This window comes from Rhamphochromis longiceps, linkage group LG3, assembly GCF_057381845.1.
Source record: "Rhamphochromis longiceps isolate RC_006_pf linkage group LG3, R_longiceps_female_GT1.1, whole genome shotgun sequence".
Taxonomy (NCBI): domain Eukaryota; kingdom Metazoa; phylum Chordata; class Actinopteri; order Cichliformes; family Cichlidae; genus Rhamphochromis; species Rhamphochromis longiceps.
Window position 1 is genome coordinate 38,698,073 of NC_140559.1, and position 135,982 is coordinate 38,834,054.

The 135,982-nt window shown below is 40.8% G+C and overlaps 4 protein-coding genes, 2 long non-coding RNA genes and 1 pseudogene across 10 annotated transcripts; 1 reads left to right on the plus strand and 6 right to left on the minus strand.

Annotated features, from left to right (window-relative positions):
• Positions 1–26,850: 26,850 nt before the first annotated feature.
• Positions 26,851–49,163, minus strand: LOC146674540 (uncharacterized; annotated as a pseudogene).
• A 2,497-nt stretch (positions 49,164–51,660) lies between these two features.
• On the minus strand, positions 51,661–57,778 carry LOC146674541 (uncharacterized). The gene is made up of 10 exons (XM_085401082.1): positions 57,757–57,778; positions 57,378–57,669; positions 57,136–57,272; positions 56,592–56,886; positions 55,325–55,476; positions 54,943–55,237; positions 53,648–53,793; positions 53,125–53,380; positions 51,802–51,980; positions 51,661–51,722 (listed from the first exon to the last, which is right to left on the minus strand). The coding sequence occupies exons 1-10, from the start codon at positions 57,776–57,778 to the stop codon at positions 51,661–51,663; spliced, it is 1,836 nt and encodes a 611-aa protein (XP_085257208.1).
• Positions 57,779–59,793: 2,015 nt separating this feature from the next.
• LOC146674542 (uncharacterized) lies at positions 59,794–63,797 on the minus strand. Its single transcript, XM_085396871.1, has 7 exons — positions 63,647–63,797; positions 62,043–62,680; positions 61,674–61,862; positions 61,448–61,543; positions 61,097–61,250; positions 60,762–60,947; positions 59,794–60,630 (listed from the first exon to the last, which is right to left on the minus strand). The coding sequence occupies exons 2-7, from the start codon at positions 62,676–62,678 to the stop codon at positions 60,587–60,589; spliced, it is 1,305 nt and encodes a 434-aa protein (XP_085252997.1). The 5' UTR covers positions 62,679–62,680; positions 63,647–63,797; the 3' UTR covers positions 59,794–60,586.
• Positions 63,798–63,880: 83 nt separating this feature from the next.
• LOC146674543 (uncharacterized) lies at positions 63,881–66,443 on the plus strand. The gene is made up of 4 exons (XR_014909406.1): positions 63,881–64,040; positions 65,235–65,315; positions 65,548–65,647; positions 65,825–66,443. It is a non-coding gene; the product is annotated as an uncharacterized LOC146674543 (long non-coding RNA).
• An 8,122-nt stretch (positions 66,444–74,565) lies between these two features.
• On the minus strand, positions 74,566–76,101 carry LOC146674544 (uncharacterized). Its single transcript, XR_014910628.1, has 2 exons — positions 75,407–76,101; positions 74,566–74,814 (listed from the first exon to the last, which is right to left on the minus strand). It is a non-coding gene; the product is annotated as an uncharacterized LOC146674544 (long non-coding RNA).
• Positions 76,102–86,481: 10,380 nt separating this feature from the next.
• Positions 86,482–102,745, minus strand: LOC146674545 (uncharacterized). 3 transcript variants are annotated; one of them, XM_085396886.1, is made up of 21 exons: positions 102,580–102,745; positions 102,030–102,075; positions 101,855–101,914; positions 100,320–100,376; positions 100,168–100,233; positions 98,460–98,519; positions 98,323–98,379; positions 97,951–98,010; positions 97,230–97,292; positions 97,070–97,120; positions 96,907–96,984; positions 96,532–96,591; positions 96,380–96,430; positions 96,152–96,226; positions 95,288–95,365; positions 94,954–94,995; positions 93,119–93,196; positions 92,979–93,018; positions 92,859–92,904; positions 90,549–90,963; positions 86,482–87,280 (listed from the first exon to the last, which is right to left on the minus strand). In XM_085396886.1, exons 2-21 carry the CDS (start codon positions 102,072–102,074, stop codon positions 86,801–86,803), a joined length of 1,962 nt encoding a protein of 653 aa, XP_085253012.1. In that variant the 5' UTR covers position 102,075; positions 102,580–102,745; the 3' UTR covers positions 86,482–86,800. The 3 variants fall into 3 exon arrangements, with proteins under 3 accessions (XP_085253012.1, XP_085253019.1, XP_085253021.1); XM_085396893.1 differs by lacking the exon at positions 97,070–97,120; XM_085396895.1 differs by having other exon boundaries at positions 102,030–102,745.
• Positions 102,746–108,792: 6,047 nt separating this feature from the next.
• On the minus strand, positions 108,793–121,406 carry LOC146674546 (uncharacterized). Of its 3 annotated transcripts, none has more exons than XM_085396903.1 (30): positions 121,272–121,406; positions 121,032–121,103; positions 120,326–120,391; positions 119,755–119,796; positions 119,252–119,308; positions 118,001–119,170; positions 117,733–117,852; positions 117,545–117,634; positions 117,372–117,434; positions 116,782–116,841; positions 116,635–116,670; positions 116,480–116,536; positions 116,335–116,385; positions 116,186–116,254; positions 115,770–115,835; positions 115,581–115,685; positions 115,390–115,449; positions 115,222–115,287; positions 115,053–115,106; positions 114,881–114,934; positions 113,637–113,699; positions 113,326–113,436; positions 113,137–113,235; positions 112,980–113,039; positions 112,827–112,895; positions 112,003–112,071; positions 111,846–111,885; positions 111,690–111,744; positions 110,683–111,028; positions 108,793–110,510 (listed from the first exon to the last, which is right to left on the minus strand). In XM_085396903.1, the coding sequence occupies exons 1-30, from the start codon at positions 121,287–121,289 to the stop codon at positions 110,106–110,108; spliced, it is 3,693 nt and encodes a 1,230-aa protein (XP_085253029.1). In that variant the 5' UTR covers positions 121,290–121,406; the 3' UTR covers positions 108,793–110,105. The 3 variants fall into 3 exon arrangements, with proteins under 3 accessions (XP_085253029.1, XP_085253026.1, XP_085253033.1); XM_085396900.1 differs by having other exon boundaries at positions 108,794–110,510; positions 115,581–115,688; XM_085396907.1 differs by having other exon boundaries at positions 108,795–110,510; positions 115,581–115,688; positions 118,001–119,146.
• Positions 121,407–135,982: the final 14,576 nt, after the last annotated feature.

Consider the following 135,982-nt stretch of genomic DNA (forward strand, 5'->3'; position numbering starts at 1 on the left):
TTTTGAGCTCAGCAAGGAAATCTGTCAGTTCATGGACATGGCATGTATAATGCGGTGAAGGCATTTCAAGTGAAGCTGTCACAAATGCACCAGTGCAACCTGCCTCACTTTCCCTGTTGCCAAGTAATGTTGAACCAAGTCAGTGCAACAGTGCTCCCAAATGCGCACTTTGCTGATAAACTGAGCGCACTGAGTTTGCAGCGCTTTGGTGACTTTGAAGCAAAAAAATGAGAATTTCGAGCTGCATTACAAACCACTTACAGTTGATGTGGAAACTGTACCAGTGCAGATTCAGATTGAGCTGCATTCTAATGGGACACTCAAGGGAAAGTACGACACTGAATGGCCCGCAGAGTTTATTAGTTATATTCCTGAAGCAATGCCCCCGGCTCAAACCTTATGTATGTTTTCATTTATTTTTTTCTGGGGTTTTTGGCAGCATGTTCATATTTCTAACTTGCATAATTTTGACAGGATGTATTTTTTATGGAGAGCAAAATATTTAAAGTTAAAGCTTATTTTTTAAAGTTTATTTATTCTGGAATTATATTCCTGTCTGTATTCATATTTATGTTTACAAAAACATTGTTTTAGTGTTCAATAAATGTTTATCTTGTCTGGCCTGCGACCTAAAGTGTGCATTGAGGTTTGGTCCCCTGTGCAATTGAGTTTGACACCTCTGTATTAAGAGAACACTCTCTGTGTGAAAAGTAATGGCTCTTCCTTTGACAGTCATGAATTAACTTTAATTAACTACACACTGTAGAAACTTGAGTTCAGTATCAGTGGACACACTCAGACCTGAGCAGACCTGCTGAATCAAGACATCACTTAAAAAGAAGCTGTCTGACAAAGTGAAGCAGGCTAAAAGATCAAACAAAGTATCATCACTGATATCAGTCTACCTCCAACAGTGGAATGGTTTGTAGGCTTTTTCTAGAACCATGCATTCGTTCTGAGCTGTCAGATTTATCAGGATTAATTTGCCCTTTTAATAAAAATAAATAAATAAATATGGATTTTCATTCAGCTTCATCTTATTGATCTCAACTGCCATGCACCGAGACAGTTTCATGTTGGTTTGAAGGTAACTTGCTCCAGCACTTGGCTGTGCTTTGAGTTTTTATTTGATTTGTGATTCTCTTGGTACAATCCATTGGTTGTCATTGAAATCCGCTTTTTAATATTCTTTTTTTTCCAGTTCCCACCATATGCTAAGTTTGTAATTACTAAAAAGTGTTACCTGCCAGTGCTCCAGATGTTAATGTTAACATGATGGAAATGCCTGTTAACATATAGAGATTGAAAATATTTAAAAAACTGAATTATTATTTTGAATTGTTTTAGTGATGTGTGCATTAAATGCTATCTATTGTCATTTTACCATTTTTATAGACAGTTTAAGAAAACTTACCAGTGAAGCTCCACATATGACTGCCCCTCATGGTTATGGAAAGTATCCAAGTCAAATTAATTCTGACATTACATATACTAATTAATGGTACACTCCATCTGGTAGCTAGATTGACTTAGTGCCTCTGTAGCTTTCTACTAAGCTCTCATAATCACACCCTTGTTTGTTGAGATTTAAAAAAATGCAAATTTTAGTCACTAAAGTTTGCATGAACAAAAAACACACCCAGATTGATATCTGCTGCTTCTTCTGTTCTGCAAAGGTTAGCAAGACTGGCTACAGAATTTCAAGGTCAATCCACTAATTTCACACACAACTAGGCCTGCATAATAAATCGAAAATCTATTGTCATCGCGATACCAGCCTGTGCGATGGGCCCATCACAAAAGATGGCATAAACTGTGATAATTGGGTACCTCAAAATGTTTACACATGTGCTTTAAAGAATTTACCAATCAAAGAAACCCCTTTACACATTTGACCAGTCAAATAGAGCCCTTCATAGCATTAACCAATCAAACGGATTAGAGGCCCGTCTCCCACGTAGGTGGGGAGCGAACAACACTGCAGCAACGAGTCAGAGTTGTAATGGCTGAGAGTGAGACGCATGATGAGAACACTACTGACTATGAACTTGTGTCTAAAAAAAAAAAAAAAAAAATAGTACCTCGCTTATTTGGAGGTACTTTGGATTTGATAAAGACAACTTTCTCCAAACACAGGTACTCTGCAAAACTTGCCAAACACTCGTGGCAACCACCAGAGGAAACATGACTAATCTGAACCATCTTCTTCAATACAACCAGAGAGAACTGTTTGAATAGTTCCAGAAAGACAGGGCTAGCCAAACAAAGGTTGCTAATGTTAAGACAAAGAGCACAGCAGTCCAACAGCCGTCTCTGTATCAGAGTTTTTCAAGTGGAACTCCTTATGAGAAAACGTCAAAGTAGTACAAAGAAATAACAGAGGCCATTACACATTTTTTGGCTAAAGACATCATGCCTATAAATACAGTTAGCAGAGAGGGCCTCACCAGTCTGATACATAAAGTGGACCGGAGATAACGCATCCCCTCACAAAACTACTTTTCCCATGTCGCCATTCCACAAATGTGCGAAACATGTCGCAAGTCATGTTTGAACTGAGCCAAGCTGAAAACTACGCACGCACTAAGACCTGTGGTCAAGTCGTACAACGGAACCATATATGAGTTTCACAGTGCACTTCTTCACCGAAGACTTTGAACTGAAAACACGGTGTCTAGACACTGTGTATTTTCCAGACTCTCACACTAGTGAAAATATAGCCCATGTATTACGTGAGGTGCTAGCCAGCTGGGATCTTAAAGAAGTCCGACAAGTGTGCATCACCACAGACAACGCTGCCAATGTTGCGAGAGCCACGGAGCTAAACAACTGGGTCAGACTTCAGTGTTTTGGACACAGGCTGCACCTAGCAATCAGTAAGTTTTATTCAAGGCAAAACTTTTTTTAACTATGAAAATGTGCTGTACGTTACTATCAAATTATTTTTATTAGCTTCAACTTATGTAATGACAATATTGATAAGGATAATGTTACCTTTTTTTTTTAGACAACTTTAGTTATACGTTTCAATTCGTTTTTACAAACAGGTTTTAAACAGTACTGTTTTTTTGTTTCCTCTTCTTTCTCCAGAAAATTCTGTCAAAGATGATGCCGCAATGCCTGAGCCATTGGACTTTGAAAAATGTTAGTTGGACATTTTTGCCACAGCTGGAAAGCAAAGATGGCTCTGAAAAAAGCACAGCAGAAGCTTAACCTGCCAGAGCACACACTCATCACAGAATGCCCAACCAGGTGGGGTTCCAGGCAGAAGATGATCGAGAGAGTCCTGGAGCAGCAGCGGGCCATTTCTGATGTCATCTCAGCAGACAAGAAATCAAGACACTTGATTCCTACTTGGCAGGATCTTGAGGTACTGGAGTCTGTCAACCAGGCATTACACCCCCTTCAAGACTTTACAGATGCCCTCTCTGGTGAGAGTTACATTAGTGTTTCATATGTAAAACCGGTCCTTCATCTGATGAAGACGTCGGTGCTTGCAGAGAAGTAAGAAGACAGTGATTTGACAAAATGAATTAAGAAGAAAATCCTTGACCACCTGGCGTGCTTCATGGATCCCAGATTTAAAGTCAGCTACATCAGCACTGACCGACTCTCAGACATCAAGACCAGAGTGATGTCAGAAATGGAAGCAGTGGCAGAGAAGGTATTCATGCATGCTTATATATAAAACCTTTCAATTCATATTTAGTCCAAAATGTTTACTTTTCCTGTATTCTGCTCTCTGTTCCAGGAGAGAAGCTCCGCTGAACCAGAGGCCCAGACAAATGATCCACCCAATCCTCCCCTGAAGAATGCAAAAAGGTCACTGGGCAGTTTCTTCAAGGCATCTCCAATCCCTACCTCCTCTTTTATGCATGTTTCATAAGCTGTTGAAGCTGAGCTTAGCAGCCACTTGCTATCAACAGCCATAGACAGTAAGGAAGACCTCTTGGCATGGTGGAAACTCCACCAAATTACATTCCCACAGGTAACCAAGCTTGCAAGGAAGTATCTCTGCATACCTGCAAGTAGCTCACCTTCAGAGAGATTTTTTTAGTACATCAGGAAACATAGTAACATGTCAGCGCACATGTTTAAAACCTTGGAAAGTTAACATGTTGGTTTTTCTTACCAAGAACTTGCCATAAAAAACATCCACTCAGGAAGGATGAATGCAAGATAAAGAAACCTTTTTTTTTTCCAAAAAAGTACAAACATACACTACCTACATTGTTCTTAATTGTTGATAATATTAGTCTTGGCCAGTACTACCACAAAGGTAGACAATTGTTCTTTGGTGTGTTTCCACAGCAAACAAGTTCTTACCTATAGTTTAATCTAGTAAAGTTTCCTCTCCAGTTTTGACTTACATCATAACTACTTGGTGAGTGGTAAAATGATGAAGAACTACATTGAGATAATTTGCAGTATAATTTAAGTTATGTTTATTTAAAACTAATTATAGACACCGGAAAGTATATCTTTCAGAATTCAAGCCTCAGAAAATTTTTTATGGGGGCAATGTTTCAATGCTAAAGTGCACTTTGTTGTTACACTGCTAATACAGCAGCTTTCTTTAAATAAAACTGTTGTTAAAACGGAAATTATATATTTGTTTGTTTTTTTGCTATTTATTTTATTGCAAGTCATATTGTTATCACAATATTGATCACAGTAATCGCACATTGCAGGTTTTCCTAATATCGTGCATCCCTACACACAACCATATCCGCTGCTGTTTAAATGCAAACTTTATTACCTTTTAAAAACATCCATTTGTGTTGTTGCATTTCTCAAGTGTAATCTACATTTTAATGTTAAAGCCTCTAACACAACAAGAAATACCCGTTAATAATGTGATATATTGCTGAATATAGCAATGTATTACATTTGCTGTGGAGGGATATTTAACTTAGTAATAAGCACAAATATTTAGTACAAGTAAAATTACTATGAGCAAGAGTTATGAACCAGACAAACATGTTTTTTGTGCAGAAGAGTGTACATAATTATAGGAGTGCAAAAAAGTTCTTCTAAATAAGCTAAACATTCCATTGTTAGTATGTCATTCTCCTTTACTATTTACTTGATGCATTCTTGGTGCTGTAGAAGTATACTCTTTGCACGTCATCCACAGCATCTGAAGGGAAAAGGAGGTAAAGGAATTAGGTAGGCAATGTTTGTACAATACTTGCACACATGCATTAACATGATGTACTGTAAGCCCAGCCAGACCGGCAGATGATGTTGAGGTGCTTTCCACAGAATTGGTCCTGCCAGATGAAGTGTTCTCTACCTTTTACCATACAGAACCCCATAAAGGACAATTAGGATAAGGGGATGAACGTTTTTAAAGTGGTAGGTAATTTCAAGTGCAATGTTTTTACAGCTCTACAAATATCAGCAGACTTTACTGTATGTGCATTTTGTTGCACAGTGTGTCGCTAGTTAATTGTGCAGCTGCTGTATTTCACAGGAAGATTAAAGAACGAAAGCCAACTTCACTCAGAGAGGGAAAACGATCGGAAAGACAGGCCAGGAGAGGGCGATTAGAGTTTTTATTTAACGTAAGGTGGTGTTTGATAAACTGGAAACCCAAAGCTATTTTTAAATATTTTGAAACATCCTGCAAAACAAACAAAGGTATAATGACTTTGTCTTATTTAACGTTTGCATGAAAAACCTCACTGTTTAGTGCAGGATAAACAAATCCCTTTTCTGTACTGTGATGGATTTAAAATAAAGAAAGGTGTGTTGGACTGATGTTCATGGTCAGTGGTAGGTTATATTAACAGTAGTAAAGATTAATATGACTTCATACACTGAATTCCACCTTCACACCAGCATTATACGGTCTAGTATAACAATAATATGAACCATATACAGTCAGTGTAGAGGATGGAAATCAACTGAGACAACTGAAAAATCAGTTTTTCCTCTCATTTTACTGATTCAAGGTGAATTCATTCATTACAACTACAACCTAGACTTTTAAAATATTTTATATTCTCATGATTATAATTGTATTACAGTAATATAGCACAAGTTTCAGTTACTTTTGCCAAAAAATAGCTGATAGGAACGTCATCAAGAGCTACTTTTTTAACTTTAAATATATTTAAGAGCTTCTACTTGCTCACTTTTAATTTAGTAAAGAAGTTGATTCAATACTTCAACTTTTACCAATCGTAAATTTTAAAACAAGTACCTGTACTTCTACTTAAGTACAGACTGTACTTTTCCTACCTCTGGTCCTGAAGTACTCAGTGTTGTTTTGTCTCCTTTTCATTTTCTCTTTTTTTGGTGTGTGTGTGACTCGTTTTACTTTCTGTTCCTTTGTTTCCATTATGATTGTCTGCTCTGCCCCTATTCTCTTCAGCTGTCATTTTTTCCACCTGTGTGTCACTCTTTTCATTATCTCAGATAGCTCTCATTGTATTTATAGAACTGTCTTATCAAGATGTCTTTTACTTGTCATTTATCCTCCATACACATCTTCGAATGAACCTCTTAATTTGTCACTTTAAAACCCATGTTGAACAACAGTCTCACGTCAGGCAAGAAGGACAAGTATAACCAGGTGAATCGCTACTGAGCCTCACCTAACCGTTTGGGTGTGTTAATAGTTGCTAATCAAACACAGCATCTTCAGTTTCCCTGAAACTAGAGTTTCGAGGATTTCACTAATAAGAGAAGGTTAATGTGCTTGCAAAAACAAAAACACTCCTTATATATGTTATTTTGTATTACTGTTTTGATTGTTCAGTTCTGAATTTCCCAATCCTAATCAACAATTCATCACTGGGGTCTTTAGAATAATAAAAAAAGAACTTTATAACTAAATATGGACAGGGAGTGCAGAATTATTAGGCAAATGAGTATTTTGTCCACATCATCCTCTTCATGCATGTTGTCTTACTCCAAGCTGTATAGGCTCGAAAGCCTACTACCAATTAAGCATATTAGGTGATGTGCATCTCTGTAATGAGAAGGGGTGTGGTCTAATGACATCAACACCCTATATCAGGTGCGCATAATTATTAGGCAACGCCCTTTCCTTTGGCAAAATGGGTCAAAAGAAGGACTTGACAGGCTCAGAAAAGTCAAAAATAGTGAGATATCTTGCAGAGGGATGCAGCAGTCTCAAAATTGCAAAGCTGAAGCGTGATCATCGAACAATCAAGCGTTTCATTCAAAATAATCAACAGGGTCGCAAGAAGCGTGTGGAAAAACCAAAGCGCAAAATAACTGCCCATGAACTGAGAAAAGTCAAGCGTGCAGCTGCCAAGATGCCACTTGCCACCAGTTTGGCCATATTTCAGAGCTGCAAAATCACTGGAGTGCCCAAAAGCACAAGGTGTGCAATACTCAGAGACATGGCCAAGGTAAGAAAGGCTGAAAGACGACCACCACTGAACAAGACACACAAGCTGAAACATCAAGACTGGGCCAAGAAATATCTCAAGACTGTTTTTTCTAAGGTTTTATGGACTGATGAAATGAGAGTGAGTCTTGATGGGCCAGATGGATGGGCCCGTGGCTGGATTGGTAAAGGGCAGAGAGCTCCAGTCTGACTCAGACACCAGCAATGTGGAGGTGGAGTACTGGTTTGGGCTGGTATCATCAAAGATGAGCTTGTGGGGCCTTTTCAGGTTGAGGATGGAGTCAAGCTCAACTCCCAGTCCTACTGCCAGTTTCTGGAAGACACCTTCAAGCAGTGGTACAGGAAGAAGTCTGCATCCTTCAAGAAAAACATGATTTTCATGCAGGACAATGCTCCATCACACGCGCCCAAGTACTCCACAGCGTGGCTGGCAAGAAAGGGTATAAAAGAAGAAAAACTAATGACATGGCCTCCTTGTTCACCTGATCTGAACCCCATTGAGAACCTGTGGTCCATCATCAAATGGGAGATTACAAGGAGGGAAAACAGTACACCTCTCTGAACAGTGTCTGGGAGGCTGTGGTTGCTGCTGCACACAATGTTGATGGTGAACAGATCAAAACACTGACAGAATCCATGGATGGCAGGCTTTTGAGTGTCCTTGCAAAGAAACGTGGCTATATTGGTCGCTGATTTGTTTTTGTTTTGTTTTTGAATGTCAGAAATGTATATTTGTGAATGTGGAGATGTTATATTGGTTTCACTGGTAAAAATAAATAATTGAAATGGGTATATATTTGTTTTTTGTTAAGTTGCCTAATAATTATGCACAGTAATTGTCACGGTTGTTAAAGAGTGGACTCAGGCGCGGAGCTCAGAAATAATGACAGTGCATTTATTTACAGTGCAGCAAGGTGACAACAGTTCAAATGTGCAACAATGGTGATAGAGCGTCCCTCCTTCCGTGTAAGCTCGTGCATGGTAGTGAGTGCCCATCTCTCCTCCAAGTGCTTCCTTAGTGTCCGTAAATCCTCCGTCAATCCCTGGGTGAACACACACACACGACAGCAGAATGAGTACGAAGATCAGACAGTACTTCAATAACGTTAGCGACTCGAAAACACTACCAGGCTTAGTGCAATACTCCAGCGCTGTCTGTCACTCAGCCACACCATTAAGTAGCCCTGCTGAAGATGGTAGTTGATTGGCAGCAGCTGGTGGATTGACTGCAGGTGTGGCAGCTTCTGGGTCGGAGGTAGCCTGTTGCTAGGTTACCTCCTAACACATCACAGCAGAGCCGGAGGGGAAGACAGGGCAATAGAAGAGACACATAAACACGCACACAGATATACACACACTGGCAGGTCGACCGGTCAGGGCGCCATCAGATCCTGACAGTAATAGTCGCCTGCACACACAGATATCCCCCTAAAATAGCTAAAACTAAAAACAAACTAAAAACAACTTCCAAAAACATTCAGCTTTGATATTAATGAGTTTTTTGGGTTCATTGAGAACATGGTTGTTGTTCAATTATAAAATTATTCCTCAAAAATACAACTTGCCTAATAATTCTGCACTCCCTGTACGTCATATATACATCTTCTAAAGAATCTGAAAAAATATGAGATATATTATCAAGGACTGCAAGTTCACATATTTGTATACCCACTATTACTGTGAGCATGAAGTCTAAATGTGTAATGATGAAAGAATATGAAAGAAGCTGACGGAATATGCGGTAAACTGATTAAGGTATTGTAAAACATATGCACACATGCATAATTTTAGTGCAAGCCAAACCTGATTGGCAGATGAAGTTGAGGTTCTCCTCACAGGGCTAGTCCTGCCAGAGGAAGTCCGTGCTGGCCAATTTAAGAAATCCATGGACTGTCCAGACATCCAGAACAACTCGTCTGCTCTGAGGGATCTGTTCCTTTCTAGATAATTCCTTGTTAATCAACACAGGAGGTTAAATAACTAACCTTTATGTTAAAGCAGGTTTATCACATTTTCAGTGAAAGCTATAGAAAGTGTCTATTGTGGCCTTTTCCTGTGTGGTAATGGCCACAATGCAAATGAGAAGATACAAGGGCACATAGCTTGTGACTTAAAGACCTTGTCTACTAAGAATGTTTTGACTTGCAAAATTCACTGTTCATGAGAAGAGAGTTGGGTAGGGCCTTTCAGTATCTCCCAGAATCCTGAACCTAGATCGTGAGCCTTCATATTTAACTACTAAACAAATCAACGTTGGGACCTATCCGGTTAGTGTTGCCTGAATAGGGAAAGTATTCATGGATGTGTATGTGGGAATGGCAGAAATACAAATAGGAAAGGACAAGGACGTAGAGACATGTTTCTTAAAGGAATATATTTGCAAAATTTGTACTGACAGCCATTAATTAAAAAAAGAGAGAAGTGCAAGGCACAAGACTTTTCACTTTGCAGTAGAAGCTTGGATGTAGAACTTTAACCTCATTTATGGAAAAAAGGGTGTCTTTTTTGTTTTGTGTTTTTATTTCTAATTTTTAATAATGAAAAAAGGTTTTAGAAACAATGTAAAACTCTTTTTAGAAGATATATTGAAAATTCCACATTTGTAGCTCTCAAAAAAACTCAACGTGGCAAATGTAAGGGCACATGCATGCAGATGGTCGTAGCTGCAGACAGCTAAAACCATTCTTTTTTTCTTTTTTTTTTGCAGTTGAAGTTTTTTTTTTTTTTTTTTAATAAATAGGACAGGGGGAATGAATGAGAGAAAGAGGGGGAGAGAAAGAAAGAAAACCAAAGGGGAGAAGAGACGGTGAGAAGGGGGGGGAAGAGAGAGAAAAAAAAAAAAGAACTCCTGGGTCACCTGTATGGAGAAAAAAAAAACAAACAAACAAAAAAAACAAACAGAGGAGACAGCAAACAACAAAGAGTAACATAATAATAGAGAAAACAAAGCACCATCACAATAAACTAGCTAGTCATAGATATCAATATTTACTAAATAATAAACGATATTGTGCAGCACGCAAGATAGACAGCGCACAGTGTGCTTTGAGGCAGCAGCCAAGAAAGCTTTAGTCCGCGTCTGTGAATACCCATGTGTGCATACCTGTGTGGATCAGCATGCTTGCATTCCAAAGGTTTCTCCATGTAATGATCTGCTAGGGAGTGTGGGGGGGCCACAGCCCCGTCCTCCAGGGTGTGAAGCGGGTATGGAGGAGATCAAAACTCCAGACATCCAGAGGCCCCCAGAACACAAGAGACCATGGAAGACCAACAGAGGGGCAGCCGCGCCACTGTTCCAGTAAGAGCTGAGGAGAGTCCCAGATGAGGGCTCGCCCAGCAGCCGCGGAGCAGAAGTCAGGGGGAGTTGCAGTGACGCGCCCGTGAGCTCCGCCGGCCCCCAGCTGTGCCTGAGTGACCGAGCCCCAGGCCGAGAGGCCGGGGGCACCCCACCTCCAAAGGGGCCCGAGCGAGCCCCAGGCCCCAGGCCCCGACAAGCGGCCGCCAAGGAGTGAGCCGGTGTGTACCCGGACGCCCACCCCCAGACACAAAGAACCACCAACACACCGACACCTGAGGGAGTCCGCCACCGGCAGGGGAAGTGGTGGTGGGTGGAGATAGGCCTCCAAACCTTGGAGGGCCTGAGGTGTCCCCAGAGAGGTGGCGTCTGATACCCAACCTGACATATAGACACAGACATACAGGCACACACAGACACAAACATCCATTCCCACCCTCATGCTCTCATATGCACTCACTCCACACTCAACCAACGTGGAGACAGACATAAAGAGACGCTGTACACACAATCACACTCCCCAAGCGTACTCTACAAACCGGGTCTAGGTACCCTTGCCCCTGGAGGGGGGAATTGCACCCAGACCCAGGTGGTGTTACCCTTTTCCCTGCGGTGGGGAGAGGCAGACCACCCCGACTCCGCAGCAGCAGGGAGGCCCCACACCCCAGACCGCAGTCGGACGGCCAACTCCTCCTACTAGCCCTCCCGCTCCAGCAGGCCGCAGAGAATGGGGGTGGGAGAAGACTCCAAACCTCCCTCCACCCGCTCATTGTAGTGTTGATGCATATGTGTTCTAAGGTGCAATTAAAACCCAGGAGGGCATGGAGCTACCTGCCAAGGAGCAGCAGGTAAGCGCATAGTCCCTCCTGCTAGCCCTCAATGACTAAGTGTATTTAAAATTGAGAGGTGGGCAACGACGTCAGGGGTGAGGTATACACCCTGATGGTGATTTGGACTCCGTGATTGTGCCCACCCCCAAGATCCTATATGTATGTGTAATGAGAGTGTGAATAATGTGAATGTCTAAGTTGTGGGATAAAATTGAGGCAGAGGCAGCCAGAAGGGGACGGGGGGGGGGGGGTAGCCTCCTCTGCACCCTGGTGACATACCCCCACTCCAAGGCCCTGCATGTGTGGGTGGTTGTGGAGGAGCGGGAAGAGGGAGGCAGCTGGAGATGGGGAGGGAAGGAAGGGAGGGGCAGGTAACCCCTCCCTGGGGCCAGCTCCCCCGCTGACCCCAGTAGGCACTCCCACCCTCCGCGACCCGCCAGGGAAGGGGGGCCCAGGCCCATCAGACCGGGGCCCAGTGCAGTAGCGCCCCCCGGCTCCACAGAGCCCTGGACAGTCCACCCAACCCCACCACAGAGAAAACAGCACCCACCCCACCATCCACACATCTTCCAGACTACATAAGACGGTAAACGCCCAGGCTGAGATCTTCCTCCACCTCTCCTGTATCTCCCCCTCCTGCAGAGAGTTCCTGAAGAGAAGAAAGCTCCTGCAAGATGTGACCATCCCCCCCACCAGTTGAAGAGCCCCCCAGGCGGCTCGACGCACCGGCGGCACCCTGCTCCAGGGCCGGGCCCCCATGCACCCACCCGCCCACAACCCCGGCAACACACCAACCAGGACCCAAGCCCCCGAGGCCCGGCCCAGGCCCCAGCCCAGAGACGGAGCGCCCCCAGAACCTCACGCCCATCCCGGACCCACCCAGGGGCAGCCAGGTTGCCAGGTCAGTAACCCACGTCCGTCAGCACAGACCCTCCCCTAGCCCCGCTGCACGCAGCCGCGAGGAAACAGTCACCTGAGAGTCAACAGAGCCCCCAACCGGACGTGACCGCTACCCCGGGTTGAGCTCCCCAAGGAAGATGCCTCCGGGGAACCCCCCGACGCCCTAAGCCTGTCCCTACCCCCTCACCAATCACAACAGTGAAGGCGGGACCAAACTATGACCCCCCACCCCCACTAGGTGATGGAGCTGATAAAAGGGGCCCAGAGCAATTGATCTAATGTGGTGGCAGAGGCTGTGTCAAGACTAATGTAATCTAATAGATAATTTCTATATTGGTTAGAATTAAGATTATTTTTATTTTTCCAGTTCATGAGGACTGTTTTCTTGGCTATGCATAGGGCAGTGAAGATCATATGGGCTATATTCTTTTCTGAAGTGACATTATCTAAGCTAAAACCATTCTTACAGAAGTAAGTATCAGGGTCAACTGTACTAGGGGGGGTCACGGACTCAGATCCCACCACCCTTTAGTTGTTCAGGGCAACCTGTGCACCTCTTCACCCCTACATAGCGGGGCTAGTAGCCCCTCACAAGTGGCGTGACGAACAGGATCAACTTATTGGCTTGGGGTTGTTACACTGTGATAAAGAATAGAGCTGAAGAAGGCTAAGGTAAAGATGTCTGAACTAGAAGATTTGAAAAAGAGCTTTGATGAACTACAGGCTAGGCTTCCAAGTGCTGGCCGAGGCGACGAGAGAAGTGGGGATGCCAAGGGGACCATTAGTCGCCAACATACTCGCAAAGACCATTGGTGGAAAAATTCCCCTCAGAGTGATGAATACAAGTAGGAAAGCTTGTAGGGGGCAGAGCTGGGATCAGTTGGAGGCAGCACAGAAAGATGACCCCATTGTTAGGTCGGTTTACCAAGTGGTTGAGAAGGGCACTGGAATGAGCCATGCTGAACTGTGCATGTCAACACCTGGTACAAGGCGACTTTACCATCAGCTTTACCGCCTTAGGCTTTATAAAGGTGTGCTGTATAGGCATGTTAGAGACCCCCATGATGGGGAAGAGATCAGGCAGCTCATTGTCCCATAGACCTTGCAACATAAAGTATATGAAAGCCATCATAAGCATGGGGGACATTTCAGTGCAAAGAGTACCCTCAGAATGATGAGGAGGAGCTATTACTGGCCCACAATGAGCAAAGATGTGCGGGGCTGGGTCAGCGATCACCACAAGAACCTAAGGCCAGCTGTAGAGGTAGCAGACTCAGCTGCACAGGGTGCCTCCAAGAAAGGGAAGAGAATCTATGATCGAAAGTGCCACGGTGCTCTGCTCTGGTCAGGTGACCGGGTTCTGTTGCACAGGTGACCGGGTTCTGTTGGTGGTGAAGCAGAACCACCCTGACATTCCTGTGTTCACAATCAAACCAGAGAGAGGTGGCTCAGTGAAGGTCATACATAGAGATCAGCTCAAGTTGTGCGCTTTTCGTCCCCTTTCTTTCGGCGTGGTCTGTGGTGCCGTGTGGACGCACCTGCACGGCATCTTCAGATCACGCCCACGGTGTTAAAACTCAGGGGTTAGTGTTTTTGTGGTGTGACGCAAATCAATAAAATGGCTCAAAACTGTGACCCGTGGACTTGCCGTGCCTTATTCACACCACACTGGTGCCGAAACCCAGGACGCGGCACGACGGGTTCACGCCAGAGCCAGGAAAGGGGGGGGGGGGGGATCTGGCCCAGATCATATACGAAATGGTGGCCATCCAGTGGGAGCAGGCGTCGCCAGCAGGAAGAGCTGCGGGACCAGACCAAGATCACTTAAAAAGGATTGGGGGTCTGGCGGCACTGCTCTGGGCCTGCGCCAACCCCACAGGGGTGTCCCGAGGGTGGTGAAGCAGTGGAGGAGCCACGTGAGGCACTTCAGCAGCCGGAGGTGGTAGACAAGGGGCTAGACGGTCCGCGCCGGCCGGAGGAGGGGGAGCAGCCGGGAGAAGGGCTGCTCCTGCCGGGAGCGGTGGAGGAGCTGCTCCAGTTGGAGGTGGCGCACGAGGCATGCGAGGGTCTACACCTGCCAGAGGTAGAGGAGCCGCTGCGGGAAGGGCTGCTTCAGCAGGGAGCGGTGGATGAGGTGCGAGGGGGTCCATGCCTGCTGGGTGAGGAACCGCTACATGAGTGGCTACTCCAGCCAGGAGCGGTAGAGGAGCCGCTCCAGCCAGAGACGATGGAGGAGCCGCGCGGGGGCACGGCGGTCCCCGTGTCAGGGGTACCTGCGTGACCTGGGGTCCCGGAACAACGGACGCCGGTCCAGCCGGCAGTGAGTAGGTGTTCACGGCTGTGTCTGCACGGTCGTGCCGGTTCGCCAGGTGGCCGGCCTCCGGACCAGCGTTGCCATCACCGCTAGAGACTTGGGCGGCCTCCACAAGAGACACTGCCTTGTTATCGGGTTGGAGGGCGGTGGGGTAGTAGGTTGATGGTGGCAGTGACTTCGTGGACAGCCAACAAGTCTACTCAGTCTACTCTCCACTTCTGTATCACAGAATGGGTACAGCACCCATCAGACCAGATTCCACTTCTGCACCCATCAACACCTTTAGTGTCAGAGTTTGCAGGGTGATCAGGAGAAGTGGAGACACATGAGGACACAGCTGACTCGAATGAAACATAATGACAACACAGGGGAGAGTAACACTGGACACACTAAGATGAGACACGGACCTTCAAAGTAAAACCCTGAAACATGACAGGACTAGACTCTGAACTAAACCTAAAAACAAACTCTTAACCAGAATAACACTGAAACTTGGGATTATAATATTCCAAACAGGACAACTAAAGAATCAGAAAATAAACCATAATACAGAAAAAAAAAAACCCACCAAAATACAAGAAACAGAAAATGCTGGGTCAAAATAGCCCAAAACCATGTCATTTAGAGGTTATCCCGAATTGATTGCCAAGCAGTGACTGTACTGTTTGTCTGTTTAAAGCCATGTTTTCAAGCGGCTCAACTAAATTGTTGAAAAGAACAAACAGACATGAATCAGTAACAAGCAGATGTGTTTCAGTAGATCAGATCCAATCACTTAAAAGGTCACACACTGGACCTCGTCATGTCTCACGGCCTGAGTATCCACGTCTCTGAAATCTGTGAGAGTGTGTGTATCTCTGATCACCTTCCTGTTCTGTTTTCTGCCACTGCAGATTGTTCTGTTGCTGCAGTTAAAGCTCCTTCACGCCGCCACCGGATCATCAATACCCATGTACCATCCCAGTTCTCTGCTGCTTTCAACAACTCTGAGCTCTCCACGGTGGACTGGATTGACTCCCTGTGTGCAGAAGATTTAACTGCTCTTTTTAACTCAACATGCACTTCTATTCTGGACTCCATCGCTCCCCTAAAATCACTCCGTCCCAAAGCTCACGCTGAACCCTGGATTACAGACTCTGTTCGTGCTCTCAGGCGCTCCTGCAGGTGTGCTGAGAGAAAGTGGAAAAAGGACAAGCTGCAAATCTCCTTCAATATCCTGAGAGACTCTCTTTTAACTTATCAGAAAGCTGCTAAAGAGGCTAAGTCCTCCTACATATCTAACCTGGTCAGCAGTAATGTCCATAAACCTCAGACTCTGTTTCTGTCATGGGTCGCTGTGTGGCAAGCAGGAGGAGGACCCAAATGCAAAACTCACAGACACGGGGATGAACTCGAGAAACACAGCTTTAATGCTGGCACGGCAGAACACAGGAAATACAAAACTAAACTGGGGAAAGTAAACCAACACTCGCAGGTAGACACAGGAAGATCCACACAACATGAGGGAGAACGCGACACAGCACTGAGGGAGACGCAGACATAAATACACCAAGGGTTAACGAGCGGAGTGGGAGCACATGGGGAACACAGGTGACACTGATAATAATCACGAGACATGGCAGGAGTGAACACAACACTGGCGGGGAGACGGGCGAGGCGAAACAGGAAGTACAGAGGTTCAGACAGGAGGAGAGAGAGCACGAGTAGAACACCAACATAACGGGCAGGGGAGACACGGAATAAACACGAAAGGGGACGAGGGCTCATGAATACACAGAGGGGCACACAGGGGGTAGAGTCATAAAGGGAAAGCACTCAGGGAACACCACAACAGGGCAACTCAGGAAACAGAGCCTAAACAGGGAACTGAATACAAAGATACATGAGAACTAAGAATACTGGGCCAACATGGCCCAGGACCGTGACAGCTTCGTGTTTTAAACTCCATTGTTAATCCTCATATGTCCACCTGCCTCACACCTTCTGCCACCCTCTGCAATGACTTTTTATATTTCTTTGTTAATAAGATTTCCTCCCTGCAGTCTGTCATTCCACCTCCACTTTTCAACCCCTGTGTTTCTCCCTCGTGCCACTCTGCCTTTAACCAGTTTGAGCTAATCTCTCTTTCTCAGCTGCATGAAACAGTCTGCAAGGTCAAGTCTACCAACTGTTCCACTGACGCTATTCCCTCTCGTCTTCTGAAGCAGGTCCTGGACTCAGTTGGACCTGTCCTTCTGGTCCTGATCAATGCCTGTCTCAGCTCTGGTTGTTTCCCAACACTTTTTAAGCATGCAGTTGTTCAACCTCTTCTCAAAAAGCCTAATCTGGATCCATCTATACTCTCCAATTATAGGCCCATTTCCAATCTGCCCTTTCTGTCCAAAGTACTGGAACGAGTTGTCCTCAGGCAGCTCCAGTCATTTTTAGACAACAACAGTCTCTATGAGAAGTTTCAGTCTGGCTTTAGAGCTCGTCACAGCACTGAAACCGCCTTACTGAGAGTTTTTAATGATTTGCTTTTAACTGTAGACTCTGGTTGTGCTGCTGTCCTAGTAACCTTAGACCTGACAGCAGCCTTCGACACTGTTGATCACAACATACTGTTATCCCGCCTAGAACACTGTGTCGGTTTGAAAGGTACTGTTTTAAAGTTTTTCCAGTCCTATCTGGATAACAGGAGTTTTTCTGTTCACCTTGGTGAACTGTCATCTCCCAGAGCTCCTTTAACTTGTGGTGTACCTCAGGGGTCCATTCTAGGCCCCCTGCTGTTTATTCTGTATTTGCTCCCTCTGGGCGATGTGCTGCGCAAACATAATGTGTCCTTCCACACCTTTGCTGATGACATTCAGATCTACCTCCCTCTGAGGTTAGACTGTAAGGACTCTCTGCAGCCGTTATTCTCCTGTTTGTCTGACATTAAGACTTGGATGGCTCTTAACTTTCTACATCTAAATGAAAGTAAAACTGAAGTCATTGTGTTTGGGCTTCCTAAAGACCCCGACCTTTCCTTTGACTTTATGGGACCCCTAACTTCCGAATGTACTTCCTCCATTAAGAGCCTCGGTGTTACTTTTGACAGTGCTTTTAAATTTGATAAACAAATCAGCTCCGTAGTCAAGGGATCTTTTTATCATCTACGGATTTTAGCTAAAGTCAAGTCCTACCTGTCCAGGAACGATCTAGAAAGGGTGGTCCATGCTTTTATTACTTCACGGCTGGACTACTGTAACTCCCTTTATGCTGGTTTAGATCGTTCGTGTCTGCATCACCTCCAACTGGTGCAGAACGCTGCTGCTCGCATGCTGACCGGTTCCAAAAAGAGAGACCACATCACTCCGGTCCTCTGCTCTCTCCACTGGCTCCCAGTTGCTTTTAGGATTGATTTTAAAATTTTACTGCTGGTTTTTAAGGTTCTTAACGGTACTGCACCTCCTTACCTGGCAGAGCTTCTTAGCATTTACCGCCCCAGGAGATCTTTGAGGTCAGCAGACCTGATGCTTTTAGATGTTCCCAGGTACAGACTAAAGACTAGGAGAGAGGGCTTTTGCTGTGGCTGCACCCAGACTGTGGAACAGTTTACCTCCTCACATCAGATTCTCCACAAGCCTTGGAACTTTTAAAACTGCTCTTAAAACTCACCTCTTCTCATTGGCTTTTAGCAAGGTTTAACTTATTGTTTTAATTTATTGTTTTATCAGTGAGGTGTTTTATGTACTTGTGTTTTATTGTATTTTATATTTGTATTTTATTGTACAGCACTTTGGTCAGCCTCGGTTGTTTTTAAATGTGCTTTATAAATAAACTTGACTTGACTTGACTTGACTACCTGCTGGGGCAGCATACACCTCAACTTCACACAGGATTTGTGTCATCTTCTGTCCAGGAAGAAACACGTTCACAAAGCGACCCTCCATCCTGCCTCCATCACACTGGAATGTGTAGGTTTTACCCGCTTTGATATGTGAGATAGAAGCACACCTGACACCAATGGAAAGGGTACGTCAATATTATATTAATATAATGTATAGTGTGTGATGAAAAGGCTGTCAAACAAATTTCTGAAAATAAAAAAACTACAGTTCTGTCTTTGTGCTTTTTTTGATCGTGTATGGCCAACGTTGACACTAATGTCAGTCTGGACCAAAATGTAAGTTTCTGACAGATAGTCATAGTCATAGTCCTAGGTCCTTCAGCCCAAGTTTATTTCCTCATTTATTACATATTTCATCTATCCTTCTTTAGTATTGTTTTGTTTTATTTTGCTCTGTTTTGCTCCTAGTTCCCAATTGCTTTAGAATCTAGTTCCCTCTCAGTTGCACCCTCTTGTGTTACTCCTTGTGTATTAAGCTCATTCTTGCATTTGTGTTTTCCGTATTTAGTTATCTCACTTTTTATTCTACTTTTCTTCTTTTCTTCTGCTTTTTATTTTTGATAGTAATTGCTCCTTGTAATTTTTTATTTTTGATAGTAATTGCTCCTTGTAATTTTGCTTGACTTCCCTTGTCTCCTCCTCTGTGATTTTTTTCAGGTGTGTCTTGTTCACCCCAGCTGTTTCCACTTCCAGAGGTTTAAAGTGCTAGTGTGTTTCTAAATAATTTAAAGGCTTTAGTAAGTTTATACTTTTCAGTTTCCTTTTTGAACCTTTTGTTTCACCTTTTTAGAATTCCTAAAATGTTAATTAATAGCTCACTTTGACATTAAAATGGTCTGCCAACGCATGGCTGCATTTGGGTCCTCCTTTTTACGATCTAAAGCATTAATAGTTTTTTTTCAAAATGGATCACAGACAGGTTTTTTTGATAGTAGCTAGCTGGTATCCCTGTCAAAGGGTAATTTAAGTGCCATGTTGGGGACAATACATGTCTTGTAAACTTTGAACTCTCGCTATTCTGAAATGACTTTCACAATAAAAGTAGTCTAATACAAATTCTCATCATTGTTGTTGTTGTTTCCATTGTTCTCCAGCACTCTGGCATAGACCTTCCCATGAAGGCTGAGGAGTGTGATTCCCCTATAGCTGGAACACACTGGTCCCCTCTCTTAAAGATGGAAACCACCACCCCAGTCTGCCAATCCAGGAGTACTACCCCTGATCTCCACGCAACATTGTAGAGGCGTGTCAACCAAGACAGCCGTACAACTTCCAGAGCCTTCAGGAACTCAGGGCTGACCTCATCCACCCTAGGGGCTCTGCAACAAAGGAGTTGTTTAACTCATCCCCAGACTCTGCTTCCTCCACAGAAGACCTGCCAGTGGGATTAAGGAGGTCCTTAAAGTATTCCTTCCACCGCCCGACAATTTTCTCAGTCGAAGTCAGCAGTGCTACACCCGCGCTATACACAGTGCAGATAGCACACCACTTTCCCCTCCTGAGTCACCTGAAGGTTTGCCAGAATCTCTTCGAGGTAGTCCGAAAGTCTTTTTCTATGGTCTCTCTGCCACTCCTCCCACACCCGAGTTTTTGCTTCAGCCACTACCTGCGCCGCGTTCCACTTGGCCTGTTGGTACTATATCAGCTGCCTTCGAAGTCCCACAGACTAACCAAACCCGATAAGACTCCTTCTTCAACCTGGTGGCTCCCCTCACCTCTGGTGTCCACCATTTGATTCAGGGGTTACCACCATGACAGGCGCCAACCACCGTGCGGCTGCAACTTAGGGCAATGGCTTGAGCAATACAGATGCTGAACATGGTCCATTCAGACTCAGTGTCCAGCACACCCTCACTACACGTTTACAACCCTAAGAAAGATAATCACTGTAAAATGCATGCACTGTATTTTGTGATAATCACAATGACCCCCAAATTAAACCTTGATTTGTTTGTTCTTTGGTATTTGATGTGGTTACCCTAAAGCGTGTCTGCTTGTAAAGTAAAAATTAAGGCTTCAGACTTGGAAGTCTGTGAACTACCAAATGTCTGTATCACAAACAGACTGATTACCATAGTACACTTCAAGCTCACAGAGACTTAGGACTTTTTCACTTCCTGGTAGAAATACAGTGATTTAGCATCCCTCCATAGAACTACATGGAAAGTAGAATGTCTGTCGATTTGGAATGTGAGAGATGACCGCGTAGCTGTGTTGGAAGGAATTGGAAAAAGAGAGAAGAAACAGAGAAACTAAATTATTATGATAATGATTTTAGATTTATTATCTGGATATGGATCAAGCTTTTTTACCTCATGCTTTCATGGTCACTGATCTCTGATGAATTTCCAATCCAGATTTCAGCACCATCCAACCTGTTTTCCAGTTCCATTCTATTAGTTATTATTACAGCACCAATTTTATAAACATTTACCAGGTCTACTCTCCACCAAGGGTTGGATTCTACATTGGTAAGCGTGCAGGACTCACTTTGATAGCTTACATCTCTGTTTCCAATCAAATGCCTTGCCAGCAAGACCCACATTGCCGTTGATTGAAGATTGGACAGCTTTTTGTTTCAGTGCCGTGTTATAAAGGATGATCAATGATGTGACAAGATGGCGCCAGCAGTATGCACGGCGACACGTCTGTCGACATTGCATCCATCAACTCTTGTAGCTTGGCTTTGGCTTCTGCTAGCTTTATCCTTTTCTATATTATGCCAAAATGCCCTTGGTCTGCATGTGTACAATCGCCAGCTACTTTTAAATGGTAAATGGTAAATGGCCTGTATTTGTATAGCGCTTTACTTAGTCCCTATGCACCCCAAAGCGCTTTACACTACATTCAGTCATCCACCCATTCACACGCACATATTCACACACTGGTGATGGCAAGCTACTGACAGAGGCGAGGCTGCCGGACACTGGCGCCACCGGGCCCTCTGACCACCACCAGTAGGCAACGGGTGAAGTGTCTTGCCCAAGGACACAACGACCGAGACTGTCGGTGCCGGGGCTCGAACCGGCAACCTTCCAATTACAAGATGAACTGCCAACTCTTGAACCATGATCACCCCACTTTTAGAAATCAAAGCATCGTATGATCTGGCTCTTAAACAAATGGCGATGGGAGATGATTATGGGCCTCCTCCACCACTTTTTGAGCCCCGTATTCCAACCTATCTGTGCCGACACTCCTACAACACTTCCTGGAAGAAGCGCCCGAGGAAACGATGAAAGCGAGCTGGTACACTCATCAAAGTCAGAGCTCTTCTCCGTGATTCCCGTGGAACTACTGGACTAGCAGAGTTTATCTTTAGATGGATCCTGCCTGGACCCGTGGATGCGGTGTGGACCACAGAAATCTTTGCACGCTTAACTGAGCCGGAGCATCAGATGTTAGGATCTACACCCTTCAAATGGCTTTACTAAATGTACGATCTTTAGCAAACAAGACGTTTTGTATTAAATTACTTCCTAAAGTCACAACAGCTGGACTTTCTGTTTCTGACAGAAACATGGCTTCAACCCGGTGAGTCTGTAGCTTTTTCGGAACTGGTTCCTCCTGATTGCTCATTCTTCAGCCTCCCTCGCTCCTCTGGTAGGGGGGAGGCTTAGCCACCATGTTCAACCCATGATTTCATTGCCACCAAAAACTACAGCCCGATTCATTTTCTAGTTTTGAACTCCAGCTGTTTGAGTTACACCTGAGCTCTGCTGCGCCATTGTTGTGTGCCCTCATATACCGCCCTCCCAAGTTTAATAAGGATTTTATCAAGTAGTTTTCAGATTTTATGGCTGGAATTGTTCTTAAATTTGACACTTTTTTAATCCTTGGTGATTTTAACATCCATGTCTGCTGTGACTCTAAACTTCTGGTCAAGGACTTTTTAAATATTATTGACTCTTTTAACTTGACCCAGTGGGTTACCAGTTCCATGCATGAAAAAGGTCACACACTAGACTTGGTGCTTTCCCACGGGCTGGATGTGTGCATCACGGAAATATCAGAATCAGAATCAGAATCAGAATCAGAATGGGGTTTATTGCCAAATGTTGAGCAGGTTTACAACATTAGGAAATTGCTGCGGTGCTTCAGTGCAAACATAGTGTCATAAATAGCACTTAAATAGACATGGAAAAAAATAAAAGTAGGGATAAGAATTAAAAGTGCTACGTGGAAAGATATGTGCATGAGATATACATGAGATATATACATGAGAATAAGAATTAAGAGTGCTACGTTGAAAGATATATACATGAGTGCAGGTGGTGTTCAGTGCCAAACATAGAATGATGCAGTGACACAGCGTAGGGTCATGTGTTAGTGGCGGGTACAGTCATATGGTTATTGTTCATGTGTCCAACAGCAGAGGGGAAGAAACTGTTCTTATGGCGAGAGGTTCTGGTGCGAATGGACCGGAGCCTCCTGCCTGAGGGGAGCAGGTCAAACAGACTGTGTCCAGGGTGAGAAGGGTCAGCTGAGATCCGAGCTGCACGCCGCAATGTCCTGGAGGTGTACAGGTCCTGCAAAGATGGGAGTCTGCAGCCAATCACCTTCTCAGCAGAGCGCACAACACGCTGCAGTCTCTGTTTGTCCCTGATAGTGGCTCCAGCGTACCACACGGTGATGGAGGAGGTGAGGATGGACTCGATGATTGCAGTGTAGAACTGCATCATCGTCCGTGTTGGCAGGTTGAATTTCTTCAGCTGCCTCAGGAAGTACATCCTCTGCTGGGCTTTCTTGATGACGGAGGTGATGGTGCGCTCCCACTTCAGGTCCTGGGTGATGGTGGTACCCAGGAAGCGGAATGAGTCCACAGAGGTGATGGGGGTGTCAGTCAGGATGATGGGGGGGAGTGGGGCTGTGTGCTTCCTGAAGTTCACAATAATCTCCACTGTCTTCTGGGCATTCAGCACCAGGTTGTTGTGGCTGCATATCTGAGTTTGCGCATCTCCGATCATTTTCCTGTGTTGTTCACTCTAACACTGCCCTGCTCGGTAGATAAGCCATGCGCCCCAGCGCCCAAAAAACTAGCGCTTAATGCTCTAACAGCGCCCGCTTTTTCTGCTGCCTTTATGGACTCTGGAACAATGAACTCCAACTGTAAAAGTGTCAAGGACGTTTCGGACATTCTTCATTCTACCTGCACTGATATTTTGGACTCGATTGCTCCGTTTAGGACTGTGTGCACCGAAAGGAGATGGAAAAAGGACAGATTGCACGTTTCTCTACAGATTTTAAGGTCTCGTCTTTCTGCTTACCAAGAAGCTGTAAAAAGATGTAGAAAGACACAGTTTGTCTCAAACTTAGTGTGTCACGGTTCTGGGTCGGTTCAACCCAGCATTCTGTGTTTATTATGTTTTGGTTTATTCTTGAATGATCGTTTTGTTACCTTTGTGATTTGTTGGTTAATTATTTGAATTCTATGTTTCTGTTTATTCATGTTTAAGGATTTGTTCTTCGGTTGTGTCTCACGTTAGTTTAGTTCAGGTTCCATGTGTTATATTTTGTCTGTCTCTCAGTGTCGAGTCTGCGTCTTTGTGTAGTGTTTTCTTGTTTCCTGTTTTATTGTGAAGGTCTGTGTCTCATGTGAGTGTGTTCAGTTTTACCTCTTGTCTTGTCTCGTTAATTACTCTCAGCTGTGTCCTCCCACCTGTGTGTAATCTCCCTGTGTTTCTCTGTGTGTATTAAGTCTGTCTTTGTATTTGCAGGTGTGTATCCACCCTGCTGTCAACCGCCATCTGTTTCTGCTCGCGCTCATTCATGTTCAGGTTTGTGTTCTGTAGTCAGTTTGTTCCCAGTATAGTTTAGTCTTTGTTCCGTTCGCCATTTGTCCATTTTTATTTTGTGTTTAATAAACCACCCTCACACCTTTACGAGTGCCTGCATTTGGATCCTCCTTTATTTCCCACACGGCTCATCTCACTCGCCGTGACATAGTGTCAGTAAACAGTCACAGGCCTCAGGTACTTTTTAATGTCCTTAATCGTTTTCTTAGTCCACGTGATTATGCCGGAGTCATTTCTTCACCAAGTATTTGTGATGATTTTTTAGCATTTTTTAACAACAAGGTTCTATCCACTAGGGCCCTTGTTTCGTCGACTGCTGCCTCAGGTCCTAGTCTTTCTCCTATGTGCTCAGCTGTCTTAAAGCAGTTTGATCCTGTCTCCCTGAATGACTTGACTGTGGTAGTTTGTAACCTAAGATCATCACACTGCCCCGCTGATTATCTCCCCCCAAGTTTGCTTAAAAACACTTTTAATACTGTTGGGCCTTTGATCCTGAGATTAATTAATACGTCCCTTGCTACAGGCTGTGTCTATCATCCTTTAAACAAGCTATAGTTCAGCCTCTTCTTAAAAAACATAACCTGGACCCAGCTGTTCTGTCTAATTACAGGCCAATCTCAAAACTTCCTTTTCTGTCTAAAGTTTTGGAGAAAGTGGTCTACTTACAGTTGCAGGCCCACCTTGATTTTACGATGATTTCTGAAAAATGTCAATCTGGTTTTTAATCATTATATAGCACTGAGACAGCACTTTTAAGGATTTTTAATGATATTCTTTTAACTCTAGCAGCCCTGCTTCCCTTTTATTGTTGGACCTGTCAGCAGCTTTTGACACAGTCGACCATGACATCCTGTTATCACAGCTAGAATTTCATGCTGCCCTAAAGGGATCTGCCCTGTAGTGGTTTCGGTCCTACTTGTGAGGAGAGTCTTAATATGGGCCCCCATAGCTCCAAAATAGCCCCTCTTAAATACGGTGTACCTACCTTGCGTCCTGCCCTTTTCGCACTGTATTTGTTGCCATTGGGTTCCATCTTTTCGCGGTGCAACATTTCATTCCACTGTTTCGCTGATGATTTGCAGATTTATCTGCCTTTAAAAGCAGGGTCAGACCGTCCCCAGCTCTTATTACGCTGCCTTGATGACATCAAACAGTGGATGTCGTTAACTGAAAATAAAACTGAAGTTGTCATTTTCATCTACCTTGATGGTTCTTTTAAATTGAATAAGCAGGTGAGTGCAGTAGTCCAGTCCTGCTTCTTTCAGTTAAGACAGCTAGCCAAGGTAAAGCCATACCTCCTGGCTAACGTCTTTGAACATGTTATTCACCTCTTCCTTACTTGCAGGTTGGACTACTGCAATTCATTGTATTTTGGTCTCGACCAGGCCAAAATTCATCGTCTTCAGATGGTCCAAAATGCAGCTGCTTGCCTGCTAACTGGTGCCAAACGGAGAAAGCACATAACCCCAGTTTTAGCTTCTCTACACTGGCTTCCTGTCTCCTACAGGATCCAATTTAAACCTTTACTTTTTGTTTTTAAGTCGCTTAATGCCCGAGCCCCTTCTTACCTGTCTGAGCTCCTTTCTGTTTATGCTCAAGGAAAAACCATGAGCTCTAGCTCAAAATTAATGCTATCCATTCCACAGACTAGTCTCAAATCTCGTGACGATAGATCCTTCTCTGTGGCAGGTCCCAGACTTTGGAATAGTCTCCCCCTAAATTTATATTAGTTCTGCACAAACACTTGATCAATTTAAATCACTACTAAAGACACATTTCTATGCCCTGGCTTTTAACACACTATGACCCAAGCATTTTGGTCTTATTTTAATAATCTTAGTTATTGTTTTAATTCTTTTATTGTTTTATATTGTTATTATTGTTTTACATTGTCTCTTTTTAATGGCATTTTTATATTGTTAAGCACTTGCATGACTGGAAATGTGCTACATAAATAAATTTGACCTTGACTTTGACCTTGACCTTAAAGAAGTTGACCTTAATGGCAAATAAATACATAAATAAATAGATAGAAATTATTAGTCCAAATCTCAGAGTGTCAGATTTAATAGCTGCTTGCACTAGCACAAAAGTTTCTATTCACATGAACACTCCAAGGGTTAAATTACTTCTCCAAGTCCACAAAACACATGTAGACTAGTTGGGCAAACTCCCACACTTTGCCCTCTCAAATATTCTTGAGGGGGCAAACACCCCACCCAAGGACTCTCTACTACTCTGAACTACCGTTTGATACAAACATGCAGATGTCAGGACCCGTTCTCTGACCTGAAAACTCCAGTGTACAGGTAGCAAGCCGGAGGGATACCAAGATACCCATTCCAGCCTACCGCCTCTCACCAAGGGCAACTTCAGGCTGGGGCAGAGTCCAGGCCCTCTGCAGTAGACTGGTTCCAGAACTCAAGCCATGTGTTGAGGTGAGCTGGACTATATCTAGCCATTACCTCTCAACCTCACACACTAGCCAGGCTCCTACCTCACCAGAGAGGTGATTTTCTATGTCCCAGTCGCCAGCTTTGGTAGCTGGAGATCGGTCTGCCAGGGTCTCCGCCCTTGCCTGTTGCGTACACATAAGGGTCTTATTAAGATTACAGCTCACCTCAAGACTTTATGTCACATGACTTTGCCTCTTAGGCTACGTTCACACTGCATGTGAAAGCGCATCAAATCCGACTTTTTGACCCTATTCGACCCGTATCCGATCATGGTATGACAGTTTGAACAGCCCAAATCCGATACTTTGAAATCCGAGCGGGGTCACTGAATCCGATACATATCTGACGTTTTAGAAAGCGACTGCTGTTTGAATGGTCATGTCGCAATAAATCCGTCTTTTACGTCACTGACACAAGACAGACGGCAATTATCAGTGCCGGAGAAGACAAACGAGAAAGCATGGCAGCGGAAACCGGAGACGGAGCGAGGCATATGGGGAGACAATTCTATTCAAGCTAAACGACTCTGTGTCCATATATACCTCTGGTAGCAGCCCATGCTCCAAACAAGCCCATTGTTAAAACACGGGCTCTCTTTTTCTCAGTGTTCTTCTTTCTCTAATTAATTTGTCAAAATTCTGTCGGTTTCGACTGTGCAAAAATTGTTAGACGGCTGCAACAACACCTACTAGCTCTGTAGCCGCCACTTTTACTTCCGTAAGCAGAGCGCATTGTGTGTCTTCTTTTGCGCATGCAGGCTGCTTTGAGGGCCGTGAACCGTTCACACTAGAGCGTGTTTGCTGTCACATTTTATTTTGTAGTGTGAAGAACCACACACACAAAAAAATCAGATTTGATCAAAAAATTGGAATTGAGCATTAAGACCTGCAGTGTGAATATAGCCTTAATGACTCACAACTCTTTATCTACCCATCCCCATATCTATTCACATTTTCTGGCAACTACCACCGTTTTTCTTCACCGAGACCATCTCATGGTTATATTACCTTATTATCTCTGAGAATGAATCTCAGACATGTCTCATGTAGCAGCATAAAAAAAGAAGAAGAAGAAGAAGGGATCCATTCTTTTCTCCTCTCACTTCTGGAATATGGCATGACCCACATTTGATAAGAAAACCAAAGATAACACATTCTGTTACTTCTTGTGTTAACTGGTGGCGATGTCAGCATTACAGTCTTGTATGTTTATGTTAGTGATGTTATGCTTGTATTATTCCTGATGGCATTGCCATTATCTGTTATTAAGGAGATGCAAATGTGACTCCGCTGCTGACTACAAAAAAAAAAAAAAAAAAAAAAAAGTGAAGACACAACATTTCACCCACTCCCTCACTTCGAACTTGCCTGTGTGTACCACTTACCATCATTTGTTATAGCAGCTGGGTACATTTCCTTTAGCAGGTCACCAAGGGTGTATGCATTGCCTTCAGGTGAAACTGGTCGAAACAGCTTCTGGATGAATGGCCTATCGCTCATTGCCTGTAAGTAATGAGAGTAGAGGAAAGTATAGAATCATAACTATAGTATATCAAACATGAAATTTGAGTTTAACATCAAAGTTTTCGGTAATAGTTCTCCGGGCTTCTTGAGGGACATTCATTGCTCTTCTTTGGATGTTGGCTGCCTTCTGTTCTGTTCAGTAATGCCTCTGGAGAGGCCAATCCATGACTGAGTGTTCAATTGTTTTTTGTTCTACCCTGGTACACTTTTACTGCACTGGTGTTGTGTTTGGACAACAGTGAGTGTAGGCACTCACTGCTGAACTCCATAAAAATAGCTTATTGAAGGCTACCGTTCCAATGAGACCATTTCTGACGAGGCTTTAGTGAACACTAGATGAATTAACCAGAGGCTCAGACGTTAGGTCATTGCTAGTTCATAACTTCAAGTCAGACATTAAATATGGATATTCATTCCAACTTCCATGCTAAGGAAAACTAATAAAATTTCAATATTTTACTCATCAGACATGTGATATTAATTTGAAAAATTCCTGGGAAATGCAGACAAAATATCCTGTAAGTGGGCCATTTTAACATGAGAAAACACCAGAGGAAATTTTAAGGCGAGAAAGAGTTCACAAGGTTAAGATGGAGGAAGGAGTCCAAAACACTAAGCACGCAAATGCTGTGAATAAACAGTGTTCTGAGCTCAGCTGAGAATGTGTTGCTTTGATGAGCTTGACTGCTTAGAATGTGATTTAGCAATCTACTGCATTTCAACATATGTTACAAGTGATGCTGACATGTTTTACCAATTTGAACAAGCCTGGAAATCATTAAAGAGTGCTTTAGTATGTACTTGGCAGAAAAATCAGCTTCTACCAAAACTAAAAGCTCATCTGGCTCATCCTCAGGTTCTCAGAAGCAGAGAATAGTTCAGTGAACCATAGAATTAAATGTGACATCTTTTATTGTTTCATGATAGGAATACTCTTCTCCAAGAGATGGTTTGAGGTTATGGAGAAGGTGGTTTTCTCAGTAAACTGGGTTCTTTCTCGCTGTTCCACAAAAGTGCTGCTGCATAGTGAATAACAAATAAACTGAACAAATATTTGATCAAAAACCAAATAATGAAAAGCAGAAAACTGAAGAAAACTCGCTAATTATTATTTATCTTCGCCGTTCCTTGTTTCCCGTTTACCCACATTTTGTACATTCCTTCTACGATAAGAGCTTTACTGTCTCAGTGAGACAGTTCTGGGTAACAGTGACCGCTAAAAGCCCAACATGTAAACTAAGCAACTATTTATAGGGCAGTGAACAAATGTGACGTATGTAGCAAATATCCCCGAGAGTGTTCATCACAGGTCTTCAGATGCTGCAGATTGCTCAACCAGCCACCACATTCCCTGAGTGAGATGTGTGGGAAATTACCAGGAGGCAGCACAAAAAAAAACGCAGTAGACTGTGTCAGAAGCCGATAATGGACTTTGATTCAAGAGAGTCTTTCCTGGCATATTGGCATGCCCTTTGTCACAAATGAATGTCACTACTTTCAAAAATAGTGAGCCAATGAAAACAAAACTTTCTCTTCAGTGATGAAAAATGCACGATTGGTTTTAAAATGGTAGATGGGCTGGCTCTTATGTAGACTCACACCACACCGCTTTATACAACATGCCTCACCCACCCATACGAGCATTTTTTCTACACCTAAATACTATCTAGTATTCATACATGAATAATTGGATCAGAGAGCAACTTAGGGTTCAGTATCTTGTCCAAGAATACATGGGCTTACAGACTGGAGCAGCCTGGGATCAAACCTGCTCAGGATGACCTGCTCATTCCTCTGAGCTACAGCCACCCCAATATGTGATGTTAACAGCAAATAAAATAAACACAAATAAGAATACATTTACAAATAGCATCATTTTACCTGTTAGGTGATTTCTACAGTTTAAAGTTTTTATCCTAACTTAAAACCACACTTCAAAATATAAAAACGTTTTTTCTCTCCTCTACACCAGTCTAGGTAGAAACCCACTCTTTGTGGTTTCTTCCTGTTGAAAGATTTTTTCGACTCCACTACTGCCAAGCACTAAAAGGGAAATGTTGGTTTCCACCCAACTATATAAAGTGCCAAAAAAAGTATTTTCACTTTTTAAATCATTATTAGTGAATAATAATAATAATAATAAATATCTAGGGCAAAATATCTGTGTGCATCTATGTTCTTCGTAAGGGTTTTTCTCCCTATCGCTTCAGAATCAAGTTAAAAATTCATTAGTTCTTGTTACAGTGACCCATGTCCTCTGGACTCAATCCAGATGTCAGCAACTCTTTGTGACTTTTGTGTGCCATTTGATTGATGAAGCGAAACATTACACCATGAAATTTTATTTTAAATGGTTGTATGTTTGACGGAAAATTAACCAATTACTGAAATCAAGAGAAGCAAACTTGTGCACCACACCCGTTTGCAACAAAGCATGAATGCTGTATTTGCTACATGTTGTCCTAATCTGTAAATCATCAAAAGGAAAAGCACTCCCATGTATGCTCGCTTTTGTATCAAGTATTATAATAAAGCGAATAATTGACTAGGACAATGAAAAAAAAATCATCTGCAAAGATTATATCTCCTTTTCACTTAAATTTTGAAATTAATTAGATTATTGCCTATCCCCAATTATCCAATTATTAAATAATGAAAACAGCTGTAGTCATAAAGTCAGTTTTAAAATGTGTGTACATCACAAAATAGCATCTTTTTAATTGTATGCATTGTATTGCATAAAACTATGCAATCATTTTATTACAATTAAATTCCACTGGGAAATTTTGGGCCTTTCTCTACCTGCTGAGCATTGTAAGTATTTAGTATTTAGTATTTATTTATTTATTGTCATTGTCAAGAACAATGAAATTGCGTTTGGGGCTTCCATACAACCCCAAAAAAAAGAAGAAAATAATAAATACCCCTTAAAACCCAAGTGTACATATTTAACCCAGTGTGACTCCAATGCAATAAGACAATCCTTAGCAATAATGTTCGTAGAAATTCAGACAAAGACCTGAGAAACATGACAAAATACAACAATGCAACCCATTCAATATTATTGTACTGTGAGATATGATATCAGATATGATAGTTATCTATTTAAGAAAGGGGGGGGGGGGGCAGGAGGGGGAAGAGAATAAAGATATGATGCACCAATGCAGACCAGTTCATTGCTATTAAGAAGTTGGATATGGTTATTGTCCGTGAGAGGGGGGCAGAGAGTTCAGGAGCCTCACAGCCTGTGGATACAGGCTGTTGGCCAGTCTGGATGTTCTGGCCTGTATAGACCTGTACCTTCTCCCTGAGGGCAGCAGATGGAAAAGGTGGCGCGCAGGGTGATGTTGGTCCCGCAGGATACTGTGCACCCTCCTCAGACAGCAAGTGGGGAAGATATTACTGATCTCTGGCAGACTTGTTCCAATAATTCTGCCAGCTTCTTTCACCACCCGCTGGAGTGCTTGCTGATCGGCCTTGGTGCAGCTGGGGAACCACACTAGAAATCCATACGTCAGAACGCTGCTGATGGCACAGTTGTAGAAGTTCAACATCAGAGATCTGGGAATGTGTGCGCTCCGCAGTCTCCTCAGGTAGTAGAGGCGCTGTTGGGCCTTCCGTACAACTGAGGTGATATGGTTGCCCCAGGACAGGTCCTCGGTCACAGTTACCCCCAAGAATTTAAAACTGCTCACCCTCTCCACCGCCTCACTGCCAATGAAGAGAGGCAGATGGTTGTTATGACCCCTCTTCCGGAAATCTACAATGATCTCCTTGGTCTTTTTGGTGTTTAAGACCAAGTTATTGTCGTGGCACCATGACTCTAGTTGTTGCACCTCTGTCCTAGTTTGTCTCATCATTGTTGGATATAAGTCCGAGCACTGTAGTGTCATCTGCAAACTTAACAATGAGATTGGACGCGCAGGAGGAAATACAGTCATGGGTGAAGAGAGTGTATAGCAGAGGGCTCAGAACACACCCCTGAGGGGCACCGGTGTTGACCACAAGGGTGGAAGAGGTGTTCTTACCCACTCTGACACTCTGTCTACGGTTAGTGAGGAAGTCCACAATCCAGTTGCACAGAGAGGAGTTAAGTCCCAGTTGGTGGAGTTTGGGACGGAGTTTGTATGGCCGGATGGTATTAAAAGCCGAGCTGTAGTCTACAAAGAGGAGCCGTGCATAGGTGTTCCTGTGTTCCAAGTGCTTCAGTAATGTGTGCAGCACTGTGGCGATCGCATCCTCGGTTGACCGGTTCTCCCTGTATGCAAACTGGTGCGAGTCCAGGGATGGTGGAAAAGCAGCTAAGACAATGGAAGAAATGTGTCCTCACAAAGAAAAACCTAGTACAGGCAGATACCCAACCTGAGGTGTCAAACGGAGAGTCTGACACACTATAGGGCTAATCATGGAGCCGTAAAAAGGAAACCAGCAAGGACAGGGATCGAATAACCGAGTGGTAACTACGCACCACAGAGCCAGGCGTGAACCAGCAAGAAGAAGCTTGCAGTAGAGGTGCGAAGCCTATGCTCAAGTTACACAGAAAAACTGAGTCACTGACAGGAAGCATGGCCTTTCGTGCGGGATCATCTCCAAGGGCCAGAGCAGAGAGAGTGTGCTAAGTGACAGCTACTTCATTGCATTTTTAAATTGGCATCATGAATTATTGAGCCAGTTGGCATACAAAGAAGGTGCTATTGATCCCTTGGGAGAGAAGCGTGATACTGTTTGGATGAAGACACTTTTCTTTTTAGCTGGCATGACACCTTAGCTGCTACAGCAGCCCATGACAACAAAAAGAGGGCGAGGTGTCACTGGGATTCAGGTGAAAAGAGATGAACCGCTCTCGCTGAGTGAAAAGAACAGTGGAACTCAAGACGTCGGCTAATTGATGGAGGAGATTCAATCCACCTAATTGAAGGCAAAACAATGGATGACGCCTAAAGCACTGTCAATCCATATGTGTTTCTACAGACTGAGTGGGGTGAGGCAAAGGATTACCACTGAACTCTGAGACCATCCATTGGTATATTAAAGTTCCAACTTCATTTTCCTCAGAGCTTGACATGGACACCTACGGAGGAAAAACTATCACACGACACTGACACGTTTGACAGAAGTGGGCTTTTGATACACTGTTTTACTTTGGTCTCTGTGGCATCACCAACATTTAAGCACTGAAAAACAACAACTACAAACAGCAGTTTGCATTTATTTAATAATCTAGAAGATAACATAATACATCAACTATGGTTACTTCTGAAAAAAAAATCAAACATATCAGTTAATATAAATTTTGCTAGTACCTTAGTCTGTGCATGAGGCTAGAGTAACAAGGGCTATAAATTACCTTTTTTTTCTTTTTTAAACCAACGTTATTGCTTTTGTGCTCACAGTAGAGCTGGGCGATATGAGATTTCTTCATATCACGATATGTTTTTTTCATTTCAGGCGATAACGATATCTATCACGATATAAGCCAAATAACTATATTTGTAAGATTTAAATGTGCCGTTGCTCACAAGTAAAATGTGAAATAATCAGCAGCTTGTTTTTATTTAAATATTTATTTCCCATAATAAGTTCAACAGGGTAGATGTACTTAAGGAACATGAGACTTTTTCAGATAAATAAAGGCAAATATTGCAAACTACACAAAAGGCAGCCGCTAAAGCGTTTAAGTTTCAAAATAGAACAAACGAAACAGACTAAATTGTCAATTCCACTTAGAAACAAAATATTAATTCTAAAAATAAATCTTAGTTTGTGTTACAGAAGAACAGACAAAACTGACTAACTTTTGTCAATATCAAATAAACTGAGAACTAAAAGGAAATTCTCAATCTCTCCTTGTTGTATAGCTTAGCTTTTCAAACAGTTTTAACAGTTACTTTAGTCTGACAAAAGCCGAATGACGAATTAGCGCTTCCAGTCAGAGACTGAGGCTACGTCCACACGTACACGGGTATTTTTGAAAACGGAGATTTTCCGTTTTCGTTTTAAAAAATAATCCCGTCCACACATAAAGGCAGAAATGAAGGAAAACGCTGCTATGAACATGCCAAAGCAGCAGGTGGCGCTAGATTCCTAACCGTGCAGAAATATTGGCCAATCAGAAGTCTAGAAGCCTCGGTGGGAAAAAGTAAACAAAGCTGGGGCATAGAAGCAGAACCGAGTCATATGTGTGGAGGGACAGTAACTGTGTGTATATGTAAGCATTTAAACACTGCAGAGAGTAGAATTAACAGTATTGTAGAAATTCATTTCACCGAAACAATAACGTGGCGCACAGTGTGACGCATGCACCAGTTCATTGTACTTCCAGACTTGCTTTCGGCACAATTTACAGTGCACGCTACTCTGTTTTTTGTCAGACTTGAAATAGCCGAAATACCTTCACACTACGGAACTTCTATGGCTCTTCCGTTCGACAATCTCTCCGGCGTTGGAACCATCATCTGTTTTCTCTTCGGTCACACTCGGTTGATTTTTCTAGTCGGCACACTCATTTCCTCCATTACCCGCTGGCTGCTTCCCAAACAAACACACGTGCGGCTTGGCACTTGTGCTGTACGTTACAAGTCACGCGACGTGACGCTGCGGCTGTGATTGGTTCGGCTCTGCGCTACTTAATTTGGATTGGCTGGTCTTTTTTTTTTTTTAAGAGGTCTATCGCGATAGCTTAATTTCTCTATCGAGTAAAAGTTATATCGCGATACATATCGTTATCGTTCTATCGCCCAGCTCTAGCTCACAGCTATAAAAAGTCATGTTGAAAAATAGGTAGTTATGGCAACTAGTAGTCTTGCTAGCAGGTCATTCTACCATAGCTAGCTAGTGCTGCCTTTTCCATGACTTAAATGGGAACTGGAATCCAAAGTTATCCCAGACAGAGAATACCCTAACACCAAGCGATATATACAAAATAACTAGGGGTGGGGGTTTAACGTGCTATTTTCGATTAATTAGTTTGAAAAAAAGTAAAGCATCTAAATGCACTTTGCATTACAAAGGAAAACTTTTGTCAATGCATGATTTCATGGTATACCGATTATGCTAGCAGTTTGAGTACCAACAAAAAGTGTCAGCAGACCAAACTTGATGAAATGGCTGGCTTCAGGACCAGAAACCAGAGGAAATTAATAAGTCAACATCGGACAAAGTTGCAAATTCTCTCGCAAAATGGATTGGTCTGGACTGGAGACCACTGTCAGTGGTAGAACATAGGGGGTTAGAAAATGCGCTACAGATTCAGATGAGGAAGCCCTGTGTAACCATCAGCAAGACAGACTACAGTGGTGGTCCAGACGAGCAGGGACCCACCCACAGCTTTCTGTCCTGGCCTGCAACTATTTGATTAGTCCTGCCACTTCTGTCCCATGTGAGAGACTTGCAGGTCACATAGTAACAAAAATGCGAACTTGAGCTCTGAAAATGTGAACAGGCTAGTTTGTCTAAGGCTACGTTCACACTGCAGGCGAAAGCGCATCAAATCCGATTTTTTTTGACCCTATGCAACCCATATCAGATCATGGTATGACAGTGTGAACGACACAAATCCAATATTTTCAAATCCGATCTGGGTCACTTTTGTATGTGGTACTGAATCCGATACATATCCGATGTCTTAGAATAGTCATGTCGCATTAAATCCGTCTTTTACGTCACCGACACAAGACAGACGGCAATTATCAGCTCCGGAGAAGCACCCAATAAGACATCGCGAACGCTTCCTGGCCATCAAGCGTAGATGTCAGTGAAACTGTTGGGAAGACAACGTTGGAAAAACGTGAACATTTTATTTATACTGTATAATCTGCAGATTCTGACAGGATTCTGCGACTATCCTTTGAAGCACCGCTCCTCTAAAACAGCAATAAGGATAATTATTAGGTTATCTACATTATTATGTAAAAAACAAAATAACTTGGGAAACGTAAAGTCCAAAGTCTTTATATTAACCCTTTAAGACCTACCATAGAACCAAGTCCGCCACAGCTTATATTATATTTTTACATGCTGTAGAGCCATTTTTGGGAGCTTTTCAAGTTGCTATACATCAATACAACCATTACAGCCTAAATTTTAATAATATGCATGCATAAAGTGCATAGTAATTACATAAATTGCAAAAAAGTGCAATAAACTACAAAAAAATTTAAAATCGTTTTTGTTTTTTTAACATATATTTCTAGTTAGAGAAATTTAAGAGGCTTGTCCCTCAAAACTGTAAATACAAAAAAGTTGCACAAAATAGTTTCCCACCACAGGAAATTTATTTTGAGTGTCTTCATAGTTTTATTTTTGAAATACACCAATTTCTATACACTGCAGGAAAAACGAAAATAAATATTATAGTGCAAATTTGCAAAAAAGCAGCATGTGCATCAAAATAAACTATTTCCAGCAGTGCAATATGAGTCCTAAGCATCCCACAAACGACACAGAAAGTCATGAAGTCAAACATAACTTTTAAAAACACCAGTATAAGCTCATGAGGCCTTGATGGTAAAAAAAAAACTACATTTCCGTGAAAATGACGTCACTTCCGGTTTCGGGCAGGTCATGGCGGACATGCGAGAGTTCACGCTGATGGACGTAGGAAGTGTTATGAACAGCTGATCGGATCGGCACAGCGTGTTTCTGGAGTATTATGTTTTTGTTGCTGCAAGTGCTTTTTATGCAGTTTTTGCAAAGCTGTATGTGGAAGGAAACTGTGACCTAGGACAAGCTGATGGCATAAGATGTAAGTACAACTCCTCCGGTTTCATATGCAAAAAAAAATTATTGTGCTAGCTCACATGGTTGCAGTGCTACCGGGATTTAAAAATAGTTACGCAAAACCGAGCGTGCCCGCTCTGACCAGTTTTAAAGGGTTAAGGGCCATCAGTCAAACAATATTGTTTGCTCTGGGTCTAAACAGAGCGCGTTGTGTGTGACGTCTTCTTTTGCGCATGTTTGCTGTCGCATTTAATTTGTAGTGTGAACGAGCAGACAAAAAAAAAATCGTATTTGATCAAAAAATCGGAATTGAACATTAAGACCTGCAGTGAACGTAGCCAAAGTAACTGGCTGAAAGAGATGGACAGTAAATTGTGAGTCCAACAGATTTGTTATTTTTTGCACCAAAATGTTTAATGTTCACACTGTTTTAGCCTAATGTACAAAATAATGTTAGCTAAGGTTATTCAGAGTTTAAAGGTGAAGCTGTATAAATAAACTTATAAGTTTCTGCCTTATTTTTTTAAGAAGAAAAACTGAACTTTATGTTAAACTTTTTATTATTATTATTATTTAAAGACAATACCATTTTGAAAATGTACTTAAAGTTCTTAAAATAACACTTTATTTTGAAGTCTGCACAATTTTGGCCAGGGATTTTTTTTTTTCCTCTGTTTTGCATTGAAATGCAGTTTCAATGCATTTTCCCCCATAGATTAAAAGTGCTTGAGTTTACAATATTTATGTCCATGTCTATAAGTTATGCCCAATAAAATCCTTTAAAATTTAAAAAAACAAACAAAAAAAACCCCATTTGCGCTTTGGGGCAAATTTTCTTTTGCGATTAATCAAGATTAATTAATTACAAAATATCTAATTAATTAGATTTTTTAATCGAGTCCCACCCCTAAAAGTGAAAAAACCAGGGGTATTTTACTGTCTCGTAGGGTTAGGGTTGTTTTTTTGTTTCAATCGCTGCACAATTTCTGCTCCAAAAGGCTTGGCAGTAACAGCAGATTAGAAATACTGGAAACTTATTACTGTAAATGCTGCAAAACATTCTTCCCGAGTTCAACAAGCAATTCACCTGTTGCCTGTGGCAAGATTACGCACAACTGTTTCCAGCATTCCCAAGTTTTGTAATTGTCTGTGTAGTCATCACCTCCCCCTCTTCTCACTCAGCCATTACAAGATATCTCGGAGGCAATAAACCTGTATTCTTCGAAGCAGGCACCCTCCGAACACCACAACAGAGGTTGCTGGAGGCGGACTGCCTGCTTTCACATCAGGGGCTTGTGACTCAGCACTTAGTCACGGAGCAGGAACAGAGAGGAGTACCTGTACAGCAACAATGTAAACGGTCTTCAAAAGCAGGATAGTAATTTTCACTTTCCGTGCAGCGAGACGGTCGGCCCTGTTTGCCTCTTTAAATCACTGAGTGGCGTCACTGCTGGAGCAGAAAGATTCACTTGGTTCTTTGGTTTCCAGTGTATGCACACACACACACACACACACACACACACACACACACACACACACACACACGCTGAATAACACGAGAAAAGTGCTCAAGTGGAAGCAATTTGATGACAAATACAAATAAATGAAAATTGCAACACAAAAACAGAAGCTTGAAAAGGCAGATGTATAAGTTCACACAGAAAGGTAGTTGTGAAAAGTATGTCAAGACCATCAAAAAGCTATTCTGAGAATTCGTGGTTGTTCATTAACCTTACCTAAATAATTTACACTGTTACAGCCTGGAGGGAAAACAGGGTTTAGAATATAAATCTGTCAATTTGATCTGACCAGAACAGAAACAAAGCAGCATTCATAAAAACAGAAGTTTATTTCTACGAATAATAATTATTAATGATGTTTGTGGGAGACAATGCAGACACACGCACACACAGAGACAAATGTGTTGTTCGTGCCAATGAGGTGTCTTCATCTCCATAAGGACAGCAGGCCAGACGGAAATGAGCCCTCTGTTATTTGGACTGAGTGTTGTCATTAATTCTGTCTGCATCAAACCCAGCACATGTTATTTACACTAAAGACCACAATCTGGCTTTGAAGGACTCACTGAGGGTGTGTGTGTGTGTGTGTGTGTGTGCGCGTGTTTGTAGGTGGAGGGTAGGGGTGTCTTTTTTCAGTTGAAGGCAGCCTCGTGTTAAGTCATCCACAATGACTCCTGAGTGCCAAGCAGCTTTGTTCTTCTCAGCGTCTATATCATTTCAATTCTAGTCTATCTAGTTTTTTTTCCAAAGCTTGTGGCTTAGCTTGATTTTATCATGCTTGGTCTTGCCATAACAAATCTAGCTAGCAAAATACTATACTCATAGCAACAAAATATGCCTTGGAGAGCTGCTACAAACTTTGTTGTTTCAAATAAATTGTAATTTTTTTTTTCTTGCTTTAATTCCTTCCTTTGTTTTGGCCTTTGTAGTGGAGCATAAAGCTTTTTAATTAAAGGATAAATCCAGTTCTAGATCTTTTCCCCCTAATTCTAGGACTAACTCTTCAAAAGTATTAATGTTCCACTCAAAAAGACAAATCTGAGGAGCGTAAACTCCAACAGGATTAATGAGTTAGTTGTGTGTGTAGAGACCAAAGCCAAACTTTTAAGTGTCGTTAAGAGGACCTCTTCTGACCTGGTTAGATTACCATGGTAACTGCATATTTAAAGATGCATAATGCTGCATATTTATTTCTATTCTTAGAGTTTCCTACTGAAATCAGCTGTACAAATCACTAGTTCTTTTCCTGATGACATTATCAAGAGCAATACAGATTCTCAGTTGTAGGGATATTTTTTATTTCCAAATCTGTTGAGCCAAACTTTGCTAGATCAATATCCATATATTCAAATAGGAATGCTGAACAAATAAGTATATTTTTATGCAAGCTCCTGATTTGCTGGCTGGTATGTTCCACACTTGTGATACTGCTTAAAAATCAAAGCAGCCATCTTTATTTGTCACAGATAACAACCATAAAAAAAAAAAGACTTTCACTTCGGCTTGAATAAAAAAAATGTTATTTCTATATATCAGCCATTTCCCCTGGTGTTAGAAATAAATGGCAGCAACGAAAGAGCACTTAGTGATACAATAAACATGGGTTAGGGTTAGAATTTACAAATTTACAAGTTGCTGCCTGTGGACATTTGAAATGTACTTGGCAAACTGAGTATAATCCATTTTCTGAACAATAAAACAAATGTGCCCTTTTATGACCCTGATGAACAAATCCTGGATTAAGAAGGAAAGGTAGTAACTGTTGTTGTTATGCTGACTATGTCTAATTGCTCTTTGTGTAGCCCCTCACCCAGGACAAATTTGCCATGGTAAACCCTACCAGGCAGCAACAAGCCCCTGACAACATAGCTGCTGGGATCCCTGGGACACGCAAATCGCTGCACCATGATAAGGTAGCGATGCACTGTACAAAAAAAATGTATATTGTATTTTATATGGAAATTTAGTTGACTTCACATTAATATTTTTTAAATAAAGTATAATTTATATATAATTAAAATTTAAAATTTATTTAGAAACATTGTTGTTTCTAAATAACACCAGATAAGAATCAGCTACACCATTTCCCTATCCACTCACACTAACTTGCATTAACATCTGTTTAACTTACCAGTATCAAATCGCATCTTAAAGTGTGATTTCATAGCAGAATTAACACCGTCACTCTCCGTCAGTGATTTAATTGGAATGTTTACGTTTTGTTTCTGTTTTTTTTTTCTTCTCGTTTTTTTTTTTTTTTTTTTTTTTTCCCCCTCCTCTCTTTTCCCCCTCTTGGTTTTATGCTGCTCACCCCTGTCCTTGGTTTCTTTCTTTATTCCTTTCACTGCCTCGATCACCTGCTTCGACACTCATCCACAAACATCCTTTATTTCGACACATACGCACCATGCGCTCAACGGCAGCACATTTACATCAGTCAGACAGCGCACACAGTCATATAAGATACACACACACTTAAGCCAAGCCTACTCATATTAGTAACTATGCATACACAAAGTCAGACTCAGGGAGCATCTCGCCACACATTTTTTCTCTCTCTCCTTCTCTTTATTTATGAACAAGTGACGTATTCTCTCCACCTGTCTAAGCGACGCACACAGCATACATCCCTAGTTATACACAAACATCTATGGGTACACTGAGGTTCATTACATGGAATATAAATGGAGCTGGCTCCAGAGAAAAGAGGTTAAAAATATTTAACCAACTCAAAAAACTACAGGCGGATGTTGTCCTATTACAAGAGACCCACAGACCTCTTAGAGGTTCGAATGAACTTAAAACACCTGAGTTTCCCAATGTGTTCTCAGCTTGTTATAATTCTAGACAAAGGGGAGTAGCAATTTTAATACATAAAAATATTAATTTCACAGTACTCGATACAGTTATAGATCCAGAGGGCAGATTCTTAATCATTAAACTATCTATACGTGATAAAAAGCTATGTATTGCAAGTGTATATGGTCCAAATGTTGATGATCCCTCATTCTTTCACGGTTTTTTCAGTGCACTCTCTGAACACTTAGATGGCACACTTGTTCTTGGAGGCGACCTCAACCTTGGACTAAATGAAGACATGGATAGGCTCAATACAGCGGGAACTCAGCGTAATTGGCAGTCCACAAATATAATCAAACAGTATATGAGTGACTTTGGTCTTTGCGATGCATGGCGCTCCCTTCACCCCACCAGTAAGGAATATACTTTTTTCTCACATGTCCATCACTCTTACTCTCGTCTGGATTATTTTTTGGTCAGCAGCTCACTGCTGAACGACATTTCAGACACTGAGATTCACCCTATAGCTGTCAGCGATCATGGTCCTGTATCTTTAACACTAATGCACAAGAATAATACTACGCCAAGAAAAAACTGGAGATTTAATATATCACTACTTAAAGATGAAGACTTTATTAAATATTTTAAAAAAGAGTGGACTTCATATTTGGACTATAATGACACTCCCGAAACATCAGCTTCTGTTCTATGGGAAGCAGGGAAAGCTGTGATGAGAGGTAAAATAATTTCTTTCTCATCACATAAAAAGAAAAAAGAAAACAAAAATATTCAGGAATTAGAAAAAAACATCAAATCACTAGAAGAAGCCTACGCGTCCCACCAAGATCAGGAAACATTGAACAAAATACGCAAAACAAAACTAGAATTAAATGAGATAATTGATAAAAAAACAAAATTCTTAGTACAAAGACTACGCCTACAAAATTATGAACATGGTAATAAATCCGGTCAATTTCTAGCAAACCAGCTAAAAATAAATAAAGAAAAAACAACTATATGTGCTGTTCAAGATTCATCTGGGAACACATTATATGAACCGATACAAATAAACAACATTTTCAGGGATTTCTATAAAACGTTGTATTCACCACAAATAAACCCATCTAAAAAAGAAATTGATCAGTTTTTTGACAACATAACTCTTCCAAAATTATTGGACACTCAAGCAATGGCACTGGATTCACCACTGACACCAAGTGAACTCCAGGAAGCCCTGATAAGTATGCACAATAATAAGGCTCCAGGTCCAGATGGCTTTCCTGCAGAATTCTACAAAGAATTCTGGTCGATTCTAGCACCAGTTTTCTACAGAACGTTGTTGGAAATTAAAGAAAAGGGCAGACTTCCATCAAATATGAATTCTGCAAACATTAATCTCCTGCTAAAACCAGGCAAAGACCCTGTATATCCCTCAAGCTATCGTCCAATATCCCTTATAAATGTAGACCTTAAAATAATCTGCAAAGCTCTCTCAAAGAGACTGGAGAAAATAACCCCCCTCTTAATTCATCCTGACCAAACTGGTTTCATAAAAGGTAGGCACTCATCAACAAATACACGTAGATTACTTAATTTGATAGACTACTCATACAGTAAAAACCTAGAAACTACAATATTCTCTTTAGACGCAGAAAAAGCATTTGACAGAGTTAACTGGAAATTTCTATTTGCAACTTTACACAAATTTGGTTTTGGATCCTCTTTCATAAACTGGTTAAAAATATTATATAATTCCCCAACAGCTTGTGTTAGAACAAATGACCAGACATCCTCCAGCTTCTGTCTCTTGAGGGGCACCAGGCAGGGATGCCCACTCTCCCCTTCACTATTTGCAATTTTTATTGAACCACTAGCAGCAGCAATTAGACAGAATTCAGTAATTAAGGGCATAAAATGCAAGAACGTGGAACATAAAATCAGCCTTTATGCAGATGATGTGTTACTCTTTCTCCAAAATTCACAAACCAATATCTCTGGGGTGATTGAATTGATAAACTCTTTTGCAAGAATATCAGATTACTCAATTAACTGGTCAAAATCTACAGTCCTACCGATTAATTGCTCCTTCCATAATTCCTCTTCTACACCACTGCAATCGGGAAATATAAAATATTTAGGTATTAATGTTTCTCCCAAGCTTGCAGATCTAACTAAATTAAACCATATCCCACTTTTAAAGAAGGTAGAAGATGATCTGGCTAGATGGAAATGTCTACCCATATCACTCATGGGAAGGGTTGCCGCTATAAAAATGATGGTCTTACCAAAAATAAATTATTTATTCTCAATGATCCCAACTAAACCGCCACAAGATTGGTTCAGATCTCTAGATTCATGTATGTCCAAATTCCTTTGGAAAAATAAACCCCCACGTATAAGCTTAAAAACACTACAAAAGACCAAGGATAAAGGAGGACTAGAACTGCCTAACTTTCAGCACTACTTCTTAGCCAACAGGCTTCAGTTTATCTCAGGATGGCTAAAACACACCCTCTTAGATGAACCTTGGCTAGATGTAGAACAAGCACTCTGCAATAATCTAGAGATCTCAGACCTACCATTTATCAGCTCAAACATCCAACGACATGAATGCTTTAAAAGCATCAACATCAGCTCTTCTCTGACAGCATGGTGGGAGTTTCTAAAATTGACGGCGTCTTCATTAATCCCATGCAAACGTACACCTATCTGGAACAACCCTGACATATTACAAAACAATAATATGATAAACTTTTCAGATTGGAGTGATAAAGGAATCAAATATTTAGAACATATACTAGAAGGAACAGAATTTATTTCATTTGACGGACTAGTTACACAATATGGGATCAACAAGAAAAGATTTTTAGAATATCAACAAATGAAATCCATAGTAAAAAAGAAATTTAAACCGGGTCAAGTTGAACTACAAACACCACCAAGTGTGGTTCAATTTCTTACTCTTAAACCCCCCAAATTACTATCCAAAATATACAGAATGCTTTCTAAAACAGATGAATCAATATCACTTCCTATTGCAAAATGGGAAGCGGATTTATCAGTTAACTTAGACCTAAACTTCTGGTCTCAGATTTGCTTAAAAACCTTTCATCTAATTAGAAATCCCAGTCTTCAATTAATTCAATACAAAATATTACATAGAGTGCACTATACAGGTCATCGGATGTTCAAGATGGGCTTTTCGTCTACCAACAACTGCTCACACTGCCAAACCAATTCACCGGACAATTATATCCACGCTCTTTGGTTCTGTCCACCAGTTCAGAAGTTTTGGCGCGAGATATGTGAAGACTTATCGAAGTGTCTGAAATGTAACATTCCAACTTCCCCCTTAGTGTGTTTGTTGGGCAGCTTAGATAATGTCACTTCAGAAAAGAATATCGCCCATATGGTTTTCACTGCCCTATGCATAGCCAAGAAAACAGTCCTCATGAACTGGAAAAATAAAAATAATCTTAATTCTAACCAATATAGAAATTATCTATTAGATTACATTAGTCTTGATACAGCCTCTGCCACCACATCAGATCAATTGCTCTGGGCTCCTTTGATCAGCTCCATCACCTAGTGGGGGTGGGGGGTCATAGTTTGGTCCCGCCTTCACTGTTGTGATTGGTGTGGGGGTAGGGACAGGCTTAGGGCGTCGGGGGGTTCCCCGGAGGCATCTTCCTTGGGGGGCTCAACCCGGGGTAGCGGTCATGTCCGGTTAGGGGCTCTGTTGGCTCTCAGGTGACTGTTTCCTCGCGGCTGCGTGCAGCGGGGCTAGGGGAGGGTCTGTGCTGACGGACGTGGGTTACTGACCTGGTAGCCTGGCTGCCCCTGGGTGGGTCCGGGATGGGCGTGAGGTTCTGGGGGCGCTCCGTCTCTGGGCTGGGACCCGGACCGGGCCTCGGGGGCTTGGGTCCTGGTTGGTGTGTTGCCGGGGTTGTGGGCGGGTGGGTGCATGGGGGCCCAGCCCTGGAGCAGGGTGCCGCCGGTGCATCGAGCCACCTGGGGGGCTCTTCAACTGGTGGGGGAGATTGTCACATCTTGCAGGAGCTTTCCTCTCCTCAGGAGCTCCCTCTGCAGGAGGGGGAGATACAGGAGAGGTGGAGGAAGATCTCAGCCTGGGTGTTTATTGTCTTATGTAGTCTGGAAGATGAGTGGATGGTGGGGTGGGTGCAGTTTTCTCTGTGGTGGGGTTGGGTGGACTGTCCCGGGCTCTGTGGGGCCGGGCGGCGCTGCTGCACTGGGCCCGGTCTGGATGGGCCTGGGCCCCCTTTCCCTGGCGGGTCGCGGAGTATGGGGGTGCCTACTGGGGTCAGCGGGGGAGCTGGCCCCAGGGAGGGGTCACTTGCCCCTCCCTTCCTTCCCTCCCCATCTCCAGCTGCCTCCCTCTTCCCGCTCCACCACAACCACCCACACATGCAGGGCCTTGGAGTAGGGGTATGTCACCAGGGTGCAGAGGAGGCTACCCCCCCCCCTGTCCCCTTCTGGCTGCCTCTGCCTCAATTTTATCCCACAACTTAGACATTCACATTACTCACACTCTCATTACACATACATATAGGATCTTGGGGGTGGGCACGATACACGGAGTCCAAAGTACAATCAGGGTGTACACCCCACCCCTGGCATCGTTGCCCACCTCTCAATTTTAAATACACGTAGACATTGAGGGCTAGCAGGAGGGACCATGCGCTTACCTGCTGCTCTCTGGCAGGTAGCTCCAAGCCCTCCTGGGTTTTAAATGCACCTTAGAACACACATGCATCAACATTACAATGAGCGGGTGGAGGGAGGTTTGGAGTCTTCTCTCACCCCCATTCTCTGCGACCTGCTGGAGCAGGGGGGCTAGGACTAGGAGGAGGAGTTGGCCGTCCGACTGCGGTCTGGAGTGTGGAGCCTTCCTGCTGCTGCGGAGTCGGGGCGGTCTGCCTCCCCCCACCGCAGGGAAAAGGGAAACACCACCTGGGTCTGGGTGCAGTTCCCCCCTCCAGGGGCGGGGGCACCTAGACCCGGTTTGTAGAGTACGCTTGGGAAGTGTGATCGTGTGTACAACGTCTCTTTATGTCTGTCTCCACGTTGGTTGAGTGTGGAGTAAGTGCATATGAGAGCATGAGGGTGGGAATGGATGTTTGTATCTGTGTGTGCCTGTATGTCTGTGTCTATATGTCAGGTTGGGTGTAAGGCGCCACCTCTCTGGGGACATCTCAGGCCCTCCAAGGTTTGGAGGCCTATCTCCCCCTACCACCACTTCCCCTGCCAGTGGCGGACCCCCTCAGACATCGGTGCGTTGGTGGTTCTTTGTGTCCGGGGATGGGCGTCCAGGTACACACCGGCTCACTCCTTGGCGGCCGCTTATCGGGGCCTGGAGCCTGGGGCTCGCTCGGGCCACTTCGGAGGTGGGGTGCCCCCGGCCTCTCGGCCTGGGGCTCGGTCACTCAGGCGCAGCTGGCTGCTGGCGGAGCTCACGGGCGCGTCACTGCAACTCCCCCTGGCTTCTGCTCCGCGGCTGCTGAGTGAGCCCTCATCTGGGACTCTCCTCAGCTCTTTCCGGGACAGTGGCGCAGCTGCCCCTCTGTTGGTCTTCCTTGGTCTCTTGTGTTCTGGGGGCCTCTGGATGTCTGGAGTTTTGATCTCCTCCACACCTGCTTCACGCCCTGGAGGACGGGGCTGTGGCCCCCCCACACCCTCTAGCAGATTATTACATGAAGGAACCTTTTAAAAAACAAAAAACAAGCGCGTCCATGCTCACAGGTGTACACACGGGTGATCACACCCACAAACTACACCCTTTTTGGCTCCTACCTCAAAGCACACTGTGTTCTGTTGATCTTATGTGCTGCACAATAATGTTTAACATTTAGTATTTACTGTCATATTCCCATATATCATTGTGATGTTGTTTATTCTATTACTCTTGTTCTCTTCTGCTTGCTTTCTTTTTTCTTTCTCAGCAGGTGATCCAGGTGATTGATATATGCATTTTTTTTTCTCTGCCCGTTCTGTTGGTTTTTGTCTTTTGCCCTTCTCCCCCGTCCCTCTTCTCAGCTGTTTCCCTTTCCCTCTTTCTTTCTCCCCTTCTTTCCCCCAGTCAAGTCTGTCCCGTATTCAGTAAGTGAAAATAAAATAAACAATAAAAGGTGAATCAAATGGACCATTACGGCAAGGCTGGGATGGTCAGTTTGGTAAAGTAAATCCGTTGGGCATCTTTCTTTGCCTTTAGACAACAATTCTGATGGCAAAAGAGCCAAACGGGACAGGCCAAAAAAAAAAAAAAAAAAAAAAAAGAAACATTGTTGTTAATAATAAGTTAGCATTCAAAACACATAACACAAAGTTATATATTGCCACTAAAAGAGTTATAAAAAATTGCACTGTATATCTGTGGTTTCTGCAAAATCTGTGAATCTGAAATCTGTGAAAGGGTTTTATTGTTTTCTCAGAAATGACATAGACATTAGTGATGTGAACATTAAGTAGTATCACAAGCGACAAAGGACCATTTACTATCAAATACTGTTCACAAATCTGTCTAAATCTGTGTTAGTGAGAACTTCTCGTTTGCTGAGATAATCCGTCCCACCTCACAGGTGTGGCACATCAAGGTGCTGATTAGACAGCATGAATATTGCACAGGTGTGCCTTAGACAGCCCACAATAAAAGGCCACTCTGAAATATGCAGTTTGATCACACAGCACAATGCTACAGATGTCGCAGCTTTTGAGGGAGTGTGCAATTGTGTGTGAATGTGAGAGTGAATGAATAGTGGAATTTTAAAGCGCTTTGGGTGCCTAGAAAAGCTCTATATAAATGCATTCCATTATTATTATTATTATTATTATTATTATTGGCATTCTCACTGCACGAATGTCTACCAGAACTATTGCCCATGAAATGAATGTTCATTTCTCTGCCACAAGCCGTCTTCAAAGGAGTTTCAGAGAATTTGGCAGTACATCCAACCGGCCTCACAATCGCAGACCACATGTAACCACACCAGCCCAGGACCTCCACATCAGCATGTTCACCTCCAGGAAGGTCGACCAGGTGGAGACCAGCCACCCAGACAGCTGCAGCAACAAACGGTTTGCACAACCAAAAAATTTCTGCAAAAACAGTCAGAAACTGTCTCAGGGAAGCTCATCTGCATGCTCGTCATTCTCATCGGGGTCTGGACCTGACTACAGTTCGTCACTGTAACCAACTTGAGTGGGCAAATGCTCACATTCAATGGTGTCTGGCATGTTGGAGAGGTGCTCTGTTGATAGATGTTTTTACTGTTCAGGGCAGATGGCAGACAGCTTTTGTGGCATCGTGTAGGTAAGCGGTTTGCTGACGTCAACATTGTGGATTGAGTGGCCCATGGTGGCGGTGGGGTTATGGACAATGAACATGAGTGCATTTTGTTGTTGCCATTTTGAATGCACAGAGATACCGTGTTGAGATCCTGAGGACCATTGCTGTGTCATTTATCCATGACCATAACCTCATGTTACAGCATGATAATGCACGGCCCCATATTGCAAGGATCTGTACACAATTCCTTGGAAGCTGAAAACATCCCAGTTGTTGCATTGCCAGCATACTCACCAGACATGTCACCCATTGAGCATGTTTGGGATGCTCGGCTCGGCGTATATGACAGCGTGTACAGTTCCTGCCAATATTCAGCAACTTTGCACAAGTATTGAAGAGGAGTGGACCAATATTCCACAGCCCACAAGCAACAACCTGATCAACTCTATGCCCATTGCACACCATTTGCCTCACACAGTACAACACATCTCCATTAGATGTGTTGCACTGTGTGAGGCAAATGGTGGCCACACCAGATACTGACTGGTTTTGCGACATCTGTAGCATTGTGCTGTGTGATCAAACTGCATATTTCAGAGTGGCCTACGTTCACACTGCAGGTGAAAGCACATCATCATTTTTGACCCTATGCGACCCATATCCGATCATGGTATGACAGTTTGAACAACACAAATCCGATATTTTCAAATCTGATCTGGGTCACTTTCGTATGTGGTACTGAATCCGATACATATCTGATGTTTTAGAAAGCGACTGCTGTTTGAATGGTCATGTCACATGAAATCCATCTTTTATGTCACTGACACAAGACAGACGCCAATTATCAGCTCCGGAGAAGCGCCCGATAAGACATTGTGAACACTTCCTGGCCATCCAGTGTAGATGTCAGTGAAACTGTTGGGAAGACAATGTTGGAGAAACGTGAACATTTTATTTGTACTGTATAATCTGCAGATTCTGACAGAAATCTGGAACTATCCTTTGAAGCACCGCTCCTCTCTAAAACAGCAATAAGGATCATTATTAGGCCATATGCAAATAACAAAATAACTTTATAACTTAAAGCAAAATTGGGAAACATAAAGTCTGAAACAGTCAAACAATACTGTTTGGTCTGGGTCTAAACAGAGCGCGTTGTGTGTGATGTCTTCTTTTGCGGGTTCACACTAGAGCGCGTTTGCTGTCACATTTTATTTATAGTGTGAACAAGCAGACAAAAAAATCGTATTTGATCAAAAAATCAAAATTGAGCATTAAGACCTGCAGTGTGAACATAGCCTAAGGCACATCTGTGCAATATTCATGCTGTCTAATCAGCACCTTGACATACCACACCTGCGAGGTGGGATGGATTATCTTGGCAAAGGAGAAGTTCTCACTAACTCAGATTTAGACAGATGTGTGAACAATATTTGATAGTAATGGGTCCTTTGTGTCTGTAGAAAAAAGTTCAGCTCATGGAAAAATGGCAGGAAAAACAAATGTGGTGCGTTTATATTTTTGTTCAGTGTAATATATTAATGGCATGGTGTATGCTGTATCCACAATTGAAAACTAAGATTTTGATGTATATATATCATTGTACTTGTAATGTTGAGAACTTACAAATGTGTGTTCACACTAATACACAAACAATTTGAAAACATGTTTTTTGTTTGTTTTTTCTATTCCTTTTTAAATTAACTTTATCCCCAGATTGTTTTTAGCTTGTGAATCGGACAATTTCCCCCTTAAAGGAAGTCACACAAATATTTTGTTGTGTTAACAAGTATATGTCTTGATGCATGTGCAATCACCCGGGTTATTAATTCTGTTCATCTGGACGTAGTGTTTTCAGTGAGAGAAACATTTCGTCACTCATCCAAGTGACTTCTTCAGTCTCAGCTGACTGCAGGTTTCCCCAATCTTATAAACAGTACATTTTCATAATGACTGAAACCAGCCCACTGAAGGAACAATTGGCTGGGAGGTCAGTTCCTTGATCATCAAAATTCTCCTGACTAATCATCAGCAAGCACTGATGGCTGATCATTGACCATTGCTCAATGGTCATGAGTACCATTCAGAGAGAGTTGGAGAATGGCTGCAATCACAGCATTGCATGATGGTGAAAGATGCACCCTTAAGCCCCCTCCTCGATTCAGAGATGGTCTTTCCCTTTTTACGTAAATGGCCTCCTTGCATCCCTTCTCAAACCAGCCTCCTCCCTGTCCGGGATACATCCTCATCATTGAAAGAGTGTCCACTGGCCTGTAGGTGTGGAGTCCTGGCCTGTCGAGTTAGCTCTCCTGTCATGTGCCATCCACACAACACAGAAGAACTGAGACTGAAGAAGTCACTTGGATGAGTGATGAAATGTTTCCTACTGGAAACACTACGTCCAGATGAACAGAATGAACTTTAGCAAGTATAATTAGGATTAAACAAAACAGTAAGGGTGGTTGAACAGAGACTATCTGCATATTTTGGAAACATTTCTATCAGACAATTTCATAACATACAACTGTATCTGTTGCTTTAATGAATTTTTATTACTTTGATGACATTTGTAGTTTTACATTTCTCAGGTGTCATCTGTATTTCATCACTACGGCTTTCACAAAAGTGTAGAGTTACTTATGTGGCTGAATTCACAACCCCTGCAAATGTGGAGGAGTACATTACAGGGTAATAAGCTCACACATTTTCCATAGGTACATTTGCTATGAGCATGAGTTATGAAATAGCCAGCAGCATTTTAAATAGAAATCAGTGCTATAGTAGCTACATGCAGTGCATCATAAAGTAAAAAAAAAAGGCAAACATGGTATTGTGTGCAGAAACGTCTTATAGTTTTTCTGTAGTATAATTTACAGAACTAAAGGAGTGCAAAAAGGTTTCAGATATATGTATTTGTATCCATTCCATCAGACAGTACATTGTTCTCCTTTACTAAGGACTTATAGGATCCTTCGTGCTGTAGAAATGAACTCTCTGCACAGCATCGTCAGCACCTGAAAGAACATGAGTTACAGTTAAATTAAGGCAATGTACGATAATAGCGCACAAGCTTTAACGTGGTGTAAGTAAAACCTGATTGGCAGATGAAGTTGAGGTTCTCTCCACAGGGCTGGTCCTGCCAGAGGAAGTGGTCCGTGCTGGCCACGCCTCCACAGGTGCTGGAGTAGCTGTCAGGAACAAAATCCTGTGGCCAATTTAAGAAATTCATGGAATATCCAGACATCCAGAACCACTCGTCTGCTCTGAGGGATCTGATGAATCAGAAATTCGTTGAAATGTTTTTTTCAATCCAAACAAATACAAGGACGCACAGCCTGAGACGTCATGACCTCATCTTTTGAAAATGTCTGAATTTGCAAAATTCAAATTGTCACGGCGTATGAAAAGAGAACAGGTTTGAGCATCTGGCCTCTAGCTATTCTGCACGAGCTTAAACATGAATTATGGCCCTGACTCTGAAACAAATCCATCATTTGAAAATACATTAGCATATTCCTAGTGTTACACAAAATAGGTGAAGCGCATTTCACAGAAAACGTAAAATACACACACAAACATTTAATTGGAGCACCGAACACTATTTAAATTTAGAGCTTTACTTACAAAAAAAATCTGTTTCTTCATTATTTTGTTTCTTTTCACTCCAGGACCGTGTGTACATAATTTCATTCCAAATCATGTTAACATGTTTTTGACAATAAAGCTCCTTGAATCCTTGAAATATTTCACAGCAAGCTTAGATCTGAGTAATAGAGCAGATTGGATCGAAGCATTTCTGTGTTTCTGTGAGTGAGCTTGCAGTTGTTTGTGTTTTCAATTCCTGTTTTGATATCACTGTCGTTTTATGTTGAGATGTGGTTCTTGTAGTAGTATCTCGGTTCTGGTTCTTGTTTAATGTTAAAGTTTTGGTGGCTGTTGGATTACTTCACTGAAGGTTTGTTGTGGTATTTAACACTGAGATGCTAGGACACAAGACAAAATATTAAAAAAATATATTTAAAAGGTATCCTACCCACTAACAGGTGCCATGATGAAGAACACCTGTCAGTGTTCCTAATGTTATGCCTGATTGAAGTATGGTTTTGCCTACCATTTCTTCATCTTCTGAATTTCATGTTCTCCTGGTTGCTTCTTATTTTGTTGATTGTCTGTTCATTTTGAGTAATTCTGTTTTTTTCTTTTGGTGATGTTCAATAATTTCTGTTAATGACTGTTTTTTTAGTGGTGGCTCTTTTGTGGTCATTTTGCTCTGAGCTGACAATCCTACATAAGCTGTGGATTACTTATTACTTGACATTAAGACAGTTGTCAGCAAAACAGAATCAGCTAATTTATATTATTTCTTGCTAATTAATTTGGTTGTTAAAAATACTAATTATCTCATTTCATCGGTACCTGCGCAGTCCCAGCCAGACGTGGTCTGTGAGGGAGAAAGGAACGAGGCCCAGCAGCTGCTCCAACTCGCTTTGCTCCTGTTGGCTGTGAAGGCTGAGCAGGTCCCAGTAATAACGTCTACAGTGCATCAGAGCATCAGACCAGCAGAGCCTCTCTCCCACCACCGTCACGTTCCTGCCACCAAGCTGCAGGCTCACAGGTGGAGGAGGGCTGGAAGGAGGTGGAGGTGTCGGTGAAGGAATGACGGCTTCTGGTGCTGGAGAGAAATAGTTTTGTTCTATGTTTGACTCTTTTTAAAAAAAATTTAACTGGTTAAACTGTATCGTTGCATTATGCACCCAATTAAAAAGGGAAGACTGAAAACCAGAAAGAAGTTCAATTTGTCCACTGTGTAGTGGAAAATGAAAAAACACTAAACACTAAAAGGTTAAAGCTGTTTCTACGTTTGGAAGTAATTTTCCAACAGTCATATATCCACACATGACCACAACAGATCTGCTAGAAAGAAATCTTATGGCCTTACCAGGCAGAGAAGCAAACACCTCCACTTCACACAGCGTCAGAGTTTTCGGAGATCCTGGTATGATCACACTGATGTAGCGACCTTTCATTTCATTACACTGGAATGTGTATGTTGGTGTACCCGCTAATGATTCCAGAACGCCACACCTGATGGTGTTACACAAACATCAAGGTGAAATCATCATCATCATTTTTTCCCTCTAGACCCTTTTCACTAGGATTTTGGGTGCTGCTGAGCCAGCAGTTACATTTGCAGCCACTTTCTTTGGCTTTGTATTTTGAATAGTTAGTGCTTTTTGGGGTTTGCTATTTTACAGTCATATGCATGACATGTATATTTCAGGTGGAAATAACAGAAGTCGCACATTGGGAGTGTTTTCAGTTTATATCCTGTAGTTGTTGGTTCAGTCCTTCAAGTATCTTGGTGTCCACATCTCCTCAGACCTGACATGGGCTGCCCACATTCAGGTCCAGACCAAAAAGGCTAGGCAGCGCCTGTATCACCTACGACAACTGAGGAAGTTCAGGGTCTCTCCAAAGATCCTCAGGATTTTCTATACAGGCGCTGTGGAGAGCATCCTCACACAGAACATGACATCGTGGTTTGGGAACAGCTGTGTGAAGGACCAAAAAGCTCTCCAGAGAGTGATCCGTACAGCAGAACGCTGCTGCAGGATTGCTCTCCCCCCGCTTCAGGACACCTACACCAGGAGATGCCGGACTAGAGCAGCGCAGATACTGAAGGACCCGTCCCAGCCTGGCAACAAACTGTTCCAACTTCTGCAATCTGGTAGAAGGTTCCGCATCATCCGGGCCCTAAACACACACACCCGCCCTCTCACATCATCTATAATTGACTGAGTCAGGACTCTTCCAGACACTAAACCAAGGCACAATGTACATTTCAAATTCCTTTAATTTTAAATATGTTTATATTGTCTATCCTGTAAAATAGTCAGATGTCTATTCATATTAATGTACAGAATTCACATATGTATGTATGTATGTATGTATGTATGTATGTATGTATGAATTCTGTACGTTCTTCCTCTACCCCCCCCCCCCCCCCCCCCCCCCCCACACACACACACACACACACACACACACACACAATTTTTGCACATGTCAGGCTACATTTCACTGTGTGTAATACTTGTATAACTATGCATGTGACAAATAAAGAACCTTGAACCTTGAGCCTTGTTTATTTATTATCTCCAAGCTCTGGTTAACATCATCCTCTACATGTGTGTTTGGATCCTTTGAATCCTTTCTACTATCAGTCTCGTGTCTCACCTGGAATTTGTGTTGCCATTCTGCTCCAGTGAGTCTCCAATCAGGATCTGTGCCCCAAGAAGTCTTTCAGAACAACAGTCTTGTCTGTTGATGATGGTGACAGCAGTGACTTTATAGACAGCCAATAAGTCTACTCTCCACCAGGGATTCTGCTGTGTCCCAGTGTGGGTACAACATGAATAACCCCAGAATTCAGTTCTGCACCCATCGACACCTTTGAAGGGAATCCCAACTGCATTCCCTGTTGATGACTGCACTGTTTGTTTGTTTAAGGCCACATTTTGAAGCGGCTCCACTAAATTGTTGAAAGGAACAAACAAGTATGAATCAGTATCAAGCAGATGTGTTTCCATAGATCAGATCCAGTCACTTAAAGCTCTACCTGCTGGGGCAGCATACACCTCCACTTCACACAGGGTGAGAGTCTTCTGCTGTCCAGGAAGAAACACGTTCACAAAGCGACCCTCCATGCTGCCTCCATCACACCGGTATGTGTAGGTTTTACCCACTTTGATATGTGAGATGGAAGCACACCTGACACCAATGGATGGGGAAATATTAAGTTGACATAATTACTTTCTCAAGAAGAGAATGTAACTGAGAACACAGCCTTTTGAAAGTTTTCATAGGTTTTCCCAAAAAATCACAGAAGCTTTTATTGGTTCCTTTGCTAGTTTGACCGATGTAAGCTATTTACATCTCTATGGCATTTATAAGAACCAATACATGAAAATTTAAAGAGTAACGAACAAGTGTGAAGAAATACCCTTTAACCTTATTGTGAATGTTACACATTGCATAATTAGTGATTAATTAATCCAAACAATTTGCAACTGTTCTCTAATGTGTCTCCTATTTTTGTATATAGGTCTCTAGTTTTGTATATATCCCTCTTGACTGTATATATTTCTCCTGTTGCTATTTATTTCTGCTGTCTACTATTTATATTTTATTCTGCTGTACATGTACAATGACAATGAAGGGCTACTGTATTCCATCTATTCTAGTCTATTGTAACGCAAGGTTTCAGCACATTTGGAACAGTGCAAACACAACAACAGAGCACAAACAAGCAAATAACTACACATAAGACATGTTAGGGAATGTGTGTTGTTTTTTAAAAGGAAATTAAAGTATCAAATATAAAATATAAAATGTCAGATTTTTAAATCTGCAAATATACACGTTTAATTTCATTCAGGTTTATTTATATATACTGTAAGGAAAGCACCCTATAGTATTTGGGTGATCACTCTAACAATCAAATAACCCCCTGTGAGCAAGCACTTTGCAATGGTAAGAGGGGGGAAATGTTTTTTTAGTGGGGTGCAAACTTCAGCAGAATCAGACCCGGGGATGGGCCAGACCAGTTTGGGGGTGAGGAAAGAAGAAAGGGAAGACATAAGACAAAATACCAACAATTGGAGAGAAAGACAGCAATTTAAAGACATTGCAGCTCACTGTATTGTGATGTTTATATCGATCTTAAAAATCCTAAATTTGTTGCACTGCAGTTAAAAGGTTGGGAAATCCACTTATTATATGTTAGTTCACCATGTGGTGGACAAAATGAATCTTGTAAACTTTTGACTTATCACTGTTCCAGTTATACTTAAAAACTCACTTTACATTGAAACACTTGTAATTACCTGGGATTATTGTTTCCATTGTTCTCCAGTGAGTTTCCTATTCTGATCTCAGCTCCATCCAGTCTTTCAGCACAGCAGTCTCCTCTGTTGGTGACTTTTACAGCAGTGATTGTAAAGCTTCGCTGCAGGTCCACCCTCCACCAGGGGTTGGTCTCGTCTTCAGCCGTGTGGCTACAGAACCCATTGCTATAGAACGAGTTCCGTCTGCCATCGATGGCTTTGGACGCAGTGGCAAAGGAGAGTGTAGATGACTGGGTAGCTTCTCCTTTGAGTGCCACATTGGGTAATGGGTATCCTTGAAGGAAAACCACAAAGAGACATTAGATCATTGTGAATAGTTAATTATATTTGTTGCAGAAGGTGCAGAGTGCAGTAATTTTGAAGACCACACTTGGCTGTCATTCTGGCTCAAAGACCTTTAACTATACAAAACAACAAGAATGATTAATTTGTGTTGGGAGGTGGGCCATTTGGAAAATTAACAACAACTTGAACAATCAAGGCCTCAGACTTGTGTATCGGCATCAGGCTGAAATGTGATTACCATAGTAAACTTCAACCTCGCAGATGCTAAGGACATTTTCACTTCCTGGTAGAAACACAGTGACGTAGCGTCCCTCCATGGAGCTACATGGAAAGTAGTATGTCTGTCCACTGGGAATATGAGAGATGACGGCACATCTGTGTATGAGAAAGCCAAAAAGAAGAAAAAAATAAGAAGGGACAATATGCTACTGAAATAATGATTGCTCATGTATTTTATCTGTCTGCTTCAAGCTGTTTCACCTCATGCTTTCAATGTCATTGATCGCTGCGGACTTTCCAATCCAGATTTCAGCACCATCCAGTCCATTTTCCAGTTCTGCTCTATTGGTTATTATTACAGCACCAATTGTATACACATTTACCAGGTCTACCCTCCACCAGGGATCAGATTCTGACTTGGTGAGTGTACAGGACCCTAACTGATATCTTGATTCTCTTCTCCCATCAACTGCTTTGCCAGCAATACCCACGCTGTCACCAACCGAGGACTGGATAGCCTTTTGGTTCAGTGCCAGGTTATGGAAAAGATAACCTTAATATAAAAAAAAATTAGTTAGTATTATGAATTATTCTCTATTTTTTTAAAGATTGTTTTGAGGGAAGTGAGGAAAAAGTTTACCTGTCAGCGCTCTAGATATCATCATGAAGGAAATCACTGTTAATGTAAAGAGTTTGACTTAAAAAATGTAAAGTATAATTTATATCATATTCATTTTTAACTGTAGTGTTTGAAATTGTGTAAAAATGGGAATTTTAAAGGGAACAGCATACTCAACAACATCTCTGCTGAGTGACTGTTGATGTAACAAGCAAGAAAACTTAATTAAATTAATGGAGTGGATATAAAAACAAGGAATCATCAAAACCAGAAACATGTTGTGTCTAAATGTGTCTGAAAGACACCTGAAGCTACACTGATTGATAATTCCGATTAATCCTCGCTTGAATAGCTATTATTCCAGATCTGACAACAATTCTCAAGTATCTCACTGTTGTTTTTAAGACTTGTATATATTTTTATATCACCTCTGTCCAAAATGTTGCCTCAAGACTTTGCGTAGACCAAGATTTAAGTAAAAGAGCACTATGCTACTACTCAAAGTATTATCATCATTTTTGTATATGATAATGATTTTGAGGGTTTTTTCCAAGGTTTAAAATGAATTAAATCAAGTGTAACTGAAGATACTGTAAATTGACTTACCAATGGAGATGCAAATATAATTTCTCCCACTCATGGCTTTGGAAAATAATCCCAGCTATTGTCACTTTACTGCCACTGTGGTTTTCTTCAGAGCATAACAAATCACAAACCTTTCTACCTCATTTATTCTGGTGCAAACAAACATGTAAATTTTTATTCAGTGTTGTTTGCATGAAGGATAACACACCCACATATTACATTTGCTTCTTCTAAACAAATCTCGCTTCTGAAGTTTTCATAAGTTTTCTTATGTTTTGTCCACATCGTTGTTATAGACTTTTCTCTGTTTCATTCCCCTTTTCTCATTACACATTTATGTTCCACACACCAAGTTTTTCTTTGTGTCCAAAACTCTTGGTCAAACAGCTCATTATGGACTCTAAATATACTCAGTAATAAGAAATGTGCTTGAGCAATATTGCCCACAGCAATTTAAAATTCCACACTGACATGTGTAACACCTGAACAGACGCCACAGGTCTCGCACAGGGTTTGGTTTTGTGTTTTTTTGCTATTCTTTTCACTTTCTAGTAAATTTGCTCCTGGTGATGTCACATCATTTTTATGTGTGTACTTTCATTAGTGCTTTACAAATGTTTTGTGGTTGCAGTGAACACCAGTCAAAAGCATCCAGTTCCACCCAGTTTTAATAAATGGAATTATTTATTTAGTAAATGTTTGACATGGGTCTTAAATAAAAAAAACACACACATAGGATTCAAGGTGGAAATGAACGCTCTTTAGGTCACGCTGAAGAAGAATGACTCCACTGCTGTAATAATCATCTGGATGAGGATCTTCCCAAGCTCAAAGTAATCAAAATATAGAGATGTTGGATCAGTTGACATGTCATACATGTTTGTATGCACTTGTTTGCTGTTGGACTACAAAGCTGCCCTTTGTCACAGATTTTGTTCATTATATTTATGGACAGAATTTTTAGTTGCATTCAAGGTGGTGGTCTCAGGATCTCGTTTCTGCACTTTCCAGATGATGCTTTTCTCCCGGCTTCATCAGACCGTGATCTCTAACTCGCACTGGGGGTTTTCCTGGGTGAGTGTTGGGATAAGAATTAACATCCTCAAGTTCAATGTCATGGTTTTCACCTGCTCCGGTTTGGGAGCAAGTTTCTAGGATATGTTGAGGATCTCAGGCTCCTGACACTGATGTGGCTGCTGTGCTGCTCTGTTTGGGTGGAGAGAGATCTGAGCTTGATAGTGAACGTGTCACTTCATATTGATCAGCATTCGTATCCTTATGGTCACAAGCTCTGGGCAGTGACTTATCTGGCTGACTCTTTAATATATGGCAAGACACAACTGCACCGCATGAAAAGTGCATGTAGTGAAAATATTGTAGTTTTAAGTAATTTCATTTGAGAACACCCAAAATTGACTAAACGTTAAAAGTTCCAATTCAAATCTAGCAACATCCATCAGAAAACACACAAAATATTTTTTTGATAAATATTTAATTATAAACATGTAATACAAAATCATTACACGAGCATCTTCAGTAGTACCACATATAGCGTTATTTGTGAACACCTGCTAAAAAGCAAGCAACACATGTGAACATCAGCCACTGAAGGCATCATTGTAAAGGTACTGCTGAACAAACAGCATTCATATAAACAACATATAATAGAAATATACTATCAGAACATAATTGTTTTTAAATGCACCTCTGCCATTTGCTGGCATCATTGTCATCATCAGCAAATGAATTTTGCTTTTGGTGTTCTAAGGGTAGACAAAGGCAAACAATGGTTTACCAGCAGTTTCTGTTTACACGGTTTAGCAGTTTAATAATCAAAGTAACCATAAACTTACCGAATGTTTTTGCTTAGCAATAAAAGTGTGGGCTTTAAAGGGTACCAGACCCTTTACCCAAAATTTGCATAAATTGCACACACTGGTAAAAGCCGTGATTCTGGTTCACTTAATTCAAACTATGTGTTCGGTTACTCTTAATAATGCAGTTGTGCCCCATCTTACCACACCGTTTTAAAGAGTTCTGCAAATGATTCCAACCAAATCTCTAACTGCATGTAAAAGCAGTATAAAAAAAGCTTCTCGAAAGTGATTGCCCTCCACCAGTCCTGATTTGTAATGTGACCTTTTCCCACAAAATTAATCATAGGAGTCTGGGACATACTGTTGATAGTAAACCTGTGAGTTTAAAAATAGTAGCATGGTTGGATAGGGAAGTTTTAATCTGTTATGTAGGGCAGGTTTCAGTTTCCTTATAGCCAGCTCAGAGTCAGGATGCCCACAGTGATCAGCAAAGCTAGAGGCGAGGAAGGAAGAATAGAAGAACAAGTATTAAGTACTCTACGTGTTTCATGTTTGAAGCACATATTCTTTTCTCAGGTAAGTATTAAACCAAAAGAAAGAAGAAAACTTATCTGGTACTTTTACCTTGCATCATTGATTGCTGGATTGTAATTGCATTAGCAGCAGAGGTGGTGGTGGGTTTGGTGGTGGTGGTGGTGGTGGTGTTGGTGGAGTTGGAACTAACCAAATTGGTGACGGTGGCATTAACATCACTCAGGTTTACCACATTAGTTGTTATTTGGAAAGCAGGGCTACCCAGATCCCCTGAAGCTGAAAGAACAAGCAGAGAAAAAAAGATCACTGATGTGTTTAAAGTACATAACAACATATTGATATATTGTCAGTGATGGTCTGTGTAACCATCATTAAAAGAGGTCTGTTAAAGGTGCAATTGATGTGATGTTGATGTGTTAGCTTACTGGCATTATAAGTTCCAGTGGAGACTGACATTGAGAAATTTGTACTGTCTGCGGCTGCTTTAGTTTGGGCTCTAGTAGAGACTGGTACTGTGGCATCAAATTGACACTGGATGTTCCTTCCATTGATTCTGCCCTTCACATTGTTGACTTGAAGCTGTGGAAGAAAACAGATCACAAAGAGAAGAGCTTAGTTTTTATTAGGATAATAATTTCTTCATTATTAAACTTCAATGTAAGTGAAGGCAACACAAGGGCATAAGTAGTGATAGGCAGAATGAGCATTTGTCACACACTCCAACCCTAAAAAAGTATTACTAAACTGTTTTTCAAAAGTCTGCTAGTAGAACTCACCTTTGTGGGATTCAGCTTGCCATTGTTGAGAAGAGCACTTATGTATTTGACTACATTGTTGTCATTTGCACAGATGTAGGTTGTGTCATTGACTCCCTGTGGTGAAGAACCAGAAATTGTAAATGTTACCTCTCTATAAAGATGACGACTAACAAAATACTAGACTGTCTCATTGTTAAACTTTACTGTATTTTCATCTGTGCTAAAAGGATTAAATTTGACATACCTGTGTGGTGTTCCGTGACAGGGTGAGAGCAGCGTAGCCGTCTGATTGTCCTGAAAGTGAAAACTTAAAATTCTGACCTCCCAGCGCTTGGCTACCAAGGAAGAAACATGTCCCACTGGAGGGGTCGCAGCCAGAGGGCTGAGAAACGCACAGCTGTGTCTTGCTACAATTATCTCTAGTAAAAGAGGTCTGCAAGGATAAATAAGATCCATGTTAGAGAGTGGTTTAGTTGTATACATTAATAGGTACTGATCAATGCAACTGCAACTTGTTTTTGTCAGTCTTCTGCTATAGTAATTAACAAATAATTTAATTTATTTTTAAAATATATTTTTTTAATATATTTTTAATTTTTTCTACATTACTCACATTAAGAATTGTCACATTGCTGTCAGGCACTAGTGGGGCAGGTGTTGGAGCTGCAGTCGTGTTGGAAGTGGTGTTGTTGCTGGATGGTGTTGTGGAGCTGGTGTTGGAAGTGGTGTTGTTGCTGGATGGTGTTGTGGAACTGGTGTTGGAAGTGGTGTTGTTGCTGGATGGTGTTGTGGAGCTGGTGTTGGAAGTGGTGTTGTTGCTGGATGGTGTTGTGGAGCTGGTGTTGGAAGTGGTGTTGTTGCTGGATGGTGTTGTGGAGCTGGTGTTGGAAGTGGTGTTGTTGCTGGATGGTGTTGTGGAGCTGGTGTTGGAAGTGGTGTTGTTGCTGGATGGTGTTGTGGAGCTGGTGTTGGAAGTGGTGTTGTTGCTGGATGGTGTTGTGGAGCTGGTGTTGGAAGTGGTGTTGTTGCTGGATGGTATTGGGGTGCTGGCGTTGGAAGTGGTGTTGTTGCTGGATGGTATTGGGGTGCTGGCGTTGGAGGTGGTGTTTGTGCTGGTAGCATTTATGCTGGTTGCTGGAGTCACACTCATTGTGTTGTTGGGTGCTGCCGTAATGTTTTGAGCATAAGTGCCCATGAAACACCCAGTCAGCATCACAAACAGGAGAGTGAGGACTAGTCTGCTGTCCATGCCTAAAACAGAGGGAATAACAGAGATTGAGTAAACTCTAACTATTAACTGTAAGTGAAGTGAAGTTTATTACAGCACTGTATTTAATAACATTTACTGTCACTACAGCTACTCTCTCTCTCTCTCTCTCTCTCTCTCTCTCTCTCTCTCTCTCTCTCTCTCACTCTGTGGTTTTTTCATCATATATTTGTCCACCAGAGTGCACTCTGACTCACATTTTACAATATCCTTAGCACTGAGGCCAGTGCAAGCATCAGTGTACACATCAAAGCTCAACAAGCAGAAGGTGAGTTGTTCGGTTTGGAATTAAAAATCAACTTCATCATCTGTGTATACCATTCAAACATAACATAGGGAATACTGGCTTATATAACAACGGTGAGGACTTTTACAAAATAATCAGTAGCACTTACAGTACAGGCTCTAGAATTAAGTGCAGCAAGATAACACATAATTTGTTTTTACAGATGATATAAGTATGGAGTTAAATAACAAAAAAGTGAAACATTAAACCACAAAATAAAACGCTAATAAATCCCACCACCAAATATCACACGAAAAGTTGCTCAAATAAATAAGAAAAACAATCAAACCAAACTGGCAACTGACATAAGAGTGCCATAAATGCAATGAAACATTAAGATTAATAAAAAGTAATAAAGTAATGAAAGTAATAAATTTGTTCATGTTTTCAAATGACTAATATATTGTAATTGGAAAGTAAGCCTAACAGTCTTTCAGTTTACAACAAAGGTACTCCAGACTCCAAAAAAGTTATTTAGGTTATATATATAATGAAATACTATTGAAAGCTAATTGCAATCCTAATTTATTCATTGTTACGATTATAAATTACTACTCTTCACAAAACACTATTAGATAGTGAATGTCAAACTTAAACAGATATTGAACAAAAAAAACTCATTTAAAAACTGATATGATGTTGCATATGTATTGTTTTTACCTACCTGTAAGTTTTCTTATTTCCAGTGCAAATAGTGAAAGAAATTGAATTAAAGATATATCGTTCCTCAGATTTTGCCTACGTAGTTTCAGTCTCAGGTAGGGCTTGGAGGTGGACAGCTTCTGATGTATCCAGTGGCTTCCAGATGAACAAGTGACACCTGTTCACTTTCTGTCACTGTTAAATAAGCAGAGGGGAGGGGAGAAAATTGCAAGCATTACAAGAGCATTACATGTGAAACTCTGCCATCACTCTAGTGATCAGGGTGGGGCGAGGAATAAGGGTGTGTCGCGTTGAAACAAACCTGAATTTTGTCTTTCCACCTCTTTGTTTTAGAGAGTTTTGTTTCTAAATTCACCACTTCCTTGACAATGCATGCAACCTACATGGATATTGAGGTAAAAACAGGGGATCTACTTCAATCTTTAATGTGTATATTGCCATCGAACAGCAATGAGACTAATTACCAAATATTTTTATTAACTCTGAAAATGCACAAGAAAGAAAGAATGACTGAACAGGTCACAGAGCCATTCTGGTTTATACATACTTGGACTGAACTGGTTGGGCTTTTTTTTTTTCAAATATCAAAATATTGTTACTGACTGTTTAAACCAATTCTGAAACTTTTAAAGTGAAAGAAAATTGATCTGCCTCAAAGGCACAAAGCTCGGTTTGTTCCTCTTGGCCATTTGTGTAAACGTAATATGTTCCATTGTCTAAAGTGGGTTTTAAGTGTCCTCCTGAGAAGAAGGCCACTTAAAAGATTTGACTTAAGATCAAGGTCCAGATCTGGGAGGAGATCCATCAGGACACCATCGCCTATATGATCTGTGTGCTTTCAAAGTGTTCCTTTAATTTTTCTTTCAGCAGGGTAGTTGCTTCCTGTGGATATGATCTTTATGTCATTCTGTTTATTGTGTAGTGTATTGACTGTAAAATAATTTTTGGATGTCTACTAAAATCCAGCAACACTTCTGTCGTGCACTTTCTTACTATTAACTAATAAATAATCTGACTTGGTCAATTTTTTTTACTTTATTATGAACACAGCTCTTCGAAATACACTGTTTCCTTTTCCCTTATTGTGTTTAAGTACACAGACACTAAAGTTCTGATATCTGTGTTCACTTAAGTTTTATTCGGTGCTTCAAGGTTTTTGCAATTGCAGATCAAATCTTCATTGTTGCTATTTAACTTCCACTTTAGAATTTCCGAGAAAGAATGAGGGTGGACCTTTTACACGTCAGTCAGGATATATGGTTGGCATTAATCAGGGTCAGTGGCGTGAAGTTATTTCTTCGTCATGCCTTTAATATGCAAAACTGGTCGTGCTGGTTGAGTTACTGCACATGAAACTGGTCATATGCTTCCCTGGGTTTTTTGGGGTCAGGTGGGTGCAGATTTATCTGTAGTGAATCCGACAGAATGTTCCGAGTGAAGGAACAGAAATGTAAATTTTGTAAACAATTGAATACTGTCAACGTCACATTAATACAGTACAAATGTAATTTAATACAAATTTTATTTGTCACATACACAGTACAACATTTAGTGAACATGTAGTGAAATGCTTGTGTCCTGAACTGCAGACAGGCTGCAGACGTAGCCGCGCCATTCCAGGGCTTGTTTTTACCATGGGGAGTCTAGCCAGGATCCTTACTGGATACCAGGTGGGAATCAAACTTGCAATCCCAGCTCCATCACATCACATATGTTATACCCTTGTGGTGTGCAGTGCATCATAAAAATTGCAATGGAGTAAAGATTACCCTGGTTACCCTGTACATGACATCAGCGGATCAATCAGACTGAAGTACAGACTTTGAGGTTTAAATCAAAGGGTGTAAAAAAGTAATGTGATAACTGAGTAGTTACAGCTGTTTTTCTACACATTTTCCAAAGGTATTTGGGCATTTGACTGACAAGCATTTTCCTGGCCAGGAGAGGTCTGTTCCTTTGTTATTCCATAAAGAAAAACACACACACCTGGAGTCCATTGCAGGTTTTAACCTTTATTTTATAGTTTTTAACTGGATAACTTAATATGAGGTCCAACGGGATGCAAGTGAAGGGGGCCATAATTAGGCAGAGGAAAAAAACAAGCTAATTAAATAAACAAACTTATGCTACAGCAGTGGTGCTTCCTGTATGTGGTTAACTCTGTTCTCTTCCTCTGCAGGATTTGTCGGGAGGGTGTCCAGTTAATGTGTTTTGCAAATGGTGTGCACCGATGTGGTGGTAGTAGCTAGATTCTTCCCTTTTAGTTTTCCGAGGAAGGAATGCGTCTTCACGTTGGAGATTGTTTTGAGTTCTAGTTGTTGGTAGTTTGACCTTAATAAAATAAAACCCATGTTTATTTTGTGATCTCTGATAACCTTGCTTTCTGACTCATTTCAATCGTGGTTATTTTCTAATTTCTACTTTTCAGAACTTAATAATCTATGCACTGATGGTGTGTTTCCTGAATTACCTGCTAGAAGTGCTTAGTCGTATCACCTGCTGGGCGATATGACTAAAAATATTTATCACGATATACATTTGAAAATTTGCAATAACGATATAACTGATGATATAATTGACACAAGACAAAATACTTTACAACTCCACAATTTTATTAGTGCAAACAAAAAAAACATCAATGTATTTCACTTAAGCAAGCAGCTGTTTTTTATGTGCATTAAAGTTATATAAAAATGTAACAGTGCAAATTCCTTGCTGACAGTTGAACCAAAAGGCATTTTCAGAGGAAACTGGCCGACATATCCTCAGCATAACCATGTATAATATCCACAAAACTTAAAAAAGGTTATACACACACAATGCGGTAATATTATGTTGAAGCACAGTACGTATCACTCCGCGAGGCTCCTGCCTACGATAGCCGTAATGCTCCGACAATCCATCAAGCAGTGCGGGTTCATAGCTTAGCAAAGTCGTACTAAAACATTTGACAGATTTTCGAGCGCCGTGTACGACATAAAATCGTTTCGAGGTCAGTAAACACAACCAGAGTTCATACATAAGGCACACAGGATTATAAGGGGCACTGTCGATTTTCAGAAAAATCAAAGAATTGATTTTAAGTGTGCTGTATTTTCCAAAAAACCACGATAATAACGACGGCCTGCTAGCATGCGCTACCAAAAATAGTGCTTTGCTGTGTGTCTGACGGACGAAAGCTAAACCAGTTCCACACCACTGAAGTTGCAGCATTTTTACAAACCAATTCTGGTTCATCTGTTTCATTCAACGATCCGCTTCCGCCTTTCTCATTCTCCGTCACCGCCATGTGCGTATGAAAACAAAGGCACTGCGCATGCGCGTTTTATCCATATTCTATTGCGATATTTCATTTTCTTATCGTTGCCCAACATTATACCGGTATTATCGTGAACGGTATGATATGGCCCAGTCCTATTACCTGCCTCAGGTCCTTTTAGTTTATTTAGACAAAGGTCAGGTCTTTAACTTGGCCAGTCAAAAATCATTTTTGATAGAACTACTTTGTTTTGAGGGTTGTTACCTGTGACATAGACCTTTGGTTGCTTATCAATCACTGCATTTTCCAACCAAACAGTAAAAACAATACACACCTTGTTTTAGAAGTATTTTCCTTTTCCATGGCCACTCCCTTGAAGAGTACAAATACGTAGACGGAATTTCCTTGATGTTCAAACAGCCTGACTGTGGACATTGGCCACACGTCATGCAGTATTAGTTCACGCTGTTGAAGAGAAGATAAAAAACAGATTTCATCAAGCAGATAAACAAAGGTTAACTTGTACCAGAGTAATTTTACCATAAATATAACCAAGGTGAGAAAAGCTAACGAGCTAAAGCACATCACGTTATCTGTCAGACATGGTGGAGACGGCATTATGGCTACCAGTGGAACCAGGTCACTAGTGTTTATTCATGATGTGACTGCTGATAGAAGCAGCAGATTGAAATGTGAGGTTTATGTGGCTGTACTCTCTGCTTGATTAAATCAAATGCTGCATAACTAATCTGACAAACCTTTAATGAACATAAGGATAATATCTCAAAGAATATTGCAGAAGCAACTTAACAGTTTCCCAAGGAAAGGAAATTAAAATATTTCTCAATGGCCAAGTAAGTCACCTGGTCTCAACTCAACAGAGATAAACTGAAAACAAAGTGACCCAGAAACAAACTGAAGACCAGCTAGAGTAAAGGTCTGACAGAGCATCGCTAAGGAGAAAACACAACATCTGGGGATAACTATGGGATCTATATTTAAAATTATGTTTATACTAACATCTTCATTTCAATCCTATCGTAATTGCTCTATATCAAATCCAATGTGGTAGTCATCAGAGATCAGAGGCAGGCAAAACAAAAATGTACAAATGTCAGTAATGTGTTTCCCGACACAGCTCGTATACTTTCCTTACACTCAGACGAACTGTAATGCTTCACTTACATTTCTGGCTCTAAGACTGTGTGCAAAGATCTCACAAATATCTACTCTTGACTTTTGTAAGTAAGTAATTCAAATTCAAATTCAAATTTTATTTGTCACGTACACAGTCATACACAGTACGATATGTAGTGAAATGCTTGGACAACTGCTCGTGACCTAAAGAAAACAAAAAAGGAAAAGGCTATGAATAAGATAGGAAATAAATATGAAAAATTAAAAAGGGTAAATTTAACTAGGAAGGAATAAAATATAAATTAAGGTTAAAAATGAAATAACTGTACAACACAAATTAGAATGAAGGGTAAATTTAACTGGGAAGAATAAGATAAAATATATAACTTAAAGTTGAAAACAAAATACACAATATAGAACTATATAAGAATGTATGAAGAAATATAAATATAAATAAATATATACACAATAACAGCAGCTGTACAAGTATTAACCGGAAATGAAGAATATAGTGACCAGTGTTGTGCAAAACCAAAGTCCAGAAAGTCCAGTGTGTGTGTAAGAACCATATGTGTGGGTCAGTACTGTGTGGTGTGATTGAGAGACCGTATCGCCTGCGGGAAGAAGCTCCTCCTCAGTCTCTCTGTGTTGGTCTTCAGGGAGCGGAATCGCTTTCCTGACCTCAACAGAGAGAACAGTCTGTTGTTGGGATGGCTGAGGTCCTTCACGATCTTCCTGGCCTTGGTCCAGCACCGCCTGCTGTAGATTGAGTGCAGGTCAGGGAGCTCGGAGCGGATGGTGCGCTCAGCTGACCGCACAACCCTCTGTAGAGCTCGTCTGTCCTGCATGGTGCTGTTCCCGAACCAGGTTAAGATGTTTCCCGCCAGGATGCTCTCTATGGTGCACGAGTAAAAGTTCCTGAGCACCTTGGAGGGCAGTTGGAAGTCTCTCAAGCGTCTGAGGTGGTAGAGACACTGTCGGGCCTTTTTCACCACGGTGTTGATGTGACAGGACCATGACAGGTCCTGCGTGATGTGAACTCCGAGGTATTTGAAGCTGTCCACTCTCTCCACTGGGCACTCGTTGATGACGGGGGTCTGGTAGTTCCTCTCCTGCTTAGTGCTGAAGTCCACTATCAGCTCCTTTGTCTTACTGACGTTTAGAAGGAGGTTGTTCCTCTGGCACCAGTTCTCCAGATTCCTAATCTCCTTCAGGTAGGCCGTCTCGTTGTTATCAGAGATCAGGCCCACCACGACGGTGTCGTCAGCAAACTTGATGATGGTGGTGGAGCTGGTAGTGGCCACACACACACATATAATGTTTATTTATATATCGCTTTACAAGAACAAAATTCACAAAGGGTTTTACAATGCAGAAGTAGGTATACACTAAGTTAAAATAGCATAAAGAAATTAAACAAGCAAGTCTGCAGAGGTGTGTCTTGAATTTCAAAGAACTTTTTCTACGTTTTGACAAATTGAAGCAAACATTGGTGTTGCATGTTGGTAGAGAGAGAAATATGGATAATTTTGAGTGAGCTATGTTTGTTCTTACTTAATTAGTTTGGCTATGCTTTAACAGCCCCACTTGCAGCAGCAGCATTGCCTGATATCTGACATACAGTGGGGCAAAAAAGTATTTAGTCAGCCACCGATTGTGCAAGTTCCCCCACCTAAAATGATGACAGAGGTCAGTAATTTGCACCAGAGGTACACTTCAACTGTGAGAGACAGAATGTGAAAAAAAAATCCATGAATCCACATGGTAGGATTTGTAAAGAATTTATTCGTAAATCAGGGTGGAAAATAAGTATTTGGTCAATAACAAAAATACAACTCAATACTTTGTAACATAACCTTTGTTGGCAATAACAGAGGCCAAACGTTTACTATAGGTCTTTACCAGGTTTGCACACACAGTAGCTGGTATTTTGGCCCATTCCTCCATGCAAATCTTCTCGAGAGCAGTGATGTTTTGGGGCTGTCGCCGAGCAACACGGACTTTCAACTCCCGCCACAGATTTTCTATGGGGTTGAGGTCTGGAGACTGGCTAGGCCACTCCAGGACTTTCAAATGCTTCTTACGGAGCCACTCCTTTGTTGCCCGGGCGGTGTGTTTTGGATCATTGTCATGTTGGAAGACCCAGCCTCGTTTCATCTTCAAAGTTCTCACTGATGGAAGGAGGTTTTGGCTCAAAATCTCACGATACATGGCCCCATTCATTCTGTCCTTAACACGGATCAGTCGTCCTGTCCCCTTGGCAGAAAAACAGCCCCATAGCATGATGTTTCCACCCCCATGCTTCACAGTAGGTATGGTGTTCTTGGGATGCAACTCAGTATTCTTCGTCCTCCAAACACGACGAGTTGAGTTTATACCAAAAAGTTCTACTTTGGTTTCATCTGACCACATGACATTCTCCCAATCCTCTGCTGTATCATCCATGTGCTCTCTGGCAAACTTCAGACGGGCCGGGACATGCACTGGCTTCAGCAGCGGAACACGTCTGGCACTGCGGGATTTGATTCCCTGCCGTTGTAGTGTGTTACTGATGGTGACCTTTGTTACTTTGGTCCCAGCTCTCTGCAGGTCATTCACCAGGTCCCCCCGTGTGGTTCTGGGATCTTTGCTCACCGTTCTCATGATCATTTTGACCCCACGGGATGAGATCTTGCGTGGAGCCCCAGATCGAGGGAGATTATCAGTGGTCTTGTATGTCTTCCATTTTCTGATGATTGCTCCCACAGTTGATTTTTTCACACCAAGCTGCTTGCCTATTGTAGATTCACTCTTCCCAGTCTGGTGCAGGTCTACAATACTTTTCCTGGTGTCCTTCGAAAGCTCTTTGGTCTTGGCCATGGCGGAGTTTGGAGTCTGACTGTTTGAGGCTGTGGACAGGTGTCTTTTATACAGATGATGAGTTCAAACAGGTGCCATTCATACAGGTAACGAGTGGGGGACAGAAAAGCTTCTTACAGAAGACGTTACAGGTCTGTGAGAGCCAGAGATTTTCCTTGTTTGAGCTGACCAAATACTTATTTTCCACCCTAATTTACGAATAAATTCTTTACAAATCCTACCATGTGAATTCATGGATTTTTTTTTTTCACATTCTGTCTCTCACAGTTGAAGTGTACCTCTGGTGCAAATTACTGACCTCTGTCATCATTTTAAGTGGGGGAACTTGCACAATCGGTGGCTGACTAAATACTTTTTTGCCCCACTGTATATTATCATACTAACATAATCTCATATTATTTGAATTCTACAATTTTGACGTTAACTAACATCTGAAAGTAAAATTTCAGTTTTTCAAAACAGTAAAAATTAAAAAAGTCCCAAACTAAGTAGCTATTAACCAAGGCTTTTTGGTTTTTGTGTTTCTTTGTTTGTGAATGATCACCCTAATTTGCCACATGTAGAGGCATTTTGTACATGTGCAGCCGTCTAAGGGTTTTTGTTTTATGTTCCAACCTTACTGTTTTCAAGGTGTAAATTACAGCTTAGCTGACATTAACATCTTCTGAGCCTTCAGCGTGACAGATTGAATGTTTCCCAGGGTAACCTGTTTGCTTTCATAACCTGTGTAACTGGGTTTTTGTTTTGTTTGTTTTTAACATTTGATCTGTCTGTATAAAAATATACTACAGTGTCCAAAGTATTTACTCATCTACCTTCACAAGGTCAAGAGCTTAAGTTCAAGAAGAGTTCAAAAAGAAGTTTATTGTCATTTTATGTGGTATTTCAAGAAATACCCAGGCTGAAATGAATTGCTGTTTCTCACCAGCCTCTACAGTGCAATAATCAATACACATGCATGTGAACTTGAGTGACATCCTAGTCGTAATTATTTTATATGATGTCAGCCCAGCTCTTACTGCTGTAAAAGCTTCAGCTCTTCTGAGAAGGCTTTCCACAAGGTTTACCTGTAAAGTCCAGTGGCGAAGTGCTATACACCACTGCTTTCGACATTTTGCATTGTTTTTGTTGCACAGCGGGAATCCCACCACGCTGCAATTCACTGATTGCAGTGTGGTCGCACTCCTGATAGCGATGCATTTTTTCACAAATGTTTGTGCAGGCAGTCTGCCGGCCTAAGTGCTTGATTGTACACACATGTGGCAGTAGAACTGAACGGAATACCTTTGGCGATACTATAAACATAAAGTTAATATGAAACATGTGGACGTTCAGAGTGAGCTTTTCGGTTGAGGTGATCAGTAAATGATTAATGTTTTTTTGCTTCTTTCTTTATTATTGACATTTCAGTTGTAAATTCATGTTTCTGCTTTCACAGAAACAGAAAAATAAAAAGAGTCATTCATGATCTAGTTTTGGTTGGTCTAAGTATGTGTCTAACACATACGGCATTTCTGAACTTGTCAACAGACTATTCAGAGTTACAAAGAGCATGTTGCTCAATCAAAACTTTACTGAACAACTTTATTGTGTGGCCATGGCTCTGGATTGTGGTCTGACTGGGAAAACAGGGTTTGTTTGTAACGGTTTATCACTTCTTCTGCTTGTTCAACTGCAATAATACTTTAATTAATTTTTCATTCTTACTCCTGTAAAGGCAAATTACAACAACAGTTGCCTCAAGGCACTTGATGGCACCATGTGTTGAGTTTTCAAGCAGCAAATATAGTATCATAAAACAGCTTTATAGAATCTAGTGCCTGACCTGCCACAAAGGAAACTGAAGGAAATCTTGAAAAGCACTTCACCATACTCATTGCAACTGTGCAAGATGCTTTGTAGGTTGCATTTAACACGCAGGCATACCCTGTATGTATCTTCCTTTATCCAATGTAATCTACCTGTTTTTGTTAGACCAGAGGACATTCTAACAAAGCTGGTGTTTTGCAAAACTGGGCAAACCTGCTGTTGACGCAAAACAAAACCACAAAAATGTTGTATGTTTTCCTTTAGTTCAACAAAACATTCACAACACATTTCTGAAATTCGTTTACAGATGGGAGAATGAAGTATTAGGTAGGAGAAAATCTAGAAATCTAAAGAAATCTTAAAAAAAAATAGAATAAATGTAAGCATATTAAATTAAAGTACTGAACAAGGTTATCTATTTACTGACAAATTATTTTCAATGTCAATCCTGCAGATTTATTCTTTCTTCATCCTTGGTAGAACTACTTTGTTTTAAGGGTTGTAAGCTGTGAAACAGACCTTTAGCCGCTTATGAATTGCCCCAGTTTCATTTCTAACCTGCCAGACAGTACACACCTTGTTCTTGAACTATTTTAGTTTTCACTGACTACCCCGCAGAAGAATAAAAACAAGTAGACTGAATTTCTTCTTCAGACAGCCTGACTTTGGATTAGTTTTTGTCACATGTTATTCAGCATTACATTTGTTGTAAATGTATAATGACAATACAGGGCTATTCTACTCTATTCTGTTAGTTGGCGAGAAGACAAAAAAAACACGTCACCACATCCATGCTGACAATGACGGTGTTTGTTTATGGAACATAAGACGTACGAAAGGTTTCGGAGCTGTCGTCATTCAAATTGGAGCATTAAAAAAGAAAGAAAGTGAAGCATAAATAACACATAAATTTCACGATTATTCGAGTTTTCTGAACAGAGAGCGAGAGAGAAGGACTTTGTCATTAAGACTAAACAAAACAGTTCACACTCGAGCAAAAATAAAACATCTGCTCCAAAAGCCCTTCTGTATTATGAAATTAATGAATAGTGTTGTTCTATTTATTTCCTCCATTCACAGGGTTTTTCGATGGCTCTGTATGCATACTTTAAAATAAATTGTCTTTAATGTGCAGTCTGGCTTCAGAGTTTCTGTAATGGCACCTTTAGGTTTCTTTCTACATTTCTTGGTAACAGTTGTGATTCTTCCATTTGTCACTGATGGTTTTGTTGAACTTCTTGCTGAGATTATCAAGCATTATCATGCATGATAATCAGCATTGACAACGGGAAACTAAAATAGAATATCTAAACTTCCCCATATCTGTGTTCCCAGTGCTTCTTTTACCGTAAAAGCTTTAAACATGGGCATTTTTCCTGTTTGAACAAAAAAAAAAAAAAAAGTTCACCATTCCTGGGTTAGGGTTACAACATAATATTTATGCAGGAGGTGGACACTGCATGTTACATAAATATATTAACTGTTACAGTAAATTAACTGTTACAAAGTAAGGCTAAATATGCCATGCCACACAGCAAATCCAGCATGTCCAAATTAACACTGTCGGATTTGATTTCAACACTATTAAAGTGTCTATATGGGTCCACACCAGAGAGTGTTAATTTAACTCTTTTTGGAGAGTTGGTACGTTAACTCTGATTTAGTGTTAAACACCAAATCTGTCTGGAGTTGATAATTTAACACTTGGTGTTAAGAGTTTATATATTAACTCTCAAAGAGTATTTTAGTTTAAGTACGTAAGAGTTATCTTCTAATTCATTCTAAAAAGCGGGAATTTTACTGTTCTGAACTTCTAGAAATTTCTTTTGGAAATAAACATTTACTAAAAGATGCAATGGTTTTTGAAAAACATTTATTCTGAACTGTGCACCACAATTTCAAAACATTTTCTGAAAGATGTAACAGTATACATGTTCTCACTTTCATTAGAATTTTGTTTATCAAAAGGTCTGACATGGTAAATGCAAATAACAGCATTCTCATCACTTATTTCTTCAATACAATATGCATGTCCTTCATTCATCACTTTGTGGAACTTCAACGCACTTCTGCTCTCCCCCATATTCCATCTTCACAAGCATATCCTGTGCGGAGATTGAATAAAAATTAGTTGACACTAATTAATGGCACAAATAATCCAGTAAACAATTGCAGCACAGTAAAAAAAAAAAAGGAATCCTCTTTGAGCCATTACTTGTGTAAAGTATTTTCCCAAAAGACAAAGACACAGGCAACAGGTAATACTGAACTAAATGTAAAACCTCAACCTTTTTCATTTTTACCTAAACCGTGTGCACAAAACTCTGGAGGGATCTATGCTAACGTAGAACCCAGTCAGGACGTCAGCTACTGCTGTTTGCTCGTTTTTTTGTTTTTTTTATTTATGGGCAATCGTTTTCAGGCTTCAAGTAGCACCATTATACCAACATTTCACATTCTAGACATTGTTTTAGGTGTATTTGACCAAAAGTTTGACTGAAAATTCACATGCAAGCTTTTTTCAAGGCTGTGGTATTTGCCCGCAAACAATACCTTTCAGCTAGCTAAAACAGAATATTATGCTATCACCGAGCAACATGGCTAATGCCTTTCACACAGCTTTGTCTCAACTCCAAAGAGCCACAGAAGTAAAAGCTCATAATAATAATTGAAACAATCTTTGAAAAAATGACTTACCAAGCATGGCAAACAACTCAAATATGTAGAGCAAAATGTTCTGAAACGGCTTCACTTCAGCTTCGATTGGAGCCGTGCTGGGGGCGGAGTCTGTGAATTTACTCTGTTGGTGTCATAGCCCCTCTAGGAGTTCAGAGTTAAGAGGTCAAGAGTTAATGTTTCCATTGTAACACCTCCAGATTTGACATAGAAACACTCATTTTTAACACTCGATTTTAACTACTATCATTTTACACCTCAGAGTTACATTAAAAGAATGTGACTCTGCTTAGAGTAAAATTAACTCTACTTTTGCAAGAAGACTATTAACACCAAAACATTTAACACTTTTGAATTTGCTGTGCAGATTAGAAGAAACCTCTACAACAGGGATGTCAAACTCATTTTACATTGCCATTTGTTGGCTGGACTAGTGATACTCCCTGTTCTGTCAGTGTAAAGTGTAAATACACATTTACTCCCTGACACATGTTAATATTTTTTAATGCAGTTTCCAGAGTTTTCTTTTGTTTTTCCTCTTTTTTCTACTTGATTAAGACTACATCCACACGTACATGGGTATTTTTGAAAACTGAGATTTTTCGTTTTCATTTTTTAAAAAGTCCCATCCACACGTACAGTTTTGAAAATTATTTCCGTCCACATGTAAACTCCAAAAATGCAGTCAAACATTGCCAAGAACATGCCAAATCCTAGCCGTGTTGAAATGTTGGCCAATTGGAAGTCTAGAAGCCTGGGCAGGAAAGAGTAAACAGGGTTTTATGCAAACCTTGAGTACTTCTGAAAAGTTTTTGTGTTTTTCTGGAAATTTAGTTAATTTTGTGTTACATTTTCAAGTGTCTTCATCATTTCAAATGTTAATAACCAAAAACAGTATTTTACCTGGTGTAGACTCACAACTTAAGAATGAACAAAAAGCATACAGCATGCATACATTTCTTTTTTTTTTAAATTAAGTTTATTCAAAACGACAACGGATTTAGGTTGTGAGAGCATCTTGAATAGTTGAATGCAGAAGTTCACTCTGACGACTTTGTCTTTCTAAATGGAGGGACAGTAACTTTGTGTGCATATGTAAGCGTGTAAAAACTGCAGATAGTCAGATTAACTGCAACAATATTTTGTCTATGTCCGCCATTGTAGAAATTCATCTCATGTAAACAACAACGCAGCGCATAGCGTCTCATCAAAAAAAGCGCACACCTTTGACGTTGCGTGACAAAATCTCAGTTTTCCTCATCCATGCGTAAAAGCAAAAACAGAGTTTTTGGCAGGAGTTTTTAAAAATCTCTGTTTTCAGAGATTTCAACATTTTTCTGAAAATGGTCAAGTACTAGAAATGGATTGAAAATAAGTTTTACAAAAAAATCATTCAATGTCCAAAGAAAAAGTTTTTCAGACCTTCAGAAAGTCTGGAGAATTACTTCTCAGGGTCAAGTCTGGTGCTTTGGAAGCTAAATGTAAAGATGTGAGAGATAGCCCATGACTTTTACGCAGTACATCATTAAAGATAACAGAAGTTATTTATTGATAATTTCCCCAAAGCTATAGTGAAGGATTGATAAAATGTTAGTTAGTTATTCCTAAGATATGTTAATATAAAATAAAAATGAAATCATTGTGTGTGTGTAAGTGTGTGTGTGTGTGTGTGCCAGTTTTTTGCACTTCAATTTGTAGGTCAGAAGTATTGGCCCTGTCAAAACTGACACAAAGTCAAGGCAGAGAATATTTAAGAAAAACTGTTTTGTATTCTAAAGTCTGTGAATTTAGGCTTTAACACCAGTGACTGCATCTTCAGCCATGTTTAAAGTTATGCTTCATGTTGTGTAATAAGTAATTAGTACAAAAACATAAAGTAGTTTGACTTATCATTACATTTCTCTTTGGCTCTCGGAGGAGGCAGACGCACTTTTTCTCCTCTCCCTTATCTTCCCTGCTTATGTCCTTGTCTAGTCTCATGTTTTTTTTGTATTACTTTCCCTGGAACACTCTCTCACAGTCTGTTTCTAAAACCTAAAGAGAATTATGGAGCCCTGGAGGGACTTTCCCTGCCGGATACTCGATGGACAGGTGACAGAAATGGAGGGTCGTGTGCCTGGCGGGACTGTCCATCGAGGACGCTGAAGATATCTACCTATTCAGAACCATGATAACAGGGTTCTTGCTGATCGGAGCTTGCTTGGCCCTGGCTTATCGGAGAATTAAGAGAGCGGAACCGGCTGTTCAAACCCCCCCCCCCCCAAGGCTGCCCGCTGGGATTGAAACGATGGGACGAGGCGGGACTTCTCAGAACGGGCTCGAAAGCAGAATGGTTAAGACCTTGGAGACGCTTACAGCTGCCGTAAATACTCAGAATAACACCTCTGAACGTATATTGGGATACATCAAGGAGAGGCCTGCTCAAAATAACCCCTTGAGCGAAAGTTGGATTGCATCGCAGAACAGCTCACTGCAGTTGTGAGTTCTCAAAATCGGCTGTTTGAGCAAAAGAATGAAAACACCAGCAAGTTTGATACCATCATCGGGAAGCTCGCGGTTCTCCAACGGGAGATTGAGAGACCAGTGTCGGAGTGTTAAAAACAGCTTTGAAATTCTCATGAGTTGTCGCAAAAGAAAAATCACCATCATAATCCGGCTACCCCTTCGGCGCCAGCTGTGGGCTCAAGGCCGGAGCTGAACAAAAACTCCCTGATAACGACTGTGTTGAGTCTGTTCCTTCCCATTCCCTACAAGGCCACCTGGGTTGGCTGGAAGACTGTTTACTTAGCTTGGCAGGGCGAAGGACACTGTCTCAGCTGAACTATGGACACACACACACATACATATACTGATACTGATAAGCACTCACTGACGCATCACCCTCCCTATCCAACGCCACCTCCAACACTTACCTCCCCCATGATGTGGACATCGGATCAGTTGGAGGCGCAGTCGAAAGATTGCAGCGGTCCCAGATCAGATGTACACACTGGAACTCTTTCCCATGTTACTGTCTGTGTTTATTGTGCTATGGTGTGTTGATATCTGCAAGACCTGCAACTGACAAATAAAGGCTATCTCATCTCATCATCTCATTTCATGTGTCCATGAAACTAAAAGTAAATATACAAGTGAAACTATGGATTGAATAACAGGTGGCAGCTATAGCGTCAAACAAGTTTGACCAGTAGCTGCATTGAGGCGCCAGAAGAATTTCTGAGAATTCATGCTTGTAGACTGCATTTGCTCAGGGTTATTGTTAGGAGTGTGTGGTGCTATTGACTACCTTGAAGCGTGTGCTTAACTGATGAAAAAATAAAATAGAATAGAATTCAACTTTATTGTCATTGCACATGTCACAAGTACAAGGCAACGAAATGCAGTTTGCATCCATCCAGAAGTGCTTTAGCTGTAATATAGATATATTACAAAATATATATTAGCAATAATATAGCTATATAGATATATAACAGAAATGTGTCTGTTATAGGTATGAGGGTACAGAATATGGGTTTATTATGGGTACGTTACAATGTACACGGTATGAAGGTATGTTATGAATACGCTATAACTAATAAAAAAGATAGAAGCAACAAAGCTTTTTTTGTCAACTAAAAGGCCAGAATGGTCTGCATTGTACTTTAAACAAGAATACTTTTAAAGGTCACGTTTGTGTTTACCATAGCTGTACTGTTTCCTGTATTTATGACATACAGTGCTGCGAAAAAATGTTTGCCCCCTTCCTGATTTCCTAATTTTGTTGTTTATATGTTTGTCACACGTTTCAGAGCATCAAACAAATGTAAATATCAGACAAAGAAGATAGAAATCAAACAAAATGCAGTTTCTAAATGAAGGTGTTTGTCATGGTCTGAAGTCTGTGACTCCGTGTTTATGTTAAGTTTATTATTATTCTGTGGTTTGGTTATCTTGGGTTTTTGTACTCTCCTGCTTCACGTTTCATGTTCCTATGTCTGTGTCCCCCAGTCTGTGTTTAGTTGGTGTGTGTTGTGTTCAGTCGGTGGGTTTCCTGTTTTATTTTGAAGGTCTCTGTCTGATGTCAGTGTGTTCTATTTAAGGTTCCCCTGCCTCGTCAGCTATTATGTCACCCAGGTATGTTCCCCTCCTGTTTCCCATCCCCTGATTACTGGTGTGTGTATTTATGGTGTGTGTTCCCTTGTCCTCGTTGCTGGTTCGTCTGCTTCTCTCTGTCGTCATCCCGTGTATTTCCCCGTGCCTCCCTGCATCTTGGTTTCTGGTTAGTTTTGTTAGTTTTGCCCAGTTTAGGTTTTCTTAGTTTCATGTTCACCCTCGCCATTTCTGTTTGTATGTACTTTTGTTTATTAAACTCACTTGCAGAGCTGCCACTTCCTGGGTCCTAAATCATTCACACACGGCTTGCCCCGCAACCCGTGACAGTACGAACGAGTCAGCATGGACCCAGCGGCATTAAACCCGTCTGAGGAGCTCCGGGACAACATTACCTATAATGTGGAGATTCTCCTCGGGCTGTGGTTGGAAGGCCCTCCGGAAGAGCTTCGCCGCGCCGTTGAAAGCCAGCTACAACGGCTCTTTTCCAGCCTTCCATGGTAATGGAAATCGCTTCCCCCGACCATGCAGGCCTTTCTCCAGCACACACCACACCTTCTCCCAGCCACTACTGCCTCGCTGCTCGACCCACTGGATGTGGTTTTGCCCGGCCCGTCGGAGCCGTCCACGGGGAAGAAACAACGATCGTGCCGCCGGCACATCACCCCACAGCCGGACATTGGGACTTCTGAGTCGCCGGCTGTGGTGAGTGAGGACTCTTTTTCTGTTTTGGACTATGGCACTGTTTATTCCGGGGCTGTGTTTGGTGTGGGAGATACTAATGTGAACAGCTATTCACCTGCGCAGCCACCTTCAGCTCAGTTAGCTGCCCAGCAGCCACCTTCAGTTCAGTCCCCTGTGCCTCTAGTGTCTCCTGTAGTTCAGTCTCCAGCCTCGCTACCTGTAGCTCCGTCTCCACTAGCACGGTCTCCAGTATCTCCAGTGTCTCCCATAGTTCAGCTTCCAATCTCCCTAGCCCCGCTACCCGTAGCTCAGGCTCCAGTGTCCCCGCTAGCGCCGTCACTTGTTCTGTCCCCAGTCTCACTCGTTTCTTCTATGCAGGGAGAAAATCTAATTTCCACCCAGGATGTTTCTCGCGTTTTAGCTGCTTTGGGCACAGTTATGCACTCCAGGGTCTCCCCACAAGCTAGGTTTCAGTCCCCAGCTAATTTTGTATCCCCAAAGGTTAAGCAGCCCCTAGAGAACTATACCGTGTCAGCGCTGTCTGGGCAGAGCCAGTGCTCAGCACAGCACCCATTGCCTTCGTGTCTGCCAGAGGACTCCGTGCCTGCTGGAGGGTCCAAGGGGCCCGTCCGGCCTTCGTCTCATGTCTCCGCTGGAGGGTCCAAGGGATCCGTCCAGCCTGCAGCGCCACCACCTGCGGCTCCCACGCCATTCCCTGTAGCGCCACCACCTCCGGCTTCCACACAGTCGCCTGCAGCACCACCATCTCCGGCTTCCACGCCATCGCCTGCAGCGCCATTCTCGTCTGGTCCAGCCTCAGAATCTTCAGCCTCGTCTGATCCAGCCTCAGAGTCTTCAGCCTCGTCTGGTCCAGCCTCATCATCAGCTTCTGCCTCGCCTGGTTCAGCCACATCATCAGCTTCTGCCTCACCTGGTCCAACCTCCGTGTCTTCGCCTTCAGCGTCGCCTGGTCCAGCCTCCGCCTCGCCTGGTCCAGCCTCTGTGTCTTCAGCTCCAGCGTCGCCTGGTCCAACCTCCATGTCTTCGCCTTCAGCGTCGCCTGGTCCAGCCTCGTCTGGTTCTGCGGTTAACTTGCCACTTCCTCGTCCACACTTTCCAGGCTACTGGTCGGGCGTCATCATCGTCGTGGGCGGCCTCCAGACCCCCTTCACCTGAGTCGCCACCTTTGCCTTCCGCGCGGTCGCCCCCCAGACCAGTGCTGTCATCGCCGCCGCTGCCTTCCGCGCGGCCGGCCTCCAGACCCCCTTCGCCTGAGTCGCCGCCGTTGCCTTCTGCACGATTGGCCTCCGGACCAGCTCCGTTGTCTCCTTTGCCTGCGTCGCTGCCCTCCTGAACTGTTCAGACTCCTGTGCTGTCGGCCTCCGGGCCGGCTCCCTGAGCTGTCTGTTTTGGACATCTGTGCTGATCTCCTGGTCGGCTCTTTGAACTGGTTTTTCTTGGGCTCCAGTGTTTTGTTTTTTTTATTTTAGACTTGTGTTTTGTTTTGGGACCTTCAGATACTCCTGTTTTGTTTTGTTTGTTTGTTTTTTTACCTCTGTGCTTCCTGGGTCCTAAATCATTCACACACGGCTTGCCCTGGAAACCCGTGACAGTGTTCAAAAAACAAATCTAAAACTAATGTGATTGGGCCACTGAATCCGATTGACATGCTGTGGCATGATCTTAAAAAGGCGGTGCGTGCTCGAAAACTCTCCCACAAGGCTGAATTACAGCAACTCTGCAAAGATGGCTTTAAGAGAAAATCACTGTTTCACACAGGGCCATGTACATAAGTGTGACAAACAGAGAAAAAACAGGAAATTGGGAAGAGAGGGACACACTTTTTCACACCACTGTGTATTGCAGGAATTGTTGTCATGTGGTTTGCTATAATTTGTAATTATTTTTCGTGCAAAAGAAGGAGTTAACAAGAAATTCTCCTTCAATTTTAAACATCAATTTGGACAAGAAGCCCGGTTTTAAAGCATTAACGTGAGTGTGTGACTTAAAGAGTAGGAAAAGGACCATTCCTAAGTGTCTGCTTTGAGGCAGGTGCAAGAGCAAACCTTCCTACTCTAGATGCTAACTACTGGTCGTTGCAGAACTTTACAATGTAACAAAAGATGTAATGTAAAAAATGTTTGTTTTGTTTTTTTGTTTGTTTTTTTGCCTGTCCCGTTTGGCTCTTTTGCCATCAGAATTGTTGTCTAAAGGCAAAGAAAGATGCCCAACGGATTTACTTTACCAAATTGACCATCCCAGCCTTGCTGTAATGGTCCATTTGATTCACCTTTTATTGTTTATTTTATTTTCACTTGCTGAATATGGGACAGACTTGACTGGGGGAAAGAAGGGGAGAAAGAAAGAGGGAAAGAGAAACAGCTGAGAAGAGGGACGGGGGAGAAGGGCAAAAAACAAAAACCAACAGAATATGCAGAGAAAAAAATGCATATATCGATCACCTGGATCACCTGTCGAGAAAGAAAAAAGAAAACAAGCAGAAGAGAACAAGAGTAATAGAATAAACAACATCACAATGATAAATGGGAATATGACAGTAAATACTAAATATTAAACATTATTGTGCAGCACGCAAGATAGACAGAACACAGTGTGTTTTGAGGTAGGATATAATGATCTGCTAGAGGGTGTGGGGGGGGGCCACAGCCCCGTCCTCCAGGGCATGAAGCAGGTATGGAGGAGATCAAAACTCCAGACATCCAGAGGCCCCCAGAACACAACAGACCAAGGAAGACCAACAGAGGGGCAGCCGCGCCACTGTCCCGGAAAGAGCTGAGGAGAGTCCCAGATGAGGGCTCACTCAGCAGCCGCGGAGCAGAAGCCAGGGGGAGTTGCAGTGACGCGCCCGTGAGCTCCGCCGGCAGCCAGCTGTGCCTGAGTGACTGAGCCCCAGGCCGAGAGGCCGGGGGCACCCCACCTCCGAAGTGGCCCGAGCGAGCCCCAGGCTCCAGGCCCCGATAAGCGGCCGCCAAGGAGTGAGCCGGTGTGTACCTGGACGCCCATCCCCAGACACAAAGAACCACCAACGCACCGATGTCTGAGGGAGTCCGCCACTGGCAGGGGAAGTGGTGGTGGGGGGAGATAGGCCTCCAAACCTTGGAGGGCCTGAGATGTCCCCAGAGAGGTGGCGTCTGATACCCAACCTGACATATAGACACAGACATACAGGCACACACAGATACAAACATCCATTCCCACCCTCATGCTCTCATATGCACTTACTCCACACTCAACCAACGTGGAGACAGACATAAAGAGACGCTGTACACACGATCACACTCCCCAAGCGTACTCTACAAACCGGGTCTAGGTACCCTTGCCCCTGGAGGGGGGAACTGCACCCAGACCCAGGTGGTGTTACCCTTTTCCCTGCGGTGGGGAGAGGCAGACTGCCCCGACTCCGCAGCAGCAGGGAGGCCCCACACTCCAGACCGCAGTCGGACGGCCAACTCCTCCTCCTAGCCCCCCGCTCCAGCAGGCCGCAGAGAATGGGGGTGAGAGAAGAATCCAAACCTCCCTCTACCCGCTCATTGTAGTGTTGATGCATGTGTGTTCTAAGGTGCATTTAAAACCCAGGAGGGCATGGAGCTACCTGCCATGGAGCAGCAGGTAAGCGCATAGTCCCTCCTGCTAGCCCTCAATGTCTACGTGTATTTAAAATTGAGAGGTGGGCAACGATGCCAGGGGTGAGGTGTACACCCTGATGGTAATTTGGATTCCGTGTATCGTGCCCACCCCCAAGATCCTATATGTATGTGTAATGAGAGTGTGAATAATGTGAATGTCTAATTTGTGGGATAAAATTGAGGCAGAGGCAGCCAGAAGGGGACAGAAGGGGGGGTAGCCTCCTCTGCACCCTGGGGACATACCCCTACTCCAAGGCCCTGCATGTGTGGGTGGTTGTGGTGGAGCGGGAAGAGGGAGGCAGCTGGAGATGGGGAGGGAAGGAAGGGAGGGGCAAGTGACCCCTCCCTGGGGCCAGCTCCCCCGCTGACCCCAGTAGGCACCCCCATACTCCATGACCCGCCAGGGAAAGGGGACCCAGGCCCATCCAGACCGGGCCCAGTGCATCAGCGCCTCACGGCCCCACAGAGCCCGGGACAGTCCACCCAACCCCACCACATAGAAAACTGCACCCACCCCACCATCCACTCATCTTCCAGACTACATAAGACAATAGACGCCCAGGCTGAGATCTTCCTCCACCTCTCCTGTATCTCCCCCTCCTGTAGAGAGTTCCTGAAGAGAGGAAAGCTCCTGCAAGATGTGACAATCTCCCCCACCAGTTGAAGAGCCCCCCAGGTAATGTAAAAAATGTTATCGTCCAGCCCAGGTCTCCTTATCTTTACTACACCAATGCACCAAATATTTTTCTTGTGATAAATGAAAAATCACAAGTGCACATCTAAATCTACGGGCAATTGAAGGTTAAGAGAGCTGCGTTTCATGCAGGTTCTTTGTTGAATGATGTTTGAGAGTGTGTTAAGTGACGATAAGGTTCTACTTTAAATCAGCAAATGTCAACATACGCATTACTTTCAGAATGATAGCTGTTCAAATGTTGTACTTCGTGTTTGGCGTCCATGTTTCACGCTCTCTAAACACTCACATTCCACAGTATTGTGTCAGTGCAAAGCAGTGTGTCTTTACATTTCCAGGCAACATTACAGTTTTCTGGCAGTGACGGTGCAGCCATCCTGCAGCACCTGCACACGACTGTCACCACTGTTCCATTAGGGTTTTGATGGTCAACTTTTCTGGTTATGATAAGCTCTCATACAAAGTACGAGAGTGCAAATTTACACAGTGCACATAATACCCGGAAAGCAGCATACGCCCTTAAAATACACACCGTACAACATTAGTCATGGCAACTGAAAATTACATGAAAATCTCTGTTTGAGAAGCAGCTGCAACTCTTTTCTAATTCTTAAGTTATCCGTGATGTTGTCTGTAAGTTTTACCGATAACGTTATAATTATCAGGCTTCTTTATGCTCTTCTGTCATGCTCTGTGTGCGTAAGATTGACCAGTCTACGTCAGCAGCTTTATCCCCAGGATTAGTCGGACTTTCCGAAAAGAGCACACACTCTGACAGCAAGGTTATTTTTACTTTTCTGTGGGATGCGGCTTACGCTTCTACACCTCATTACATCAGCTCAAATTAAATACCATTAGCCTCTACTTCGACACACACATGCTCAAGAATTTTGCACAGTACGGTACAATGGAAGCTGTTACAATTACTGCCTGTTGGTCATTGCATGGTCAATATTTCTGCTTTGCTACTTTATCAGTCTTGGATTTTCCATTTTGTTGCCTGTCTGCAATCAAATAAGGCTAATTAAAATAACCAAACAGGCTGTATTTGGTATAGATGTCACAAAATGTCAGTGGCTGGAAGACTAATCAAAGGGTTATGTTGGTGCTATATTTTTAGGTAAGGAAAGGGGCACGGGGGTGGATTATGCGAGTAATATGAAACTCAAACTGTCCACCTCCACTAACTGGCGGGCTAACAACTTTTTTTTAAATTTCACCTCAGAAATCTCAGAGACCTCTATAGCTCACTCCAGATTTGTGCAGATTGCAGTAGCAAGGCTGCTAAAAAAAAACAACTAGCCGGTGGTCACATATGACACCTATTCCTGCACCTTTGCTTATGTAGCTGAGCTTCTAAAACCTTATTACTACAGCTGACCTCTCCAGTCATCCAGCCAGGTTCCCCTGACTGTCCCTTACTCTGATGTTTAAAGCCAGAAATGATCATGTATTTCCAGGTCAGCTGATTCTGTTATTTGCTTTAGACAACTACTGAAAACTCATTTTCATAGGTTACGTTTCCCTTAATCTTTCATATATCCATCATTTTTGGCCATAGTGAAAATACTTGGGTGTATATGTGTGTGTTAGAATGAATGTCTGACCATGTGGTTCCTTATGTGTCTGTTTATGTGTTTCTGTTTTCACATGTGTACTTATCGACTTATGTGTGGATTTTATTTAAACTGTGAAGCACTTTAAAAAGTGCTACACAAATAAAGTTATTATCATCATTTCATCATGTAAGATAAAAGCTGATCACTCAAAACCCATCTGAAGGTGGAACAGCACCCTGCAAAGATCCCCAAAGTAAAACCAAGTAATATGAAACCCTCACTGTACGGACTCAAAGGCTGTCATTTAAACTGTGTTTCTTCAGCATGCATGTGCCACATGTCAGCATAAGATTGATGGCTAGGAGCACCCTAACTCCTGGACAGATGAAAAACTGAGATAGACTAGGAATTCATGATTATAACTTTAGGAATGAGATAGGCAGACTCGACCTTTAACATTCTTTTATTTCTGGCCTTTGACCCCACCCGTTTGAGTAAAAGGTCACCTCACCTTGTCCACTGATAAAAGTATTGCGGAGCGTAAGTCAGATCAACTCACCAATGCAGCAAACCAGCAATAAATGTAATACATTTAATTAAAATTGACTTTAAAACAAACAATGACAATATATTAATATAAGAAACTACTGAGAACTATTTATCAGCAATTTCTGCTTAAACTTTATTTTTGGTATCAACACAAGACAATGAGGACCTTGTTTTGTTTTCTAAACACTGCCCTTCAGTCTTCAAGGTCAGTGAGTTTCTTCAGATCAGATTTCAACTGCTCTTCATCCTCCACCTCCTCTACCTCCACTTCTATCCCATCCATAGTTTTCTGAAGCTGTTCCTTGATTCTGTTCAGCTCCAGCAGGCCATTCTGTAGGTCCTTGCAAACTTCTCGGATCTTGACAGCGAACTCTGTTTTTGCCCCCTTTTTCAGTTCCATGGAGTCCTTTGCCAGGAAAAACACATCAAGAGCCAGGAAGAGGCCTGACATTACTCCGGTAGTGACACTCATCACCTGGGCAGCTTTGGCAGCACCACCAGCAACATTCAGGACTTGAACAGTATTGATCAGACTGTCTGTGTTGACCACCAGAGCTTTGCCAGCTCGACCACCCTCTTTGATTACATGCTTGACGTCCTGGTTTAAGTGGTTTTTTGCGATGCTCTCTGCATACTTCTCAAAGTCCCACTGCTGGAGTGTCTCCATCCCTTCCTGTCAGGTATACGTGAGATGAAAATTTTAGATTAGCAGCTGTAGCCATACCAACACTAGAATTTATTTCTAAATGTAGATTAGCTGAGTGACTTTTTTTGTCCTTGAAACTGATTGTACTGAGATGCACTTTTAAAAAAACGATTTTCTGATTTCTGAGAGAGAAAAAGATGCAAGGTTACGTCACATGATTAATATAGTACTGTAGGTATGTTTTTTCTAAAGGCCTTCCACAACTCTTCTGTCACATTCTTGTCTCCCTAAAAACACTTCCTCATTGTTTTGTCAGCATTTTTTTCATTGTGTTTTATTTAACTTCTACTGTGAGGGTTTTTCTTTCAACATCAGTATTGTTTTGTATGCTTTTGCTGCATTTTTCCATTTGCTGTTTTCTCAAGTTGGAGTGTATTTTACCTTTAAGGGCCACCATAAAACTTACTCATCTAAAGTTAAAGCTTACTTGGCTCTTTATGTATACTTACTATATTTCCTTGCATTATTATTGCAGTCAGTTGGTTAAAAAACAACAGCCGTACCTGACAGTCAACTGACAGTCAGGTACGATGGAAAAATGAAAATAATGCTGCATGACAGCATCTCATTGACAGAATGATTGTTTATGTGTTTCTTGTTTCTTTCTCGAGAATTCACTCCGGTAAATGGTTATCATGAAAGTTCAATTCAAACTATGCATCAACAGGAACAAGGCAGCTGATCTGTCAATGCTTCTGTAAACACTGTAGTTGATGTGGTTTAACCACAGTGCTAAATGATGCTTCAACGACCTCGAGCCAAACATTCAGATTAACAGATTTTTCTTTATATGTTGAGTAAATGGAAGCCTTTCAAACGTGGCAAACTGAAAGTATTCAATGCACTCCTATGCCCCATGACAAATTCTTGAGCTAAGAAATAAATTATATGTTGCCAGCTCTTCACCAACATCTTACAGGTTTTACATAAAGGACTAACAAACCCAGTGTCAGGGGTTGCTGAGTGGATGTGGAGAAAAGGACTCAAACGCAGGACTCACGGTGAAGATGCAGGGTGTTTATTGTGAGGGACGAATGACGAAAACAGGAGATGGCTGACTGACTGAATAACTGAATGAACGGCTGACTGATCTGAACTTGGAAGGAAAACATGGGGCATAGACAGCAGTGACAACATCAATGACGCGACGCCGACCAGGCGAGAACTGAGGACTTAAATACACTGGCTGAACAATGACTGATAGGTCACAGGTGAGTGAGCAGCTGAACACAATTGAACTAACGATGCATGGAATAAGAACTAGAACATAATGCACACAGAGTAACGTAACACAAAACAGGAAGTGGAACGTACAGAGGATAAACAGTGAACATGAACTGAAAATACTGGGTCAACGACCCAGAAACGCTTTTCAGCAATGTGAGCAGAGTTTGCAAGTAGGGTTGGTTTAAAAAATAGATTTCCCAATTCACACGCTGTCGGGTGCTGAACGTCGACATCTCCGAGATTCTAAAACTGCAGGTTTTATTACTCTCCAACCTAAAGTCACTGATCCAACAACAAAAGAGAAAAATTACGTTTCGCCTTTGAAAAACATTGTCATGGCATGAGGGTGGGAATGGATGTTTGTATATGTGTGTGCCTGTATTTCTGTGTCTATATGTCAGGTTGGGTGTCAGGCGCCACCTCTCTGGGGACATCTTAGGCCCTCCAAGGTTTGGAGGCCTATCTCCCCCTACCACCACTTCCCCTGCCAGTGGCGGGCTCCCTCAGACATCGGTGCGTTGGTGGTTCTTTGTGTCCGGGGATGGGCGTCCGGGTACACACCGGCTCACTCCTTGGCGGCCGCTTATCGGGGCCTGGAGCCTGGGGCTCGCTCGGGCCACTTCGGAGGTGGGGTGCCCCCGGCCTCTCGGCCTGGGGCTCGGTCACTCAGGCACGGCTGGCTGCCGGCGGAGCTCACAGGCGCGTCACTGCAACTCCCCCTGGCTTCTGCTCCGCGGCTGCTGAGTGAGCCCTCATCTGGGACTCTCCTCAGCTCTTTCTGGGACAGTGGCGCGGCTGCCCCTCTGTTGGTCTTCCTTGGTCTCTTGTGTTCTGGGGGCCTCTGGATGTCTGGAGTTTTGATCTCCTCCATACCTGCTTCATGCCCTGGAGGACGGGGCTGTGGCCCCCCCACACCCTCTAGCAGATTATTACATGAAGGAACCTTTTAAAAAAACAAGCGCGTCCATGCTCACAGGTGTACACACGGGTGATCACACCCACAAACTACACCCTTTTTGGCTCCTACCTCAAAGCACACTGTGTTCTGTTGATCTTATGTGCTGCACAATAATGTTTAATATTTAGTATTTACTGTCATATTCCCATATATCATTGTGATGTTGTTTATTCTATTACTCTTGTTCTCTTCTGCTTGTTTTCTTTTTTCTTTCTCAGTAGGTGACCCAGGTGATTGATATATGCATTTTTTTTCTTTTTTTCTTCTTTTTTTTTCTTTTTCTGCTCATTCTGTTGGTTTTTGTTTTTTGCCCTTCTCCCCCGTCCCGCTTCTCAGCTGTTTCTCTTTCCCTCTTTCTTTCTCCCCTTCTTTCCCCCAGTCAAGTCTGTCCCGTATTCAGTAAATGAAAATAAAATAAACAATAAAAGGTGAATCAAATGGACCATTACGGCAAGGCTGGGATGGTCAATTTGGTAAAGTAAATCCGTTGGGCATCTTTCTTTGCCTTTAGACAACAATTCTGATGGCAAAAGAGCCAAACGGGACAGGCAAAAAAAAAAAAAACATTGTCATGAATTTCCTCTTACTTTCGTGTTCTTGCTTCCACCATGATAAAATTGCACTTCCTGCACAGCTCTCTTTTTCAGTATGCTGTAAAACCAGTTTCCCATCAAAAATCATTTGGCTGCCTGCTGTTTCGTCTTGTTTATACAGTATCAGCAGTATCACGTAATGTTCATAGGTTGATTCACGGTTTTCTTTAGTTTTTCATCTACTGCTGAATATTTTTATTTCAGTCACTTTGACACAAAGGCCTCTGCTGTGATGTTTGCACCTCTGATGAAGTCTCACAAGTGTAGGCTTTGTTTTTATACTGAGATAGTTTACACTGAGTTTTTAATAGCAAAGAAATAGGCAAATAATTTAGAATTAAATATTTTCAATTTAAAAGGTTTAGAGGGATTGAATCGGTTGTAGAAATACGTGACGATACCCAGCCCTACTTGTAAGCCAGCCATCGTGTGTGTTCCCTTCTTGGTGCGTTCTTACCTGTAAAAACTCCAGGCACTCTTTGATGTCCTTGATCTCCCCCTGGTAATCTTGAATCATCTTCTCCACCTTCTTGCGGTCCGTCTTTGAATGGACAGTGTCAGTGATATTGGCCGAAGCAGATGTCACGCCACCAGCTGTAGCTATGCCAATGCCTACAGCTGTGACAATCAGCGATGTTCCAGCTGTGAAGGGAGCCAGGATGAGGCCGGTGATGGTGGTGATAGACCCGGCGACACTGGCCAATCCACCGCCGACACTGGCCGTGACCGTTTTTTTGTGAAAATTGTCTGCTGCATCAGCCAAAGCAAGGAGCTCAAGGATGCGCTGCTGCAGTGAGGCGCCACGTTGGTTAAAAAAACGAACAAAAAGTCGAGCGGCCATGAAGACGCGATCAGCTGCTTGTTCCACCACTCTGAGAAAAAGGCACAGGGGAAGGGTTTCACAGAGAAAGCAATGAGTGAACTTCAACCAAGAAACATGTTTTTATATTAAAACTGTAGCTCAACATTGCAAAGCTTCCTATGGGAAAACATATTCTGTGAACAATAAAGAACACGTCTACCTTGCAGCAAGAAATGACGGAATGGTAAATACTTTACTGTCATGGCAAAATAGTCTGAGGTTTTAGGCAGTGTACTGTAACAGAGCTTAAGACTTATTTTCTCAACACAAATGTGTGATTTTAAATGGGATCAGCATCTCAGATGTGGCTCAAAGTGCATCAAAGAAATGTGATATTTGAGATCTCTCAGTTTGTGTAAGAAGATGGCTGTGAGATTCCAGCAGCAAAGCAGCTGGTTAACATGGAGAGGGTGTGTTTCAGCACTTCCTAACTACTTCCTGGACGACTCTTTATGGCTGGTGGACTATATGATGGGATAAAGGAATGGAAACTGTCTTTAAGAGAAAGAAAGGAAAGCACAACGACCAGTTATTCGTGTGTTTACAAGAAGGGTGGTGGACAGCAATATATCCCGTGTGTTAGTACAGTAATCTGATCCACCCATCAGTGCCTCAGGTCTCTCCATTATGGGCTTAAAGCTAAGGGTGTCTCACAAAAACCTGATAGACATGCAAAACAAGAGACCGTCTTGTTCTGGCTACCAAGAAAAGACAAGATGTGTGGGCAGGAGAATGCTGAGAATGGAGATAGGGAGACATCAATGTTGTTGTTCCAGTATTCCAGAAACCAGGATTACACATCCTGAGTCAGGAACCTACAGTTGGTTTAGCAATGCTACAGCTTACAGGTGACTGGCTGCAGGCTGAGGACCACACCCTCTATAAGGAGTGAAGATGTCAACAATCTGCAGAGAATAATTTGATTTCCCTTTCATCCAACCAGCTACAGCAGTAATTTTTTGTAAGTTGCAGCTTTTTCAGGTGTGAGCTGGCGTTTGTTCATTTTATAACTATTTTGCCTGTTTTGTTAGTCTAGGGAAGTAAACCCTTGTTTTTTTACGGTTTGTAACTTTCAGGCAGGTTCTTCAGAGTTTGTGTTGGTGAATAGTTCTGTTGTTTGTTTCTGCTTTAGACTTCCCTGAAGGTTTTGTAGTCCTGTGTTTGTGAATCTGCTAAATCCTAAATAACGCAATAGTCTTTAATAGAGAAGTTGTTTCTGTGGCTATGTGTGAGTCAGTTATTGGTGGGAAACACTTTGGTTAAAGTTAGTTGTGTTAATTGTGCTATACACTCACCAGCTACTATTTTAATTCTCCATAACTATGGTAGGCTGTGACATTTCATGATGTTACGTTGGCATTAAGGAGCCAAAGTGTGCCAAGAAAATATCCCCCACACCACCACAACCAGCCTGAACCACTGACACAAGAATGGATGGATCCATACTTTCATTTTGCAGCCAAAACTCATCCATACCAAGTAACAATTTTCCAGTCTTCTACTGTCCAATTTTGGAGCATCCATATGAACCGTATCCGATCTGTTTCAAGGTTCAAAGAATTAATTGAGTTACTGTAGTCTGACCATTCTACCCGGTCATCAAAAAGGGATTCTTGCCCAAAAAAATGCTGCTGACTGGAGATTTTCTCTTTCTTGGATCATTCTCTGTAAACTGTAGATGGTTGTGTGGGAAGATCCCAGCAGATCAGCAGTTTCTGAAACACTTGGACCAACAACCAGGCTATGTTTAAAATCAGTATCAATTTCAGTGAAATCGCATTTGCTTGGCTTGAACATGTCTAAATGCCTCAGTTGCCGCCATATGATTGGCCAACTATTTGCACTAATGTGCAGTTTAAGAGGTGAAGTGGTCAGTGAGTGTAATAAACTGATTGTTCTACTTACTCTTCAGTTTCATCATTCTGGTTTGCCTCATTCCACTCATCCCAACCTAAGGCACAGAAAGACGTTATGAGGTGCAACTTTCAACAACAATAAATAAGGTTAACAGTAAATCAGTGATACCTTCGACTGTTCTCCACCAGGACAAAAGGCCTTCGTCATCCTGGAAATAAACAGTCTTTTAACTTACTGCTTTGTGACTGTATGGAGAAAGAAATTTAAAATCCACAGAACATACACCAGAAAAAATAAGATAAACATACGTCTAGAGGATCCAGGTCCGTTCCTTCCCTGCGCACTGGTACTTCAGCACACTGCAATGTCTGAACTTTAACTACCTCCTGGAACAAGAGGTGACACATGGAACACTAGACAGAATTTCTAAATGAGCCTAAAATCTCGTCTAAAAAGATTAAACCTGCGTTTGTGTTGCGATTTCAGCAAAGCTTATAAATCATCTGAGGTTTAACACAGTGACGCTTCCTGTTGTGAAATATTAATGTAAGCTGTAAATAACAGCTTCACAAAACTGCCTACAACTAGGCATTAACAAACAAAAAAATGTTACTGTGTAAGTTTTTTTTTCTCCTTAAAACATCTGTACACTGCCGCCTTAGCTTTACTATAACTGTATTTACATGCTTCAATTTTATTACTCTCCAAAATTTTATGCCAACCTCGACAGACCTGACTAACCACCTAGTTTCACCTTTCTATTTTTTCATTTAAACTGTCACGTAATCATATCAGGAACAGCAAAAATGTAAATCTATAAACTATATAAACACTATAATTACTTCTTAGAAATTTCTGTTAGCGAACAAGAAAAAAAGAGTTTTTGATGTTGTTTGTGTTTATATAAATTTAATGACGTTGACAGCAATAGATTAATTCTTAATGTTTTGTTATATGAAAGGCAGAAACCCGTGAACTGCAAAAAATGAAATCATGTTGTACTCAAGAGGACTCGATAAAGAGAGGACAAGATCAAGTGAGCCAAAGAACCCATGCATTAGACTAATAATGCATTTTTAGTTCATTTAACTTCATGAGATGATAGATGATCTAGTTTTGGTGAAAAGAAATAGTCCCAAATTGAAAGGTTACTGCAGCGTTGTTTACCAGGTGTTTAAAGTAAAATATGTCAAGCATGGGGACCAAAAACTGGAATGACAACTTCAAAGTCACAAGCTAACCAAACATGGAAAAGCAATTAACATCTCTCTTTTAAATCACCAACTGTTTCTGGTAAGTTGTGAAATGCCACGTCACCCTAGTATAATATTCCTACCTCAACATCTTTATATGTTTAGTATTTAAACATAGCAGTTTAAACCACCCTTTTTCTCTTTCCTTTGTTTGTCGTTACTCAATGGGTCAAATGTAGAGCAGGCTGTATCTTCTTATGTATACGTGGCTGTCATATGAGGCACTGTTCCAATAGATGTAAGCACGTTTAACTCACTGATTTCAGTATTAGTCGCATTTATATTAGCCAGTTTATGAAACAATTATTCTTAAGAGGAATTCTGACAGTTTGATCACAGTATATTCTACCTAAGTACTGCATTAGAGATTACATGAGTAAATAAAGACCGAATTCTGAAATGTCTGTGTAGTTTTATTTACACAATGACATAATAGCACTGTGCAAACATATTAGCATGCTCACCTCCCAATTGTATCTTGAAAAAAAAACCCACCGATAAACATTTGATTAAATTGTGTGTCAAGGTTCTCAGCCATCCAGGTCACCGTAGTCTAGGGAGCTTGGGAAGAAAAGCGTCTGGACTTCTATAATTTTCTTGAAGACATTTCACCTCTCATTGGAGAAGCTTCACGAGTTCTAAGAGCAAGTGGTGACAAGTCCCAGATTTTAAATCCCTGCCTTAACGCCCACTCACATCCTGGGCCATTTGACCTCTTAGAACTGAAGAAGCTTCTCGGATGAGAGGTGAAACATCTTCAAGACACCTAAGAAGTCCAGATGTTTTTCTTTCAAGCTCCTTAGGCATTTGATTACATTTATCTTTATTGCTTAATGTAAAGATAGCATGTAAGTTAGAAAGGTGCTATATACATTTACTTCATTACTAACCTGGGGCGTGGCTTGAGTGTCAGAAAATGCATTTGCAGAGTCCTGTGGGGTCAAAAACAAAGCAAATAAGAACTCGATATGTTTGAGAAGAAACTGCCGGTGGTATTTCAGTATTCCTGTGAAATCTGGAAAATAGTTTAAAAGTCTTCAGGAAAGAGGAAAAAAAGTCATTACAAATATGTTTTTCTTGATTTTTTTCAGCCACCCACATGAAAACAGTGACATCAAACCATCAGTATCAACATGAAAAGAACCAGGCAACATGTAAAACAATGGTGAATATTAAATTAGTTTATTCTGAATTCATAAGGACCCAATACTCTGCATAACATACCCTGGTTCTTCTCCTTTGGGCCTGTGTTGGCTGGGTTTTTACATCACAGCTGGTGTCAGCATCTATATACCAAACAGACTTTGGAAAGGGAGTGAACTGAGTGCTTAGGGCTTAATACTGTGTAAATGTTACACTTATGCACCTGACAAAGATTTTCAGAAGGTACAAAGTTTCTTGTTTGTTTGTCTGGTTTTCTTCACTTTTTCTCCAGTGCATTTGGCTTTATTAGCATAGTCTCTAAATCAGGGGTGGGCAATCTCAGTCCACGAGGGCCGGTGTCCCTGCAGGTTTTAGATGTGTCCTTGAACCAACACAGCTGATTTAAATGGCTAAATTAGCTCCTCAACATGTCCTGTAGTTCTCCAGAGGCCTGGTAACGAACTAATCATGTGATTAAGGTGTGTTGACCCAAGGTGAGATCTAAAACCTGCAGGGCCCTCGTGGACTGAGATTGCCCATCCCTGCTCTAGACACATTCCCGTACACTGTTCTTATCAAACTTCACCAGTCCGGGAAATATGAGTGCCATTTTCCTTGTTATGGCTGCAGTTAAGACATCGACAAACATCATGACGAAAATGCTGATCGTTAAGTAAGCACTGCTTCAACCTGGTCACATGCTTTGCATTTTTGCAGACTGACAACATGCTAGTATTTTTCACTGAACAATAGGTTCTGGAAATCACCAAGTGCGAGAAGATGGTAAGATAAAACAACCATTACAAGAAATGCAATTAGGTTAACAAAAGGTGATGTACTAAATGAAGTCATACATTTCTGTGTGTAGCAGGTGAATAAGAAATAACTTTGAGCTTGGAGGGCTGGGTTCATTTTAAAGACAAGGAGATGTGGTTATTGCCTTACATGTCTCTCTATTGTGCTGTCATCCAGGCTTTCAGAGCTGGTGGAGTTGTCACTGTGAATATCTGCTTGGTTTTCCTGATAATTGTTGAGAGGAAAACGCAGGAAATCACAGACAGAGCCAAGTACACTTCTGTTATAATAAAATCTGTCAAATGTGTTATGTTAAAAGTCCTTAACCATAAGAAATACCAGACATGTGCATCTTTTTATTTCCATCTTAGGCCTTACCAGTGTCTTGACAGAGGTAACCGTCAAATCTCTCTGACATTGATCCTGAATCTAAATTGCAAACAAACAGTGGCAAACATACTGACATTAAGTAGAAACTCCAGCTAGGTCAGTGGGAAACTCTAAAACTGAATTGATCGTCAACATCATACCTGTGTGTACGACTTAAAGGGATTTACTTTCTGCATCGTCTCTTTGAACCTTCCAGGGTTCTAAAAACACAAAGTAGAAAAGAGCAACAGACATTACTCCTTTAAATCTATGTGTCTATTAAAAGCTGTAAACAATCAATGTAAGCACTATTCATGAAGTGGATTCAAAATTAAAATTGAAAGGAAACAAAATGGTCAGGAAGTATTTGGTCTGTGGAGATTCTATTGTTTTTGCTTTGGCAACATCTTGTGGTCGTGGAAAGAACAACACTGAGAGCGTACTCTACTCCAAATTACACAGCTGACTTTCTTAAACTAAATGTGGGTAGGAAAAATAAACGTGTATGTAATGGTATGAAACAGACAGAGATCGACCTGCTTCTCTGGCAAGTTGATTTTGCCTGTCAGGCTTCCAGCGCTGCATGTGAGGTCATTGTGTTGAGGCTCGACATCCTGAAAATATAAAATGCAAGAAGAGGACAGTTTTCTGTTTGCGTTCAACAATTAAATTATCAGTAATTATTATTAAAAATGAAACCTTTGGCTGTGAGGATCTGAATGGGTTGACTTTCTGAATCATTCCTGGATTCTAAATTATTATTTAAAAATAAGTCAATAAATAAGGAGGCCCAGCACTGCAAGAACAAGCCACAAATTAACACAGAGGGTAGTAGATTATGCAGAACTTGGAGCAGTACTTGTTTGTCTTGAAGTTCTTTCCCAGTCTCTTGATGATTTGCAGAATCATCTGGAGGATCACTCTAAAGTCAAAGGAGATGAGAGGAAGTTTCAGGTTCAAAATCTGTTTTTTTCTTTATTTGTTTTTGTTTTTTTGCAGAAAAAGGTCTCAAAGTGAGCAACTAAAATGTAGATGTTACAGATTCAGTTTGTACTTTAACTGATAGATTGGAGTCGGACCAAACAGGAAGTGAAATGTTGCCAGCCCACAAATGTCTGAGCCAATGAACAAGACAACCACTTCCTTACAAAGTTATTATGAAAACATTTTCAGGTTAATGTTTTTTGCTTTGCGTGTCGCCACAGGAGCTCCAGATGAATGCAAATAGTGACAACAGGCTTGACCTTGTTTTCCCATTGCCAGTGGCTTTAGGACCCATCATAGTATTTGCTTCTACTTGCGTCACCTGCTGTGTCTTTGCATTGACTTTGTATCTAACTTTGTAATCAGTCTGAACACGCCAATTGGCACAACTCCCAAACTTTGTATTAAAATAAGAATTCAACAGGCAGAATTAGAAAATTTCATTCAGTCATCCATAGACTAGATATTGGCGTCTGACAAAGATACAAAGCTTTACAATTTTGAAACTGCGGTGTCTTTAAACATAGTTCATATAAAGATGATTTGACCTCCGAGGCCGCATGCTGAGAACAGACATCAAAGGTAGAGTTGCGTACCTGTGCAGAAGACTTGAAGGGGTTGACTTTCTGCATCATTCCTTTCAACATTCCAGAGTTCTGAAACAACAGCATAACTATCAGACTTTGGGGTTTTTCCTTCCACATCTGTGTGAATTTTTGTGTAACATGATGATCAGATGTTAAAGGTCATATGGTATTTTGTCCCCATTTTGACCTTTTTTGTCTTGTGAAAATCTGTAGGGGCTTTTCTGCAATGTCATCTCAAATGTTAGGAAATCCAGTTTCAAGAAATGCGTGCGGATGTACAGGTCGTCACTAGTGACTTGAAGGAACCTATGATCAAGTGATTTTTTTTCTACCATCAGATTTCTGACATCAAATTCATGCAGATTCTCAACTTTTTCCTACCTGAGTAGAGTTTTCCTTTCCCCGCTCCGGCAACTCTGAATATGGTGCTTTGGAGACCTGTGTGAGAAACCCAGCTGAGTGGACGACCTATTATTACTGCCACTATTTTCTTGGTAACATTGAAACAATCCTATTACCTGTGAGGTAGGCTTGAATGGGTTGACCTTCTGCATGACCCCTTTCAGCATACCAGGGTTCTGAAAGTGAGCAAACACTGAGTCACTGTGCACCAAACCATGACTAGAGGAATGCACATTTAATATGCTAACTGAAGGCAACTAATCACCTTGACTCGACCTCGCTGAGAGAAAACAAGAAACAGCAGTACTGAGGTTAAGTCTTCAAAACACACATTTCTTGTAGGAAATCCCTGCTGAGACCCCGTTACTTAAATGAAATTAGCGACACGACATTAAGAATATTCTCATAATCAGGACAGAACTTTTAAATTTTGTAGTTTTTTGTGTTTAGTTTTTTTCTTAGCTTTCTCTTAGCTTCTTAAAGCAGCTGTGAGTTTCTAGGAATAAAAAGAAGCTATTTTTTGTGACCTTGAGTTAGTTAATTAGTTTTCCCTTCCTTCCTTCCTTCCTTGACTGATGGTGGTGCTGTTTGCTCCATTTTGGGTTCTTTGTTTCCCTCTATGTTGGCAGCTGAGGATCACATGGGGGAGCAGTGATGACTAACTGTTTGTTTTTTTTAACTCTGTGTTTGGTAAATCTGGCTTTACTGCATCTGCATCCACCATTTACAAGCACCAGCTGTACGATTTAGAGGTCATGTCTTTTTTGTTTTATAAGTCTTCTTTATTTGTTTAAACATGGGAATAACTTTATAAATAAATTACTGGAACTAGTTTTTGTGCAATGTACTGTTTATAAGGTTGCAGAAGCCTGCAGTCAGCTGAGACTGAAGAAGTCACTTGGATGAGTGATGAAACATTTCTCCCACTGAAAACGCTACGTCCAGATGAACAGAATCAACCTTTTAGGGTGCTGGAACTAGAGCTTTCCTCTTTTCATTGAAACTGGTCATTCTTGGGGGGGTTGTTCATACTTTTAGAGCAGCCATGCATCCCTTCCATCTCTCCATCTACAAGTTGTACCATAGACTCTTTGATATAAAATGTCTATAATTTTTAAATCAACAGATGAATACAGCGCAGTAAAACGCAGTAGATTTCATCCAATACAAGGCTTTATTCAAGAGTTTTGAATTGCTCAAATAAGCTGCGTCTTTCTGCATCCAGTTTTAAGATAAAACCATACAGCACTCGCTAATTTTACACTGTTGTGGTATCACAATGTCTTGTTTACTGTCGCTATCTATGTATTTGGAACTACACTGATAAGAAAATAAATTCTTAGCATAGAAAGCAGGTTTCAAGTGAAATATTTTGGGAAGATAGGCAGCAGGGTGGTGCAGTGATCAGCACTGGTGCCTCACAGCAACAAGGTGCTAAATTTTGACGCCACCATCTAAACCGGGCCTTTCTGTGTGGAGTTTGCGTGGGTTCTCTCCAGGTACTCTGGCTGCTCCACACAGTTTAAAGACATGCAGTTAGTGGGGATAGGTTAATTGTGAGTGGTTGTCTGACTCTCTATGTCAGCCCTGTGACAGACTGGAGACCTGCCCAGGGAGTACTCGTGCCCTATAGTAGTGGGGACATGCTCCAGCCCCACTGCAACCTTGATAAGCAAAAGAGGATGGATGGATGGATAACTTTGGAGGAGTGGTAGTTGTTGTTCAAAAGTGACTTTGCATAACTGTACAACTGGCAAAATTATCGTCCATGGTGTACTTTTTACACAGAAGAATATCACATATTAGCAGTACTTTGCACCTCACCTGAGCTGTGTCTGCGGGTTGTTCCAGTGAATCTGAGGAGGGAGTTGTATTAACCGTGAAGGAGGCCTGCATAGAGAGTTAACGTCCTGTCATTTTCAATGAGGTACCGAACAAAGAAGCTCTTGTGTGTCAGACTGTCCATGCATTTTTACCTGAGCAGTGGATTTGAAGGGATTGACCATCTGCATGACACCCATCACCCCCGTCCTCTGATGTTTATGATAACAACACATTTATTATAAAAAAAATTCTTTCTGCATCCAGTTAAAGTCGATCTTATTCACCAACAAGAAATGGATGGGCCTTGGCCTTGTCAAATTAAAAAAAACATCCTAGAGGGGTCATCATCACTTAATAAAAGATTGAAATATACGTTTGCATTTGACCCTGTGTGGATTAATTAAACTCCAAAATAAATTCAAACCTGTTCCACTCAATTATTGTTTGTTTTGCTTTTGTTTTTTAAGTCATGTGCAATCATTCCGCCCTGGAAAAAGAACAGTTCAAAGAACTCATTATAAGCCCAAACTTCCTGTGACATTCATGCCCACGAGGAGTGTATGTAAGCTTCCGCACACAACTGTAAAAGCTTGTGAATCAAGTGTTTGTTCTGCAATAGCCATTCTGAGTTTCTTAAATCAGTCCCTGACAAAGAACACTGAAATTTTAAAACATGAAACTAACACAGAATCTTAAGAGGAACAATTAAAAGTCATAGTTGTAACATTTTCAAAAAAAACTATGATACACTCAGAGTGGAAAGGGCCAGGGCTGTAGTAAAAGTTTGTTTTATGGTGTTTTTATTACAATATTGTGACTTCAGCCTGTTATGGGATCATTGTGATGTCTTGTGGTGTTGTATAAAAAAATTAAAAAGTGTTTGTACAGCTCTCTCTATGCCCTTTCATATGATATATTACTCAATATGGTTTCTTGAATTTTTTTCCAGCTCACATTGTGTACTAACGGAGTCAGTTAAGTCTTAAGTTTCAACTGATTTACAAATTTGTTGTGACCTTGACCTGATTTTCACCTAAATTAAATGAGCTCAACGCTGGACTGCTACAAACAAACAGGCAAACCATCGGGATCAGACTGAAATGAACAAACACACTGTAGGAAGTAGCTGAAACTAAATTCATAAGACAATTAACTCAAATTGAAAAATAAATATTTAAATAAAAACACTGATTTAAATTGAAATTATTTTGGAAGAGTGACAGATGTTTGTAGCAACTGATGCAGAAGTCACTTTGCATACTGTACAATTTGCATAATAGTTGCCTAGTGTGTACTCAGCTTTTCCACAGAAGAGTTTTTCACTATTATCAAACATAATAATTTTCCCTGTGATCACATTCAGGTATACCTTTTTTTTCTGTCTCAAAAGAAGATTTGCTTGCACAACTATGTCAGGAAAGGCACCAGCATCTTCATGGTGCATTTTTACCTGATAGGTCAATGTGAAGTGATTAACTTTCTGCATGCCCCCATCACCCCCACCCTCTCGTGTCTATGCAAAGCAACACGTTTATTACAAAAAGGGAAATAAATGCAAAATTCAAATTGAATCGTGCCAACTAAAGACAAACTCTCAGCTTTGTCTTTGGTTTAAGTTCAATAGCGTCCTCAGTGGTGTCTTCCTATATGAAAAACTGTGTTTTAATGTCCCAGTGTGAACATTCACCTGTGAGCCATCCCCATCATCCTGCTTGTTCTGGCTGTGTCTGACGGCACTGCCGAGCTCCTGATGATAAAGGAAAGCTTGTTTGAATGGCAGGGAGATATGTAGTATTAAAAAAAAATAAATCAGGACGTTATCACACTTCCTGTACTTCTCTCCTGGATATAGGTGGGACTACCTGAGTAGCAGCCGCTGAGCCTTTGTCTCGTTTGAATATATTCATTCTGAAACACATTAAGTTTTCATAATTTCGTTGTACATATACAATGACAATAAAGGGCAATTCTGCTCTATTGTATTCTGTTAAGGAGCTGTTTTAGTGCGTTAAAGCACTTTCACTGTTTTCACGGCAAAGCTAAACAACAACATACTTAACAAATTATAGCGCTATGCCTGCGTTATAAGCCAAACACCAATACTAAAAATGTTAGTTAAAGCGACATTAATAATAACAGTTGCAGTCGTGCTCTCGACTGTTATTATTGCGTCAACTTGCGCAACTCTGCGCAACTTGGCGGAAAAAACTTTCTGCTTATTGAGTCACTTTAGACGACATAAACAAGAAAGGCGGCACAGCCCGAAAGTGTCAGGGTTTAAACACAGCCCCGCGTGAGATGCACAAAGCAAAGCCACGTTCAAAGCTCTGTGCACTGTGGCCGTTTTGTCCGGAGGAATGTTTGACAGCAGCAGAGCCACAAACAGCACGGCGAAAAGAGCACGGATCCTACCTCGGTGTCGAGTCTGGAAAACAAGGCAGCCAACACTCACACACACAAACACACGACACTAAGTGGGAAAAGTGAGGTACTGTTGTCAAGCCAGCGTCCAGTTCGAGAAGTACAGACGAGCGAGTCCCCACTTTTTTGTGTGTTTTGTGTGTATACTGAGTATTATGGTAAGAGACGTCGAGACCTGATTTCAAAATAAAAGCCCCTTCAAGTGAATTTAGGTTCAACATTAACTAACTTATCTGTCCATTATAACAATAGTTAATTAGTCTCCTTTCCACACTCTAACGATAGATTAGTACTCTAGTCGTACCCTGTCAGTATCAAGGCACTCTTCTTCTGGATTTCAAAGTAAAAGCCCAGATTTTTACCTTTTTGAGCTATCTTTCAATGACTTTAGAATCCCGTTAAAAGGAAAATTCCAGTTTCCACATACTAAATGCAGCCTATATCAACAGTACACACCCTCACACAGGTACCATGTCAATATCAAATCAATCTGATTTTGCATTTCAAAGTAAAGGTCCTTTGAAATTCCTTGTATATGAGGTACACTTTCAAGAACTTCATGATGCTAGTAGGAGCCATTTGAATTTACCTATGTATGAACTAGTTTTTGAACGTTAAGGACACTGTTAAAAGGAATATTCTTGTTTTGATGACAGGCAACCAGTCAGCAGACTGTAGAGAGCAAATGAGGTGAACAATTTTTTCATGGGGTTCTGTTTACAGGTCTCTACTGCCTCTTGCACTGCACACTCTGGCCTCCAAACATCTCTAATGCCTATGATTCTTTACTGCTCCTCCTGTTCTTATCCCCGAGTAAACTTTGTTGCTATAAACCTGACAAACATCCTTTGCTTGACTATGACTTCGGTCCTGGTTATGTTGCAGACTGTTGGAGAAACTACACTAGGGTAAGGAAGGACAGGTTATGGTTGGTATTAGCCCCAGGGTTCTGAGCACTCTCCCAGCTGTCTATGATCTTGAGCAACATTTACAAAATGTTTCTGAAGCAGGAGAAGATACTGATGTTACACACATTTTATGTTGTACATATTTTGCCCAGTTCCTGATGAATCAACACCGTCACAGTTTAAGAGTGTCCTCCTAGCCTGATAACAGTGGCCACACAGTGAGAACTTTGGAAGTCAACATCACCTTGTTTGATTTCTAAAGTGAATGTAACACAATCATTCTACTTCTACTGAGGGAGACAGTACACGAAATGCCAGCAAGCACATCCACCATCTCATGGACTGCTGGCCAGCTGTCAGACAGGCCACAGTATGTGAGACTGGGCAGAGCTCAGTTTGATTTGATGGTGTGTAGTACAGGAGCTCCACTGGAGACAGTGATCTCTCCACCCCTTTCACCTTCTACGTCTCAGACCTTCAGTACACCTTCAGGAAATTGTCACAATGGGTGTGGTTTCACCTTACTGATCTGGTTACTCCTCACGTGGCATGTGAGGGGAGAGGGCGAGTAGGGCTCAGATATTTTCTGTTGTCCATGTCATCGATCCTGTTCCGGTGTCTCTTGCTCTCTCTTCTTGTCTCTTTATCAGATTCTGATTTTACTGATGCAAACACAATGGTTTTCAGAATGGATTTTGTTGAAACAGTCACAGTAAAGAGCTCCAATTAGCCTCTTGGATTTCTTCTTTGATTTCTTAAAGAGAGTTATCGCTACAAGACAAATTTCCTGGGACAGGATGTTGACATTTTGAAACAGTAGTACTGCCCGGGTGTCCTCGATTACAACTGGATGAACTGGAAGACCAACATAGTAAAAATATATAAAAACAGGATGTTGATCTTCAGCGCTATAATATGTTGTTTTAGAATTATTGTGTTGTCCGTGCCGAAATGTGAAAACATTGATACACTTCGTACACTTCCTCAGATTTATACTATATACTCATTTATACTGTAATGAAAGTTAATAGTGACCTGTACATGTAAATGAAAGAGAGAGTAGAGGAGAACAAGTTATCAGTACATCATGGGGAGTCCATATACATATACTGACCAAAAATAACCACGTTCCTGACAGTAATACCGTGGCCTAGGTAAGGTCATCTTCAGAAAGTATCTGGTTAGACACATTGTTTCTAAGGTCTTTGGTAATTGTATTATTTTTGAATTTAGAAAACAACTGTTACAGGTCAACCTGGCATTACGCTTGTAGTTTGGCTAATTGATTTGTGTTGATTTGCTTTCAGTACCATCCAACCAAGCTCACAGAGATTGGAGTAGATTCCTCTTTTGTTTCCTGGATGATAGACGACTTGACAGAAAGGCCACTCTTTGTCAGATCCAGGAAATTCGTTACTGGGACATTATTGAGCAGCACGGGGACTCAACAGGGGACCGTCCTGGCCTCATTCTTTTTCACATTCTTTTTCTAGCCAAATCCAGAAATACTCAGATGACACTGCTATTGCAGTGGGTGTCTGAATCTGAATACAGGGGTCTTGTAAAAGCCTTCACAAATTGGAGTCACAAAAATTACCTCATAGTGAACACCTCTAAGACAAAGGAAATAAATAGATTTCTGACGATTCATGCCCCCCTCCAGCCTGTCAAAGTTTGTTGGGGTGGTCATAGAGGTGGTGACAATATATAAATATATAATTTTACACTTAGATAACAAACTAGACTGGTCCCTGAATACAGACAAACTTTACAAAAAGGTGCAACACTGCCTCTTTATTTCAGAATGCTAAGCTCTCTCTGCAGTAACACACGGAAAGTATTCTAGTCTGTGGTGGAAAGTCTGCTGTTCTTTGCTGCACTCTGCTGGGGAAGCATACTTGTTTGTGTGTTTTGTGTGTATACTGAGTATTATGGTAAGAGACGTCGAAAGCTAGTGGGAAAAACTGGCTCTGTAACTGGAACCACGATGGAAATGGTAGTGGAAAGATGGACACTAAAGACGTTATTTGCACTCACAGCATCAGGCTTTTCAATTCTCATACAAATATCAGATTAAATATGAATTACCCTCTAGGATCAATACATTTTTTTCTTATTCTTATTATTGTTCCTAAGCAGTTGTCTGGCAAACTGCTCCACAGTGGACCATCTTTGGTTATAAAAACCTTTACAGACTCCACTGTTGGATTATATGTGATATATGTTGACATGAACTGTTGTCCATGGAAACAGAAATTTTCCTTTTAACAGCATTCTGAAGTTACTAAAAGAATAGGTCAATTCTGAGGGCTTTTACTCTGAAATCCAAAATCAGATGGACTTGATGTTGACATGATACACTGTAAGGGCATGTATTGATGATATGGACTGCAATTAGTCAATGGAAACAGGAATTTTCCTTTTGATAGCGTCCTCCATTAATTATAAAACGTATCTCAGATACAGGTTATTTCAAAGAGCTTTTACTTTTAAAATCAGGCTGACTTGAGATCGACGTTATACCAGCATGAGAATCATCTACTGATGATATGGACTGCAATTAGTCTGTGGAAACAGGAATTTTACTTTTAACAGCATCCTGAAGTTACTCAAAGAGTAGCTCATATACAGGCAAATTCAAATGGCTTTTACTTGAAATGTAAAATCAGATTGATTTGATATTAACATGGTACCAGTGTAAGGGTACTGTTAATATAGACTGCAATTAGTATGCAGAAACTGGAGTTTTCTTTTTAACTAAAGTTATTAAAAGAATACCTCAAAAAGTTCAATTCAGAGGACTTTGAAATCCCAAAGAAGACAGCTTTGATATTGACGAGGTACTACTAGAGTACCAGGGTGTGTCCTGTGGATCTAACGTTAGAGAGTGGATTGATTATTGTTATTATGGGCAGATGTATTTGTTAATGTTGAAGGTTAATCAATCGAATGTGGCTTTTATTTTGAAATCAGGTCTCGACGTCACTTACCATAATACTCAGTATACACACAAAACACACAACAAAGTGGGGACTCGCTCGTCTGTACTTGTCAAACTGGACGCTAGCTTGACCCCAGTAAATGGGCCTGTGTTTAACCTAACAACACAAACGAGTTTTCAGACGTGTACACCGCAGAGTAGTGGGCTTCCTCTTCAGAATTAAGGGAGGGGCGACATGGCAGTCACACCGTGCTCTGATTTCAGCACAGTGTTGCTGCACATTGGCCAACAACAGCTACTTGGCGTCACTGCTCGACACCCTGACAGCTGTGAGAAGGCAGAACGTGACACGCCATGCTTTCATTAATTCTACCAGTTTTTACCTGCGGCACCGTGTTACCTATAAGGGGCGTGGCTTTGCATTTACCCATTCCCTGGGGCTTGTTTTGAATGTGTGCCCAGAAATGTGGAGCTGACTGAGCATTAAACATCCACAGAGGCAACACTAAACTGTTTGGCCTGGATATAAACACCCTTTGTGGGCCTTTCTTCATTTGTCATACCTATTTTTTAATTAACACATAATTAATCCCACAGGATTACACAACAATCTTCAGCCCTTATTTCTCAACATACTGTAGCCTACTCATGGTTAACTTTTTTAACGTTTTGCCTGGAGCATCAAACTTAAGACTGTGCAGTTTTCTTCATTTCAATTGCCACAGGATTAAAAAGGATTAGATTAAAGTTTTTGTTTGTTTGTTTGTTTGTTTTTTACAAAGGTAGTCTTAGTTTTCTAAGACTTTTTTAACATTCTCTGTTAAACAAGTATTAGCACCACATTAAGAAGAATATTGATAGTTTTGAGAATAAATTCAAAATTTTGAGATTAAAGTCCTAATTTTAATTGTAGAAAAAATCCTGTTTTGAATTTTATCTTCAGAATTTTACTTTGAGAGAAAAAAAATCAAACTGAGTAGATTACATTTCTTGTTTCAAGATAAACTGCTAGGCCAGCGACGCATATTTTGTGACAATGGTACATCCTCTTCTAATGTCTAATCATTGATAACGTTTCATTTTGTACAAATGCATTTTTCCAAGTTTATGTTTATGGGACAAAAGGAAAATAATGTCTTTTGTTGTCACTTAAACTGATTCTGAAGTACAATTTTACTAACTCAGAGGTCATAGCAACTGTGGCAGTAGATACAACTGTAATGTCCACATTTTGACTTTTTTTTTCTCAAACTGCTCAATAATTTGTTTTTCTTTATGTGCCTCTAATTCTCCTTTCTACTATCCTTCCCACCATCTTCAAATAGATGTGGGGGAAGTATCCGATATCTACAGTATCACTGCCAACACTGATGTTGGTACAGAATCAATGGTAGTGCGATTGTCTAATAACCGGTCGCGGCAGATGGCTGCTCCTACTTGAGCCTTGTTTTGCTGCAGGTTTCTTCCTGTTAAAAATTTTTTTTCTCCTTCCCACTGTCACCAAACGTGCTTGCTCACAGGGGGTCTGTCCTGATTTTTTCTGTGTTTTCTTACAATATAAAGAAGGTTTAGGCGACAGTGTTGTGATTTGGAGCTATATGAATTGAACAGAATAGCATGGAATTGAATTGAACTTTAAAATGCTCTTTCATCAGCCTCTGACTGTTTGGATTCCTTGTTGCCTTGTACTTGTGACATGTGCAATGACAATAAAGTTGAATTCTATTATATTCTATTCTAAAATACCTTACCTACCCAATGGCACACTGGTTTAGTGTGTCTAATGCCACTTGATGTCAGTGTTGCGAAGCTTTCAGCTGAAATTGTCAATACAAATGATTGCTTTTAGTTTCCAGGATATGAACTCACCTTTGTTTCACATCAGTTGGATAGGGACTTTCTGATATTTTACTCTCTGTGGTTGTTGTTTTTTTAAAGAAATTAAGAAATATTAAGAATCATGATTTTCACAGCTTAAAGTTGCCTTATTGTTAGCTGCTAATGGCTAAAACATTCTTAACCTGTAAGGTGTGCTCTTCTCACCTTTCTTTTAAATGATATTTCTTAACAGCAGAATCTTTTAATGCTTTTTTGATTTTTCATTTTTTGGACAAAGACATGACTCAGTGTGTGCATTAGCAGTCACCTAGACAAGATGGAATAAACTAGCTGTCCTGTGAAGGAGAGTCTTAGGATATTGGATAGATTATATGAGGTGAAAAATGAGTGCCTCCACTGTTTTGTTTTGTTTTTTGAATCACAGTTCTGTAACCCAAACTATTGATTCTAGCATTTTAATTATGACAGTAAATACTCAGTTACAATGTTACAAACCTTTTATTCTAGCTTCTCACTAATACACATCTCTACCCTACAAACCTATTTACTAACATAACAGCCTGTTCATTTCTTTGATTTTTAATTTGTTTTGGAATTTTTTTTGTATTCACGACTTCATTTTTAACGCAATTAAAGCACATTTTCCATAGATTTACAACAACTTGCTTTTGACAGCCAAAACACAAAATGAAGAAACTAGCGTCAAACTGTGGGCCCAGTCTTTAATTCTACCATAATATATACACTTACTGAGCTCTAATGCTAATTTCATGTCTATTTATGTTAGGTTTGCCAAGTCAAATTATAGAAGTAAATATTTACTTTAAAGACCTAGTTACATTACATATAATTACATTTTATGATTATTTAGCTGTTGAACTAGTACACAAATAACAGTTTATTTGTGCGTAGTCTACAGTACAATACAATCACCCCTTTTCAGTTTATGCAACCAGAAGTGCAGGAATCTGCCAAACAGGACAAAGCTTCAGTGTTACAGGAGCATATTTCTTTATTTCACTGTCTTGACAAACACATCTTACTCAGGTTAAAACTAATGCAGGAAGATTCACAAACTAAAGCCTTCCTTGATTCATAGTTAGGTTCAATATAGCAGTTAATATAGAGACTCATTCAGATTACCAAAAATAAAAGAAGGGTTCTCATCAGAAAAGGAAAATGTTAAAGTAACAAAGTAAAATCTATAGTAATCTGTAATATATCTAGCAGCACAGAACATCTCAAATCCATGCCATGTAATATAATTTAAAAAAAAAAAAAAAACAAAAAACATAATGCGCATGCAAATGGGTTATTTCTCTTCATAAACTTTAGGCTTGTTTGTAGGAGAACAGTACAATGATATATTAAAAATAAATTAACATATTCAATAAATTACAATTACCCAAACATTTGATTGTGAATATGAAGCACTGTCACATTTTCTCTTTAAACATCTAAAATGAGTTCAGCTCTTCTAAAGTTTTTCTTACAGATAATTAAAAAAAAAAAAAAATAGTTGCGAGAGTAAAATTTACCAAACACAATACTACTAATACTTCCACTGCAAACATTTTAATACGTGTGACAGGAATGTCAATCATGAAACTGCATTGTACTGTCTGCAGCCAAAGTGACCATTACAAGCGTCACATGTGTTGCACTCCTTGCAGCACAGTTGTAATTTACTCAAAGTACCTCGAATAGAATAAACCAATCTGAAACTTCATATTTAAAGGCAGGTGCAAAATGAATCAACAGTTCGATCAGTGAGCCAGGAGAGGGTGTTGGTAATCTTTTATAAATGAGTAGCAATGTGCTGGAGTTGCTCAAATACTTCCAGTGGCCTCCTGAAGCTCCTCTCTGAAGGTGTTAAGTTCCACTATTGTGTCATTGAGCACGGCTGCAACTTCTTTTAGTCTAGCTACCATCTCCTTCTTGCAGCTTTTCTTCAGCTCCCTGGAGTCCTTGGTGAAGAACTTATCCATGCCTTCAAAGAGTCCTTGCACTGCGGCCACCGCTCCGTCAGTCATTTCCGTCGCTCGCATCACGGGGGAGTCGACCAAGCTTATTATTTGGACGGCCCTGCGGATCTCCCAGTCCTCTGAGTAATGCTGGGTTCCAGACCTGAGAAACGGATGGCCTCGCAGTTTGTACAAGCCCTCATTGACAAAGTGGAGGATTTTGTTGATGTCCAGCAGGTGAGTCTCATACTCTTGCAGCACTATCTCAACCTAAAGAGAGTCAGAAAAGAAAAAGGCAGGTTCAAGCATGAGATGAGACGTGATATTCAGTTTTAACTTTTACAAAAAAGTTGCATTAAATCCTCAAATGAAAAGTAAAAACACTGCTCTGAGAAGTTTCCAAGTAATCTACAGCACTGCGCTTTATAAAACTACAGCTTACCTTCTTCTGGTCCTGCATGTTGTTAACATTGTCCGAGATGGCTGCAGAGGCCGAAGTTATTCCTCCAGCTGTCGCCACACCCACACCTATAGCTGTAATTACCAGAGAGGCGCCAAAAGTGAAGGGTGCCAGAGCTAAACCAGCAATAGCTGTCACACCGCCCACAGCTGTGGTGGTGCCACCAGTGATCCCAGCAACCTTGGCTTTCTGGTGGAACTCGTTGATGTCGTCAGCAATGGCGTGGAGCTTGATGATGTCCTGCCAAAGGACCTCGGCTCGCTCTGTGAAGACCTTGTTGAATACACGCAGGCCTCGATGAACCTTGTCTGCCAATATGGTGAACGACCTGGGAAGTAATCGAGAGCCAAAGCAGAGAATTGGAAGCAGCGAGTTAAAATCGGGTTCTTGATAAAATAACATCTGGGATCCCATCAGCTTGTCTGCTGACCTGGCCTGAAGAGGCCAATTTTCCTGGCTTCCAGTTTAGCCAGAATGTAAGTGAACCAATATCATAGATTTGACAGGCAATGCTATTTTTTCCAGGCATAATTTTGCACCACCAAAATGATTCACAACACATGGCATGTAATGTGACCTTAAAATCAAAATGACATCAATGGGATCAAAATGTCAGGGAACAGAGCAGAAGGCAGCCAACGGGGCAAAGAAGCACTTTTATAAGAAAGCTTCATTAAGAGAGTTCAGTCTATTATAAAGAATAAAGGTGGCCAATACCTGATAATTAACTTTCAATCACATTACAAACTAGTTCACCTTATCTACTGTATTTCCACACGTTTTTGAACATTTAAAAAAAAAAAAAAAAAAAAAAACCCACAAAGAAAAAAAAAAAAAACAACCCCAAAATAAGCACTGCACCCATTTCCCATTTGCCTAGAAAATTTTTTTTTTTTTTTTTTAAAAAGGAGGGGTTCGTACTTATTTACTGAATGACAGATTACCACAACATTAACTTCTGGTATCAAGCTGCAAATTACTGCACGTACTTTGATTCATCTTTCATGACTATCTCCTCATCGTCTGATGCCACCTCGTCCCATTCTGTAATGCAAAACAAGCAAGAGGTGTTATTTAAGCTTTGAAGATATGTCAAAGTGTTAGCTTCCTTTATTTCAATGTGAACAAGTCTGATTGTGACTCACGCTCCACTGTGTTCCACCACTCCATCAAACTATCAGTGTCCTGTGAAAATGAAGTGTGACAGTTTACTTGAAAGATCAGTAAACAAGCCTGTTTAAAATAGAGTATCTGCAGTGTTTAAAAAAAAAAAAAGAACAGAAAAAAACCCCAAAGACTGACCCCATCCTCATCTTCATTCTCATTATCTGCCAAAGCCTGCTCATCCATCTGAGCAGCCCGCCACTCTGCCTAAATTGGAAAGGAGGGGTGGACGTGACCAAAAACAAACCAGTGATTGAGTCAACAAGTCTCTGCAGCACACATTCATACATGACTTATCAAAACAAGCTGAGCCCTTGCACATATCAAGTTGTAGTTGGTGTGTCAGACTCTGCAACTAAACCAGTCTGGCCGCATGTCAAAGGAATGTGGTTCAGAGAGAAACAGAACGAAGGCAGCAGTGGGGAACAAAACATTTCATTGTCAAAAAGCAGCCGACGACTGAGAAACGAAAGTTTGCCATGTATAAATAACGACAAAATGTTCTTAAGGAAAGGAAATCACTCAGAACAGTTTGTTTGATCCTGTTTTAGGCTTTGGTTCTGTCACAGCAACACACTCTTCATTTACTAAATCAGGTTTAGAACAGAGTTATTAGTGTAAAATAGTAAAACTGGTAACAATGCTGTACCCAGCACTGATATGTGTTCCAAGTTTATCATGACAGCATTGTTAATTTAAAGATTATTTAAAGGTAAAATTCTCCATGAAGATGATTCGATGGAAAATGTTTTAACTGAGCCTGAAGTTGTTATCAAACTCAAAGCCAAGTCAAGAATGTGTATCACATTCCAGAATAACCTGAGAGGAAGTAAATGCTTCTTATTAGGACATCAATACTGGTGTGATTAGATAAGGATTATGGACAGACTATTCATTGCTGTATAAGTCAAAGTACTTTTGTAACATTTAGGTTTTTTTCATGTTAAAAGTTGTGAACTCACCCTAGCAGCCTCTGATAGGTAGTCACCAGCTCCTGGTGGATCTTCACTCTCTGCATGTGTGGCTTTGTTCTATGAAACAGACAGAGTAATGATGCGGTCTTGTACCTGAAGACCAGACAGCAATAAGAAAAACTCCTGCAAAGTTTAGCAAACCTTATGTTTCAGTTTTTTGGGGACTTTTTTGGGCGACTTTTGAAGTTTTGAGGCCTTTTTCTGTTGGCAGGGGAGAAAAAAAAACAAGTATTTTTCAGTCATATATTACATGATGGCAAAAGAAAGCAGTGGAAGTAAATCAAAGTGAAATGAGTACCGGTTTGTAGAAGTCCACTTCATCCTGTTTATCTTCATCATACATCTCTCCGGGACTCGTGAAATCTCTGTCTGTCGTGTAGTCCTCAGCAAACACATTCTGCAGAAGCAGGAAGTAAATAAATGAAACCCAAAGCTCAATAAGTGTTAGCAATAGTGTGTTATGCTAATGATTGTAAGATAAACATACACTTGATGCATGCCGGGGTGTGTGGTAGCTGAATCCGATTAGTTCACTCTGTCCATTGGCTGTCTTAGCTTTTCGTGGCACAGGAAGGGGAGGTTTAGGTTTTGCTTTTTTCTAGCAGGGAAAAAACAATTTTATTTGTCATGGTGACGGCACAAAGATGTATTTAACAGCACGAATAGATCAGAATCAATTTACAAGTCACTCGGCAAAAAAAATAAATACCTTGTTTCAAAGATTTTAATGGTAATGTTACAAAACACAAATTTGAGAAATTTTAAATTAAAAAAAAATAAAAAAAAAATCTAAAATACCGGTTTGCAGTCCTCCATTTCATTTAGCTCTTCATTTTCTAGCTCCTCTGCACACCAGCTGGTCTTTATCAGATTAAGAAAAGAAGAAACTTTATGAAAATCAGAAATCAAAAACTCATTACTCCCCATCCTGAATCCAGATAGTATTACTCAGAGCAAAAATATTATAATAAAATTCCTGAATATTCAATCTGTTATGAATTCACCCTTAAAGCTGTAACTAAATCCTGCTGAGGACAAATCATTCACAAAGCATACAAAAAGCTACTAAAGGCGATACAGAAGCCGTATTTTTCCCCTTCAGAGGAAACCAATAACTTGAGTTTGCATAATCCAATAATCTTTTTAAACTTTCGAGGACACACTCATCTGTAAAGTATGAAATGAACGACGGCCAATCAAAACAAAGCAAACTTGTCCTATTAAGATTTAAGGTGGGTTCATTGAGTCACATGCATTCAATAACACTAGTACATGCTCATGGCGCAGTATTATTTGGTCTGTGATTTTAGTCCATTGTCAGGTGGTTGCTAGGCAACAACACGTGTCATAGGAGGCATCGTCCTAATTTTGTGGCTATAAACAACATCTTAGCATTGTGAAATAATATCATACAATGCTATAAAGAATACGGGTTAAGCCCGTTGGTAGGTAGGTGGTTGCTTGGCAACATGAAGACATAATGTGATAAGATAATTGTCACATTATAGATAATTTTCAAGGAGCCAAAATATGTGTCAAATTTTATTGCGCAACTCTTAATTGCAGGCAAACAGAATCTATGTATTATCGTAAGATATAAGAAAATATTTCCCTTTCATTGGTACAACTCCTGGTAAGCTTGCAGTTTGAATTTCCCATCCATGTGATAATTTCATTTATCAGTTCTGATGTTAATGTCACAATATGACAATATTGGTGGGGAGAGTGATTACAAGGCTTCATTACATCAAATGCCATTTCAAACTACAAGGTTTCTAAATAGCAATTAATATGGAATGTAATCAATAATAGTAATTCATTACAAAAACTAAACATATTATAAATAATGACAATTAGGTTAGTCAAGAATACATCTTTTTGATGTACCCATTTACTTATTTTCATTCGACTATAAAAAGTGCTTAAAAACAAAACCATGCTAACTCTGTTGCTTCGCCCTTTTTAAAGGGTGAGCAAACTGGTTATAAACAGGACACCGAGTTATAGAAGACAGGTTTATGCAAGCCAAATCTGACTGTTACCTTCTTATCAGGTGTGTAGCCATGTGCACCAAAAACTCCGTCATGTGATTTCTCCTACATGGAAAAACAACAGTTTCAAGAATGTGATATGCCTTCATACCACAAATACCACATTTGAGCAACTTCACATGCAACGTCCAAACTACAGGAGTCCTAGTTTACACACTCCTACCTTTGAGCCTTTATGAGGTGTATAACCATGAGCTCCCTTTGAATCATCATTTGTCTGAAGAGAAAATGGTTTAAAACATTTTTAAACTGTTTTTTTGCAAATTACATGATTTTTACTTACAAAGCAGTAAAAGCTGAAATTTAAATAGTGCTCTGTGTGTGTGTAATACCTTAACTGGAGCAATGACGAATCCTCTGCGTGGCACAAACTTTACTTTCAATAACTTTTTGGTTTTCTGGAGAGAGAAAAGACCATATTTCTTAAAATGCACGGCAGTCTGCAGACTCTGTTATTTATCATAAGCATAACAAAAGCAAACAAATTTCAGAGCATCAACCTCTCCATGAGTTTCCCCTTCTTCCTCCTCTTTACCACTACTTTGCTCCAAAGCTGCCCCCTGTAAAATGCACATTATCCATTGTTAATGCAAATATCAGGCCCCAATCACATGGCAGCAACTCAAAGCATTTACACAAAGATTGGGGGAAATTAATGTATCCATACCAACTACTCATTCACACAACCTACCTTTGATGCATAAGGTGAATGTCCATTCAAGTCCTTTTCCTCCAGCACAGGGGAATTGGCAGATGGTCTCCTAAACAGGTGACCAACCTTTGGCTTCACACTTTTCTTCTGGTAATAAAAACATATTGTTAATGAACAAAGTTATGAATTCTACTGAAATGTTAGAAGAGGGAGGAGCATAATCTATACTTTGTAGTCCATCTCCTTGTTATCTTCAAACTCTCCTGCAGACATTTGCAGCTCTGAAAACTGTTCCTAAAAAAAAAAAAAGAACGACACTTATATTAGTGTGCTCGCTAGGAATCTAATTATGACCAACTTTATGGTGAAGCGAAATGTCATGCCCAGGTTTTATTAATATTTATTACTTTAGAATTTCCTTAAAGTTTTATAGTTAAACTATTGGGAGTGTAGTGGTTTACAGATTCGCCTAGCATTTGAAAGGCACAGATCACCCGAGACACAGGAATGTTTCCCACTTGAACCATTTCTCAAAGCATTGATCATTTTATTTGTTCTTCCAAGAATAATGTTTTCCCATTTTTTCCCCAGTTTTATCCTTTAATATTGCACAACCACAGAGAATTTGGACAATCTAGTGTTACCTTGGACGCTTTACTCGTGAGGGGCAGCGTGTTGCTCTTCCCATTATTTATGACATCGGGAGATTTGCTCTAAAAAGTGAGAATCCTTGGCATTAAAATGACAAACAGTCACACAGAAAGAAGCAGGGAAACGGTTTTTCGTAGCGTACCTTTGACCCTCTCCTGGACAAGTGGGACATTCTGAATGCCTTGTTCTTTTTCTATAAGAAATACTGGAGGTGAAGCTACATGCAAGACATAGGATGTAAAACAGCCGGGAATGTGTAACAATGAATAAAATGAGATCGATGATACCTTGCTCTTGCTGTGACTCCCATCTTCACTACTTCCTCCATCAGAATCGGCCATTGCCTAAAGAAAATATTTGACTTTTAGCTACTTTTTGGTTTAAAATAACGATTAAAAAAATAAATAAATAAAAGCTAGTCAAATAACGAACGGTGTCTGACCTTCAGCGACTCCCTTCGCAGTCTCAGTGTTCCTGACTAGGGGAAAAAATATCACAAGTTTAGTAGCTTGAATGTTTTTAGCATAATTTTGATTAGACATGAGTTCATGATGTTCTCCAAGGTCAATTTTAAGAAATGTGTTCTTACAGGTTTGAAGTTTGGGTCTAGCTGAGGACTGTCATCAGGCCAGTCTTCCACACACCTTTCCTGTTTTAAGATGTAAATAAAACAGATCTTTATATTGCCAGTTGCCCACCCTCTTGTAATAATTCATGTTACAATATGTGTTTGTGCAACAACAGCATAAGAGCTTATGTGACGCAGTGGTGGTGCCATTTAGTTTTAGTATGCATATCCACCCTAAACAGAACATTCCTGCATCCCCTGAGGTTTGGCTTCCATTTAAGATTGTCTCTCTTTACCATCAGGTCAATATACAGCATCAGTTCATCATTCGATAATAACATTTTCCAATAGACAAACTGCCTTGAATGTGATCGATTGGTAGTCATAAAGGTAAAATTTGACTTCACTGGTCTTGTATCTTTATATGGAAAGCATATTAAGCCAACTGACATTATCCAGTAGTAAAAGTGTCTTAATGTTCATTCCATCCAACATTTCCATAGGATCTCATAAACAGTGTCGCCTCGGTCTGTCTGTAGAAAGTCCTCATCTTTATCGCTATCTCTGGAAAATTTGTGATCAAAGTCTCATATTTGATTAATGAAACTTACCTGCCCAATAAACAGGATGTCTTCAAAGACAACATAGTTCTCAGGCTCCACTGGTTTCATTTCCTGCACAATTATAATAAATTCAGAGCATCATAAAAAACTACTGTTTTAATCTCTTCTTATGTGCAAACCAATTACCCACATAAATTTGAAATTTGAACCCCATAGCGTACCGGAGTTTTTTGTTTACGGCGCGTAATCGGTTTTAGATTTTTGAAGGATGGTTTGGGAGAGACCTTCGGTACGCTTGGTTCAGGTTCACTCTAAACACAGCAGCGAGGAGACAAAGAAGGCAGTTAAAAGCAAAGTAAATCCAGCATATTTGTCAGCTCAACAAGAGGAAACTTAGTTTTTAGCCTACAGGGGATTCCAACTGTGGTGCCATTTCTGGTTTTAGTGGCTTTTCTGGCTGTGGTGGCCGTTCTGGCCTTCGATGTCGAGTTCGAGGAAGCGGCTTCGGCGGACGTTTAAAAGACTGCATCTGCGAAATTGATTATCAAAGAAGCTATCAGGCGCATGTCGTACAAATCAGAATTAAACTTTGCTGCTGATATACAACCTACTGCACAAAGGGAACTTCATCACAGCACACTTGAATGTACAGATAATGAATGATGTTTGTTACATACGTTGCTCATTCTACTTGGAGATTGGCCGGGTGAGTCAGACAGATCCCCGGCCTGAATGATGGGGGTCGGCTGAAGAATGTCATGCTTGGTTCCCCGAGGAGTTGTCAAGGTAATCTCTTGTGGCTTTTGGAAAGGCTTTGGTGGAACTGGTGGCGGAGCTTTTGATTTTTTAAATACATGTGAAGATGATGCATCTGGCACATCCAATTTCAATTCTGAAGGACTGTTAAGAGAAGAGTATGAGGAATCTGAGGCAATATTTTTGGAGGCCCTTCTCTGTGATGGAAGTCGCTGAAAAATGTCTGGGGTCCCACTAGAAACATCCTGGAAAGGGTCATATTTTGTAAAGGGAGTGGAACCAAATGGGTCACCCAAACTGGAGACATCTTGGAATAAATCCTTTGCGATCGGGCTTGCGAATGGATCAACTGAATTCGTCGATGCAGTGGAAAACGCACTCAAATTTTCTTTAAAAGACAAGCCAACAAGTTCCTTCTCTTTAGTATCTTGTTTGTCTTTCTTTGTTGAATCTGCCTGAAATAAATCAGTTTCTTTGGTTGGGGCTGTGTAAAATGGCTGTGGTGACTGAAACAGATCATCCGCCTTCTCAGTGGCAGTATAAAATTGATTTGCCACAGTAGATTTTGGAGTCAGGAACAAATCATCCTCCTTATTTAAAGGAGATGTGAATGGGTCTACAAATGTACTGGCAGGTTTATCAAAAGGGTTCGCCTTCTTAGCCCATGGAGTTTCGAACAAATCTTCCTTTTTATCAGCCTGGAAAAGATCGCCCTCTTCGCCTTTAAAGAGGTCAGAGCTTCTGGACAGAAAACTCTTAGAGAGGTTCTGCCCCTGAGCCGGAGTTGCTTTAAATAAGTTTGGAGAGTTCAGGGTCACATCGTGAAAACCATTAACAGTTGCATTATGACTTGGTGCTGATCTGTGGAAGAGGTCTTGGTCATTGTTGTCATTTTGGCTTTTGAACAGGTTGTTCTTGGGTTCAGGAAACATGCCTCCATTTTCCTCAGTCCTATTTTCAGAGGGAAGATTGCTCTGAAAGTCAGGTGGAGACACAAAAAGGGAATCACAGTCGACGCTCTCCGAAGTTTTCTTTCTTTTGTCCTCTGTTATGTCACCTTTGTTTTCCTGATAGTGGAGCACAATATTATTCTTTAAAAAACAAAAAACTAAAACAAAAACGTGATGTTGTCATCTGGGTTTAGAAGCATGAAATCAGTGTAATATACATACCAAGTAATATGCATAGAAAGGGTTCGTCCTGGAAGAACTCCCATTGACTCCATTCCTCTTTTAAAAGGAGAGAAAAGGAAGTGATTTTAGTCATGTCATGCAAAAACATCTCAGGGCTTAACAGGAAATGTTCCTCAAACAATTACACAGATTGTTTCATGGTGGCAGGGTAGTATTTATGCCAAGTTTAACTTTAGTTTCTTCAGTATCGCCCACAATTGATCTTTTCCTAATATTTCAATGGCCACACACCAGAATAGTGCCTCTCGCAAAGTCATTTGGAAAGCATCGCTAAGAAATGCTTCTTTTAATGACAGTCTAATATTAATCGCTACAACATGCTGACAAGGCACTTTATTAATAGAAAAGTCCAGTCAGACAAGATCTCTTGACAACAGCGTGATTAGACAAAGGGTGCAGCTTTAACCTGTGACACAGACAGAAGAGGAGGACTTATAAAAACACAAAGATGAGTTTGAATTAACACAATCTCACAAACTCACCTGTGGTTCAACGTTGTCAGTCACATCTGACCACTCACCACCCTGTGGGCAAAAAGTCACTGAGACTAAAAAGAGATTTCTAGAGTGAAGTGTTTACATAACGACATTATCAGGATGTATCATGTGTTTGTTGCCTGAAATGCTAATCAGTAAATACACTTTTCCAGGCATGTGACATGCACTTCCACACCTGTCCATTAAACACCAACTCATATTTTGGTGCCGTTTAAACAATAACTCACAAGTATGACAGAGGCACATCTGTGCTCATGCAGGGGAACCAATGCTTCTCAAAAATTTTACACAACCTGCAGTTCTGTGTAAGTGAAAAACTGCTTTCTACCCTCTGTGGTTTTTTTGCCATTCATTAGTCAGAATTTCAGGTTGTCACAAATTGTGACTTTGGAGAAAAAAAAAAAACAAAAACAAAAAAAACCCACACACCAAACTTTAGTTGTTACGTCAAAATTTTTAGACAACCTGAAATTCTGACACCCCCCTCGCTTCTTCCTCCAAAGAAAGTATGGATTGTAGATAGAAAGCAAGAGTGTGCATTTGTGTGTCTGTTCACCTTGTACCGATTATGGAAAGGACTCTGGGGAACTCTTTTCAGCATATTCTGCAGTTCCGCAATACTCTGTAAAGATGACATGCATGGATTATGGTCCGCTTTTCTTTGTTGTGAGCCAGCGAGTACAATACCAGTGATAGTTTGGTATCAATGGAATATTTTCAGATTGCAGTTAAAATGATGACGATTATCTAAACAAAATAGCTACATGTAACTTTCTGAGACTTAAGGATGTATTCCTGCAGAAGGTTCTTCTTTTACTTTTAATTCACAGTACATACAGTATGTAGAGGCTTAAAAGCAGCTTTACTTTTAGACTAGACTGTTGCATGACATAAAGAAGTTACGCAACATCTACTTTAAAATGAAATCCTGTAAGCCTACTCCTCCTGTAGAATCTAGTGTTTAGAAATTAAATGAATCAATGTATGTTTGTGATTGAGAAGAGTCCAACAGCAGTGATCGCACAAAATTAGCTTTGCTGTGCAAAAGGCACGCACGACAGGAGGCATCTTGATATTCTGGGTATGTCAATCTAGTTCGTTTGCCTGAACAAAAACAGCACAACATGCCAGCAGCAGTACAGGGAAACTGGCGATGACACATGAAACCATGAAGAGAGAGTGCTTACCAGTCTGAGGACATAATGCGAAAACTGTAGTATATTTTAAGTGGTTCATTGAGTAGTGCACTTTTAAGTACTCACACGTCGTCTCTCTCCAGATGCAGCTTCTGATGTTGTCGCCTCTCCGTGTTCGTCCCCTCCCTCGATATTTTCCTACAATATTCAAACAAATCAAAGTAACTGATTACCAACAATGAAGCTGCAGTTTCTGACAATGGAAAGTTTTAAATCTCCTCAAAGCGTCAGCCTGCACATTCTAATTAGCTTGCAACAGTCTCACACTGATTATTCGCTATTTATTTGAAATTCTTTAATACTCACAGCCGCATCTTCCCTCATGATGAGCAAAACTGGTTAATTTTTTGATGTTGAAGGTGAACCGGTATGTGTTTCCCCACCTGTGTGAGTTATCCTTTAAACGCAGCAGCTCCTCTGGACCTACTGGAGTGGCGTTTATAATTAGCTCTGAGTCTCACTCACCTGTGACAGGTCGGCCGGTCCGAGGATTTTCAAAATAAGAGGATTTTCTGCACATGCGATTCTTGTTTCGTCCGCTTGAAACCCAAATAACACCAACATTCACGGCTTAAGAGTGCCTTCGACCTCTACACATTATATTTTAATGCTTTAATTTTGTCACGGCCGTTTAAAAAGTCAAGAATGTAATAATAATAATAATAATAACGATAATAATAATAATAACGATAATAACAATTTGATAGCACCTGTTTAATTTCCCGGCCTTAAAACGTTGTTATTGTCCTTTGATCGCTCTTTCATGTCAAGGTTGTGCAACCACAGCTAAAAAATTATGCTTCTGAATTTGTTTAAATTAAGAGCCGTTTTTTCACAATTATTTTGAAGGTAAATTTCCGGTCTCTTACCTGTTCGGCCGGCTTGTCGTAGCTGCTTTTCTTCTTGATGTTTTTTTAGCTGTAGTGCGAACCGACCGGTTATCCTCTCCCAGCTTAACCAGGCGGACGTGACGGTGTATTGTTATTTATGACACCTACTTTGAAAACAACAAAACTCTCTAATGTGTAACAAATGGCATGAAAGCAGACGCAGACTGACTGAATAACAATTATTGTTCGGATTTGGAAATGCATAACAGAAAATACATCATATCTTCGTCTTCAGTTGAACTGTTATATAAGTAGTGAACCCATATGAACAAAAGCCATCCTCATGTCCAGAGCCCCTTGTTACTCCAGGGCTTTGGTCATGTCAAAGAATAGCAGTATGTGGACACTCAGGGAAATTATTAAGATTTGCCTCCTTTGCTGACTGAAGACACTGGATTCTTAGTTTAACAACGTCAGAAGTGTCAAATGGCAGAAGCTCTATAGAAGATCTGTATAATCTGATTGTGAGAAATGGTCTTATTTCTATGGGAAAACTGTAAAATACAGCATAACAAAGTGTATGTGCGACTGTAAAATGTGCTGACACCTGCTTGCCTCTGCAAAACCTTGAAACAGGAAGTTCAACTGAAATGACTCATTAGACCAAGCTCGCAGACAGCTCAAAAGCTCATCAGCTTTTCAATCTTCTCCCACGCCCACTCTAAATACGGACTGGAAACTAACAGCTTTACCAACACACATGCATGTCAACACACAGCATATTCAAATGTAACTCTTTATTTTCTAATACATAGTCTTTATAGGATCTTTTAAGTTTTGTGTGCTCTTTCTCACACAAATGTTACTCTTCCTCCATCCCAAAGACAATGCTGTGTAGTGTTGTCCAGCACATTCATTAAAAGACACAACATGAGCAGTGATGGTTCTGGTTGGCTCGTGCTACTGTCCTTTTTTGTTTGTATGCCTGTATCATTTATTCAGTTCATTGTAAACAAACAGTAAAATGCCACCAGAAGTTTCTCTATACATGAGTAAACTTCCTAAAATAATACAGAGACTTTATAAATGGATTTCTTTCAAAAATCTAGCTAAACAACACAATTATTCATAATAATTAACACGTGGCTTATAATGTTTAATCAAAAGCTACAAAGAAATGGTATTTTTGGCCCAATACCAATAAATTAAATACTTGTAAAGAAATGAAAGGAAAACCATTGACACACATCATGCAATTCTTTCCACAGACAAACAAAGAAACTTGGCAAAACATGGCATGACTTTATCCAAGCTGGAATTACCTGCCTCAGGTATGCTTTCATCCACACCTGACTAGGTGTGGCCAATTAGCACCAGCTCAACACATTGAGGAGATAAAAGCATACCTGAGGCAGGCTTTTCAGGGAGCTCACTAGTCTTTGCCTTGGTGGCACTAGCCAGTTCAGCCAGCCTGCTATGCCATTTTAAGATAAAACCTCTTCTTACTAACACTCTGGTATTCGTCTCCTGTTTTTATGTTGCAGCTTTTGATCCGGGTCGTAACACCAGCTAATCAGTGGACACTGTCATGGTTGCTCTTGTTCTCTCTCTCTTGGTCAGTGTGTGTGTGGCATTTGTGGTCACCTCCCTGAGTCCTGTCGTGTCTCTATGCTCAGCTATGCTGACTCCCCTCCAGCTCATTGGTGATCAAGCTGACTACGTAAGGCTGGAACAAACATTCATTCATAGCCAGAATGTTGTGTTAGCCAGGTACGAACTCTATTCATGCGTTTGTGCGCGCCCTGTGAAGTATGCAATGCCTGACTGCCACTATTGAAATTGCTCAAATGTCAAATGCTCACTCTGTGGTTACTGCCTTTTCCCCTCTGTTTAGTCTGCTAATAATAATTTCTACTGTGCTCTGCCAGTCTACGACAGACAAATTGATTTAGGCTTAATACTTGCTACAGAGAAACTGTTACAGTGTCAAAGAAATGAAAGAAAAACCATAAAACCAATGATTCGTATCGTGCCATTCATTCTACAAACAATCAAGCCTTCCAAGAAGTGACATGACTTTAGCCAAACAGGCAGGCTGTTTATAGTCACCATGTCCTGCCCTACAGAGCAATAAGTTCTAGAAGTGTTAAGTAGAAAAGTCTGAGGCTGAATATCTAACTCTTATTTATTATTATAGAACTCTTATATGTCCAACCATATCTAAAATATCATGGACATATTAAAAATGCATCTGAAGGGTTCAACTCTGACGATGTTAATTATGCATTTTTGCTGTGAACATTCTTCACAGTCCACTTTCGGGACAGTTAAAGAGGTTCTGAAGATTAAATATTTCACAAGCGAGAGGCATGTCAGATACACGTACAGGGAAAAGCCCAAAATAGTATGTGCAGAAAAAGATCATTGCCCATGAGTGTTTGACCCCTAAGGGAACCCATGTTTCTGTTATGCTATAGGAGCATGTTCATAGTTATAATTGAATGATTGTAATAGTTATAGGGATTTAGATCTGATTCAATGTTTAATCATATTAAATTAAAAATGCTTGCATCAGTTAATCAGAGCATAAAGTGTTTTAGACTTGATAGTTTGCTATCAAGAAAATCCATGATTGTCAAAGGGATGGAAAAAACCTACACATGTTAAAATAACATGTATTTTACACACATGTGTAACACATATGATGAAATTCATTCTGCAGACGAAGGTTGGGTGATATGTAACAGTTTTCCAACCGACAATCGTCAGCCCATTAAATTACGATAGGTGATATATTCACTCAGGTGACTTTTGATGGGCGGAGCAATGTAATCATGCACGACTGATTTGCTCGTTTAGAATTTATAAGTTTGGTTTGGAGGGAATATTTTACCTTCTTCTCTTGTTTCTTTCAGTATTATTAAAGCTACTTTTTGGATTATAACTCAATTGTAATCGTAATCAATTTTATATCAATCGCTACATTTTGCGCACTCTGACGAGGAAGAGGGTGCTGTCAAAACAGCGCTATTACTTTTTATGTTGACTGCTTCTCTTAGCTTCAACCAACATTATTAGCTTACTCATGGGAAAATAAATCGCTCTTAATAAATAAATCGATAGTTTATATATTCCTCCAATCGCCCAACTTTACTTACTGCAGACCAGGGGCGGAGCGTGGGGGTGGCTTACTGGGCTTAAGCCCGGGTTGTTTTGTCAGAAGCCCGGGGTATTTTGGAGTGTAATTTTTTCATAGTTAGATGCCTGGCTGACAACTGTATAAAACAAAAAGTACACACAATATTCGAAGCACATAGTGCACACTGTGGGAATTTACGACTGTGCGTGAATCCCCCCTGATATTGGTATGATCCGAGCTCAGGCACTAAGCGACTGAGCGAGCAGAGCAGCTGCTGCCTGTGTGCGCTGTTGGAGAAACGGAGCCAGCCATAGTAAGGAGAGCTTAAGTTTGACCAGGTACCAAAGAAAATCATTCATACCGTCCAAATAATGTAAATATGACGGTGCATCACCAAAGATTGATATCAAACTGATCACTTGACCAATATTACGTTACTTGCTCTTCGAGTGAATCAACAAACGGCGAAATGAAAAGCCGAACAAATGCTATTTTTTTTAGAGAGTCTTAGCTTACGTGTGTTTATTTCATATTTTCAGTTCTTACCCTCCCCGACTAAATCGGTTTCAGTTATGTACTGAAATATAAGAATGGACATTAGAGGCTTCTTTCAAAGAAAAAACTCAGGTAAATGTTATTTTATATATTATGCTTTGTATGTTGTTCAGTATATTTCTATGCAAAACAAGAGGGATTTCAGTACACAGCAGGATATTCACATTTGTAACCAGATATTTACACTTTAGGGAGAAAACATAAAACATTTTTACTGTACAACATCAATTTAGAGTAAACTTTTGTTTTAGATAAATATTGAAATATCTTTTGAATTAGTTAAATTTCAGAATAAAGAGAGACAGAGCTGTCTATTTTTTATCACTTTGATCAAATTTAGGAGTACATATACACTAAGTTTATTGTTAATTAATAAGAAAACTCCAGACGATTCCATTCTGAGCTGAAGAAGCTTCTGATTGGTTCGTAGAGTCCATGTGAGTAAATTGGTGGCACACCTGTGGATGCATATAAGGCAAAACACAGAGCCTGTTTCTGTGACATGGGAAAATCAAGAGATGTCAACCAAAACACCAGGAAAAGAACTGTGGAGCTCCATAAGTGTGGCTCAATTTGAATACAATTTGGTGCCATTTGCAATTAAGAAATACAGATAGTTTCTCTCTTTACTCTTAAAGTTAACAAATATGTTTTTTATATTTATCAATCTGAAAAAATAAACATTTAGTCTGATTTGATGTTACAATTAAAAAAGTGTTTGTGTTTTGATCTGAAGAGTTTGTAAATATCTGTATATTTGATGATTGTCAGCACAAAGAGGGAGAGAGAGGAGCAGAGAGGGAGATGGAGAATGAGGACAGAACAGAGATGGAACAAGAGCAGGTGAGACACACATGTTAGTCAAATGGTTGTTTACCAAAAGTATCACCGTATCATAGGTCCTCATGTATCTCGTACCTAGTGTTTCTTTTTAGGTTTGTTATTTTTCAAATTCTACATTTATTAAGTTATGCAGGCTTGTTTGCACAACAAGGCTAAATAATTATATAAACTTTTCTCAATCTAAATATTGTACTTTGGTAGAATTTAAAAAATCAGTGTAGTGCAGGTCTATGATGATTTTTAGTGCTACTACCATCTAGTTCTGATTCTGGTTCTGTCTTGGTTAAGTCCTCAGTAGTCCTGATTTTGAACTGTTGTAGTCCTGTTTTAATTCTGGATCAGTTCTGGGTCTGGTTGAATTGGGGTTTAGTCCCTGTGTCTTGATACAGCCCCGATTTTGTTCTGCCTTGCTGCTTAATTAAAAAACTAGTTCAAGGTGTCCTGCATATTTGATATATATTTTTCCCTATATGAAGTCATTCTTTTTTGAACAAAACTCAAAACAGAGCCAATTAATCTTTCAGTCATTTCTAACCCCCCCCCCCCCCCCCCCCAAAAAAAAATAAAAAATAAAAAAATCCCACATGCATACTACCCTTTAAGGCTAAGCCCCGGGTGTTTCAAATGTCTGGCTCCGCCTCTGCCCAGCAGAATTCGCAAACACTTCGTAGCCAGATACAGTGTGTTAAGTTTTTTTAAAGAAAACATTACAGACGCCATAAAGAAGGTGGAGAGGAGCAGAGATATGGGTGGGAATGTAAAAGTGGAAGAGAGTCTAATCTACTTTATGGTTCCACTGGGGTATCTCCTGCCCTCATTTAACCTTTCACTGGAAACACTCCGTGTAACCCACTCTAGAAACCCTCTGGCGCGGCAACAACTCATCAGTGACCCCTCCTTTGATATTCTAAATGAACTTAGGTGTCTTGAATCTTTGGGCCTGAATTGTATCTATACTTTAGACACAATTTTCTCGCTGGGAGGCTTTTTCTCAAAAATTGGAAGGACACTAAAAACAAAGAAAAGTTCTGATTAGAAGACAGGTATTCCAACGCATGAGCAAAACAATATGAATATGAGCAAACAAGAGCTATTTTAAAGAAACTGAAAGCCACATCCTTTCAAGACTAAGAAAAATACAAATTTAAATCTCTTAACTAGTAAAAGCAGGTGTCCCTTCCATTATTTGTTTTCAGTTTACACGAGCAAAAAGTTACCTACGATTTTCTTTTACTTGCATTTATTTATATTTTTAAAGTACTGATTAAAACACTAATGTCATGAATTCTATTTAGCAGTTTTTATGACTATGAATATCATATGTAATATATGGCATGCATTGCTTTGTTTGCATTATTTGAGTCTGAGCCTGTAACGTGTTGTATAAAATTACTGATGTATTGGTATCTGAATCAGTATGGAGGATGGATATGTTTAAAATATAATGACTGTAAATTTGTATAATTGAAACATTTAACTTAGCTAGTTATTAGTCCTCTAGGACCTTTGTCCTTGACTGCTACCCAAACACTCCCCTTATATCTCAAGGAAGCTGAAAAAGGTGGCTGGAAACAGGGAGGTCTTTGCTTCTTTGCTTAGGCGGCTTACTCCCATGACTTGATCTCAAGGAAATAGAAAGAAACTGGATGGATGGATGAAATGTTTATCTTAATTTAACCTTTTTTTTATTACTAAAGAAAAGATGTCATATGGTTTATAACGTTCTAAGATTTGGTTTTGTTTCGGGGGGTTTTTGCTTTATGGACCATAAGGTTATGTTACTTAATACTTTATGCTGTTGTTAAATTGAGTTATTTGGCATCCAGTTACCAGCATTTGTTGACTGCTGAGACATATGTTTTGACCAAGTTTAAAGAGATCATAGTGACATTAACACATTTGGTTCCTTTAAGTGTTGAGATCCTACCTGATGAATTCAATTATCACCATAGAAATATGTAAATAAAGTTCAGCAGTAAGTGAGACAGTTTGTGGAGTTGCATTTATTATTTTCATGCATTTAGCTTCATCCAAGGCACCAAGGCATTCAAATGTATGTGTCTTTTGTTTTTTGAATGTATAACACTTTTAAATGTGTTTTTATCTTACAAGTAGTAATTTATGCACAAGTTTGAAGCACTATAAAATAATGCACTTTTTCTCTATTACTTACTTACTATTACAATCTGAATTTGTTCAACAAAACACTTATATAACCACGCAGAGTGTGGTGCTCAGTGACTATTTACTATACTTCTAATTATCTAACAGTACACTGTATTCACAACTTTCTAGAAATATTACTATAAAATTTTGCATCACAATTCTCATGTCCTGGTAGTGTATACTTACACTTTTTCTTTTGTGTCCTCCTGTTTAGAGCCAGAGTAATGATCTCCCTGTTCAGGAGATCATTTCAGCATTAGAGGCAAAAGCATAAAGGATGAACAGGGATAATCATGACATTGATAATCATTTCATTGCTGCTACTTTCTGGTGTAACGTCATGCACATGTCTCACTCTGTATATTTTATTTTATTTATTTTAAATATTCTACTTATTGTTTACTCTATTTAATTTGTAAAATATGTGTACACACACACACACACACACACGTAGAAAAATATTTAGTATACACATCCAGAAATGCATATACTATTATATATTGTACATATATTTATTAGTTTCAGATGTAGCCATTCTTGTATTTTGCTTGTTTACATTATTGTATTTTGCACAACTCTGTTGCTTGTGAAGCTCGCACACAAGAATTTCACTCACATGTGCTGTACCAGTGTACCTGCACATGTGATGTGACAATAAAAGTGATTTGATTTGATTTGAGTCATACTGAAGCTTGCAGACACTGGACATTATAATCAAGCAATGTTATGATCATTTTAAAAAATATATATATTTTATATCTATTTGGGGGTGGCTATGGCTTAGGTGGTAGAGCGGGTCACCTACTCACCGGAAGGTTGGTGGTTCGATCCCAGGCTCCTCCAGTCTACATGCCAAATATCCTTGGGCAAGATACTAACCCCATGTTTGCCTACTGGTGGTCAGAGGGCCCGGTGGCGCCAGTGTCCGGCAGCCTCGCCTCTGTCAGTGCGCCCCAGGATGGCTGTGGCTACAATGTAGCTTGCCATCACCGGTGTGTGAATGACTGAACGTGTAAAGCGCTTTGGGGCCCTTAGGGACTAAGTAAAGCGCTATACAAATACAGGCCATTTATCATTTAAAGATTTCAGAGTGTATTAGTTTAGAAATTAGTGTTATTGACAGATGAGAAAAAAGCTAGTATTAATTAGAATTATCAGCTACAAAATGTGAAATTCTTTACCTTCCCCTCTCATCTATGCAGGTGTTTGGGTACTTTCAACATCTTTATGCTTTTTTGTAAGAACAGGTGTAAAACGCTTCTAAATGTAGGAAACAATGGAAATGTAAATTGCAGGATTGCAGAAGTAATTTTTGGACACATTTTTGAGGCACTGTAAAGACATGCACTCTTACTTAGAGATACTTTGATTTAGTGTAACAAAACAAATATCAGCCCACATGATAGTCAATGACTACTTATCTGATATACTTAAAATTCCACTGTATTCACATCCGTTTAGAAACAACACTATGAAATTGTTCAACAGCAAAGATTTTATATTTCTTCTTTTATCTGTGGCTGTTTAGAGCTTAGTAGTTTTATCTGTTAATCACATTTTAATTGCAGCGCTACATCCAGAAGCACGAGACACTTCATTGCTGCCACTGTCTGGTGAAATGTAGTAGTGAAGCTTACCTGCACTGGACTCAGTAAAGCAGTATCATAGATTTTTATTTGCAGGTAAGTAAAAGAGCTGATACTGGTTAAAAATTCTAATGTGTAGTTTTTGGACTCAAAAGTAAAAGAATGTACAATCTACTTCAAAACTTTTCATAAAGGGAAAATAAACCTCAGAAATGAGATCTATTAAAATGTACATGTTTAAATGCTACTATTCTATTATGCTAAAGCTTTGAGCTCAAAATAAATTTTAGCATGTACCAGACTATTTATCCATTTATGTGAAAATTTCAATGTGTTTGTAGAGAAAATTGTGTGGAACAAAACCTAATATTCAATTATCTTTCCAATTGTTAGTAGGCAGTAACAATAAGAAAAGTGAAAAGACAGCTAGCTTAATTAAAATGTACTATAGACTACTACTATATGCTAGCAAGTTGGTCCTTTGATGGCACTACTCTGCTTACCATGTGAACCCACCAGTTCCAGGTGAACAACTATTGACGTTCCATAGGGATGCACCGATACCAATACTGGTATCGGGTATCGGGGCCGATACTGTAAAATGTGTGTGTACTCATACTCGTAAAAGTTAACCGATACCATGATACTAACTTATTTCATTAATGAGAGGGTGGCTTGTCATTTTTGTTGTAGTTTTTTAGATTGGCCACTAGGGGGACATCCCGTGCTAAACAGGCACAGGGTTAGACGAGTCAGTCTGGCAGCTCCAGATAAAAAAAAGAGAAACTGGAGGCTGCTGTAGCTAGGCTAAACCAGAGGCGGAGCCAGACATTTGAAACACCCGGGGCTTAGCCTTAAAGGGTAGTATGCATGTGGGATTTTTTTATTTTTTATTTTTTTTTGGGGGGGGGGGGGGTTAGAAATGACTGAAAGATTAATTGGCTCTGTTTTGAGTTTTGTTCAAAAAAGAATGACTTCATATAGGGAAAAATATATATCAAATATGCAGGACACCTTGAACTAGTTTTTTAATTAAGCAGCAAGGCAGAACAAAATCGGGGCTGTATCAAGACACAGGGACTAAACCCCAATTCAACCAGACCCAGAACTGATCCAGAATTAAAACAGGACTACAACAGTTCAAAATCAGGACTACTGAGGACTTAACCAAGACAGAACCAGAATCAGAACTAGATGGTAGTAGCACTAAAAATCATCATAGACCTGCACTACACTGATTTTTTAAATTCTACCAAAGTACAATATTTAGATTGAGAAAAGTTTATATAATTATTTAGCCTTGTTGTGCAAACAAGCCTGCATAACTTAATAAATGTAGAATTTGAAAAATAACAAACCTAAAAAGAAACACTAGGTACGAGATACATGAGGACCTATGATACGGTGATACTTTTGGTAAACAACCATTTGACTAACATGTGTGTCTCACCTGCTCTTGTTCCATCTCTGTTCTGTCCTCATTCTCCATCTCCCTCTCTGCTCCTCTCTCTCCCTCTTTGTGCTGACAATCATCAAATATACAGATATTTACAAACTCTTCAGATCAAAACACAAACACTTTTTTAATTGTAACATCAAATCAGACTAAATGTTTATTTTTTCAGATTGATAAATATAAAAAACATATTTGTTAACTTTAAGAGTAAAGAGAGAAACTATCTGTATTTCTTAATTGCAAATGGCACCAAATTGTATTCAAATTGAGCCACACTTATGGAGCTCCACAGTTCTTTTCCTGGTGTTTTGGTTGACATCTCTTGATTTTCCCATGTCACAGAAACAGGCTCTGTGTTTTGCCTTATATGCATCCACAGGTGTGCCACCAATTTACTCACATGGACTCTACGAACCAATCAGAAGCTTCTTCAGCTCAGAATGGAATCGTCTGGAGTTTTCTTATTAATTAACAATAAACTTAGTGTACATGTACTCCTAAATTTGATCAAAGTGATAAAAAATAGACAGCTCTGTCTCTCTTTATTCTGAAATTTAACTAATTCAAAAGATATTTCAATATTTATCTAAAACAAAAGTTTACTCTAAATTGATGTTGTACAGTAAAAATGTTTTATGTTTTCTCCCTAAAGTGTAAATATCTGGTTACAAATGTGAATATCCTGCTGTGTACTGAAATCCCTCTTGTTTTGCATAGAAATATACTGAACAACATACAAAGCATAATATATAAAATAACATTTACCTGAGTTTTTTCTTTGAAAGAAGCCTCTAATGTCCATTCTTATATTTCAGTACATAACTGAAACCGATTTAGTCGGGGAGGGTAAGAACTGAAAATATGAAATAAACACACGTAAGCTAAGACTCTCTAAAAAAAATAGCATTTGTTCGGCTTTTCATTTCGCCGTTTGTTGATTCACTCGAAGAGCAAGTAACGTAATATTGGTCAAGTGATCAGTTTGATATCAATCTTTGGTGATGCACCGTCATATTTACATTATTTGGACGGTATGAATGATTTTCTTTGGTACCTGGTCAAACTTAAGCTCTCCTTACTATGGCTGGCTCCGTTTCTCCAACAGCGCACACAGGCAGCAGCTGCTCTGCTCGCTCAGTCGCTTAGTGCCTGAGCTCGGATCATACCAATATCAGGGGGGATTCACGCACAGTCGTAAATTCCCACAGTGTGCACTATGTGCTTCGAATATTGTGTGTACTTTTTGTTTTATACAGTTGTCAGCCAGGCATCTAACTATGAAAAAATTACACTCCAAAAGACCCCAGGCTTCTGACAAAACAACCCGGGCTTAAGCCCAGTAAGCCACCCCCACGCTCCGCCCCTGGGCTAAACAAAATGTCAGCAGTGTGGACCGGAACAGCCAACTTTAACTCAGGTTTTGAAAAAGGGATGAAAAATGTCAAGAGAAAATCCACGGGATGTTAAAATAACAGAGGCTCTGACTCATTTTATTGCTCTGGATGACCAGCCAGTGCCAGTTGTGGAAAACATAGGATTCTTCTCAGCATACTCGAGCTGCGATATGAAATTCCCAGCCGCCCACACATCAGGGAGATAATGGTGCCAAAACTTTCTAAAGAGGTAAAGACAAGCAGTGTGTGCGATGTCAGTCCTTGGTTTAACGGCACAGTGGACTGATGATCCACGGGCAGATGGGGAGTTCGTTCGTCAATGCCAAATACTTTCGTTATTTTGTTTGTTTGTTTACAATATGGACACTCTGCAACAATTTAAAAGTTTCTTTTATTCTCAAACCTAATTTGTATTTATTTTATTCCAAACAGAAGTGTTTATTTATTATTCCGAAAGCTCGAGACAGTGCCAATAGTTCAGTGATGTTTTGTTAAATTACAATGTGGAGACTCTGCAATAATTTAACAGAAGTGCTTATTTTTCACTTGAAATTTTTTTGTGGTCATTTTTATTAAGATATTATTGATTATCAGCAGAGAATAAAATAAAACCTGTCTTCCAATTCATTGCATTTGTGTGTGTGTGTGTGTGTGTGTGGTAGAAGTATCGGTTTTCGTACTCTGTATCGGCAAGTACTCAGATCCAAGTATCGGTATCGTATCGGTTTGAAAAAATTGGTATCGTTGCATCCCTAACGTTCCAGAATAATACAAAAATAAAAACATAAAAAAATCTTTGGTTAGCACAGAACAAATACGAAACATCTTTAAAAAAAGTTGTTTTTTTTTTTATTTCTTGTGCCCTCACTGGACTGCTGCTCAGCAGCACTGAGCTCATCGGTGTCACCAATGGGTACAAGCTAGCCTATACATTGTACAATGCTGAACACAACACAGAAAAAAGAAGTCAGGAGACAAGACAGTTCTCTTAAGCTTCTATTAATTTTATTTTCTTTGCTTTTTTTTAGGATGTTCATTGTGTTACACAGAGCAATTAGCCACACAAGTTTGATTCTCTTTAATTTTTTTTTTAATTGTTAATTATATTATTCTCCCTTATAAGCGCTAATGCTAAAAAAGTTACTCCAGAACTATCACACGCTTAACTAACTTGTGAGTACATCGGGACAGTAAACTAACACTTCATATACATAAAACAAAGAAAGATCATTAAAACAAATCAAAGGGGAAAGAAAAATGTAATTGAACTGTAAAAACTAAGAGACAAGAAAAAAGACAAAATGGACAAGCATTTACAATCACATAGCCCTGTTCAACCACTCTGATTTCCTTATTTGGCCTTTTTAAAATTTCTAGGCTTTAATCCTGAAATGAGCCCAGCAATTACATTGTACACTCCAGCACAATGGTCTGCAACCCACATGCTTTAATGCCACAATCTATCATGCACAAGCATGCGGCATGATATCATCAGTATTTGTGTTTTCCACATCTTCTGCAAAAGATGTTGATGGTACAATAGGCCGTTTATGCACTGCATAAGCAGCCTATTATGGATCGGAGGGGAGTGACTCAAAAACAGGTTGCCGTCATCATTCCGACCATCAATTATAATTCCAAGCTCACATCTAAGGCCTTCCATCGCATCACAACCATGTCCGCTTCATGAGTCAGGTTTGGAAAAAGGAGAATTAAATAGCATTTAAATGAAACAGGCATCTTCCAACTCAGTGGTCGTGCTTTCATGCATTAGAATATAAACGCATGCAATGGACTGGGCTCAAACATGGTCCTTTAAAAGCACAGTCCGTGTAATGGCTACTTGGCACAGGGCAGTGGTAAGCTTTGACTTTATTTGCAATTATTAAGTATTAGCAATTCAGTGAGAATCTGGATGAATTTATTTATGATAACTGATGCTTAAAGGTGCACGTTTAGCTCAGAGCACTTCTGATGGCAGAATTTGGTCAATAAACACCTCGATTCTTGAGGGGCTTTTAGTTTTGGCAGGACGCTTAAGCTTATTGGCTCCAACCGGTTGGCTCAGAGTTCAGAGAGTGGCTGAAGAAACTCTTGTTTTCTATTCTTATATATTATCTGAGCATGGTGGCAGTGAAGGGGCTGGTTCATTGTCACTGATAAGTCACAAGGGGTTTTATTGGTCTTAAAACTTTTGTAGGTAACCTGGGCCTTTCTCCATCTTCATTGGTTAACTGTGCTTACAAGACACGAGCACTGACATTTGCTCTCTCTCTCTCCCCACACACTCCCTCTCACACTCACACATATTAGTATAAACATATGCAAACATGACTCTGTTGTCCCCGTTGGTGAATAAAGTGGGTGGAGAGGAGTACGCATTGGTTTTACCCGCACCCCCCCACCACCGCAGCACACATGAAGTCAAGTATGCTAGCTGGGTTTGTTTGGAGGTATCCGTGCATGGGCAAGGCTAAGAGATTACAACCCAGATAGATGATGAACACAGTGATCCCTTTCTGGCCACACCGAGCACTGAAATGCAATATCCATACGAGCATGCTACCGATGATGGGATGCTCCCTGGTGAGTGGTAGAACACAAGTGTGGATATTAAGACACGCAGTGCAAGACTGCCAGCAGTATTGGAAGCACTTCTGAATGTGCGGCGACTACTATCAATAGGGTGATAATTAAAGCGCGCAAAACACCCTCAGTCTCACCTATGTTTACCTCCAGGCCATAACTCGAAACAGCACACACACGAACACAGATTCACACAACTTAGCAGAATATAAAAGAAAAAAAACAAAACAAAATTATCCATTCAATATTAACATGAGTTGATAGCAGGCATGCAACTTCCAAACAGTCCAGAAGAAAAAATAAAATAAAATAAAAGCTTCTTGTCCATCACATCAAAATCCAATGGAGGGGGGGAAAGATTACAGTCACTTATAGACGAGGGCCAAATGGAAGACATAAAACAATCTGGCAACATCAAGGAGGAAGTAGTCACTACAATGGATCTCATTGGCTGTCTCCATA

What these genes read in the sequence shown, in the direction of transcription:
- LOC146674541 (XM_085401082.1), bottom strand. Translation starts at nt 57,778, where the DNA reads ATGATATCTAGAGCGCTGACAG. An exon ending in AATGGAAACAATAATCCCAG is followed by an intron (nt 55,477 to 56,591) that starts GTAATTACAAGT and finishes CATTGGTGTCAG; the next exon opens with GTGTGCTTCCATCTCACATA. An exon ending in GTCTGGCTGGGACTGCGCAG is followed by an intron (nt 51,981 to 53,124) that starts GTACCGATGAAA and finishes CTGATTCATCAG; the next exon opens with ATCCCTCAGAGCAGACGAGT.
- LOC146674545 (XM_085396895.1), bottom strand. Translation starts at nt 102,086, where the DNA reads ATGTGTTTCAGAATGAATATATTCAAACGAGACAAAGGCTCAGCGGCT. An exon ending in GAAAGGAAAACTCTACTCAG is followed by an intron (nt 98,011 to 98,322) that starts GTAGGAAAAAGT and finishes CTGTTGTTTCAG; the next exon opens with AACTCTGGAATGTTGAAAGG. An exon ending in CCTTCAAGTCTTCTGCACAG is followed by an intron (nt 97,293 to 97,950) that starts GTACGCAACTCT and finishes CTTTGACTTTAG; the next exon opens with AGTGATCCTCCAGATGATTC.
- LOC146674546 (XM_085396900.1), bottom strand. An exon ending in CATCTGGAGAGAGACGACGT is followed by an intron (nt 120,392 to 121,031) that starts GTGAGTACTTAA and finishes TCATCTTTACAG; the next exon opens with AGTATTGCGGAACTGCAGAA. An exon ending in CACCACAGTTGGAATCCCCT is followed by an intron (nt 117,635 to 117,732) that starts GTAGGCTAAAAA and finishes TGCTGTGTTTAG; the next exon opens with AGTGAACCTGAACCAAGCGT.
- LOC146674542 (XM_085396871.1), bottom strand. Translation starts at nt 62,678, where the DNA reads ATGGACAGCAGACTAGTCCTCACTCTCCTGTTTGTGATGCTGACTGGG. An exon ending in GCAATGTGACAATTCTTAAT is followed by an intron (nt 61,863 to 62,042) that starts GTGAGTAATGTA and finishes TTATCCTTGCAG; the next exon opens with ACCTCTTTTACTAGAGATAA. An exon ending in GCAAGCTGAATCCCACAAAG is followed by an intron (nt 61,251 to 61,447) that starts GTGAGTTCTACT and finishes TTTCTTCCACAG; the next exon opens with CTTCAAGTCAACAATGTGAA.